Source organism: Muntiacus reevesi, chromosome 12 (assembly GCF_963930625.1).
Source record: "Muntiacus reevesi chromosome 12, mMunRee1.1, whole genome shotgun sequence".
In the NCBI taxonomy this organism is placed as follows: Eukaryota; Metazoa; Chordata; class Mammalia; order Artiodactyla; family Cervidae; genus Muntiacus; species Muntiacus reevesi.
In genome coordinates this window covers 79,027,235-79,149,130 of record NC_089260.1, presented here as the reverse complement: position 1 = coordinate 79,149,130, position 121,896 = coordinate 79,027,235, and the positions used below count along the sequence as shown (strand labels likewise).

The 121,896-nt window shown below is 41.9% G+C and overlaps 1 protein-coding gene, 1 long non-coding RNA gene and 1 other non-coding gene across 3 annotated transcripts; all 3 read left to right on the top strand.

Moving 5' to 3' along the window:
* The first annotated feature begins 1,149 nt into the window (after positions 1-1,149).
* On the top strand, positions 1,150-50,422 carry LOC136145210 (uncharacterized). Its single transcript, XR_010658718.1, has 3 exons — positions 1,150-1,285; positions 6,334-6,435; positions 50,257-50,422. It is a non-coding gene; the product is annotated as an uncharacterized lncRNA (long non-coding RNA).
* A 1,456-nt stretch (positions 50,423-51,878) lies between these two features.
* On the top strand, positions 51,879-98,753 carry LOC136144770 (exocyst complex component 1-like). The gene is given in 16 exon segments (XM_065902621.1): positions 51,879-51,933; positions 55,199-55,386; positions 57,191-57,418; positions 57,628-57,760; positions 58,343-58,453; positions 63,171-63,322; positions 69,837-69,942; positions 76,002-76,165; positions 83,379-83,486; positions 85,540-85,616; positions 86,134-86,362; positions 89,887-90,070; positions 92,270-92,385; positions 92,387-92,470; positions 94,881-95,075; positions 97,536-98,753. Coding segments are annotated over 16 exon segments (2,283 nt in total). The 3' UTR covers positions 97,689-98,753.
* TRNAG-CCC (transfer RNA glycine (anticodon CCC)) lies at positions 90,257-90,329 on the top strand. Its single transcript has one exon. It is a non-coding gene; the product is annotated as a tRNA-Gly (tRNA).
* Positions 98,754-121,896: the final 23,143 nt, after the last annotated feature.

Here is a 121,896-nt window from a genome sequence, read left to right as displayed (position 1 = left end):
CCACTTCCCCCTCCAGCCTGTGACCCTGGTGCTTCTTTTCATCACAGCCCCCACTGAATGCTCAGGGCACAGCTGGTAAGTGAATAGATCAGAGGCTCCATTCCTCCACTGAGAAGCTCGGATGCTAGTAGGAGGAGGTATAGGCCAGGTCAGGGGCAGGGGAATGTGTAGGAGTGCAAGGGCCACTCTCCTCGCCCCCGCACTGGACACATGACCCCTTTGATGGGAACCTCTCATACTGCACACCCAGCAGGGAAAGCACAGCACAGACCCTACCTCTGAGAGACTTCAGGACACCAGCATTCCGTGGGCCCCAGGAGGGAATGTGAGAGGATCCACAGGAAGCAGGGGCTTTGAGAGGGACCTTGAAGAGGACCCTCAGCCTCCTCTTGTCCACTTCAGCCGGGGGGTGTCTCATTCGCTTCTCAGGACTCCTCACCACAGCCAGTGCAGATGTCCTGACCTTGATTCCATACGAGGTCCAACAAGGTGGTCTTTGCCTCAGTCCAAGGAGAAATGACGCATGTTTCTGTCACCGTTGCCACCCCAAGGTCCACCCCTCCCCTGACCCCACTGCCTATGCTCCCTTCCTCTGACGTATGTCAGTGTGTACTTGTGTGCACACGCAGAGAATCTGCTCCACATTGCCAAAATATCCTGGGGTCTCAGGACCTCTAGTTCCCACGGCAAACTACGTGGCAGGGAGACAGCGCTAGCCTAGGAGATCCTAACTCTCCCTTCATCTCAAGACTCTGCCCCTGCCGAGGCTGATTAGTAGTAACACACACACACACACACACACACACACACACACACTAAATAAAACTTCACAGGCTAAAACGTATTGACTGAAAATTTATAGAAGCAATAGATAAGTTTGGTACCTATTATCTGACTCAGGTGACCAAGTAGAAATTATTATTCTTAAATCTTACAAAGACAGAATCTATAGTCATGAAATGATGATTAGGATAAGAAAACTTGACATTTATTTTTTTAAACAACTGATATCAAGTCCAACACTCTAAGGAAATGTAAAGTCAGGATTTTCCAGCCAGGAGTCCTGGGGCTGACAAACGCCCCTCCCCGCCCCCACTGGGCCTGGAGCGAGTGCGCAGGCGCGAGAGGCTGCAGGTGCGAGTGCGCAGGCGCGAGCGGCCACAGGCGAGTGGGCGGAGGCACAGGGACGCCAGAGCTCCCGGACCGCTCCTGAGGGGAGGGAAGGTGGAGACTGGGTCGGTCCCCACTGCGAAAGGCCCCTGACCGGGGAGCAGGACAGACACGAGTAAGTGCAGCTCCATCCGCAGCCCCTCACCGCGCGCCCCCGCCTGCCCAACGGCCAGCCGCCCCGACTCCTCCAGCCTCGGGGAGCGCGAGCCTCGCTGGGTCCTCGGGTCCGGGGTCGCCGCCACCGGCCGCAGGGTGAGGACCCCGGGCCGGGGCCCAAGACGGTCGTGGAACTGTGGGCGCCCCGCGCGCTCGCAGCCCTCCCTGCTCGGCGCCCCTCGACCGCGGGGGGCGGCCTCTGGGTCTGTGGGCGCCGCCTGGACCCGGTCGCCGCGGGCTCGCGGGTTCGGGAAGGGGAGGTGCCTCCGAGGAGCCCGAAGTCGGGGCCGCGGGGTGCGCGTCGGGCGCGTTGGGTCCGCGGGTGTGAAGAGGTCTCTGCTCCCGGATGCGCGCCGGTGATGGGGGCGCCCAGCTCGGGATCCTGTTCGCTGGCCGCCAACAGCGGGTGTTCAGATGGGACTCCGTGCTCTTTGCTAAAGCCTTCTGGAGGATAGGCTACAAAAGGTTATTAACGTTCACTTTCAGCGTTTTCAGGCTTTATTGACGTCACTGACTCTAAGAGCGCGTCTTGGAGGGCAGTTTGTGACATACTAACATCTAAGCAAAGTTTGAAATAAAACTATTCCCGCCTTTGTATGTTTTGGGGTATGGTGAAGAGTTTTTCTTGATTCCGTTAGGCTTTTCAAGCCTAACGACTTTTGGCGACTTTTGGCGGAGCTGCACTGCTCTTAAATGGTGACAGTATTGTCGCTAAGTCATGTCCCAACTCTTGGGACACCGTGGACTGACTGTAGCCCTTCAGGCTCCTCTGTCCGTGGAATTCTCCAGGCAGGAATACTTGAGTGCGTTGCCATTTGCTTCTCCAGGAGATCTTCCCAACCCAGGAATCGAAGCCGAGTCTCTGGCATTGTAGGCAGATTCTTTAGCAACTGAGCTACTAGGGAAGCTCCTAAGTTAAATGAGCATTTAAAAAATACTTCTTTGAGCAGTTACCATAGACGCTCAAATATTTGAGAATTTTAGTTATAGTAATGGGCGTGGTTTCTTTGGTTTTTTGTTTGGTTTTGGGTCTTTGGTTATTTTTTGTTGTTGGTTGGCTGGTTTTGGGATTTTTGGATTTCTTTGGGTCGGGGTAGAGTTTGCATCAGGAGGAGATGGTATCCAAATCAGGAGAAATGTTTATTTCATGGTGTTCTGGTATGCAGTGTTGCAGTTTAAAGTATCTAATCCTGGTTAAATCTCAGATTGGCTCCAGCAAATGGATATTTTTATTGAGAATAGTTTGGGTTTTGTTCTGTGGGTTTTTTATGTGCTTTTCTTTTTTAGTACAATCTGCTTATTTAGCATGCTTCAAATCATAATAGATTGTAGTTAACACTGGTGGTTGATGCAAGGAACAATGCTTTGTAACACAGAGATGGGTTGTCTTTTTCTACAGAAATTTGTTCTTGAGTCAGTAAATTTCCACGTAAAACTCTCAGGAGTGACTTTTGCTATAGCACTTTGGTCTCTGTAATGAGGAATAAAGCATATCATTTCACTGTTGAAGATAATGGCATATACTATAAAGATAGGCATCGGGTACATAAAAGGAATTCGAGCCTTGAGTTTGGTGAATTAGTGTCCTCAATGAAACGGCTTGTCTCTTCGAAGAGAAGGAGAGCGATAACCACATGGTGATGACCAGGGTTCTTTCCCTACCTTGAACACCAAGAGGAACGGGAGGAGACAGAGTGATTTTCAGAAGAACTGACGTTCATTTATCAACCACGTACCCTCGTTCCTTGCTGTTTCTTAATTCCCAGAGAAATTAAAAAACGTGGTTCCTAACCAGGATATTTGAATGGGAAAGGTCCTTTCAGTTCCCAGGCAGGTAACTGAATCCGTTGTATAAGCGTTCATCTGCCTGTACCTTGGAAGTAACACTGAGAAAATCGTCTTCTCTAATGGATGAAGTGGGCAGAATAGGAGGGTGGTGGAGCTTTTTGGGGCAAGTTTTCCAAAAGTTGGAGCAAAAGTAAATCAGTCTCTTCAAAGGAACAGACTCATTAGATACCAGCATTTGGGCCTTAAGGTCTTTTGCAACATCATGTAGCTTGTTAGTAAAAATACTCCAGACCAGAGAAAAATCCACGTGGTCAAATGCTTATTGGATGAAAAGTAATGAAAGAAAAAGAACATGCTGAAGATTTTTAATATCTGGTATTTGACCCAGATCAGTTGACTGAGTACAAATAAAGGTCAGTCAAGAAATCTTCCAGAGAGAGAATTTAGTCATTCAGCTGTGATGTGGACAAGAAACCTGCTATTTATTTGTTAAAAATTAATCCCAACTAAAATACTTTGTTAATTAGCAATAAATATGGATAAACTGCAAGTAGTTTACTATGCTGTGTTTTCAAAGCAGGATCAAGGAATTAAAAGTTACTGAAGTTTTCTCTGGAAAGTACTTTCTCAACATTATTTTTCAAATATTGTAATTCTGATTGCAGTGTGTATGAATCTCAGAGTAAAATCTGTTGAGGAATTGATATTCTCTGAGGTCAAATGACTGATTCAGAAGAGCAGGGTTAAATTGGAGGATAAAAGTGTCAATAACACAAATTGATATCTGTCATTTTAAATGTACTAGATTGAGGGCCATTTAAGTGGATCGTATAATTAGCATAATTGTGCGTATAATGGTTTATGCTAAATTACCACACAACTCCCCAAATTTCAGCAGCACAGCACTATGGTTCCCACATCACAGCCCTGGGTGGGTATTCACTTTGGGGAGACTGCACTCCTTCAGATGGTCATTCAGGAACCCAGACTCCTCCCATCCTATACCGTCTCCCTTCCCTTAGACCTCATCCCCATCTGCATCCATCAGCAGAAGGGGTCAAGAATATGGAGAAATGCATATGGAAGTTTCTGATGAGCCAGCTCTGGAAGGATCCAGGTCAGTTTCTCTGCTGCTGTTTTGGCCACAGTCCATTTCTGTGGCCACAAGAGAGACTGGGGATTCTTCCAACTGTTCTCCCCAGGAAGGGAGAACAATTAAAGTTGTCAGCAACTTTATGAATGTCAGTCATTCATTTCGATTTAATTCGTTTTCAAATCTTTATTGGCTGTTTGCCATACACCAAGCGCTGTGCAGAGTGTGACCTGAGAATTGGTTGAGCAGCATCTTGATCTTGGAGGAGTTGTGAATCCTCAGGAGAGAAGACAGAGTATGAAGTGCCTGCCATCCTAGGAGAAAGGGATTAAGAGAACCTGCTTTGAAAGTTCAGGGAATGATTCTAGATTTGAAAGCTGCCTGGAAATGATTGATTTGGATTCCACTTTCAGAGATGAACAAGATATGATTGTGAAAGAAGCTGGCATCAGGAGCCGTAGAAACAGGTCCTGCGATACAGGGTATCATAAAGAATATCATGTCGTCATTGTTCAGTTGCTAAGTTGTGTCGGTCTCTTTGCGACTCCATGGAACTAAGAACAGATATATCATTTTACAGCTAAAGCAGCTGAAGCCTAGAGTAGGAAGGTGACCATCCAGGTCAGGTAAAGGGGTTGAAGATCAGGTTTCAAGCTGAGAAAGAGTCCACGGGGACTCAGTCTGAGCAGTTCCAACACTGAAAGGAGACCACTAATGTTCTGGGAAGGCTGGCATCTGGCCTCAGTGTGGGATTTGAGACAGAGAGTGGGCCCAGGGGGAACTGAGCCTCCGCAGTGGGCAGAGGAGGCCACCCCATCTCCGAAAAGTGCCACTGACCTCAGAGTGGGTGGAATGAGCAGTGAATTCTAGTCCACCTGAGAAAGCAGTCCAATCTGAATAACTCTGAGTTTAGGTTTATCTTACAAACTTCTTAAGAAAGAACTTGGACAAGGCCAAGTCAAGTGCAGCCTCTTGAATTCCACACCCAGTATTCATTGGTGGAAGTGCTTAAACCCTCCAAGTGATTCCAGTATTTTAATTTTACTCTGTATTTAATTCCAACAGTCCTATGATTACTTAATGAGCAAATAACTGGAATCAAAAAGAGTGTGAATGTATTTTTAATGTGAGGACAGGTGAAGTGAAGCAGTCTGGAAGAGGGAACCAATAAAAAGGGATCTTGGTAAATAAATAAAGACATCGTTTAGAAATGGAGAGGTATTTGGAAGGAAATTAGTGCCTGACACCATACTCTGCTCTTTGCATGTTTAGGAGCTAGTTTCTGATGTTATTTTCACCACAGATCTCCCTGTGGTGAATTGTATTTGACCTCCACACTGTTTATCTCCTGGACACATTGTGAAATTTTGAGAAGAAGCAGGTATTAGAATTTGTCTTGAGAGCAGCTATAAACATTTCCTGGAACCCCTCTAGGGTAGAAGAAAAAGGAAAGGAAAATGGAAACAAGGGATAAAGACAGCTAATAATGTTGGAGATACCACTGGGATTTGTGGTCTCTTTTTGAAATGGCTTCCCTGGTGGTTGAGACAGGAAAGAATCCACCTGCAATGCAGAAGTCCTGGGTTCGATCCCTGGGTTGGAAAGATCCCCTGGAGAAGGGAACGACTACCCATTCCAATATTCTGGCCTGGAGAATTCCATGGACAGAGGAGCCTGGTGGGCTACAGTCCATGGGGTCACAAAGAGTCGGACACAACGGAGCACTTTCAATTCACTTTTTGAAACTAAATAGAAGAAGTCAGAACGTGACTGTTTCTTGATCATGGTTTGTTTTCATTTTTGTCTTTTTTTTCTTACTCCTTCATCAGTTATTCCAGTTGATAGAACATTATGTCATCTTCAGTTTCAGTGTGAGTGCTTGTCTTGCTTCCATTTGTATTATTCATGCAAACGTTGATTGAACTGATGACCCCAAGTCATCAAGGAAACATTAAATACACTGATGAATACATTTCTTAATTTTAGAAAAAATTAATGAGTGAAGGTTAAAATACTCTTCTTAAATTTGTCATTTAAAAAATTCTCATATGCATACCTCATTGCCCAATACTGCCAGAAAAATGAAGAATTCCTATGTGTTAATGAGCCTGTATATTTTTTTACAGGTATGACTATTACCGAGTGTAAGAGCCCAGTTTGCTGGCCATGTCCTGTCTCCAGGAAAGTTGTAGCTGCTGTTGTTTCAGGTAGTCCCTTGGGTACCAGAGGTGAGTTTATGAAGCTATACGACCTTTTACACTTATTTAAAAAAATTGAAGTGTCGTTGATTTACAGTGTTGTATGTCAGCTGTACAGGTAAGTAATTCAGTTGTGTGTGTGTGTGTGTGTGTGTGTGTGTATTCTTTTCCATTACCGTTTATTACAAGGTATTGAGTAAGTTCTCTGTGCGATACAGTGGGTTCTTATTGTTTATTTTATATATAATATGCCTTGCGTGATTCACGCTGGTCAGACAACATGATTATGTTCACTTCTGATATAATCTTTTTAGGTACAGCCTTAAAGTCTTTGATAAGATATTTTAAAATAATTTTAGCATGTGTGTGTTCTAATTCCAGTGGTAGTTATTAGAGATATGATTTTGCATGAAGTATTTCTCTTTTTGTTCTTGACCAATTAAAAAAATTGTTTTTATTTTCTGATTGGTTTGCTAGATATTTGTGACTACATTAAAAATGTTAACTTTTGTCTCATCTTAAAATACGATCTGAATTAGCAATGAATATTGTGCTATACATAAGGGCTGTGACATAAATCTAGTTTCTAACTTCATAAACACATAATCTAGAAGGGAACACAGACACATATGTAACAACTGCATTTGTTTACTGAGTGAAATAGTGAGATGGATAAAGTTCTAGTAAGCCTTGAACAGCCAAATCAGCTTCAGAAATAGATGTGCAGTTATTTTAAAATGTTTTAAACATTTTCCAGCTACATGCAGAAAATAGTGTGAAAAAGGTATGGTTTTTACTATAAACAATTTAGCATTTTGACATTCTGAGCATCCTCATCATGAAATTAAGTCCAGAAGGAGTTTTTCCCATGTCTCTTGAAATGGTCCTTGTTCGTCCACAACATTTCCCATAATAACAGAGGTGCTTCCAAGGGCAGGAAACGTCAACATTATTAAAGTTTCACAAAGCAAAGTCAATTTTAAGAATATGATGTCCCCAAACTGACAGAGGTCTTGAAAAATAATTTCAAGGGAGGCATAAATTATTTTCTGCTTGTCAAAGGGCAAAAATATTTAGGTTGAGCTAATGAATGGTTGAGTTTTAGAGTGGAGAATATCCTTAAAATATTACATAGATTTATACTGTCAGTAGATGCTACCTACATGAGGTTATTTGTATTTAAACAAATTTTAAAATTAAAACTGCAGTTTCTCAGTTGGATTTGCCATATTTTAAAGATGTTTATTAGCTACATGTGGCTAGTGAATACTGCACTGGATAGTACAGATACAAAACATTTTCATTATCATAAAAAATTCTATTGAGCAATACTAAATATATACCCAGATATTCATAGAGGAGGCAACCAAGTCTCAAGGAAGTAATAAAACTTCCAGAGGTCACACAGCTGTGTTTTTAAAGAAACGCAGAATGATGCAAAGCAAGTAATAACAGAGGCATTAAAGAAACCCAGGAGGTTTCTGGAACAGATAAAGTAGAGTTTAACAGTGCAGGCTTAGTTGTTAGCAGGGTTGAAGCTCATGATCATTAGGACGACCTACCTGATTGAATGTGGACAGATAAAATTTTATGCAGTGAATTAAAAGCAGAAAAATATTTCAATTTCAATCAAAAGCTGCCAGCTCCATATTTTTAGCCTGTGCTGTGCTTCCAGATTATGTTTATCACTTTAGTATACAGGGCACCACTCAAACCAAACCCGAAGTTTGGTTTGCCTGGCCCCAAGAAATGAAACAATCTTGAGGGGTTATGGCTATATTTGAAAAGGTTGATTTTTCAATGCATCATGCAGACTGGCCCTGTTTTAAAAGGGACTCCTGCCACCACATAGTCGAAATGTGAACTCTTTTCTCACTTGGCAAAAGTCAAAGATAGGCCCTGCATTTTTATTATTTCATTAAAATCCAAATATTATTTTTCCATTTTCTACCTTGTTTTCATCACAGTGTGATCAACTGTAGTCAAGAAAGGAAAGGTTAGATTTATCAATCGAAGTGTGATAAAGGCCCTCTAAATAATTGAACCCTCAGGAGAAACAATCCTCATGTATTCTTTTTCTGTTGCTTCAATATCTTCATAAAAAGTCATTTCAGTATGTTTGGTCCTGTAGCAGAGATTCTGTGAAGTGCTTATCTTCCTCGGAGGTCCAGAAAGCCTGTGAGTGTGTGGATAAAGGTGGGTCTTAGAGAGAGAGAGGGAGGATGGAGAGAGACTTGATGCTGAGAGAGGACAGTGTTCTAAAACCTCCTTGGGTTGAATGTAGGGGAGCAGAAATACCCATGAGTAATCTAGAGTAAAAGTTAAATAATCAAGGAGATGAATACTCTGAAGGAATATGGTAACTTCCCTCCTAGAAATAAAAGTTACCCTTATTAATTCTCTTCCTTTTGCCCCAGAAAAGCATTAGTTAGGTCTAGAGAGGGGTATTATTGCCAGAAATGGAAAAGGCAGTTTGAAGAGACTAGCCTGGAGCAGAGAGAGCAAGAAAGCTGAGCCAGTAGATGGAAAGCAGACTTCATGGAAGTCTCCAGCTCAAGTTCTGGGAACACCAAGTTCAAGTCCAAAAGGGCCCACATGGGAACTGAGGAAGACTGGCAGAGAGGGCAAAGTTACACTGAAGGTACAGTATTTATTATGGGATTGAACTCCTGAAAGGCCTTCCAGTAGCTTCCGATCTGTTCAAGAATCCTTCATGTCCTGCTGCTTCCCAGTGAGTGGCTCACAGCTTCAAGACCTCTTCTCCAGGCTAAAGAACTATTTGTAATATACCCTGCCTGTATTTTTTTTTTTTTTTTTTTTTTTTTTTTTTTAAAGGTTATTTGCTTTACTTTAATGTCAATGGATTGGAAATATCAATCACATCTAGAAATATCTTTCCAGCAACATCTATACAGGAGTCTGAGCAAGTTATTGGGCACTGTGGCCTGGCCAAAGTGACACATAAACTATCACCATCCCTATACAGTGCAATACAGGGTTGAAAGTGTTTTTCTGCTCCAGGTGGCGGCGGCTGCTGCTGCTGCTGCTGCTAAGTCGCTTCAGTCATGTCCGACTCTGTGCGACCCTATAGACAGCAGCCCACCAGGCTCCCCCATCCCTGGGATAATCAAGGCAAGAACACTGGAGTGGGTTGCCATTTCCTTCTCCACCCTGCCTGTATTTTTTACTTTGGCAACCCAGACAAGGAAAGTTGAACAATTTTCAGATTCTAGAGCTTTTGCCCCAGCCCTGGAAATGCTGCAGACAGCCAATCTCAGCTAAAGGGAGCCACTTAGCCCAGGGTCACATCACCCCTTCGTACAATGCCCTTCATCCAATGACAGGTGTAAGAATATAAAAGTTAAGACATCCTCCTGAATTGGGACATCCCCCTGAAGGGGTCATCTCATTTTAAGAACTCTCCCCCAAAGGGTCACCTGAGGTTTCCTGAGGCTGCAACACAACTTTACTTCTACCTTTGCCCAATCTGATGTCCTTTTCTTCCATACGTTGTTGATGCCAAGAGTTGTCCCTAATTAATCTCTTAGACACTAATCACTGTCTCAGGGTTAGCTCTGAACATGGTGGCATTTGTTTATGATTTGGAGTGCATACCTAGACTTTAAAGTGCAGCAGTGCCCAATTGCACAAATATGTCTTTCTATTTCTCTCTCTCATCTCTGTTTTCATTTTCTCGCTGCTAGATTAGTCAGGGGACTCCCAAGTTCTTCATTGTGTCATCCTGGTACCAAGATTCTCCTGGAAATTATAAAGTTATTCACCTTCTACATCAAGTACTTCTTATTTTTTCCCTAGAAACATAAATCATCCTTAAAAGGAATTAGAGTGTCAAATCTTAAATATATTTTAGTTTCTCCACCACTTTATACATTAAATGCTTTTTCCTGGAGACTGCTTCTGACATTGGCGTTCACTGTGCTCTCAAACTGCCTAATTTGGAAGCTACTCCTGTTTCCAAATGCTGCCTTCTGCTGGTCTCCTGAAGTTCTGAAGTCTGCCCTGCCTCCACTATTAGGTATAGTTCAGTAGTTGTCTACCTCAAGGTAATAGGGTATCTTTTGGAAGCTTTATTCTTTTTCCATTTACACAACACACACACACGTATATGATTACATATATTATATAATTCTAATACTTAAGCGTCTATGTGACCACAGCTTTATCTGCAGCCCACAGGTTTTGCTACAGTATATTTTCATTCAGTTCAGTTCAGATGCTCAGTCATATCTGACTCTTTGCGACCCCATGAACTGCAGCATGCAAGGCCTCCCTGTCCATCACCAAGTCCCAGAGTCCACCCCAACCCATATCTGTTGTGTTGGTGATGCCATCCAACTGTCTCATCCTCCATCGTCCCCTTCTCCTCCTGCCCTCAATCTTTCCCAGCATCAGGGTCTTTTCAAATGAGTCAATTCTTCACATCAGGTGGCCAAAGTATTGGAGTTTCAGCTTCAACATCAGTCCTTCCAATGAACACCCAGGACTGGTGTCGTTTAGGATGGACTGGTTGGAGCTCCTTGCAGTCCAAGGGACTCTCAAGAGTCCTCTCCAACACCACAGTTCAAAAGCATCAATTCTTTGGTGCTCAACTTTATAGTCCAACTCTCACTTCCATACATGACCACTGGAAAAACCATAACCTTGACTAGACGGACCTTTGTGGCCAAAGTAATGTCTCTACTTTTTAATACGCTGCCTGGGTTGGCCATAACTTTCCTTCCAAGGAGTAAGTGTCTTTTAATTTCATGGCTGCAGTCACCACCTGCAGTGATTTTGGAGCCCAGAAAAATAAAGTCAGCCACTGTTTCCACTGTTTCCCCATCTATTTGCCATGAAGTGATGGGACCAGATGCCATGATCTTCGTTTTCTGAATGTTGAGCTTTAAGCCAACTTTTTCACTCTCCTCTTTCACTTTTATCCAGAGGCTCTTTAGTTCTTCTTCACTTTCTGCCATAAGGGTGGTGTCATCTGCATATCTGAGGTTATTGATATTTCTCCAGGCCGTCTTGATTCCAGCTTGTGCTTTCTCCAGCCCAGCGTTTCTCATGATGTACACCGCATGTAAGTTAAATGAGCAGGGTGACAATAGACAACCTTGACGTACTCCTTTTCCTAATTCTGGAACCAGTCTGTTGTTCCATGTTCAATTCTAACTGTTGCTTCCTGACCTGCATACAGGTTTCTCAAGAGGCAGGTCAGGTAGTCTGGTATTCCTATCTCCTTCAGAATTTTCCACAGTTTATTGTGATCCACACAGTCAAAGGCTTTGGCATAGTCAATAAAGCAGAAATAGATGCTTTTCTGGACCTCTCTTGCTTTTTCGATGATCCAGCGGATGTTGGCAATTTGATCTCTGGCTCCTCTGCCTTTTCTCAAACCAGCTTGAGCATCTGGAAGTTCACGGATCAGGTATTGCTGAAGCCTGGTTTGGAGAACTTTGAGCAATACTTTACTAGTGTGTGAGATGAGTGCAATTGTGCGGTAGTTTGAGCATTCTTTGGGATTGGAATGAAAACTGACCTTTTCCAGTCCTGTGGCCACTGCTGAGTTTTCCAAATTTGCTGACATATTGAGTGCAGCACTTTTACAGCATCATCTTTCAGGATTTGAAATAGCTCAACTTGAATTCCATCACCTCCACTAGCCTTGTTCGTAGTGATGCTTACTAAGGCCCACCTGATTTCATATTCCAGGATGTCTGGCTCTAGGTCAGTGTTTCATTATCATTCAATTAATAAAATTCTAATTCCTATTATGACTTTATCTTTGACATCCATATTTATCAGAAGTATGTTTTGGTTTTTTTTTTTTTAATTTAATTTGTTTATTCAGCTGCACCTGGTCTTAGTTGTGGCTTTCAGGATCTTCAGTCTTCATTGTAGCATGCAAGGTCGTTTAGTTGTGGCATGAAAACTCTTTGTTTGTGGGAACCAGTTCCCTGACTCGAGATGGGATTCAGGGTCCCTGCATTGGGAGTATGGAGTCTTAGTCACTGGACCACCATGGAAATCCAGAAGTGTGTTTTTAATGTCCAAATATTTGATAAAATATTGGTTATACATTTTTAAATTTCTTGATTATTCTGAGTCTTGTTTTATACCCAGCATTCAGTCAACTTAAAAATGTGCCATGTACACCTCAAAATTTGTATGTAAATGTGCATTTCATTCTTGTTAATGCAGTGTTTTATGCAAATGTAGGCCAAAGATTTTTTCAATTTATTTATTTTAATTGGATATAGTTACATTAAGGATATTGTGATGGTTTTTGCCATAGGTCAACATGAAATGGCCACAGGTATACATGTGTCCCCCCCAATTCTGAACCTCCTCTCCCATTTCCCACCCCACTGTATTCCTCTGGGTTTTCTCAGAGCACCGACTTTAGGTGCCCTGGTTCATGCATCAAATTTGCACAGGTCATCTATTTTACATATGGTAATGTACATGTTTCAATGCTCTTCTCTCAAATCATCCCACTCTCATCTTTTCCCCCTGAGTCCAAAAGTCTGTTCTTTACATCTGTGTCATCTTTGCTGCCATGCATGTAGGATTGTTGGTACCATCTTTCTAAGTTCTCTCTATATGCGTTAATATAGAGTATTTGTCTTTCTATTTCTGGCTTACTTCACTCTGTATAATAGGCTCCAGGTTCATCCACCTCATTAGAACTGACTCAGATGCATTCCTTTTTATAGCTGAGTAATATTTCATTGTGTGCATATAGCACAACTTTCCTATCCATTCATCTGCTGGTGGACATCTAGGTTGCTTCCTTGTCTAGCTTTGTAAATAGTGCTGCAGTGAATGTTGGGGTACATATGTCTCTTTCAATTCTGGTTTCCTTGGGGTGTATAGGCCAAAGACTTTAACAATGGTATTCAGATCTTCTGTAGTTTACTGATTTGTTGTTGTTCTGAATTATTGATCTAGGTAATTTAGATTTTATTTCTAGTTAGTTTTCAGAATTTCCCTTCATATATTGCCTCGAAGTTTAGTTTTATGACATGTTCCTTGTAAAGTAATGGTTGGTGTTATTATCCTGTCTTATCTCCAGTGATACTTTTTGCTTTCAAATCTCCCATTATTTTTTTTTTCAGTTTTGCTTATTGTTTTTATGACATAAGTTTTGCATCCTTTAACTTGCAGTCTGACTATGGTGTCTTGTAAGGGGCATAGAATTAAGATTTTTGTTTGTTTCAAAAAATCTCTGCCCTTTAATGTGACTATTTACAGTTAACGTATCTTATTATAGACCTTTTACTCCTTGTTTTCTGCTTGTCCTTCCTTTTTATGCTCCTCTGGCTCTTCCTTTTAAATTCATCAAACTCCATTTTCCCTTTATTAGCTCACAATGCTTATATAGGTAGCAGTTACACATGCACCGTGACTTATTAGCTCTTTTACTGCTTCTCAAGCAGTGCTGAGACCTTAAATTTATTTTATTACTTTTTCCTCTTCCTCTTGTTTTAATGCATTCTAATTTTTATATATTTCATTATTACTCTTATGTGCAGTTAGATTTTATTCAGATTTATTCACTTACGCTTCCTTTCTGTTCTATTTAATTCCTTTGTCAAGTCCTTATTTTCCTCTATGATAATTTTCCTTCTGCCTGCGGGTCTCCCTTTCAGTTGGTTCTGATGAGAACATATTCTCTAAATTTTGTTTGTTTGCAGATTTCCTTATTTCGTCTTCCAAACAACATTTTCTCTGCCTCTAGAATTCTCAGTGAGCAGTTATTTTCTTTAGCACTTTCCATTATTTTCTAGTATTAATCATTTTTGCTGAGAAGTAAGCAGTAATCTTAATCTCATGCATTGTTGAAAGGTCAACTGTTGTTTTTCCTCTGGTTACTTCTAAGGTGTTCTGTTTTTCTTTGCTATTTGTAAATTGTACTCTGGTGGTGTTAGATATGGTTTCTTTATATTTACTCTTGTTGCGTTTTTTAGTGCTTGTTGAATTTATGGCTTGATATATTCTTTTTAGTTTTTGAGAACTCTCAGCTATTATTTCTAAATATTGTTCTCGCCCGAATCTCTCTCTTCTTTTCCCTTTGGACTCCAATGTAAACATATGATGAAAATGTTTACTGTGGCCCATATGTTTCAAATGCTCTTTTCTGTACTTTTTTATCCTTTTTGTTTTCCACGTTTAGTCTTCCTATTTTTACTGCTACTCTGTCTTCCAGTTCATTTATCTTTCTTCACCTGTGTTCGGCCCACTACTGAGTTTAATTTTGAATTCTGTCAGTTCAACTTTAATCAGTTTCTAGTTGTCTAGTTAAATTCTCTACCTTGTCATCTATTTTCCTGAACTTGGTAATATTTATCAAAATATATTTGAACTTTAATATCTAGGTCATCCATGATTCTGATTCTGTTTTTTATTCTAATTCTCCTTTTCTTGGGAGTCTTGGTGGTTCTTTGATGAACACCAGACTTGGGATATGACAAGTTGTAGAGAATCATAATGACATTCCAGTTGACCTTTGAACAACCTGGATTTAGATTGCACAGATCCACTTATATATGGATTTTTTCCCAACAACTGCAGCACTGCATGATCCGTGGTTGGTTGAATCCTCAGATGCAGAACCATAGATAGGAAGGGCCGCCTATCAAGTGACATGTGAATTTTTGACTGCATAGGGAGTCGGTGTCTCTAAGTCTTGTATTGTTGAACGGTCAACTGTCCTTTTTTCAAGAGAGAATTTCCTATTCCCAGGTAAGGAGCAGAAGGAAAGATCAGCTTATTGATCTTCAGTCATTGCACAAGCTTCATACTCATTTTCCTTCTTTATAGATGTTTCCATCAAGGTAGCTGTTTCATCAGCCTTCCTAACACACATTCACGTGGACACAGATACATATAGAAACCTCCAGTGTCCTAATTCATATCATTAGCCTTCCACCGGGCCACTATTCTTTGGTGGGTTCTGAACCTCAGTTTTATCTCCTCAGCATTACAAGACTCCTGAGTCTTTGCTTTGACTTCAGTTAGCTTTTGTTTGACTTCTTAACATCTTGCCTTGTCTACCTACGTGGAAAATGTGATAACGTCAAGGGACCACTGTTGCTGAATTGAGCTCGAGTCTCTGAATCTTTCCCATCTCTGGGATTTTGATCCTTAAAATTCTAGCTGCCTTGTTATTTCTAAAAGTCCAACCCTGCTCTCTCCTCAGTCCTCCAATATTGTCCTAAGATCTACTGGCTTTTCTGCCTCTTAGGAGCCATATTTGGTTTCTCATGCTTTTGATTTTCATCAATAGTTTCTAAATGACTGGATTAGATAAAGCATGTGCAGAATACTGTTCTTACTTCTATGAGTTTCTTTTCTATTTTATTTTTCTATGTCATGGCTACCTCATTAGCTTTATAATGCTCACAGTCAAATGTTGCTTATGATTTATCTGACCTTTCTAGTATGGTTTCCTAAGGTAAACTGATATAGTTGGAAGCAGAAGTCCTTACCTACTATTGAAAAATTCTGTTTTAGCTTTCTATGAATTCTTTGATTTATTTTATTTTGTCCCATCTTCCATCACTTTTTCCTACCAGAAATTCCGATTCTCACAGTTAATTTTAAAATTAAAAATTATAATTAAGCTAATATGTTAATAGTCAAGGGATTAATTTTGCTTTGAAGAAGAACACAGATTGATGAATGGAATATGGAGAATTTCTTAAGACCTTTGTCATTTCTAAGCATGGGAATCAGCCATCTGCACCATGATAAATTAGTCAGATATGTAAGGAAGCACTCATTATAAAATCAGCATTACTCAGTAACAATGTCAAAAGTTGCTTCACTTTCCTACTCATGTTACCAATTCCCAAATGTTCAATAGGAGCTTAGAATCATGAGATAGGCCATTTTCCATGTCCTATCTTAGTAACTATAATTGTTGGGAAAACAAAACTATAAATAAGGATTTGCTATGAATATATTCAAACCTTTTGTTCCTAAACATCTTCTAGAAGAAGACTGAAAAGTTTGACATAGAAACACCTCTTGATAAGTAAGAAACAGTAAAATTTCTCATAATAGTTCTTTTCTGATCCCATTATGTGATTCTCAGGTTCACACAAAATTAGTTTTATATGAACTTCACAAATCTTATTTTTACTATTAAATCAGTGGCCCCACTCTTTTGAAACATGGGGCAAAATAGTTGAAATTGGAACAATTTTCCAAAACCCAGGGCATATGACATATGTACCTATAGAACGCAATATTTCTGTCTGGTTCTGCGGTAGAATTTTTCATACCTGCCAGTCTAAGTTGACTATTGTTTTTACAGTGCGTTAGTAGAAATCAAATGGTAAATTCAGTCAAACAGTCATTTCATACATCAAAAAGAAAAATCAGTCAACACAACTGTCTGACTGAAATAAAGGAAGAAAACAATTCAAGGCAAACAGTTGTCCTAGGAGACTTGTATAAATGCAGTAGTGGTGTCATGTGCAGAATTAACCTTTCCCCACCTTTAACTGGAGAACATTCTGCCAGCCAATTCAGTCAGCTCAGATAAGCCTGAATTTTAATATTCCAGTCTCATCACTCTCAGTTGATGGTGACTGCGCTTCCTTCTCCTTCCCCTGTCACTCAGTGGAGAACGTCAGAGCAGGAGGACAGTGATATCGGCATACTGTAATGGCCTGCCCTGGACTCTACAGCTTCAAAGTTCTTAAGCTGACTCAGTGATCTTACAGAGTCTGGTGCAGAAGGAATATGTGAATTAAATTACAGACCGTTGACTGCCTTCTAGCACTAACATCCCTTATTTCTGGTTCTAATATATCACTAAATACTCAAGAAGAAATTTTTGAGTGTTTAGCAGAAATATGGCTCCAAAGCAGACACATTGAAAAGAAACATTGTCATCTATGATTGGTTTTAAAGTTGCCTTGTCTTTTACTCATAAACAGATTTAGTGTGAATTCAGTTTTGCTAAACCGTTAGAGAATCTTTTGGAGGGACGTGCCAACTCTTTTGAGTTTTTTTGCACTCTGACTTTTAAAGCAAGGTTATTTTTCAAAAAGTTTAAGGGTTACTTGAATACTATAAAGATTATTTGTATTTTTGAGTTGCCAGTTCTCTAGAACAAATTTGTGTGCTTGAAGTTCTTAACTGTAGTACCTAGATGGCACGTGGAAAGCAAGCAAAAGAGATGACTTTTCTGCTTTGAGAGACCTCTGCCTATCTTTGTAAGTAACAGGACTCATTCCTCATGAAACAATGTTCAGAAAGGAAGGAAAGGTAGTTTTCTTAGTTGAAGCTTATGATACTGAAGAGGACTCTAAGAATAGCTTCATAAAGAGGATCTGCGTAAAACAGAAGTAACCCTAGGAAACATGTATTTTCTGATGGACTCTTATCTTTGTGATGGTGAAAAGAGGATATGGCAAGGAAGTGACACTAATACTGGCGTGTTACATCAAGCTGTCTCCTGGGATGCAGGGGTAAGCACGTGGGACAATAAAAGCACTTGAGAAAGAGTCAGCTGTCAGCCATCCATCACCTAGTTTGTGAGCATACTTGTGCCTCTCCTCCTCCTTTCCTTTTGACCATTTTACTTTTCTCAGCATATTTAAAAGAAGGCAAGGTGAAAAGAGTGGGTTAACTGTCAGATCAGTCTCATTTTCTGTTTTATAGTACCTCTCACAGTTTGAGAACAGATAGAGAGCTTTGGAATAATGGGAAAAAAAGAGTCTCTTGGATCAGTAATAGACTCTCATGATATTTGGCCAATCTTGTGCTCATTTAGGACGCTAAATAGCAGGTGAATGTACCAACTTCTAATTCAGTAACTAATTAAGTGCTCCTTTAGATAATATACCTGGGTAAGGGGAAAAAAAACCTATTTTTCTTTACCTTGTCATAACATTAATGGATGTTGGGGGGAGTCTGTGTTTATCTGTCTATCCATCTAGATATAGATACATATTTTGGATTTGCTAGATTTATTATTCCTGTACCTGTTTCCCCTCAGATGTATTCCCTCTCCCTTTCCTGCTCTGCTGACCCCTAGAAGCTACATACTGTTCACATGATTAGATTTAATGAGAATCCTTGATATGTAGTTGAGGAGCAGGAGGAAGGGAGAAACCAGAGTCTTTTTCTCTATCTTGATCTTGCTGGCATCTCTGGCAGGAATGTCTTCAACTCTTTGACTCCAGGTCCTAAAAAGCCTGTCAGCCAGGTGACCATAGATGCTGTCTTGACTCTTGGTGATATCACCTGTTTCCTTTGACCTCCAGCCTAAGAGAATAGTAGTCTTCTGTTGGTGATAATCTGTGGATTGCACACATCCCTTATTTGGTCTCATGGCTCTTCCATGACTGGTATAACCAATTCTCTGTACTTAATTCCCTTTATTCTTGCTTGGAAAATGGTTTTCTTTCCTTGGCTAGCCCCTGGGATACAATGGATAGGGCAGTTTTTCTCATGACTAACTCACTAATCAGTGAGGATCAACCAATTCCCAGTAACATTAATATCCTAATTTTACTAACTCATTAGCTGCATTTGACTAACTGTAATATCTGAGCCATCCTTAGAGTATCTTTAAGGTAGCATGATTTGGGGGGTCTTGAGAAAGGTTGTAGGACCTTTCTACCAACTTCATAAATTCTCCTTCCAATGTCACATGGATAATCATTTCTTAGTCTCACAAAATCTGAGAGATAGAGGGGGAATTATAACTCTGCAACATAGTTTCTGGAATCAGATGCAAACATTTAAAACATTAATCACACCTGTTTTTTCTAAGACAATATGAATATTTCAAATATTTGGCCTATATGAAACTTAGTAATAAATGCAGTTTATAATCAATGTCCCTATGAGATATGCCTACTGCCACATTTAATTTTTACTAACAAGGCATTTCCCCATGCAATAACAAACATGAATCATTACACAATCCTAGGGGTACAAGTAATATCAGATTTTTCATATAAATACCATTTATTTTGGATCCAGACACAAACCACCTAGTTGGGCAAATGTACAGTGTCATCTAATAGTGGGAAACCCTTCCATTATTTTGTAGACGAGATCGGAGGCTTTTTCTATACCAGAAAAAGTGAAGAGAGACTTGGTCCTCATTTGCAAAGGTCATGCCTGCCAATACTTTTTGATCAGACCAGGAATGATCCCTTTGAAGGTGGAGGGGATTCCAGAATATCATGATTTAGAATCCACTCCATAGACACAGCACGTTTAGAAATCCTTCCATACATGGGTGCCATGTTCAATTTGTAACCACTGTCCTCTGCTTCATCCTCAGTGACCTCACAATAGCTAGGGTCAGATCATCCTTGTTAGACCTTGGCACTCACTCTGTCAGCCAAGTGATATGCCAGCTTCGTAATGGACTCACTGTGAAACTGAAGCCACAGTGTAGTGTTTGCCAATTTCTGTAGTGGGACTGCTCCCATGGTGGTCAGTTTCATGTTACCAACATGATGTCAGTGAAGGCAGAGTTGGGAACAGATTTTTTTTATTATTTCCACCATACAAATTTAAGACATGTAAATAACCTCAAGAAAGAGCACAGATTATAATAAAATGCAGTATAATAATTAGGAAGTGATGAGTTTTGAATATCCGTTAGTATTGTTGTTAATAAAATTAGTTTCACAGTAAGTTTATATCATTTAAATTTTAATGATGACTGTATTTGACAACACAAAATTCCTGAAAAAGATAAGCAAGAGAATATGAGCTCTCTGTAGTACACTACCATTTGTCTTTCTCTCCTTAGATTCTCTTGGAGCCTGCCAGGCTCCTCCCGCCATGGAATTCTCCAGGCAGTAACACTGGAGTGGGTTGCCGTTCCCTTCTCCAGGGGGTCTTCCGGACCCAGGGATGGAGCGCAGTCTCTTGCACTGCAGGCAGATGCTTTACCCTCTGAGCTACCAGGGAAGACCTGGAGTGTCCCCAGTCTCCACACAGAAAGAGCCGTTGTAAGAACTGACAGCATCGTGGTCCATGGTCCTGGGTCTGATTTCTTTAAAGAGGTGTGAAGAGGATCCTGTCTACTATGCACCTTGTCACATGGAGAGTTAAGAACTAGAACTGTGGGGCTGACTGTGCTTCTGGAGAGAAGGGAGTTAGGGTTGGAGACTGTAGGGAAGCTCATTTTTATATGTTTTTGTGAGTACAGAGCAGTAAAACACAAAATGAAAATGGATTTATCAGTAGACTATTTCACTACGTAAAATTTTGACTCAGTCACCCTACTATGAACAATGTTCCTGCTGCCCCCACTGTTTTAGGATGTCACAGAGGGCTCCCTTAGAGTGCTCCCTGACTAATGTAGATGCCAGGCACCGTAGGGGGCTCCCCAGCTGGCACTAGTGGTAAAGAACCCGCCTGTCAGAGCAGGAGACATAAGATGGACAGGTTTGATCCCTGGGTCAGGAAGATCCCCTAAGGAGGAAATGGCAACCCACAAGAATGATAGTATCAAGAGTTAAGGGTGTAAGGAAGTGACTTAAGAGTCAAGAGTTGAACCCTTATGAATGAGATGAGTTTTCTTATAAAAGAGGCCCCACAGAGATCCCTTGTTTTTCCTGCTATGTGAGGATGCAATAAGAAGTCTACAACCCAGAAAAAGTCAGCAGCCAACCATGTTATTACTCTGATCTTTTGATGTACAACTTTCAGAACTCTGAGAAAGTTCTGTTATTTATAAATTGTCCAATTTATAGTATTTTGTTACAGCAGCCCAAGTGGATTAAGACACCAAGTATTTGCTAAGAGTGTTTTTGGATGAGATTAAAATTTAAATCGGCATATCGAGTAAACCAGATGCCCCCCCAATGTGAGTGGGCCTCATTTAATCATCTGAATGCCTAAATAGAACAGAAAAGCTGACCTTCCCCTGTGAAGAGGGAATTCTGCCAACTTGTGTCCTTTGAACTGGGACACTGAATTTGCTCCTGCCTTTAGACTCGAACTAAAACATTAGCTCTTCCTGATCTCAAGCCTGCTAGTTTTTAGAATGGAACATCATCATTGGCTTTCCTGATTCTCAGAATTGTGGACTTAGGCTTGAGTCTTCAGCTCTGACTTACCACCCTGCAAATACTGAGACTTCTGCATCTCTCTAATCATGGGAGCTAATTCCCTGTAATGAATGTGTTTGTGTATAAATATATACATATATTGTTATAAACACACATATATACATATTTATGCCCTATTGGTCCCATTTCTCTCGAGAACTCTAATGCATTGCCTGATATTCTTAATTTTGACTCTGTTGACCTCAGCACTCTATTATGGAACATGGTATAATTTTTATTTAGCAGTAATTACCTTATTGAATACATTTTTGAAGTAGGAGGAAAGATATTTTCTTTTTTGCAGCAATACAGATTTTTCTTTTTTGCTATAGATGTAGATCCCAATGATTATTTCAATTAGCTGATTTAGTATTGATGAAAATGATGGAGAATATTTTTAAACCAAATTCCAATTACACAATCATAAACCTTCACACTTAATTAATCATAGTTTACATGTTTGGAAAATCGAATCACTCTTAAGGAGCCTAAGTAGTTATTTATGTATACTATAGAAAATTACAGAGGCAGGAAATTTGTTGATACTCCTTTTAAGGTTCTTTTGAATTTCCAAAATATTTTATAAGGTTTAGGTTACTTTGAAGTAGGATTCGCATTTATAAAGAAGTAATCAAAGTTGAAAGAAGGAGCACAAAACTAAAAGTCAAGTCTCTTAGAAACTAACCTTGACTCTGACAATGATTAGCTTTTAACTAGTTCACAGCAGTGGATCTCACTTTCATTATGTATGAGTACTGGTAATAATCAGATAATATGTATGCTCTTAGTATTATTTCATCTATAGGCAACAGTGTGAGATAAGTTTCTTTGTTGACTCATCTAAACTCATCTTACTGACTTGGGTTTTTCTCATCCTACTTCTATGACCACAGAATGACTCCCTCCTCTGGCCAGACTGCACTAGGGAAAAACAAATCTGATATTCATCTGTCATGAGTTTAAATAATTTAAAAGGGATTCAAGTGTGATTGACTCTGTGTTGCTGCATTTGTTTTGCATTTTAACAAGACCGACATTTTTAGCTAAATGAATGAAACTCAAAAGTGGAATTTCAGATGACAGTATAGTTTGGGACAGAAGTTTTCTTAGCCATTTGAGGAGCTTTCAGGGTGATTGTTTATTTGGCTTACCTATAATATTGAGAGAAGAATGTACAAGTAGGATTGGCCAAGAGATAGAGGAACTGCTGCCAACCATACTTCATTAATTTTTAATCAAGTATTATGTACTAGGCATTGTGCCGGTTCATAGGTATGTAGGGTTAGCGAAGATGGTGCATAGAACTTATTAACTACTTGTGCTTACTTGTGACCATGAAATCTACAAACTTAGAGAAATATCGAAGACCCCAGGCCCACAATGCCCTACATCGCGTAACAGTCATCTATTCTTACTTGATAGAGTTTGAAACACTGTTAAAAGCTGGAGGAAAGATTAGAACAATTCTTCATATCTTACTTCAGCCCTGAAATAACCTCCACATTTTCTCCTGTATCTATCTTTCTTTCTTTTTTTTTATTTTTGTCCTGTTTTGCTTTAAGGAAGAAAGGGCACTTAAAACAGTAAACAGGGTGATTGAGATAGAGACAAGTAAAAAAATAGTATCAATGCATTTTGATAATTGATCCCTCAAATTGTACAAATAGTATGAGATAATTGTATAATTAAATTGTAAAATTGTATAAACGTGTATGAGATTAAGTTTAATTGAAAAGAGTGTTACTGAAAATGATTAAATACCAGTTAGCAATATTTATCTGCTACTGTTCAAAGTCACAAGCTGGACACTAATAGTAATGTTCAAATTTATAATCAACAGTAAGTAATAAATAGACTAGCAAAAATTCTTTTATAGGACTTCTATAGCCTCTTAAATTAATTCACCAAAACTCAAATACTGTCCTTGATAGCATTGGAGATGAAAGCTTTACTTTTTAATGGGAAATCTGCATCTCATTGTAAAAATGGAACACTTCATTCCTGGTCTATACATATTTTCAGAAACAGTAGTTTTTGGATTGCCAAATACTTCACATAAAGACAGTCTTGAAAATTCATTTCAGGCATAAGACACCTATATATATAGAAAGAGGACTATTAAAATGAAATAACCACTTCCTGGGACCAAAAGGTTATAATGATGAAAACTCTTCAAAGTGATACCTTTTGCCTTATGTTTTGCAATCCTAAGCCTGCAAGTACAAAAAATGATTGAAGAGTGAGAAATAGATACAGTTTATGATGATTATTGATATAATTGCAGTTCCTGGTACTACTTGGGTCAACTATCAAGGAGCAGGGAGAATTTCGGCAGTAAAACAGTCTTATCAGATTTATCAAATTTTTTCTTAAACTTGATCATTAGTGTCTCCTACATGCAACCATTATTACATTTTTCCTTTTGACATTTTCCTGCTTTGCTAAGAAAGAAAATATATATTAGACTGGTAATATAGAGCCTCAAGTTTTGGTTCCAAGTTTGTGATTTGGAATAAGTCCTGTATCTTATATAAGCCTTCTATTGTAAAAGTAAAACTTCCATTTCCAAAGTTTTAGAGAACAATATTTACAGTGGGTTTAAGTTTATGAAGATTTTTTAAAAGTCCTATATAAGAATTCCCTCTAGTTTTGATTATATTGACATTTGATTATAAATTTAGAAGGTGGATCATGACCCCAGTTACCAGTGCTGGGTACTTTCTACAACACCAAGATATCTCTCACCTTGAAGATCAAAAAAGTAAAGTGTGTTCAATTTAGATTGATCTGATCTGACACCTTGGTGTTGAGACTCAGGCTAACTAACATTTGTTAATGAATGTAAGCTGTCTCTCAGAAATGTGAGTAGATCCATTGGTATTTAGATTGAGTTTAAAGTCAACCAGTTGGAATATATATTTCACAAAGTTACATGCGTTTGTAGATCAAATGATCCTGGGATTTCTATGACTTTGTTGTGAAATGCCTAACTGATAGAGCCTCAGAAATTACCTGTAGTTTGTGTAGGAGAACATAAGGACAATGTGGCAGATGTGGCTAATGGACTGATAATGAAAAGTCATACTTTCCTGAGCTTGTTTGCAGAGAGATGGGGCCCTGTGGCTGCTTCCCCCTAAAATGAATGTAAATGAGAGCAACACACACATCTTCAGGGCCAAAGCAGTTAAGGACAGATGCACCTTTCCTAAGGTCTCTTTTCTCCAAATACACAGTGAGAGGATCCCAAAGACTGAGCCGAGGACAGGATTTCTGAAGGCCGTTAAATGAGGAAACCCCACCTGGCCATTCAAGTGTCAGAAATAACATCTGTTGTGTGAAGGCACTAAACTGTGGAGAGTTGCTGGCCGTACTGAATTATTACCAGACCTTCCTAATACAGAATTTGATTTTTTTTCTTTTCTTTCTTTTTTTTTTTTTTTTTTTTTTGCTAGTGATAGCACTAACTCAAAGATATTTAAGGGTTGAGGAAGAATGATACCATCAGTTTGTTTGCAGTCTCTCAGTTTATATGGTTTACATTTATGTTTTTGTCCTGTTTATGCTGTTTGTCCCTACTGGGGAGTTGAGGGGCACAAATCCATAAAAACTTTACTGGAGAAACCGAGGGTTTAGGGGACTTCCCTTAGAACACATTGCCAGTGAGTGTCACAGTGCAGTGGAGATTTGTAACTCAGGCAAATGGATCCAAAGCCCACACTTTTCCAAAGTTCTTCAGCCTGAAAAAGCCTACAAGTTAGTTAATCCAAGAGATCCATGGTGGTACAGATGCAGTCTTAAGGTCCAACTATGTCCTTCCTTTGCAAGTTTTATTGAGGTGTATTCTATGTAGAGGAAAGTACAAATATCATGAATGTTTCATTTCAAAGACTGTGACAAATAAAGCACAACTGTGCACCCATCATGCAGATGAAGGCGGAGCCCTCCATACCCCCTGCACTAGTTCCTTTCAGCAGCTCCTCGCCTCCTTTAACCTAGAGACTAGTTTGACTGCATTGCATTTTATATAAATTTGGTAATATAGTGTGTATTCTTTGGTGTCTGGCTCTTTTTTTTTTTTTTTTTTTTTTTTTGTGGCTGATTAGCGTATTTAAGAAAGCCTCACTGTTGGGTGAAGTGAAGATGATTCTTTTTCATTGCTTGTGTTTTCTTCTTGTTTGTGTAAATCACAATCTGTTAATCCATCCTTCTACTCACGGGCACTTGGGTAGTCTTCACTTTGGGTTTATTGGAAATAATCATACTCAGTGAGTCCCACATTTTCCCAAGGGAGCACACAAGTGACAGGACCAGAGGGCGCAGTGTCTCCTGCTTGCCGCCTCCCCTGCGTCCCAGCCCTTCACGTTTCGCTGGTCGGACTCTTAAAGGAAAGGGAACCAGAGGACCCTTGGCATCCACCTTCTATCTGATTTTACACTGTGTGTTTTGGTATTTTTACTCCTTGGATACTCTGTATAGGTTTACCTTTTTGAGTATGCTGAATGTAGGAAGTCTAATTTTAATTTATTCTTTATATACAATATTAAAACAATTAATAAACATTTCAAAGTTGAAAATATCAATTTAGTATACAGAAAAGATCATTGGACTTTGAATTCTGGAAAAGTAGATTTAATTTCTATCTCAGGGACTTTGTTTCAAAAAAACCATCTTCAAGACTAAAATTTGCAATCTGCGTGATGGAGCTATATTCCTGCTGCAGAAACTTTTAATTGTGCAGATGTTACATTTGTGAATGCCTTTGGTAATCCTAAGGGCAGTACACAAATATTGGTCATTATTAGGGATAAACTTGCAAAGAAAGTGGGTGCTAAGTCTGAGTGTTCATAATAGCTGAAACAAATCTAAGGTCGAATTTGTTGAGATTTTCTTCATTTAATTTTCTTTTCTGTGTGTGTGTGTGTGTGTGTGTGTGTGTGTGTGTATGAATGTACTTTTAGGTCTACTTTTATTTAGTTAGACAAGAGAGTGAAAGAAAAAGAGAGAAGGGAACGCTATCCAGGAAAAATGAAGCTTAAAATTCTTGCCAAGAACTAGACAGGCTCCCCACAGAGTGAGGTGTTACGGTTATGGACATCCGTTGCCCCCTCTCTTGGGACTCATAAACTGGCTAGATGTCCTCCAATTTCTACCCCAGACATAAAACGGCTCGGGTGCATTGTCAGCAGTGATTACACCCTCCCCAAGGGACCTGAACTTTCAAGCACCCACTCCTAATCTCCCTGCTACAACAGAAGTCCCCTGCAATCAAAGACAAATTTGTAGGTCAATGAGTTGAAAATTGGTTGTCTTTAACTTTCTGATTTTTAAATACATTTTGTACAAATTGGTTCCAAGGAAAAATAGGATGGGATGGTGAAAAATAAGAGCTGCCACCTTGCATTAATATTCACAATATTGTCTACTTACTTTTGGTTTCTGGACTTGGCTCCTGTCTCTGTCAGTAATAAAAAGATAATAAAATGGGTAAATGGAAACCAGAGAATTTGCAAGCTGTATGATAAGTGTGGTTTTTCATGTTTAAAAAAAAATGTTCATCTGGGAACAAACTAACTTAAAGATTTTAAAAGCCAATTTCAGCTTAGCGGCTGGGGTTTGTTTGAAATCTTAACCACTGACTGAGGTGTGACACTTACATTTGATACAGTAAATCTTGTCGACTGTTATTTTAAAGGACTGAAATGTGCTTTTATTGCAAAATCGTCTCAGATAAAAAATACATTTTTACAATCTCACTCTGTCATAAACTTTCATGTCAGGTTTTGGCTCCGCAATGCATGCGGGGGAAGCATTATACAGAAATAAGAAGGAGACATGTATAATATTTTATTTTCCATTTTAAGAGAGGAACAGAGATGGTCTTATACCATTCTTGTTATCAAAATACTAAATATTACATACTTGATCGGAAATGATCTGTAAGCATATCTCAAGTCATAAGACTCTTGCTTATTGTTGCAGAATCGTTTTCTTAGTTTGATATACTATAATGTCATATATATAAGAAGTTCTGTGAAATGTGTTTATACTTTCTCTCATTATCATATTTCCTGAAATAATTATTAAAAACTCCAGGCCAAAATTCTACAGGAGAGGGGAGCTTGATTTATATGATTCTCACACTAACATTTCAAAAAATTGAGTTTCTCAAAAAAAGTTTTCAATGAATTGTGTTGTAATTAATTAAACTGTAGATTTCTCACTATTATAAGTCCTATGATTTCAAGTTTAAAAGTACTTGAAAAGATTCCATTTATATGAATAAAACGTCTACTCAAGTCTGTGTTTGAGAATGGAAGGATACAAATTTGAAATGACATTGATTAGCACAACCATTGGCATATTTGTCAATAGATATCAATGATAGAAAACAAACTGGCAAGCAGTTTTTGTCTCAGGGCCATTTCTTTTTAGAATATATTATTTGTTTATTGACCTTAGAAATCTGGGCACACATTAAAGCTTTTAAACATAAAATAATGATGGTGGGAAAATTAATTACAAGGCATTGCTCACATGTTTCAAAACACCAAAATGCTATAATTCTCAAAGAGAAGTCCTCTGCCCTTAGCCTTAGGATTTTAGGGCTTCAGTGTATTTATATATAGGCATACCTCAGAGATTCTGTAGGTTCAGTTCCAGACCACTGCAGTAAAGCAAATATGATAAAGTGAGTCACATGAATTTTTTTGGTCTCTTGAGTGCACAAAAAAGTTATGCTTACACTATACTGTAGTCTAGTGTGCAACAGTATTATGTCTAAAAAAGTACATACCTCAGTTGAAAATACTTTATTGCTAAAAAATGCTAACCATCATTTGACAACGCAGTCTTGCCACAAACCTTCAATATGTGAAAACCACAATGTATGTGAAGCTTGATAAACTAAGCACAGTCAAATGAGGTATGCTTGTATGTGTATATTCACAAATAAAGAGGGTTGTTCATATTGTTCCTTCCCTTACACTGGCACTAGAAAATGCTCTTAGGGTAATTCAAACAGGATAACGAATGTTAAAGTGCTTTGCAAGCTAAAAAAAAAAAAAAAAAGCTTTGACTCCTGTGCCACCCCCCTGAGTTTGGTATACTCTTCACATCTGTTGACTTTTAGAATGACTTTTGTGATTATTTTTGCTTGACATGAGAGTCTCAAGTGAGCTGTGATTTCCACTTGATATGTGGGTGTTGAGCGCTTCCTTGGTGGCCCAGCAGTGAAGAACCCACTGATAATGCAGGAGACACGGCAGGAGCTGAAGGTTCAGTCCCTGGGTCGGGAAGATCTCCTGAAGAAGGAAATGACAGCACAATCCAGTGTACTTGCCTGAAAAATCCCATGGGCAGAGGAACCTGGTGGTATCTCTAAACAGTTCAACATGACTTAGCGACTAAATAGCAACAACAGCAGCAGAGGCCAACTCGTTCATAAGATTTCTGACACCAGATGTCTGGGATTTTTCCCACGCTGAATCTCCAACACCAGCTTGATATCCTTTATTCAGTTCTGACACTAACCAGCGGTAGCATAGAGGCTGCTGGTTAAGGGTTGTGAGACTGCCCCTCCCCCAACCCCTAACTTCAGATACTAATCACTAGTATAATCCTCGGGTTGCCTAAAATTTCTGACCAACTTGGCTGCAAATTGGAGGTTCCCACAGTACCCTCCCTGGATTCAGTAATTTGATCGAGCAGCTCATAGAGCTCAGGAAAACAGTTCACTGATTTTATATTTTATAAAGGTTACAAATGAAAAGCTGGATGAAGACATACGTAGGATGAGGTCTGGAAAGGTCTTGAGTGCAAGAGTCTACCTTTTATAATTGAAATGCGCTGTCCTCCACGCACGTAGGTGTGTTCACTAACGGGGAAATACTCTGAACCCAGTACTTTTAGGGTTTTTATGGAGGATTCCTAATGTTAGCATGATCACAAACTGCACTTCCAACCTTTTCCCCTCCTGGAGAATAGGAGATGGGACCAAAAGTCCCAAAGTTCTGCTCCCAGCTTGCTCTTTCTGGTGACCATCCTCCATCCAAGAGAACAGAAAGATATTCCTATCACCTAGGAAATCACAGAGGACTTAGGAGCTCTGTGTCAGATGGTCCCATCACTCAGTAAATTAACGAAAGTCTCAAGAGCTTTGTGTCAGGAACTTGGGTCAAAGAGTAATGATAGTATCTCTCTCTACAAGTCCAAGAGATCTGTGTCAGACACTGGGGCCCTGACCAATATATATGCATATATATAATGTTTGTTTCTTATTTTACAGAGGGTCTACACTGCTGAAGAATGAGACAGCTAGGCTTTTAATCTAGGCTTCCATGATAAACTCAGGGCACTGAGTTTTCTATCACATTAATAATTCTAAGGAGATACTAGCATCATTAAAATGTTATTTAATTATACTTTTTATTAAGACGTGTTAATGTGGTTACCGAGTGCTGCTGGATTGTTAATAAATAATCTTTCCAACAAGAATTTTATGATCATGATATACTAAATAGAAAAGCTCTTTAGATTTATCCATGTTATGATTTTGAAAAGTAGTCAAGTTAGGTATTTCTGATGTCAGAAACCCAGTAAGAGTAAGCTGCTGAATTCAAGTTAGTAAAGATATTGAGACATTTCTTATCTGTATGAACAGCAAGAATCTGAAAGCATAATTCCAGCAAATACACTCTTTGAGAATCAGCCCATATGTCACTAGAAGTCTTAATATTTAAGGTGAACTAGAAAATAAGACCAGAAAGATTTCATTTACTTCCAATCTAATTCAACAAACACTTATTGAACTCTTATTAAAGGAAGGTTCTGTTTCAGAGACTGTGCATATATAGATGAATAAAACGAAAACAAACAGAAAAAGCCGACTCTTGCCGACCTCATCCGCAGCGTTTATGGTGGTTGAGCTTGCGCTACGTAAAGCCTGTTTCCTCTGGTCTGCCCTACTTAGACCAGGACAGAGACTCTGGGCATCTGCATTTTCCCAGTGAAGATTAAGACCTCTGCAGGAAGAATCGACAATGATTTGCGGACCTGCTCAATCATTTCCTGCTGATTGCTATTGAAATTCCTTGGAGACTGACACTGGCTTATACATAGCTATCGCTATAGTCCCTACACACTTGTTGCTCAAAGTATGGCCTGTGGGCTAACAGTGTTTGAGTCTACTTGAAAAGTATAGATGACAACTTTTCTCTGTTTGGTAGAATTCACCTGTAAAAGCTATCTAGTCTTGGCATTTTGTTTTGGGTGCAGTTTTTAAATTATCTGTTCTGTTTCATTACTGGCAATTGGCCTGTTCCTATTTTGTATTTCTTCCTGACTCAGACTTGGGAAAATGTGCATTTCTAAGAATTAGTTCAGCACAGAGGGCCTTGAGACAACTCAAACTCTTTATTTAGTACTGAATTATGATTGGGTAAGTGTGTATGTTTCATGCTTAAGTGATTTTTATCCCACTTGTGTGTTCTTTTGGAGTTTAGATACCTAAATGTATTAATGCAGACCAGGTTATGTCCTGTACATTCTAGGTAAGCATTGTGATGTGTGTTTACTGAAAATGCCCAGTGCAGTCAGTGAGTTAGAATGCTGTCTCCTGCAGTAGCTGGTCTCTGTTAGGGTTCCATAACCAGTCCCAGCTGCAGCTTCTCTCAGAGTCACTCTGTCTGACGCTTCTGGAGACGCCGTGTGGAAACAGAGCTTCGGGCGCTGAGCTGTGTCTCCTGTGCGTCGTGGGCTCAGTTTTGTCCAGCTCTCTGTGGCCCCGTGGAGCGCTGAGTTTCACATGGTCTCAGTCCTTCCTCCTCAGATCGAGTGTGTTGTTTTATTTAAGATCGATGAAACATATCTCATTCCTGTCATCTATTATTTCCATTATCTAAGATACTTGAAATTTCACTTTTGTATTTCCTCCCGCAAGTGGTTAATTCTATATTTATGTATGCATTAACTTCTGAAAGATTTGCCTTCTTACAACTAGAATACAAGTCCCATGTATTTAGAGAACATTCGCTTTGTTAACCATTATGCACCAGTTCCAAAAACTTGACTCAACCTATAGTAGTTATTAAAACATATTTATTAAAAAAAAATTTTTTTAAACATATTTATTGAATAAATAAGTACATTCCCATACTGTCAAATACCTTTAAACCTCTTTTAGGAGTAGATTACTTATCATATTATGAATGATTTAGTTCAAAGCCCTTCTACATGTTCCTCTGTTTTTCTCTTTAAAATGCTGTCTTTATAAAATGTGGCAAATTTTACTGCTTCTCTAGGCTGATATGATCCTCTGAGTTTCATTTTTCCATTTTAGATAATTTCTACACTAATTAGAAAGCAATGAAAAACATACTATTATTTTTAGTCTCTAAAGCATGAGACTGTAGTGCATTTGTTCTTCCACTATAGTTATTTTTAAAATAAAAGGCAGTGTTTCAGTTTCATAGGTTTCTCTTAACTGCCTGGTGAATGCAGTCATTCTTTTGGGAGGTACTTTCTGACATATACTTGGAGAGTAGAGTATAAGAGCCTGTCTTTAAAAACTCACTGTCCAATAGAATATAAAAATCTTAAGGGGTGTGCCAACAAACAGCCCCTAAAGATCAACAGAAAATCCTGAATCCAGTAAAGCTAAATTTATTTGACATATTGCAATAAGGGAAAATACACTATAGCTGTCACACTCTTGGTAACATCTCTGAAGGGGAAAACCGGGGAGGTGGGGAATAGTTGCATGGTTTTAGAATTTTAGAGAGTAATTTTCAGGTGAATCTTGCAAGAGAGGGAACCAGCTGGGACCGGGCAGAGTTTATGCTGTAACTGCTTTGGGTTGGCACGTACAGGGAAGTGAGGGTTTTGAAGTGCGGTGTGACAAGTAAGTCTCGTCTCCACAAGTCAACTGCTCTTATTTGCTCAGCCTTCTCTTCTAGGAGGGAGTATTCCCTGGAGCAAAAACCTAATTTTACTTTGCTTATTCTCAGTATTGTTTAACATAGTCAGAGGAAGTTTGCTCAGTCTCTGTATTGTTTAACACAGGAAGAGAAAATTATTTTGGCATCAGGTTTCAGTGCTTCGTTTTTGTGATTTATCAGCTTTGGCTGAAGAAGACTATTATCATCTGATCACATGATAAATTATATATGTATCACTGTTTGAGCTATCCAGCTCTTTGGGAAAGACCCTGATGCTGAGAAGGACTGAGTACCGGAGGAGTAGGAGACCAGAGAGGATGAGACAGTTGAACGGCGTCACCAGTTCAAGGAGTCTGAGCAGACTCTGGGCGATAGTGAAGAGCAGGGAAGCATTCTGCGGTCCTTCAGGGCACAAAGAGTAGGACATGATTGAACGACTAAACACCAGCAGCCCTGTTTGATGTTATGGCTGTATATAAAGTTTCTGATAATAATCACTGCAGCTGTTTAAGATTTTCTTCTCTATTGGGGGGCAGGTAATTTATTATATACATATTGTTTGATGGAATTGCAGCCATGAAACAATATTTAAGACTGAAGATTAAACAATTGAGCACTACAACACAGACACATACTAATATGAATTATTATCATCAGAACTGTGGTTCACTTCTAAGCCAGAAATAGTCCTCATTCTTGAGAATAGATCAAATCCCACACCCACATTATCTCAAATTATGTATGGGTATTTCTTGTGTTTGTCCAGTTTTGGCATCAGGGTAAATTGAAATAATAGAATGAGTTGAGAAGTATTCTGTCCTCTTCTGTTTTTTAGAAGACTGTGTAAGGAATTGGTCGTGTTTTCATTAACTGTTTGACCATAAAATTCTTTGGAATTCAGCCTCAAAGCAATCTGTACACTGCATTTTTAAAAAATTGTTCATCAACTCACAAATCTACAAGTTATCTGAAAAGTTTATCTGTAAAACTCTACCTTTCCGTAGCTTCATCACATACTATGGATATTACCTTAGCACTTTATGGAGCAGTGTCACATACAAAACAAATCCCCTCTTCTTTTTCCTGAACGTAAAGTATTGTTGATTTGTTACATTGAACTCATAGTGAGCAGCACTATAAGTCATGCTTGAATGAAGCTTATCTAACACACATTTTTTCCTAAGAAGCACATCACAGCCGTCTTGTGCTTGTAGACAGCACTTCACTACACTTGAGGCCATTTAAAATAGCAAAATCACAAAAAAAAGCACGAGAACATGAAAAACTTGACACTAAGTATACGTCAGAAAAGAAACTTGTTCCGTGTGAGAGCTGAAATGACAGGGCAGTGTGTTGCCTGATTTGACCTCAGTTAGAACATGTTTTGGGTGACTCAGATGATTCATTACTTTTTATATAAGTTTGTAAATGACTGTGAACTTGCGCTGAGTGTCCGTTTGGGGGGTTACAAACACATTTTGCAAGTCGTCAAATTTGCAAATGCAGAATCCATGAAGAATGGATCCGTACGTTAGTATGCTCAATAGTGTCCTACATTTCTCCAAGGCTCTCTTCATTGTTCCTCATTCTTATTTTTTTTCTGCTCTCAGATTCTGTGATCTCTATCAGCCTGTCTTCGTGTTTACTGGTTTATTCTTCTCCTAACTCCCATTTCCTGTTGACCCCTGAAGCAGAATTTTTGTTTGGTTATTGGGCTTTTTGAACTCCAGAATTTCCTTTTGGTTCAACTTATCATTTCTATTTTTCATTGATCTTTTCTAATAGATGAGACATTATCATCATATCTTCCTTTAATTCTGTAAGTGTGACTTTCTTTAGTTCTTTGAAGGTATTTGTAATAGCTACTTTAGAGTTTCTCTCCTCAAAGTACATTTGGGCTCTCTAAAATGCAGTTTCCTTTGCCTGTTCTTTTAAATCCTGAAACTATGCTTTCTTGTTTATTTGCCTTTCTCATAGTTGGTACTTTTTTAGTTCCAAACTGGATATTTGATAATACATTGTAGCAGTTCTGATACTAACTCCCTATTTCTAGGGCTATCATTGTTAACTAGTCTACTTGTTTGTTGGCATTTATTTTCTAGTTAGTTGCTTGTTTTAGCTGAGTGAAATTAGTTTTTCCCCAAATGTGCAACCCTTAATGTTGAGCTTAGAGAGTGCAGGCTTGAGTATGACTCCTCCTACCCCACTGGGTTAAAATGGTTTTATCTCTGTCCTCTTTGATTATCTCTTTCAGTGAACTCCCTTTGAGGATACTGCTTTAGTTGCAGATGGCATATCTGCATTGGTATCAGATGCCACAGTTAGCCTATGCTAATTTCTAGCTGATTGCTCTATTGTTTTGACAACACCCTGGTAAATAAATTACTCTGAAGTCTGATCTGATTCTGCTTGAACAGAAACAATCTGATTCCAGTGCTTCTACAACTTCTGTAGGAGTTGTCTTTGAGGTCACATTTTAAGGCTTCCGCCACCCCCAGGAGGACCCTGCTACTTCTTTCCTCAGTTATTTCTACTAACCTTCTAGCTGTTCTGCCTTTTCTCGTATTGCTGTTACAGAGCTATAAGCCCCAACTAATTTACTTATCACCAAAATCACCACTGGTGATTCCAGTGTCCTTAGGCTTGAACTTCTCCACACTCCATTCAATATAAGATGAGTCCTCTTAAGGAGAAGTATGGAGTGCTCTGTGCTTTTAGGCTTCCTCTTCTTCCCGGGCAGAATGTACCTGCTACTGCTTCAGAGTTTAAGGTGAGGACAGCACCCTGTTTCTCTTGCAGAGACACCCATGTTCTATGAGCAGAGTTCTAGGCAAAGATACTGTATGGTCATCTTGGCTTTCTCCTCCTAACATGGAACCTCAGCTATACTCGTGTACTAAGACGAGGATGCTTAAGGTCTAGTATTCTCAGCCTGTCATGGCTGCTGTGGAACTTTTGTCCTACAACAAGGCCCAGGTAGAGGAAGAGAGCCTCTACCTTCTCAGTCATTTTTGCCTGAAATAGAGCTTTAGCCACATGAAGCTGGGAGAGGAAGGGATGAGAAATAGGTGGTCTGCTCCTCTTGGCAGATACCATAACCCTAGGCTTGGACTGTCATGAAAGACTTACTCCATCTTCTTAACTTCCCAAGCCTAGATTAGACCTCCTGTCACTATACCTGGGAAAGGAAGGGGGCAAGGCATGGTTCAGATGGCACTGACTCTGTTCTTCTAAAAGTTAGCAGATTTTCTTGAATAAGTATTTCTCCATTTGTTATATGACCTTAGGATGGCTTCCAGACATATTTAAATTGTTTTCCATACTTTGATCATTTGTTTTTTATTGGGAAGAGGATCCACAGAGTTCCTCACATCACTATTCTAGAAGTGCTTCTGACTTGACTTTTCTGGGATGTGTCACTGTTTATAACATCTTTGCATGAAAAGTTCCCTTGATATCTCTAATTTTCTTGAAGAGATCTCTAGTCTTTCCCATTCTATTGTTTTCCTCTATTTATTTGCATTGATCACTGAGGAAGGTTTTCTTATCTCTCCTTGCTATTCTTTGGAATTCTGTATTCAAATGGGGATATCTTTCCTTTTCTCCTTTGTCTTTCACTTCTTTTCATAGCTGTTTGTAAGGCCTTCCTAGACAGCCATTTTGCCTTTTGCGTTTTTCTCTTGTTGATGTTCTTGATCACTGCCTTCCCTGCAATGTCACAGACCTCTATCCATAGTTCTACAGCCACTATCAGATCGAATCCCTTGAATCTATTTGTCACTTCCACTATATAATTCTAAGGGATTTTATTTAGGTCACACCTGGATGGTCTAGTGGTTTTTCCTACTTTGTCCAATTTCAGTCTGAACTTGGCAATAAGGAGTTCATGATCTGTGCCAGAGTCAGCTGCTGGTCTTGTTTTTGCTGACTGTATAGAGCTTCTCCATCTTTGGCTGTGAAGAATATAATCAGTCTGATTTTGGTATTGACCATCTGGTGAAGTCCATGGGTAGAGGGTTCTCTTGTGTTGTTTGAAGAGGGTGTTTGCTCTGACCAGTGTGTTCTCTTGGCAAAGCTCTGTTAGCCTTTGCCCTGTTTCATTCTGTACTCCAAGGCCAAATTAGCCCAGAGACTTTGAAAGATGGGGCCTGACTGTTCTCTAATTGTGATATACATCTATCATCACCGTGGTGGTTTGTGAACTTGATAACAGCTGTGAAGTTTGGCACTTCCTCACAGTTAATACATGCCGGTATCTGAAATTTGTTTGTTCTGTTGTGGGATAGGCATTATTTAATTAAATAACTGTAATGTATGGATGTGAGAGTTGGACTGTAAAGAAAGTTGAGTGCAGAAGAACTGATGCTTTTGAACTGTGGTGTTGGAGAAGACTCTTGAGAGTCCCTTGGACTGCAAGGAGATCCAACCAGTCCATCCTAAAGGAGATCAGTCCTGGGTGTCCTTTGGAAGGACTGATGTTGAAGCTGAAACGCCAATACTTTGGCCACCTCATGCGAAGAGCTGACTCATTTGAAAAGACCCTGATGCTGGGAAAGACTGAGGGCAGGAGGAGAAGGGGACGACAGAGGATGAGATGGTTGGATGGCATCACCAACTCGATGGACATGGGTTGGGGTGGACTCTGGGAGTTGGTGATGGACAGGGAGGCCTGGCGTGCTGCAGTCCATGGGATTGCAAAGAATCGGACATGACTGAGCGACTGAACTGAACTGAACTGAACTGAAATTCATGCATGAGCAAACTGTTCAGAGTGAGAACTGCCTGTATAGCATATGTTGAGTAATGTCCCATGGTAAGAAACAAATACCTAGAGGCCTGTAGGATGAGAATTTGTATCTTGTTATGAGGAAGTCTTTCTCTAAGCGGAGTGTGAAATTGAGATATAAAGAAAAAAGAGAGTTGCTTTGACTTCAGAAAAATGAAAGAATTCTGCATAGCAAAAGGCAACCCAAATAGAGTTAAAGATAACTGGCAAACTTGGAAACATAAACATTTGATGATGTCTTTGGCCAGCAATTCCCTTTTTTCACCGTAGAATGAGGGGGAAATCTCAGTGAGCCAAACCTCATGAATCAATAGATAAGAGGTTAGACTAAATTTCTCATATGGTGTGGATTTAATTTTATGGAATGCAAAGTATCTTCCTGTAGGAAACACGGAGTATTAGCAGTCTTATCCAAATCCTTAGCAGTGCACGCAGGTAAACCTTGCGTAACTGTGTGATGGGTGAGTCTCTTTTCTGTTCTATAAGAGAGAGAGAACAATGAGCAGAATGTGTGTTTCTCCAGGGCCGAATTCTAGTATTGTCTCTGGACCACTGAGCTTTTCAAAAAATCGAAACGCACAGTCTCTCGCCAATCACTCTGAAACAATCAAGAGGGAAAGAAATGGAAAGGTTGATGAACTTGCCAGTCACCGTTGTGGTCCTGACTCCTGAAAATAGTGATGATGGGGAGGATGAGATGTCACATATCTGAAACTTACAGGGCATGAAGATTCAGATGTCCAGGGTGTAGATTCACATGGAGTAGGGAAGAATGCCTCTCATAACCTACCTCAGCTGAATTACTTATTGGGAATTGTTGATTAAGAAATGAGAGGATACAGGCAGGAGCAACTCCTGAAATAGTGCCTAAATAACTCAAATATTCCTAAGGAATCCTGCGGGCAACTGTGTCAGAGAGGAACTGACAAATGGAATATAATAAGCACAGAGATCATGCCCTTGTCAGCTAGCATACGGAGAGCATTACTGATCCTCAGCAAATTGCCGGGAGCCAACACACGAGACCCTACCCCTAAAGAGGCCATAGGGGAGAAAACCTGACGGGCAAGGCGAATCAGGTTTTCAGGGGTTTTGGAAAGCTGCCCCCGGCTCTCACCTTAAAGATGATATCTGTCTTTCTGATGCCTGCCTCAATGGACTACTCCCTAATTTCTCTGACACAGGCAGGAGGGCCTTCCCCGATCTCTTCCCAAATAAGAATCAATTTAGAATTTTAATCAATAAGTTTCCCAGGTGGTGGTATTTTATGAGATTATTTAGGGTGAAAGGAGTGTTTTAATTTAAACTCCTTTGCTGGTATTTTAGTTTGTTTGGCAAATGCGTTTAGGTCCTTGGTACTAATATGCATGATTGCTTATAATATCCTAATCATAAAACAGCATAAAGAACCTGATCACCTAAAGTCTTTAGTAGGCACAGAGCCCTTCGGGGGTGAGGAAGCCCTATGAGAGAACATAAAAATATTATTCTAAAAGTGGTTATAGTTAAAGATTTAGAAAAATAAGAGTTTAAATTTGTTAATTTTAACCAGGAATGCTAAACAGGGGCTGCCTCACTGGAGCTGCAGAGTCTTTGTGTGGTAAACCTTTTAGATAAATTTAACTGATAACTTCTGCAAAAGGATTGACCTTTGTGTTCATTAAAGAATAGATTACGGAAAACAGCTTTGCATTCACCTAGGTCATAAAATGTCAATAGGCCCCAAGGCCAGAAGATAATGTACAAGACCCTCATAAACAAAGAAGTATGCAGAAAACACCCTGGTTTCGTGAAGGACAAGCTGACGTAATGTTAAACTATCTTCCCCTTAGAAATGTACAAACTTAGGGTATAAAAGCTATGGTAAAAAATAAAGCATTGCCAGACTCTTCCAGACTCTCTGCACCCGCGTCTGGTCATTCTCTCTCTCTCTCTCTCTCTCTCTCTCTCTCTCTCCCTCGCAGACTTGGCCCTATCAATGCTAGTCTCACGTCTCTCTCTCTCTCTCTCTCTCTCTCTCTCTCTCTCTCTCTCTCTCTCTCTCTCTCTCTCTCTCTCTCTCTCTCTCTCTCTCTCGCCGACGCCGTTCATCCTGAGGGTATCCCCTGGATCCTGCCGAGGCTGGACCCCGGCAGCAAATCATTACTGATCCTCAGAAAAATGTAATGTGACTGGGCCTAAAACCTGGTTGGAATTTTCCATAGATGTGAGATATTGGAGATGTGTTTGCAGCTGCACTTGCCAAATCTCCTTTTCAAAGCACAGTAGGTCATGGCCAGAGGAGCAAGGGCAGCTCTGCTCGCTCTCAGGCAGAAAAGGATTTTAGAAATGTCAGGTTCTCTCCCACAAAGGAAGGGGTTAGCAGATTATGAATTGGTGATTAGTACAATCACCAATTGTACTAATTGTACTAATTGTCTGTCATCCCTCAACTAATTTCCATCTTGAAGCTGGGATATAAAGACTCAGGTGCTGGGTGGTGAGTCACAATCTCTGAATAGGTGCTTAGTCAGGACGGATGGGCTGAATCCGGGTCTCGGCATCTGGTACCCAGCTCTTTTTCCAGCAGGATGCCTTTAGACATGACCCTGACACCTTTGCATCCATAGCTTTTTGTTGTTGTTTGGTTGTTTGAGTATATAAAATGGTGATAACACTACTTGGTGGCATATTCAATTAAAAAAAAAAATAGCAACCTTTGATTACTCAGTGGAAATCAAACAGGAACTGCTTTCTCTTAGTAACCCTGCTTAACAATTTTCTGGACTCTTCTGCGCTGGGCCAGATTCAGAAATACACAAGTGAAAGATGAGACAGTACATCATGTTTTATTCAATTGGGTCTTGATACCTGTGTGTGACTCTTAACCAAGTAGTATGCAGTAGTTAAGGACACAGATTGAAATTGTTTAGAGTGTGTCCTAAACTCTGACTGCCAGGATTTAAACCTCAACTCTGGAGATTGTAAAACCTGGGAAAAATTGCTCTCCTAAACTTCATTTCCTGCAACCGAGAAACATAACTGTATCTTCCTTGTTGTGTACTGAATAATACCCTTGTCCCTAAATATCCATATTCTAATGCCCAGAACCTGTGAATGTCACATTAAATGACAGAAGGGATTTTGCCAATGGGATTAAATTAAGGTTATTGATAGGAAGATTCTCCTGGGTTACCTGGATGGGTACTCAGTCATCACTGGTGTCCTCACGAGAGAGAGGTAGAGGGAGATTTGACTCCAAAGAGAAAGTGATGATGAAGCTAGGTTTGGATTGATGCAGCCAGAAACCAAGGAATGCTGACAAGAAAACAGATTCTGTCTTAGAGCCTCTAGAGGGGGCATGAATGGTCCTACCAACTCCTGATTTCAGTCCAGTGAAACTGGTTTTGGACCTCTGTCTTCCAGAACCGTAAGAAAATGTGTTTCATTTTAAGCCACCAAGTTTGTAGTAATATTACAGCAACCGTACCGAACAAATGTGCACCTCTTAGGAACTATTACCCCAGTTAAGATGTGTGCCTGGAAGCACACTTAGTGGAATAGCGGCATGCAGCAGGTTTGCCATCATAAGCCATTCTTAAAAACCTGAATCCTTGGCTTTGCGGGATCATCAGATCCAGTACAGTGGTTGCCGTTTTTCTCCTTGTTCATCCTGGTAACATGTCTGGACAGCTAGTAGAGAGAGCTCTGTCCTTCTCCACAGGTCCTCTCACCTCTATTAATTAGAAGGAAAGTAAAAGTTGCTCGGTCATGTCCAACTCTTTGGAGACCCCATAGCCCCCCAGGCTCCTCTGTCCATGGGGAGCCTCCAGGCAAGAGTACTGGAGTGGGTTGCCATACCTTGCTCCAGGGGATCTTCCCAACCAAGGGATCGAACCCAGGTCTCCTGCATTGCAGGCGGATTATTTGCCAACTGAGCCACGAGGGAAGCCCAAGAGTACTGGAGTGGGCAGTTTCCCTTCTTCAGGGGATCTTCCTGACCCGGGAATCGAACTGGGGTCTCCTGCATTGCAGGCAGACTGTTTCCCAACTGAGCTACCCAGGAAGTCCTAACGAGAGGGAAGAGGTTACTTAAGTAATTTGTTACTTAAGCCACCATCTTCTTTTCCTCTCCTTTATGACTCTTCATCCAACTGGTCTTTATAAATTTTAAAGAAAACAAAGTCATTTCTCAATGGATTCAGATACTACCCCAAATTAATATTCCCCAAAAGTTCTTATTCTTATTTCCAGACCTCATCACCAGAAATTCCTGAGCCTAAACCCTGCCTAGCTTCTAGGATCAGTCATTTTCTCATTTCTCCCTTTTCCTTTTAGTTGAGTCTTGTCATTTTTGTCCCTTCCCTAAACATAACTTGTAATAAGGTGACATAGCAAAGTGATGAAAGTATAGATGGTTTGTTTTAATCCTGGGTTTTTGCCATCTACTTACTGTGCGACATTGGACAGGCTCTTTAACCTCTCTGGGCCTCAGTTTCAAAAAAATAAGTCAGTATTATAAATAATACCTACCTAAGATTGTAATTGTGAGGATTAAATGGGCTTAAGCACTTGCTAAGCACTTAAAATAGTACTTGTTGTAGTGTAAGCACTGTAATTGTGCTTGCTAATAATCATAAGTGCAATTCCCAGCACATAACTTACTCAACTTTCTGTCATCACTTTGAGGTATGTATTTGATGAAATCAGTAAAATCATTCTGTTTCAAGGGGAACAGAAAAGTATTTTTGAGCAATTGTCCATGTGGCTATTTCACCACATTTAGTGTTTTCAGATTTCTGTACAACAGCCTGGGCTAGTCCAGCAGCAAATTAAAAATGGACAGAGCTTATGTTTTGCACCCTTTATCTCACTGTCCCCCCGCCTCCCCCACACACATCCCCATCTCTTTGGACATAAGCTTTCATTTTTCCTCCATGTTCTGAAAACCTACTTCTAAGAAAGTGTCTCGGTTCATCCGTGTCGCCACAAAGTAGCATTGGCATATAGACACTATCACGTGTGAAATAGCTACTAGTGGGAAGCTGCCGGATAACCCGGAGAGCCCAGCCTGGTACTCTGTGATGGCCTGGAGGGGAGTGAGGGGAGGGCTGAGGTAGGCTCAAGAGGAAGGGGAGATACAGATATAGATAATTATATGTTTATATTATATATAATGTATATATTATATATGTATATATAATTATGACTGATTTGCTTTGTTGTATGGCATAAACCAACACAACATTGTAAAACAAGTATCTGCCAGTTTAAAAACCAAAGGTGTGTGATCTCCAACTTAGCGTGAATTTAAGACAAAAGTGCCACTTGTCTCAGAGAGAGAACTTTTCAAGCCTGGTTCTGTTTCTCAAGGTTGTTTTGTTTTTCTGTCTCTCCTAGCCTTTCCACCTTGGGCAAATACGGGAGGTCCACATTGTGGCTCCAACACTTAGCACCCGCGGCGTTCTCCAGGCCTGAGAGGAGCGTCTGAGGGCGACACCCCTGTCCCGGGGCTGCTGAGGGACCGCGCCCGGCTCCGTCTCACGTGAGGCGTCAGCTGCTGCTGAGGCAGCCCCTCGCCTCTCGTCACCCTGGGTGACGGTAGCGCCCGGTCCAGGGAGGGCCTGGGTGGGCTCAGCATAGGCAAGGGTGTTTCTGGATCTCTGAGAAGAAAATATCGGCGACAAGAAAGACATGCATTCATGAGTCTGGGATTCTCAAATCTTCCACAAGCCGCCTGCTAATTCTTGAGAGGTATATGTGGGGAAAATGCCCTGCTTGATAATAACGAGAGTTTTAGCCTGAAGTTCCACACAAAATTTCTAATCTTAAGAAATGTAAGAGGCCCTAGGTGAGATCTCACTCGTGGCCTAGACCAGTATTGGGCACAGTATGGAATAAGGACTACCTGGCTCATAATGACCTGAAGTACTGGTTGAAATCCAGATTGTTAACTCTCCCACAAGGCAAGGAAATTAGGAGTGATGGGGCCAGAATTATGCCGTTTTCATGATCAGTAACTAGTGGTTATTTCCAGTCTAACCTGAAAGCAATTTGGTCTCTTTTCTTTCAGGGTCTTATGCTTCCTTTGGTCTTAGAGCTTCAAACTGAGGAGGGGGAGGGGCAAGGGTTCTGAAAGAGGAGGGGATCCAGGCAAGGAAACAGTGTTGCCTTTGAACATTTTAAAAATAGTTTATTCTGGGGAAATGGTTCAAGAGAACAAAAGAAGGTGGGTCAGATTTTAGGAGAAGTGATGACATTTTGTGAGAAAATAGCAGTTGAAGGAAAAAGCAAACTGAAATACAGCATGAGTTTAAACAGTTGATGATAGAGACAGAAGTAGGAGCATCATGCCTACAGAGAGGGAAATACAGTTCTACCATTCTGTTGTCCCCAGGACCGAGCAGAACTTAGTTAATTTAACTTACTGGTTTTCAACCCATAGCATCAACCTGTAAATAAAACACAGGACACTTTGTTGTGTTTGCATAACAAATTATAAATATTATCATCACAGGTAAAGCAAACATGCTATTGCCCAAAGGTGAGCTGTACAAGGGGAAAGACAGAACTGGGGGCAGAAGCAGTCTCAGGCATAAAGAAAATGATGAGATTAGAGTGAAAGTGAGTACTGTAGCTATGTCCTATAGCTAATATTTCTTGAGAGCTTCCGTGTGTTGGACATTGAAGGCTGCAGATGTGTTATTATTTGCATCATCACGAGCAACTCCACGCAGTGGTGGTTATCATCCAGTTCCTCATCATACAGGTGAGGAAACAGAGGCCCAGGAAGGTTGAGTAAATTGCTCAGGATTGCAGAGCTAATATACTGAAGAACAAAGCTTCCAAGCCAAGTGGTCCATCTCCAGAACCAAGGCTTTTAGCCACTAGGCTACTACTTCTCCCTTCAATAAAAGCCAGCAAAAATTGCATGGCATTACAGAAGAGAGGCAGCAGAAGTGATGAAATGAATATGATGTATTGGAGGGAAGAGGGATGAGAAGTAGTGGGGGTAGGAGTTTATCTTCCTGCCTCATGCTAGGGTGCTAAAATGGATCTACAATGGATACAGCAGATAAACATAATGTCTAGAATTATGGGGGCAACATTCCTGTGGCCAAAAACTGTCTCTGGAGAGGGGAACTGGGGTTAGAAAAGTTGAATTTCTGTATTTGAGATGCTATCATGTCCACATAGTATTTTCATAACAATATTTCCATTTATTTAGATGTAGCTTCAACTGTGTAAATGCATTAAAACATGAAATTCAAAATCATCTTTATATCTCATACATTTGCTAAGTGCTTGCCTTATCAGAATTGTTGTTTTCAGCTTTGAAGGATTTTTGTTTTTTAATGAAAAGCATTATAAATTTTAAAAGTTAAAAATTGTCCCTGGTGATGTTGTCCTGCATGGCCGAGAGAAGGTGTGGAACTATTAGAAGCAAACTGTATTTCAGCCCTGCTTCTGGTAGGGAAGGAGAGTGTCTGAAGTCAGGCAACAGGAGCTTTGATCCTCTGGAGTCGGGAGGAACAACTTGGAGTAAATGAATCAGGCGGCAGGGTGCCGGGAGGAGGCTGTCGGCCTCTCTGTGATGGTGTTCTTTGTTTTGCAGGACTAATCTCAGAAATGTTGCATTAGGCTCAGTGCTGTGCATTTTTAGGCTGCAGTATTTTTCCATCTGTATACTTCATGAAAGCAAGCACTTTTATGCTCCCTTTAAAATGGGAATCTCCTATTTGAATTGCCTGGTGAGGACATTTGAAGTAATTCATTAAGCATACATACGCATGCTCTATCTCCATCTATGTAGCTATCAGTTATCCTTTCCCTACTCACCTGCCTGTATTAGTCTGCTCAGGCTGCTATAACAGAATAGCATAGACTAAGTGGCTTAAACAAGAGACATTTCACACTTCTGGGAAGTCTTAAGAGCAAGGCAGAAACACTTCCAGGTGAGTCCTCCATTTTTGGCTTGTAGATGGCCATCTCCTTGCTGTGTCCTCCTCACATGGTGGAGAGAGAAAGCTTTCGTGTTTTTTCTGTTTCTTAAAAGAGCTAATCCTATCATGACAGCTCTACCCTCATGGCCTCTTCTAAACCTAGTTACCTCCTAAAAACTCCATCTCCTAATTCCATCACACATAAGGGGATAGGGCTTCAATATATGAATCTGTGGAGGGGGACAAAAAAATTGTCTTAACTCTCTATATCTGTCTGTCTATCTGTCTTTATGTGTAGAATAATAACAGTGGCTTATAATTCATTTCCCTGTGTTATTTTATCCTTCCAAAACTCGTGTGAGGTAAATTGGCCATAGGAAAATCACTGATTTCACTGAAACGTTTGAAGGTTGAATTAACTTTGTGATCACACAATCAATAAATGATGATGCCACAATTCAATCCACATCTTCTCCATCCTCCTTTCCTCTTCTCTTCTCCCTTCCCACTTTCTGACTTTCTTCCAGCCGCATTATTTACTAGCTTTTCCCTTAGGGCATTGGTGTCCTTCTTCTGGGCCTTGGAGAGGTTATTCCCATTATCTGGAATGCTTTTTCCTCAGGTATCTGACTCAGTTCCCTCCCGCTACACTGTTCAAACTCCACCTTCCCAGTAAGACTTATCCTGTTCTACTGTTTAACTGGAACACCTTGTTTCTCTGCCCATACACTGCTCAATCTCTGTTGCGTTTGTTACTAGGCTTCCCTGGAGGCTCAGTCAGTAAAGAATCCACCTGTAATGCAGGAGACCTGGCCCGATCTCTGGGTCAGGAAGACCCCCTGGAGAAGGAAATGGCAACCCACTCCAGTATCCTTGCCTGGAAAATCCTGTGGACAGAGGAGCCTACAGGTGGGCTACAGTCCCTGGGGTTGCAAAGAGTCTGACACAACTTAGCAACTAAACCACGCCACCAGCTTGTCAGATAATTTACACTGATTTCTGTTCTCCCCTCTGACTACAGGATAGGCTACAGAGAGTCAGGAGTTTTGCCTTTATTGAACCTCCTGGAGGCCCAGCAAAACTCTAGGGTCTGCAAGAACTGGACACAGTTATACCTCTTATGTTTGGTATTTTAGCAGCGTATCTCAGAGCCAAGCCAGTTATTGAAGAGAATCTTTTCTGATACTTTAAGCAGTATGATCAACTTGAAGTAAACTTAAATTTTCAACAATTACAGAGCAGGCATGGACTCTTCCTTTGTTTCTCCAGACACATGAACCTGGATACAAAGTCCATCCTCTCTGGGTGAAGTGGGAACATACAAAGATGACTGGCCTAAGTTTCAATTGGATCAGAAGATGCACAAAAGAGACATTTAAACGTTTTCAAAAACGAAAACCATGAAGTGTGTTTCCTCTTCACACATCAGGGATTGTCTGGCCTCTGGTGTGGTTCGAGTGGTGCAGGGGCAGAGAGAGAGACATAGAGAAGTAAGGATGAGCTGCCCTGTCTCTGCCTCCTCTGGACCTTAGTTCTTCCTGGACTGTCACTCCTTACACTCAAAGCAGATTTCAGAAGTCAGCACACATGGTCATAATGTATGCCTAGCTCCACAACCCAGCCACTGGGACCCAGAAAATTTTGCAACCTTAAGTCTGCCTCAACACATCATGACTCATATATATCAATGGGTAAAGACACACAAACAGTAGTAGATTAACAGGAATAAGTTTTTACTTATATATAAATTACCTATATACATATTTGTCCATAAAGCTGGGAAAGATAAGTGTCCATTGAGGCAAATGGGTAGGGGGAGAGGAAGCAGCTAAAGACAGCTGTAGAACTTGCCAGTTCCAAGTGTAGGGAAATTATCCAGAAGTTTGGGTCGGCCAAGTTTACAGTCAAACCAGGGATGGCATAGTGGATGATACATGCAGATTACTTTCCATCCTCCACATGGAACTTCTCAATTCTGGTATGTAGTTCTGAACTGGGCTCAGATGCTTCTCAGCCTGCACGACACACACACACCCACCTTCCTCACCCATGCACATACAACACACACCTACCCGTGCATATCGCTGAGCGTGTGGTCCTTTGGCTCATTGCTGCTAAAGGCAACATCGTGCTCCTCCAAAGTCAGAGGGGTGCCCTGAGTTGGGGTCCCAGGAGTTCTGAGTGCAGACGTTCCTCTCTAAATATATATGGTGCTATCCCCCATCGTACTACGTGGGTTTGGGCTGGGGAGGCCTGGGTGCTTTGTGTGAATGGGACAGCAGAAGTGTACCCAGTCACAGCGGGTGAGGTGCTGGCCCCCGTCACCCGCTCTGTGCTTTGCATATATGAGTTCCGAGCCCAGTGGCAGGTGCTGACACTGGGGCCTCCCATCCGAGATGAGATGTGGCTCCTTCCATGTGTTCACCCATGGTGTATTGGCCAGGTGGGTCCCAGTTGTACTGATGGGAAGTGTGGATACCAGGTCCTCCATTCCTGGGAATGATGACGTTCCCTCCTATACCACCACCACTTGGATCTTGGACAGGTGGACCCGTTGTGTTTGGAAGTCAGGTGGAACTTCTAGTGGGTTTCAAGCCAGGGGTGGGTCTCACAGTTGCAAATCCAATGGATGCAGTGTTGTTCTAGTGAAAAGTTGAAATTGACTTGTCCCTTGACACAAATTTCTTCTTCATGGTGATGGGATTTGTAACTGTAGATTGTCTACACTCATGTGGGTCCTGGGTGCAGTGATGGGAAGTGGTAACACCCCGACCTCTAACCATAAGGATGGTGGTTTCCCCTGCCGTGACTCTACCACCTGGACTTGGCTGAAGGAGACCCCAGGCGTTTGGATTCAAGTTGGAACCAGATACGTGCCCGGATGCTGGGATGGGGGCTTGCTGTTCCTACTGCAGCAGCCAGCTGCAATGAGATGAGCCCAAGGTGATCTGGCCACAGTAGGAACACAGGTGGTGCTGGGTGTCCCACACAGTTCTGTGCAAAAGTGAGGTGGGCCAGATGCTTCTGAATAAGTGAGGCCTAGGGCATTCACACCAACCCAAAACTCCCACCAGCCATAGAGGCTGCAGCCCCATCAACAGTGGGCCTCATGTGGTACTAGCAAGACAGCAAGCTACTGTCTCCAGGACTGGGCACTGTGGTATCCATTCCAAAACCAGAAGTAGCAGATACATCCCTGGGGAAAATACCTGAGCTGTAGACAGAGGGCGGCTGCATGTTGATGGTGGTGGTGGAAGACGGGATCTGGTAAACCCGAATCCATTATCCTTCCTCTGGGTGGCTGGACTGCAGAAGAGGTTAGCTTTTCATCTTGTGCTAGGGCTAATGGGTTTCCCAGTGGAATAGACTTGTTAGGCTTCTTCCTATTGTTGGCCCCAGATGTGGGTTCAATGGTGAGTTCTGGGTTTCAAGCTTCACTTGAAACATGGGTACCTCTGTTGACCACGTCCACAGGTAAATAAGTCGAGGCTCGGGTCCAGGCATCGCTGCCACTGGGTGCTGTGTTCTCAGAACCAGGAAGAGCCATGTGGTATGAGTAGTGGTTGTCCTTGGAGTCAGAGGTAGACTAGAAAGTAAAGTCTGAGGAGGAGGTGCATCCATAGCTTTGATGTCAAAGACTGGTTTGACATCTGTAGAGATGCTGACTGCTGAAGCATAGATAACTGCCGAAGCCATAGGTGGGGGGCTGGGGGAGGCAGGAGCCGAAGCCATAGATGGGGGTTTGGGGAAAACAGGAGCTGAAGCAATAGATGGGGGGCTGGGGGAGGCAGGACCTAAAGCCATAATTTGGGGACTGAGGGAAAGAGCCAAAGCCCTAGAGAGGGGGCCAGGGAAGACAGGACCAAAAGCTGTAGATGGGGGGCTAGGGGAGAGAGTGGGCAGAACCCTAGATGGAGGGATGGGGAAGACACTGGCTGGAGTCCTACACAGTGGGGCCGGGGAAGACAGGACCCAAGGCCGTAGATGGGGTTCCAAGGGAGACATTAACCAGAGTCCCAGGTGGGGGCCCGGGAAAGGCGGCAGCCGGAGCCCCAGATGAGGGCCCGGGAAAGGTAGCAGCCTGACCCCCAGGTGGGGGCCCGGGAAAGGCGGCAGCCTGATAACCATGTGGGGGCCCAGGGAAGGCGGCAGCCGGAGCCCCAGATTGGGGCCCGGGAAAGGCGGCAGCCTGACCTCCGGGTGGGGGCCCGCGGAAGACGACAGCCTGACCCCCAGGTGGGGGCCCGGGGAAGATGGCAGCCGGAGCCCCAGATGGGGGCTTGGGAGAAACAGAGGCTCTCTGCTGCCCATCAGTGGCTGCAGATGTAGGGTGAGGGTTGGTTTGGGAGTGAAAGGCATAGTTAAAGATTGAAGCAGGGCAGGAGACCGTCGGCACAAATGGCGCTGGTGGTGTCTGGTCTCCCTGCAGTGCGTGTCTGCTCCACCCCAGTACCTGGGGGAGACTGAAAGGTTACAGCATGAGCCGGGGGAGTAGTGTCCATGTCAGTGACGTCCTGATCTGAAGGAGACAGGAAGGTTACACTTGGAGATGCTGTGACTGTGGTGGTAAAAGGGACTCCAGTAGAAGTTGTAGCAGGGGGAGCGATGGGGCGGTCTGGAAGAGGGGTGAGTAAGTATGAGGGAGGGGGAGAATCTATACACATGGGTGTTGGGGATTCATTTTTGTCGGAGGGTGGCTGGAAGGGGAGGGTTGGGGTGCTCAGGGGTGTGGAGAGGTCAGAAATAGAAGGTGGTGTTGCTCTGACTGCACACGCAGTGCCCGCATCCTCCTTGAGGGTAGTTCCCACAGTGGGATTGGAAACTGGAGGCAGAGCATCTGCAGGACTAGCAGAATGAGAGTCCACGGGGGCTGTGTGTCTTGCCACCCGATCCACATAAGGTGTCAGGCAAGGTGGAAGGCCAGCCAGATTGGGGAATCTGGAGGACAGGTCGGCCAAGTTGGTGGTGGTAGGAGGGACCTGCAACGTGTGACTGACCGGAGGCAGGGAGCCTGTGGTCCCTGGGGCAGGCGGGGCGGCGCTGCGGCATCGCATGGCCTTCCTTGCATCCCTCAGGATTCTGTTCCTCTGACGGTCCCTGTTTTGTTTCAGGGTGCCCCGGGTTTTGGCGCGAGTCATGGCTGGAAGCTTCGGAGGCGGGGGAAGGTCACTGCGACCCCAGAGCAGCGGCAGCGGGGGCGGCAGTGGCAGAAAAAGCGGCGGGGGCGCCCACTGCCGGCGGCTCCTAGGGGAGAAGAGCTTCTCCGCGGGGTGTCTGAAGGTGGCTCACGCTGCAGCGCCTTCCCGGACATTGGTGACTCTGGGCAGCCGGGTTGGTGGTCTTCACCCAGCACCACTTCTCCTGGCCTCTCGGGCAGCAGGCTGCAGCGCGGACTTGGGGCAGAGAGCACTGTGGCCAGGGGGCCAGGCTGCGAGGGAGGCCGGCCGTCTCCAGCAGTGCCGTCTGAGCAGATGGCGGGGCTTTGGGAGGAAGGCTTCGTCCGAGACACCTGGGCTTTCTCACTGAAGTTGCCTCCTGGGTGCCCCGGAAGGAGGTTTGGAGGCTCGGGAGGGCAGTGGAGGGGCGGGAGGAGCCCGCCGGTCTCCTGGGGCCTAGGTGTCATTGTCATAGCCCCGCTGCGGTCCGGACTCATCTTTCCGTTGTCCTCTCCTTCGGCCTCTGTGTGACCTTCCTCCTCTGTCACGCCTTCCCTTTGATCTTCCTGGACCATAGCCTTACTCTCCTTTGCGCGAGGAAGTGGGCGGTGACTGGTTGGTACCGGCTTCCCAGCCTTGGCTACCTGAACAGGTAGCTCAGGGAGTGAACGCAGGAGAGTAATTTTGCGCCCCGGTGGAGGAATTCTGACGGTTCTCGAAGGTCCGAACATCATGGAATTACGAGTGGACAGGATGGGCTGCTGCTTCGGCCGCTCCCTCAAGTTCGCCAGGGGTAGCCCGCCCACACGGGAGTACCCAGCCTGCTGGATTGGGTACCACCTTTTCGGCATGCTGTAAAACCCGGACGATGAGGGCACTGGATCCTGGTTGAGCAGCCTGCGACCAGGTTGTAAAGCAGGAGCTGGGGCGGCGGGGTGACCCCGGCCAGATGTGGTGGCACCCCGAGGGCGCAAAACCAGCGAGCGCCGGCCCAGCGGGCGCCGGCGGCGGAGCACAGAAAGAAGTTTACACAGTAAATTGCCCGTATTGTGCGCCAAATAACCCGAGAATAGAATGTGAAACTGCGAGAGCGTCTCCCTAGCTTCTTACTCCTCTCGCGGTTAAACACGCCCTGGAGAGAGGAGGACTCAGCCTGGCAATTGTGACTCGTCCATGGTATACGTGTCACAGAGAAACTGCAAATTCCGGGGCAAAGGGCGGGCCCCAGTGCACGACCCCTCCCGGGCTCTCTAGCCGCTGAGACCTCCCACTGTGGGTGGCAGGTGTTTGGCACCAGATGGGCCACCGTGCAGAGACTCTTCAGGACCGTGGGGGCCTCCTTCTCCAGAGCTCATCCCATCTAGCTCCTCATCATGCAGCCCCCTTGGTGCCTGCGTGTGTATCTGCCGGCCCTTCCCTGCCTGGGTCTCAGAGACCTGTGCAAAGCTGACTGCAGGAGCCACCCACCCTCCCGGGGGTGGTCCAGCACCTGTGGGGACCTCTCCAGCTTCTCTGCGAGGCCAGGAGCCAGGAGCAGCTTCTCCGCCGCGGCTCCTCTGCCATCATCACCAGCCGGAATGCAGAGCCCTCACCTGGCCAGGTGCTGCACCCCACCACGTCCTTTTCTGGCGGGTAAGCCTCTTTCTTCACTTCTTTTTAGAAATTTGGTACAACAGTTAAATCTTAGACTGTTCTTCAGGGTGTGCAGATGGTAATGGCTTAGCCAGGATGTGACCCAAACCTGCTCTGGGCTGTGGTGCCTCCCCGCCATACATGCTTCACGTGTTACTGTTCTTTTCTTGTCCTCCTTATGGCACTTAGCCCTAAGTGTCATACCTATAATGAGTCTATATCCTACCCTGTAGGTTTTCTTTTGCTCAATTCATGAATTGATCACCTGCTGCGTTGGGTTCTGATCTCAGAAGAGGCAGGTTAAGGACCACCAGTTGTCAGCATAGCACCAGCGGAGGTTTTCCCTTTGGTATAGTTTGAAGGATCCAGATATGTAAAGATGATAGTCTAGATAAATCATGGGCTTTCCCGAAAGAAATTTACCAGTGCATTATTCTGTATGGATTAGAAGCCTGTTTCTGTGGCCTTCCTGGAGTGTGTTCAGTAAGGCAGCTCATTCATGTTGAGAAAGCAAACACATCACTTATTGCAGGTTCATAGTGGAGCTCTGTGTCAGCTTCAGTCAGTCAGTACAGTTTGGTCACTGTGAGCATGTCAGCTGGGTCCACTCTTTACTACCATATATAATTCTAAAGATTCTTATGCCCAGGAGAGAAGTCACACTCTTGGGTGTCTAGGACAAGGGAGACATGTTATTATTCACAAGGTAGAAGCTTCAAAAGAATAGGATAGGACTGAAAACTCCTAGTCTAACATGGCTTTATCGAGTTTGAATCTTGTTTCTTTGGCTTACTTCATTGGAGTGTTTTCTTTCTCCTGGGCTGACATTGTGTGTTACACAGCAGGCATGTGACATGTAGAGGTTTCAGAACCCAGAATTGTATTGATCAGTGAAACTTTATTTATATATTTTAGTTTAAAATCTATTTAAAATAACACTGGACATAATTCATATATTATAAATTAGTTTGCCCTCTGCTCTTGAGATTCTTTTTATAGTATGTCAGAGTAAATTTGGACTTCCATCCCCAAGAAGATTTGAGATTGGAGGACACAAAAGGTTTTTCTCAGACCTAAATTATGTCTGAAAAAAGCGAGAAATATCATAAGCCCTATCTGACCTCTCTAGGAGCAGAAATGATTTACAGCTGTGGCATTTAACCATAATTCCTTGATCTCATTTGAGAAGAGTTCAGTAAGGAACAATCTCTTCATTTTTGTTTCTTCCTTATTTTCTTGTCTTGCTTACCAACAATCCATTGTAATCCATGGATTGATATGGCAGCAGGCTGAGTGGTCTCTGGAGCTCATACAAGTAACTTTTTTCCCTAAAATAACTTTAATTTCCTTGTTTTTCAGCTCCTCTTCTTTCCTTGCCCTTTGCTATAACCAGAACTCACCGAAAGCTAACTGGCTTTGTGCAGACCCTCCTTAGGACAGTCTTTCCTTAGTTATTTTATTCATCACTCTGTTTCATTTTTTGCCTTCTCGAAATATGTTGAAATCTTTCTGTAGTTGATGACTTCCACAACCTCTTGGCTTTTACTGGCTTATTAATTTTGGTATTTCTACACTTTTATTTAAGTATGGTTTCAGAAGGAACAGAAAGTAAATGTGTCCTAGTCTGCCATCTTGAGCTGAAAATCCCTGTCAGTTTTAGCATCCAGCATTCCCATGGGGTGGGGCGGGGACCTTGGCATTAATAGGTGTAACACTCAAGATTTCAGCTTTTCTTGGGCAGTCACTAAGGACATAGTATGTGGTAATTTCTAATGGGAAAATAATAACTATTTCATGGAATTTATTTGAGGATTACATTAGATAATGAACATACAAATGCTTTCTAAAGTTTCAAAGTCCATAAAAATGTTTCTTGTTATTGATTTGGTGCTACTTCAGTTTTACTTGACAGTGATTTATGACCTTGCTTATGTGAGAAGATGCCTTCTGAAACAATTATGATCATTTAAAATATTTGTTTATTTTAAATGTTTACTTGTGTAAGGAGCTGTGCAGAATGAACTGGGCATCCCCTGCCCCCTAGTGGCTAAAAAGCTGCACACAAAACACTTTTAACATTTCCAGAGTGACTTGGAAAGGGCTGAGAGCTGGGAGACGCCGCTCTAGGGGACTTGCGTTTGTGTACTGCAGTCTGTAATTGCCTGTGCCGAAAGTTTTAGCCCCTCTTTTTTTTCTGGCATGTTATCTAAAGCTGGCTAATTAGCATTCTTAAGAGTAAATCATTTGTTACTTTGAATTAGGTGTGTTTTGTTCAAGGACAAGTTAACATATGTCAAGTCATGCTGAATGTAGATTCTCATTTTCATACAAAATAATGAATATCTAAAACACTTGGAATTTATGTCTTAAAGCGTGTCCTGTGAATTGTTGAAAATCAGTAACTTTGTTTCGAGGTTTATTTAAGGGTAAAATTATTTTTTTCATTTTATCTCTCGATCTCAAGATTTATGTAAAATCCCATATGCTGAGTCTGTTCTTTCCAGAAAGTGAACTGAAACATTTATCTAGAAAGCATCTCAGTTCTGACCTCCTGGTCTTTTGTTTTGAAGCAGGAAGACAGCTGAAATTTTTGTAGTTTTACACAGCCATGATGTTGTTCTTACTATACAGATATTGAGAAAGTTTCTATTAGCTGATCCTTAGAAATTTTATAAACACATGTGAAAAATTTTTACAGAGAGAAATGGAAAGTTCAGTTAATATTTTCATTGCCCAAAATAAATTATGAATTGTAGATGCATTTTTAAAATTTCAATTGAAAGTTATTTGGAGGAAAACACAAAACATAACAAAGATAGAAAGAACAAAAATAACAGAAGAAGGTGTTACCTGGAAAAAAAAGGAAAGCAAATTGTTCCTCATGTGTCCTGAATTATAAGCATTATTGTATTAGAGCAACAGTTATCTCAGGTAGAGAAAAAAAAAAGGTTAGGCTTGTACACGTGTTTCGTTTCCGGTTTTATATTTGTTTTATAGTTTAATTATGTTTTGGGAAAGTGTGACTAAGGCCTGTTTTAACACAAGTCAATAAATTAGACTGCATGCTTTTGTTATAATAGACATGTTAACATACGCGGTTCTTCATAAAAATAAGTTTTTTTTTCATATATTTTGAATCATTTTTTTCCTATTTTTCAGCCTCTAAATGTGACCTGTGCTTATAACTGACCTTACCTGTAAGTACAATGCTGTTGTCCTTCCTAGTTTTTTACTACTTTATTTTTAATTTTTACCCTCTTTTAAGAATCTGTTCCAAGTGGAGAAAATCAGAGTGTGACAGGAGGTGAGGAAGAGGCAGTGGATGAATGCCAAGAGTTAAATGCAAGAGAAGAGCGGGATATTGAGATAATGATGGAAGGCTGTGAATATGCAATTTCTAGCGCCGAGGCCTTTGCAGAAAGGTTGTCCAGAGAGCTGCAGGTGTTAGATGGGGTCAGCCTTTCTTGTAACGTGTGGCTAGTGATGTGTGGTAAGCTGAGGAGACTGGTGATGTTCATATTCTGCTGCCGCTGCCTTTGAGCCTAGACGGTGGGATCGTTGCTGTCTTTCCCTAGAAGCGCATCACCAGCTGCCTCCCTCTGTCTTTCACTGTTCTTGGTCCAGAGACAGAACCATTCCTATTAGGCCAGTGAAGGCAGTTGGCTGAGGTTCTGGATTTGGGGAGGTTCTTGATATGAAGTGATGGAAGTAGAAAGTAGCCAACCTGAAACCACCCTGGGGGTTGATTCCCCCAGCCTCTGGAACACTTCAGAATAGTTCAAGGCTAGAGAATATAATTTTTGTGGTTTGGGGGGAAAAAAATAGGTACAAGTTAGAAGGAGAGAGAGTGAGCTGAAAGAAGCGAATCCTTTACCCAAAGAGAACAAAATAGTGTAGTGAAAACAGGAGAGCCAGGGCAAAAGGATGTTTGACGACTCCTCTGAACTGCTGTGGAATAGATGCTGTTTATTTGTATGCACATATCTGAGCTTGTACCTACATGTACATCTTTAGGAAGTAAAAAGCTACAAGTAGCACCTGTCTTATGAGAAAAATCTAAAATGAGAGTGTTTTGTGAGGGGGGTGTCGTTTTGTTAGGCAAAGTATGAATTTAAGAAAAACTCTGAGAATAAGGAATGTTTTTAAGACTTAAAAGAGTGTTGGCATTTTATACATGAAAGGTACAGAAGTTGTAAGGTTGAACTGAGGTCCAGAGATTACACCAATAGCCCAAGCTTACAAATTTGTAGAACTCTCTGGAAGTAAAGCCTAGAAGAGACTTCAAGATGTTGAAGTGAAAATTGTCCTGGATCAGTTCAAGTCACAGCTCTGCTGCTTAAGATTCAGTGGGTCAGAGCTCTGCTGCTTTACAGTTGGGCTGCATCTCCATGGGAGTTATTATGAATAGTATATAAAATAACATGTGAAATTTTAGCATCACCCATACAATGATACTATTTTATTTCTTTATCCAAATTTTTTCCTCATATCATGTTATCTGCCTTCTTAATGTGGCTTTGTGGTTTGTATTTTCTAGTTAATGTTGCATCTGTGTTTCAAGTCATCATATTACTTTGCAGTTTAATTTTGGGTTTGAAAGCTTCCATATTTCAGGGAATTGAGAATCAATAGAGTCTTTAGAAAATATTAATAAGGGGTCGGTGGTTTGTTGCTACTTTGTCTGGGGAAAAAAAAAAGTAGTTGCAAATGAAAGAGAAAAGAAAGAATATTGTAGAAGGAGCTATCTTATGGCAATAGACTCTTCCACATCCTATTAGTACAAATCATGCTACAGTTATAAATTAGTTCCATGTATCTGTTAAAGACTGGCATGCTACTGCTACCCTCTTAACTAAGGCATTAGCATAGGTGATTATTATGCTTTTGTTTAGGATTTTACATAAATGTTGCAGATTATAGAAAATGTCTATAGTTGATAGAGCTGGAAGCAGCGTCAGAGATGGTATAACCTAACGGCACTAATGAGAGTCCACCATTGCTGATGATACATCATGGCGCATGCCCTAAATATGCGGTATTGAGATCTGGTCCCTAACCTCCACATAAGGGGACGTGTGCTTCCCTGAAATACTGTGTGAAAAAGTGGAGTGTAAACACAAAGCAGCCAATTAAAGTAGACGTGTAGATGTGTGTGTCAGCCTTTGTTGCCGCTGCTGCTGAGTCACGCTGCTGTCAAAGATTTATGGATATTTCATTTGAAGAATATGAAGTATTACTTCTCTTTTTAACTGTGTAGGCCAACATCCAGTCTATCATGGCCTCTGAAAAGCAAGTCAACATCCTAATGAAGTTACTGGATGAGGCTCTCAAGGAGGTGGATCAGATTGAATTGAAACTGAGCAGTTATGAGGAAATGCTCCAAAGTGTAAAAGAACAGATGGATCAGATCTCCGAAAGCAACCACCTCATTCATCTCAGTAACACTAATAACGTAAAACTCCTGTCTGAGATAGAGTTTCTTGTGGTAAGCATGGTTATAAACTACTAACAACAATTAAAAAAAAACAAACTATTGATCTCTAAAGCCCATTTGCAAGTATTTTCTAGTTTCCTTAGGAGAGCAAGATTTAAAAATACTGAAGTTTCAAACACCCAGTAATAGGATTGCGTAGCATCTTACCTGTAAACTTCCTAAGAGTACACAGACAAATGGTGTGTTTATTTACTTTCCAGAGCCACATGGACCTGGCCAAAGGTCATATAAAGGCACTTCAGGAAGGAGATCTTTCTTCTTCCAGGGGCATTGAGGCCTGCACCAATGCTGCAGATGCCCTGCTGCAGTGCGTGAATGTAGCTCTTCGACCAGGTATGACCATAAAATCTGCCCAAGAACCTGGGACTAAGCTTCTGACTTAGTGTAAAGCTTTTGACAAGAAGTCCATGAGGCAGGTGGTTTAGGGTTAGATTATTAGCTATTGAAACAAGTTTCACTTACTCTCAAACATAATTTATATTGGCACGAAGAACTTGTTCATTTCAGTACCTTCTGATTGACCATCAGTGACTCTGCGTTAACACCAGCATTTTTCTTCAGCGCTGTTCACAGGACCTAGCACAAAGTAGATGTCGTAAGGCTTTGCTAGACCAGCGGTTCCTAAACTTGAGCTTGCATCGGGATCACGGCTAGGGGCCAGCGCAGAAGCAGTAGGTCTGCTCTGAGGCCTTAGAATCCATGTTTCTGACCGTTCCCAGGTGAGGCTGAGGCAAGACCGCAGCGTGAGGATCGCTGAGTTACACTGTTTTTCCCCCTTACCTTTCTTTTATAAACACACGCATAAACCAGCAAAAGGTTGAGTTCTTCAGAACTGAAATACGGCTTCTGTTATAAATGCACTCGTTAGACATCCGGGAGCTCTTTAACCCGTTGAATAAGCTGTCACGATTTCAGGCCATGACGTGCTTCTGGCAGTTCAGCAGCAGCAGCAGCAGCGTTTCAGTGATTTGCGAGAGAATTTTGCCCGGAGACTGGCCAGTCACCTCAACAATGTTTTTGTTCGACAGCTAATTTTATCTTATTATAGTACTGACATGTTCCTGTAGCTTGAAATGAAATGGTCACAGAAAAAAAATTTTAATGTATTTAATTGGGAGCACAATATGTTCCTTTCTATATTTATTTGATTTTAATATTTTTAGATATGTATGTATTTGCTCATAGATGTTTTGGGGGCCTCAGTGGTCTCCTATGAAGACAGTTCCTTTTAGCCAAAATTCCCTAAGTTTTAAATAATTGTGCTTGCATGTTACATATACCCCATTTAGACAATCTTGTTTCTAAAAATAAGTCCAAACTTGTTACGTTTTTAATGTTTGGCCTGTTTTATTTTTCAGTATTTTCAAGTGAGAACAGGGACTTGATTCCATGTTTTCAGTATTTCATTGGCTCCATATACTTATAAATATGAGAAAAATGACTAACTCAATTGTAAATTCTAGTTGATTTAATCTTATAGAAAACCTTTATCTCTATTTCTATGTGGAAAGGGTGTTATAATTAAGGTTGTGGCAATGATATAAATGTTGCTGTTAAGTATACCTTAGAGGGATTTGACTAGAAGGTGCTTTTTTTAATAAATAATAGATTAGACTTAATATTTCTTGAATAAATTAGGTGTCATAAATTAGATTTTGTGTATTTATGATCTCTTTAATAGGGATTTGGGGCCAAAAAAAAGTTGAGTGAAATTTTGTTCATCAAGAAATGCTGACTGATATTCCAGGTTCTTATTTTGTTTTCACTTTGTAGTATTCTGAAACAATTGTATTTACTCTATTTTATTTCTGATTAGTTTACTCAGGCCCTCCTTCAACTCTATAACAGGTCCTACTTTCTTTCCGTGCCTGTGAGTACATCAACTTTGGCTCCAGCTTCTCCGATTCTTTTTTTTCCCCTGTAAGGTTTACTAAGCTTAATAGCAGCAGAATCTTTATAGTTATAATTTACTGATTTGAGCTACCTGTTAACCATATTTGTGGCAGTTTTTTTAATGTCCCATAACAGAAAGTTTATTTAGATCCAAAGGCATTTAATCTCATTCTGCTTGCTTTTCTTTCTGTCATTCTTTCATTCACTCACTCACTCCTTTATTTGGAAGTCATTTGCCAAGTGATTAAAGATGCATTCCAGACATTTCATTGGAATAGATGAGAGGCTGATTCTTTGCTCTAGTTGCTCACGATCTAGAGAAGGGCGACAAACAGACTGAGGGAGGGTGTATGTTATGGTGGTACCATGGGAGTAAAGGAAGACCAGCTAACTAACCGCGCAAGGGGGAAACAGGGGAAGACTCTCTTAACATTCCACTTGACTTGAAAAGCTTCAGGAAAAAAGTAAACCTAGGAATCACATAGGAAATACTAATGCACATTTTTCTTACACTATTATTTCAATAATATCTATTTTTACACAATTCCCTAGTTTTTTTAAATTATCCTGTTGACAGGCTATGGTCCACATTTGTAAATGGTATGGAAAATACCAGTCAGTAAATGATAATCCTTTCTCCACCCTTAATTGTTTGTTATAACATGCTATTATTTGTGATTTTTGCTTCCTTGCCTTATAAACTAATGGCTTTGTTTAAAATGAATGCATCCCAGTTCTGAAAATCTAATATGCATTGTTACATGTGAGTAATGCATGTTAAAAACCAGAATGTTGCAACAACCTGGAATGTGCTGAAGAAGATGAAAGACAGTGTCCCAAGTGCAGAAAAGAGATTTTCTGTGTGTTAAATTGAATACTTCGTGTCACCTAGCAAAGAGTTGGGAAACAAGGGGATTTCTGTTCCTGGTTGTGGGACACACGGGGAAGATTCGATTACCGCACTGGGTTACATGTCTTTGTTCACCATCAAATTTTGATTGTGTGTCTGATTTGTGTGTTACATTGTATGACAGGACTCACTGTCCTCCATATGTAAGAGTAAGAAATGGCTGCTACCCTCAAGATGCTTGTGAGGATGTGGTAAAGGTAATGTACTTAAAACTCTACAGCAGTGTATAGGGGCTACCTTAGGGACACCACAATGAAGTGAATGTGTCAGTAAAGCAAGTCACACAAATTTTTTGGTTTCCCAGTGCATAAAAAAGCTATGTTTACACAGTATTTTAGCCTATTGTGTGCAATAGCATTATGTCTAACAGAAGAATGTACACATTTATTTTAAAAATACTTCATTGCTAAAAATTGCTAAGCACCCTCTGAGCCTACCATCTGAGTCATCATCTTTTTGCTGGTGGAGGGTCTTTCCTCAATGTTGAAGGTGCTGGAGGACCAAGGCAGTGATTGCTGAAGATTGGGGTAGCTATGGCAATTTTTAAAAATAAGACAAGAGTGAAGTTTGCTGTAATGATCAACTTTTCCTTTCTCAGACAATTTCTCTGTGGCATGCAATGCTGTTTGATAGCATTTTACCCACAGTAGAACTTCTTCCAAAATTGGAGTCAGTCTTCTCAAATCCTGCCACTTGTTTTATCAACTTAGTTTATGTATTAATTATAGTCTAAATCCTTTGTTGTCATTTCAGTAGCCTTCACAGCATCTTCATCAGGAGTAGATTCTCTTTCAAGAGACCAGTTTCTTTGTTCATCCGTAAGAAGCAACTTCTCATCCATTAAATATCTGTTAAATGAGATTATAACAGTTCAGTCACATCTTTAGACTCCACTTCTAATTCTAGTTCTGCTTTCTACCACATCTATAGTTACTTCCTGTACTGAAGTCATACCCCTCAAAGTCATTCATGAGGGTTGGAATCAGCTTCTTCCAAAACTCCTGTTAATGTTGATATTTTGACCTCTTCTCATGAATCATGGTGTTCTTAAAGGCATCTAGAATGGCCAGTCCTTTTCAAAAGGTTTTCAGTCATCATTACTAATTTATTTATCTCTAATAAGAAACTTTAAACAATGTCTTAATTTTTAAAGTATATAAAGAGTAAAATTCTTAGCACGATTGAATTCTAGATATGATAGTTATCTATATTATTGATTGAATTAAGCAATTTAAGTATTTTTTCTCCTTCCTATATATTTTGAAACCAGTTTCTCTTAAAATCTTTCTGTTAACACTAACAATATTTAATATATCCTAATAGTCTGAAGGTAATAATGTTTTTATATCAGTGAATTTTCACATGATGATGATCTGGAAATGCTACTTACAGTAGAAAGTTTTGAATAGTAATATATGTAGAAGAGCTTTGTAAACCGTAAAATTCTCTATAAATGTTGGTTCTTCCATTTTGCAGGAGAGATGAAGGTTTTTAATTGAAGAGTTTTCCTGACATTAAATTAAATAGTACAACTTAACATGCAGTGACCTGAGTAAACAGCTATAGAAGAACATAAACCATGATTTTGAGTCTTGAATTATTGAAAAAATTAATGAGGAAGGATAATGGAAATATATCTAATGTTATTATTAATAAGGGTAAAATATTTGGAAAACATTTATCAGCAATAACAAGTTTGTCAAATACTCCTTCCTTTTAGTTAGTGTAACTTAATTAAGGCACAATTTGGAGACATTAGGAGACTTAAAACTAATCTCTCTCTGTGTACAGTATCTAATATCTGTGAGTCAGTGGAATCTCAGTCATCCTTCTGATGTGGTAAACATTTCTGAAATGTAATGTTTGTAATGACCTTCAGCAGTTTTTGAGTCTGGTTAGAATGGTTTTGTTTGGCATGTTTTTAAAAGAAAACAGAAGTGAGACTCACATGGCTGAGGTTCAGATTCTAGCCTTCCACCTGTGTGGCCTGTGTGGATCACTTAGCCCTTTGAATTTCAGTTTGTTCCGTTGGGTCAGCTGATCTACTGGATCCATATACTCTAGAACAAAAGTCAGGATGCATCGTCTGCCTCAGGCTGATTGAAAACGTGCTCATTTATATAAGTCATGTCAAGGATTAAAAACAAAATTATATAGTTGCTTCTGTAGAAAATTAATGGAAAAATTAAAATTACATTATTATTAGGGGTTATCCTGGAAAGGGCTTCCCAGGTGGCTCAGTGGTAAAGAATCCGCCTGCAGTGCAGAAGACATAGGTTCAGTCCCTGGGTGGGGAAGATCCCCTGGAGGAGGAAATGGCAACCTACACCAGTACGCTTGCTGGGAACTCCCATGGACAGAGGAGCCCGGCAGGCTACAGACAATCTATTGGGTTGGCCAAGAATAGGATATGATCCAGCAACTGAGCACTGAGCGCTGTCCTGGAAAGCCCAGGAAGCAGTCATCTGCAGTCCTTCCTAGTTCTGACATTCTGTGTCCTGTGCATTTTCACCTGCTGTTTAAATATCGTAGACTCTAATGGAGATATCATAGATGGAGACAATTTGTTTTGAATGACTTCCCCTGTTCGGTGTGTGTTTCTTAGTAACAGTTTATATCATGATATTTATTTGCTTAGTCAATTGTAAAATGTTATGGGAGAGGTAAAGTTGATTAAACTATTCATTCTCAACTACTCTAAAAGATAAAATGAGTCGACTTATCAGAGAGTCATTCTTGTGTGTTTATGACTATTTTATGGTGGTGGTGTTCAGTTTGTATACACAGGATGATTAAAAAAAGACAAGTAAGTACTCGGTTCTTATATTTCTATGTTCTGTTGTTTTTGCTTGGCCATGCTTGATCATTATTAAGGATATTTAGTTACAACAATGTTTCTTTATACTGTCAGTGATAGTTATGTCCTTATTTATTCACTCTAGGGTCATGATCAGAGTTCAACTCTTGCTCAGCGCTCTATTGAACTGACTTTACCTAATCATCATGCATTTCATAGAGACTTACTCCGATATGCCAAGCTGATGGAGTGGCTAGAGAGTACGGATTATCGAAAATATGAGGGACTAACAAAGGTATGGATTTGACGTCAGCTACTCACTGAGTATAGAGCATTATCTTTTAGAATCGAGAGGTCGTGTGTTCAGTTCCGCAAGTGACATTTGAAGCACTGTTGTATGTTCTTAAAAAAGCAGCAAGTAGTTGAATTTCTTAGTGCTCATTAGCTATGGAAAACATTTTTTTTCTTTTTCATTTATTTTTATTCGTTGGAGGCTAATTACTTTACAATATTGTAGTGGTTTTTGCCGTACACTGACATGAATCAGCCATGGATTTACATGTGTTCCCCATCCTGATCCCCCCCTCCCGCCTCCCTCTCCATCCCATCCCTCTGGGTCTTCCCAGTGCACCAGCCCTGAGCACCCGTCTCATGCATCCAGCCTGGGCTGGTGATCTCTTTCACCCTTGATAGTATACTTGTTTCAATGCTGTTCTCTCTGAACATCCCACCCTCGCCTTCTCCCACAGAGTCTAAAATTCTGGAGAACATTTATTTTATGTACTTAGATGGAGAATAGCTAAATTTTGAACTTCAATATAGTATTAGGCCATACTGTAGCTTGAAGCATCATTTAGTTTAGTTAGTTAAATAATTATTTCCTGAGTTGCTTTATGTGCAATATAAAAACTAGAGAGTACGAAGTTATATTTTCAATGAGGCATTTGCTTTATAAGAACCTGTAATCTGTTCTTTTAAGCACATGCAGTGTGCCTTTTTATTAAGCAGACATTCCACTGTTCCAGGCACAGAGGAACATGGGTATTTCTGTTCCTGATTGTGGGACACACTAGCTGGAAAAATTGGATTATCATATTATGGTACATTTCTTTGTCACTCACCAGATTTTCACTGTGTGCCTCTTTTGTACTCACTAATCCATATGTAAGAATAAGAAGTGGCTCCCACACATGCTCCTACTTCCAGAGAGCGTCAGGTCTGCCTGGGAAGAGCAACTATCCTTAGCAGCCGGCCAGAGGTAAGTGCTGAACTGGATATGAGTTTAAATGTATAGCATGTTAGAGAAAGGAAATTCATGACCTGTAGCCACAGGAGAAAACTTCATAGAAAACATTGGACTTGACTCTTTTCCCGGGACTTTAAGAAGACCAGCCTGACTGAAGCTGAAATTCCATATTCTAGAAGAGTGAGAAGTTAGGTTGAAAAATCTGAGTCGTGAGTCCTAGCAGCATTCTTCAGACACAGGAAGAGACTTGATAGGGGAAACTAAGAACCTAATACAATAATGAGCTGAAGTGAAATCTTGGACGAAGAGGATGATAGTAGGAATAGAGATTATAAGTCACAAGAGAGAATCCCAAAACAAGGGACAGGATGGTGCCAGACTTGTGAGACGCAGAGATTAAAACAGTGATAAATACCACTTGGGCTTCCCAGGTGGCGCAATGATAAAAAAAAAATCCACCTGTCAATGTAGAAAATGCAGGCTTGATCCCTGGGTTGGAAAGATCCCCTGGAGAAGGAAATGGCAACCGACTGCAGTACCATTGCCTGGAGAATCCCGTGGAGAGAGGAGCCTGGTGGCCACAGTCCGTGGGGTCGCAGAGTGGGACACGACTGAGTGGCTGAGCACACACACACACGGATGGCCACAGCTGGACAAGAAAGAGCCATTCACACGTTCCCTTAGCAAACGCGCTGAGCATCTGCTGTGTGCTGACACTGTTGTATGCACGAAAGAGAACGGCGCTGAAGGAGACAGGCGAACACTTGCCTGTTCAGAGTACATATTCCAGTGGAGAAGGACCAACATAAAAGTCAACTTCATAGTCTGCTGGAAGGTACTGCTGAGAGCTCTAGAGAAAATAAAGCAGGGAATGCTAGGACATCAGAAAGGTTGCGGTTTCAAAAAGGGTGGTCCGAGAAGGCAACATTTGAGCACAAATTTTAAAGATAAGCAGGGGTGCGCAGTGGGAATTTCCGAGGAAAGCTTTCCCAGCACAGCACAAGTGCCCCAAGGCAAGAGCAACCTGGAGCACTGGAGGAGCAACCAGGCCGTGGTGGTGGGAGCACGGCGAGTCAGGTTCAGGATGGGAGGGCGGGCGTGAGAGGTGCGGTGGGGGGCGGGGGGCGGGGCAGGGCAGATCTGGAAGGGACTGGGCACCGGTGTTGGAATTTGGTTTTTACTTGCAGAGAGATGAGGGAGGGGTGTTGATGGGCTTTGAGTAGCAGAATGACATGCTCTCATTTAGTAAACGGCCATTGTAGCAGGAACCCTTGGGCTCAGGACTCTACTGTTGTGTTGTATTCTGATTAGTTTTGAGTCAGCAGAATTCTGATTTGGAGATAGTTTACAGAAGAATATTTGCATGACTGGAATCTTTGCCTTCTGAAGTTTTAAGAGGATTAATACTGTATTTTGAATGATTAAATATTGTTACATCTTAAGAGTTTTGTGCCAACAAGTGCTTTGTCCCCTAGTGAATATTCAAATGAGTAAAATAATCAATAAGCTTTTTGCCTGATTGTGTTCTCAGTGAGTATTATTGCCGTATCTTTATATATATGTAGCTTCATGAATGTAATTTAAAGTGAAGAAGCAAGCCAGTAGCCAGTCTAGTGCTGAAGTATGGAATCATTCTCTGCTCATGGTATATTTTCAATTGACAGTATTGATGTGCTTTTTTAAATGAAATTATCTTATTTCCAAAGAATCTTGCTTTGTCTTGTGTTTGAACTTGTGACAGACCATGCAGTTTTATGCCTGATAATCTAATTTGGTTGCTCAAGTGTTTTCAAAAATAGGAATCTTATTAATATGACCAAGAAAGGAATGAAAGGAAATGGAAGGAAAGGAATGAAAAAAGGAACCTGACAAATCAGTGTTTCTTTGGTAAGAAATAATAATTAAATCCAGATGCTATTTGTACTTGATCCTTTCCATGTAGTGTGTGCTAGTGGTAAAGAACCCGCCTGCCAATGCAGGAGACATAGGAGATTCAGCTTCAGTGTCTGGCTCAGGAAGGTCCCCTGGAGAAGGAAATGGCAACCCACTCCAGTATTCTTGCCTGGAGAATTCCATGGACAGAGGAGCCTGGTGAGCTCTAGTCCATAGGGCTGCAAAGAGTTGAACCTGATTGAAGTGACGTAGCACTCACCTTTGTACTTGGTTATTTGTACCCAGCTCACACTTTTTGGCAGGACCAGGAAAAGCTTGTCTTCATTTCTTTAGGGAAAAGAATAACTAGGCCCTGCCCCAACTCTACTTACGGCTGAATCTAAGCAAACCCCTGATTTGGGGTGTATGTAATTTAGAGCCTAAGGAAAATAGAGGTGCGTTGGGCATGTAATAAGCTCGGCTGCCCAGAATCCCTTCTGCCTAGCTGGGGCAGTAGAGCATGTAGAGCAGTTGAGCAGGGAGATGGTTTATCCTTGTTTAGGTAGGAACAATCTTTCCTCTCCCAATAGCCCCTTGAGGCCGACAGTCTTTAAGACTGCTCACACATTGTCTCAGCCTCAGTCCTATATTTGTAAATATAGAAAATAAAACATGGTGTTATCTGTAAGACTCTAAAGTGAGCACAAGAAAAAGTTGGAAATACTGCCTGAGATAACAGTATTTAAGCTCAAGATAGTTGGATTTTAAGTTAGGTGCTGTATACAGGATGCTAAGAGAAATAAATACTCCCAGTGAGAAGCTTCTCTCTGAATTCAGTAAGTGAATGAGCTGGGAGTCACGCCTGTCTGTGGGCTTCCCCACCTGTGGGTTCTGTTGAGAACCTGGGGGAAGGTGTTCAGTCATTTCAATTGTATTGAAAAAGAAGGTGATTTTCAGTAGTCTGCTCAAATCACTGTTTTAAAAATAGCGACTGTTTAAATTGCTTGGGTAGTAGTGTGCACTTAGTTTGGGTATTGGAATGCAGTCTGTTATATTGAGTGAGTTGAGTAGAAATCTAATGAAGATTTTATGAATTATAAGTTGGTCAGCCATTTACATTGATTTCCAGTGATCAGTGTTTTTGTGATAATTTAAAATTCAACGAATGAGATGCTGAAAAGTGAAATAGCTGAATGAAATAGGAATAATTTTAGTGTCTTTTTAGCTTTAGATTTGCTTTTAAAGTTACACACAAAGATCACAGGAAAAAATTTCCTATTTAACTTTCCTTACGGAGAATCTGTGGGAAATGTATGTGGCATGCAAATTGGAAAAAAGAAGGCTCTATATTATGTTTCATCCAAAAATTTTTTATAAGGACATATCTATCAATAAAATATCTAAATATATATAAATATATCTAATATATTTTTATATACTTATAAAATAACTTAAAAAAATCAATAATGAACTATGAGTCAGTATACAAATAATTTAAGTGATATACCTTTGAAAGTTACATCTGATGTTTAAAGCAAAGTAAACTGTTCTAAAACTGGATGTGTTTGAAACTGAAGTGTAGATTTCATGATAAATTTAAAAGAATAACTAGGCATAGGAGTTTTTCTGCTGCGGATTTATTTAAATTTAGTGAAACTCTACATAAGGCATTTAACATAGGATTTGGAAAAATACATGGCCTCCCACTGTTGACTCTTTCGTCAGGGTATAAAATATTTTTGTATGATAATAAGCATAGATGATGAGGGAATGAGTTTGCATGTTAAATAATAGATGTTTTCATTTGAACTAGAATAAATTTTGTTTTTTAAAAAGAAATCATTTGATTATGAAAACTGTAAGATGTGGTAATTAAATTCTTATGAGAGTAACCTATTTGGGGCTAATTTACTACCCCATGCTGGCAAGGTATGGTAAAACTCAGTGTCCTGCTTCAGTGTCATTGATCCTGTCTGTTGGTATAATAATTTTTGAAACAGCATGGCATTATGGAAGAAGAGTTAAAAGATTCCCTTATTCTTTAGCACTGTAATTTTACCCTTAGGAAATTATTCCAAGAAAGCAGTTCATTAGAGATGAAAAGCTTGTTGTAACATTGTCTATCACAGCAAAACATCAAAACCAATTATGTAGTCTGTGTTAGGAGGTTGGTTTACTAAACTGAACATCAGCAGAGCATAATACTGTGCAGTCATTAGCATATGACCTGGAAAAGCGTGATTGTGCTGCCCCAAACACCCAGTATCGTATGAATGCAGCTACGTTTAAAATACATGAAAGGTAATGTGTAAATTACCATCGGATCATTGAAAAAGCAAGAGAGTTCCAGAAAAACATCTACTGCTGCTTTACTGACTACGCCAAAGCCTTTGACTGTGTGGATTACCAAACTGTGAAAAATTCTTCAAAAGATAGGAGTAGCAGACCACGTTATTTGCCTCTCAAGAAATCCGTATGCAGGTCAGATAGCAACGGTTAGAACTGAACATGGAACAACAGACTGGTTCCAAATCAGGAAAGGAGTATATCAAGGTTGTATACTGTCACCCTGCTTATTTAACTTATATGCAGAGTACATCGTTTGAAATGCTGGGCTTCGTGAAGCACAAACTGGCATCAGGATTGCCAGGAGAAATATCAAAATCCTCAGATAAGCAGATGACACCAGCCTTATGGCAGAAAGTGAAGAACTAAAGAGCCTCTTGATGAAAGTGAAAGAGGAGAGTGAAAAAGTTGGCTTAAAACTCAACATTCAGAAAACTAAGATCATGGCATCTGGTCCCATCACTTCATGGCAAATAAATGGGGAGACAATGGAAGCAGTGAGAGACTTTATTTTCGGGGGCTCCAAAATCACTGCAGGTGGTGATTACAGCCATGAAATTAAAAGAGGCTTGCTCCTTGGGAGAAAAGCTATGACCAACCTAGACAGCATATTAAAAAACTGAGACATTACTTTGCCAACAAAGGTCCATTTAGTCAAGGCTATGACTTTTCCAGTAGTTATGTATGGGTGTGAGAGTTGGACTGTAAAGAAAGCTGAGCACCGAAGAATTGATGCCTTTGAACTGTGGTGTTGGAGAGGATTCTTGAGAGTCCCTCGTACAGCAAGGAGATACAACCAGTCAGTCCTAAAGGAAATCAGTCCTGAATATTCATTGAAACAACTGATATTGAAGCTGAAACTCCAATACTTTGGCCACCTGATGCGTAGAAGTGACTCATTTGAAAAGACCCTGATGCTGGGAAAGATTGAAGACTGGAGGAGAAGGGGACAACAGAAGATGAGATGGCTGGATGGCATCACCGACTCAATGGACATGAGTTTGAGCAGGCTTCGGGAGTTGGTGATGGACAGGGAGGCCTGGCATGCTGCAGTCCATGGGGTTGCAAAGAGTCGTACATGACTGAGCAACTGAACTGAACTGAAAGTATAAAAGTGAAAATGTGAGTGTGATTATTCAACTTCATATTTTTACAAACTGTTAATATTATGATGCCAGTTCAGTTTTTTTAAAAGATGGAAAATAGCCTTCTTGTGTCCTATGAAATGCATCAAATATTTTCAGACCACAAAATTGAAAACAAGCACAAAGGATATGGGGGGATTGAGAAATGGAAATTGTTATACTTGTTTTATTAATGAGTATGTGTTGTTTTCACTTTTAAGAATTGCATGGATTATTTGTCATGACTCTGTGAGAGAGAAATTAAAGATGTCTTTGAAGTTGCAAAGATCAAGATGACTGGCACAACTAAAGAAAGCAAGAAGCTTGGTAAGCTTAGGCACCTCAGTCCCCTTGTTTTCTCTTCTACTAAAAATTATTTATCTGTGACACATAATTTTAAGACTTTTTAGGCAAGGTGGAAGGAGATACAATAGAATTAGTAAAAGAATAAATCTAATGCATTGGTTTGATTTATAGGTTTTTCATGGAACAAGTATGTCTCTAAAGCCTTATTTTTACTAATTAAAATTCTGCAGTATGTGAACTTGACAGCAATTGTATATACATGCCGTGTCTAATAAAAGTACAGCGCAGACGCGGAACCCGTGAATACGGAGGACCAACCATGGGACTTGAGCATCCATGGATTTTGGTGTCCACCACTGGTGCTGGAACCAACCCTGCACAGATACCAGGGACAGCTGTGTATAGTCACAGCAGCAGCAGTTGGCCAGAGAATGAAGTGCAGTCTGGAGAGAAAGTACTAGATTAAGAGACAGATGTTGGAAGTTCAGTTTCTGATTTCCTAAAAGACCTTTTGTACCAGTTGGAGGCAAGTCTGTGATCTCTTAAGTCATTGCACTCCACAGGGAAGTGAAGTGATGCCTGGCTTCTTACTTGTCACTGGCTATTTTGAATCAAAAAGAAAGTTGCTAAGTGTTTTCTCCCCTGTGAAGGGGCTGTAAAAATGTCACCAAAATTTCTCCTGTAATTATACTTTATTTTTCCAAAGAGTTATTTTTGAAACAAGAGGGGTTTTTGTTGCTTCTAAATATGTTAAATAAACAAAAAACTTGATTTAAAAGGATAACCAGTGAAAGTATCAAGTTGCAAGGAAATGATTTGCCGAGGCCACGTTCTGCTCTTGCATGTACCCATCTCTGGACTTTCTGGATGGAGTTCTGTGCCTGTCGGAGTCAGAACCTGGCCTTAAATGGCTACAGTGTGTCCTCTGTGTCTGCATAGCTCCCCTTTAGAACCATGAGTGTAGCATTTGCTTGTTGAAAGGAGCCTGTGCCCTGATTGAAATTGATAGCTCGTCTTTCCATTCTTTTCTTTAGGACAAAGAAGACTATCTTTAGTAGTGGGTAATTATTTTGTGATTCACTGGTTTGTGGTTTGTTTTTGTTTTTAATACAACACTAATATATTGGTGATACTAGTTCCGATTTTTTAAATGGTTTGAATCTGTGTATTACACTTTGGTAAAGATACTGATAAAAATATTGGGACAATAGGCTTTTGGAAACAGAAATGCTAACTCATCCTAAAGGTTACTTGTTCTTAAACGGTGTGTTTATATCCTTGTTAATGTTTCACCATGGATATGTTAAATTGAAGAAGGAATTCATAGGGCCTGGACTCCATCTCAGGCCTGTCCGTGCTGATCGTGCTCGGCTGCCTCTCCAGTGGACTCTGAACTCTCTGCTTAGTGCCTGTGGGAACGACAATGGAAGGATAAGACCCCCTCCAGACAGGGGAATCTTGAAGATCACATCCAGGTTGCTCATTGCCTAAGAGGAAGCATACCGTAATCACCCCTGTCTCCGGACAGGTCATAAACTTTTCCTGTATCTATCAGGATGTAATCACAGGCTTATCGATTATTAACTGGTTGGAATGTAACTCCGGGCTTATTGACTATTGACTGTTTGAACACACAACACTTGAATGATGGGGTTATTGTAGTTGTATTTACCCTACCTTTGTTTATGTAAGTCTCAACGGAATTGAGGTGGTGGGTTTGGACACGTACACATGGGGTAGGTGGTGGATTTGGACACGTACACATGGGGTATAAAAGATTTTCACAAATGCTGGATGGGGTCCTTGGCTAAGAGGAGACTCTGCCTTGGGCCCGCCGGTGTAATAAACTGCACTCCACTATCTGCATTGTCCTTCTGAGTGAGTCTGTTTCCCGGAAAGCGTGGCTATAACAAAATCAGTTTTTCTTTTTAGTAAACAACATATTAATACAGTTACATGTTTAATGTTTTCATTTAGTATATTTGTCATCACTTGCTACTGCAGTAAAAGGGAAATCTTTCTAAAACTACCTCCTTGGGAGGTTATTAATGCCCCTGTCATAATATTAATTTATCAAGCTTAAGATTCTCATTGAGATAAATGACATAATTGGAATATAATTTAAATCAAATACAATACTATCTTAATGGTATCATTGCATTAACCTAAAACCTTAATTTTTTTTCTTATTTTTTGAAGTTCTTAAATTACCTTGTTAAAAATTTTTTAATTAACCTAAGACAAGTTTAGAAGATACTTTTAAAACAGGGTTAAAATTACATCTCTCGTATGTATCCATTAAGTAGTAAGAAATAGGAGAGTAACCAAAAAATTATAGTTTCTATTACTTTGATGTTATCAGTTACAAGAAAGGAAAAACTAAATAATAAACAGAATTCAGAGGATAAAAACTATTTTGTTCATCTTTGAAAATGTAGCTTGTTGGTCAACATTTAAAAATAAATTTCAAGTTAAATACAAATGACTTCAGAAGTTCTAAATAGATAGAATGTAAACTTTTTAAAGATACCTTTTCAAGGATTCGAATTATGTTTAAATCAGTTCTTAATAGTAATTACAGTTAAAAGAGAAACCTAAAATTTGGGGAAGGTAAATTTTCAATGGATCAAAATTAAGGAATTATGAATAAAATTTTAAATTTGTTTTGTTTTTTCCTTGCTCTGAAAATGCTGCATCCGAGATAGTAATAAAAATAGAAAGTCAGCGGCGGTGGTTAAAAAAAAAAAGAATAGAAAGTCAGATTGAATGTATTTTACAAAAGGAAATTGTGTATAGTCATAGAGATTCAGGGGAATTCTCTCTTTTTGAACCATTCTTTACTCAAGTCTTTAACATCTACTTAGTTTAGATAATTTAAAACAACGTTAAAATGCCAGTAAAGCACTTTTTCTTTGTGGTAAGGTTTTTATAAAACCTTTGCCTTTCTAAGGTCAGAAGGTTACCCTGATACTCTCAGAGGTGTGGGATTGTCCTCCCGAGATTGATACTTTGGTGTTTTGTTTTTCTTCTGTATTCCTCAGATGTACTGAATGAAAAGACAGGCAAAGGATATCTAGTAATAATTTTTTAAATTGCCCATTTTTTTTCTTTTTACTACTAAGATAAGACACACAAGTATTAGTTGAGTCCATTTACATAATAACTTCCTTATCTTTAGTAATCCAAAACTTAAAAAATGATATGCCAAGCACATTTTTTCCAGTGTTTGTCCACTGAAATTAAGAAATCTTGTTGACTCCAAAGGGAGTCTTGAACACAAGACTACATTCAGTCCTGAGTGGATGATTCATTCAGTAAATGTTTATTAATTACCTATTACATGATAATCGCTGCTCGATACTGAGAATGCAGCAATGAGCAAAGACCCTACCCTCTTGGTGCTTGTACTCTAGCAGAAATTGTTTAAGGATATTTAAAATTTACCAGAATATTGTTACTTCTTGCTGATAAATAATATAGACTTTTTTATGAGCCCAAATAGGGCACTAGTAGTATTTATTAACTACTTTAAAAAAAGAAAACTATATGCAGAATTAGGCTTTGCTCTGAAACTGGTGAACTTAGTAGAGTGACACCTTAAGATCGCCAGCAGGTACTGTTCAGATTGACAAGCTAGTGGCTCCAGTGCATCCCCCGCTCCTGGTTGCTGTGTGTCCAGCCTTATCATTTCATATTCCTTTAAACTTCAGGCAGACAAGGCTAGGAAGATTGACATGTTTTTGGTGTGGCAAATTAGTAGTTTATACTCGAGCTTTTGCCTAGCAATAGCAACTATCACTATCCCTGTTTGGCAGGAGTTGACACCTTGTTTTCCGTTTCTTAAATATTTCTAGAGTTATATTCATTAATTTTCTGTTTTATTCTATAATTTCTTTCTTTGCCATTCAAGTTAGATTCTCATTTGGGTTTAGAATGTTTCACAAAACGATCTCTACAATTGATCTAACAAATACTAAAGAGAGGTTTTAGATAAAGGAAATGCCAAATGACCCTGAAAGAACTCCAATTCCCACATTAGACCTGTCTCTCAGCTTTACCCTTCTACCTACCCATCTCCCAATAATTAGTGTTTTGATACATGTGTTTTATTCTCAGTGTTCACAGAGCCAGCTAAGTTACTAAACAGTTTAGCTTATTATTTCTAAAATGGTTTTAAAACTCCACTCATAATTTTTTTTATCAGAGGGAGTATAAAATTATTTAGTACAGTGGAGATTCCTTCCAAGAGCTTTCAGTGAATACAGGATTGTTAATGCATTTAATGTATAAATGTGCAAGTTCATTCTATTAAATTTTCACTGTATTAAATTATTTACTTGAACTCTGTTTTCTTCAGAAATCAGAACTTGGAAGTGTAGTCTTTAAATTTAAGTACATCAGCTTAGGAGACTTAAAAGTGTGGGGGAGGTTTACAAATGTAGATATTTTTACCTGAATATTTGCATTAAATAGTACATTAAAAGACTAGTAAAGGTTTTTCTGTCATGTAATTTCTCAAGCAGTAGCTGACCAACTAAACATATGTTGCCTCTCTCGTTGCTTGGTGCTCCTGGTTCTTTGCATGTGTCTTTTCAACTAGAGCTTTAACTTCCTCTTGTGCGCGGTTTGTGCAGATTGCAGCTTGCTAACTTGTCTTTGTCTGTGACGCTTGCAGCCTAACCCGTGGCAGCCACACTGCCTGGAAAGGCAGTGCTGTCAGACGGGAAGCCGAGAGTGGGCGTGCTCGGCGTGTCAGCAGGTGCTCTCAGTGCGTGTGTGTGTCTAGGAGCCAGTCGTTCATCCTGGAGAAGCTGCGCCAGAAACACTGCTTGCTCTGGGTTGCCAGGGCTTGGCCAGAAAGAAAACCAACAGAAAGGAAGTGGGATGACTGCATCCAAGAAATGTGTGGCATGGTTAAACATGTATGGTGGGTAGTCAGAAACTTATAAAAAGTCTTAACCGTTATACTTTTGTTTTCAGGCTGTGTTTAGAAACTATAAAATTTCTTGTACGTATGGTCAGATTTTGCATAATGAAACCAAAGTTTGTCTCTAACTAACTGTATATCATATTTGTTGTTGTTATTTTTTATTTTACATATACAAATATGATTTGTATATCATATTTTTTATCACTTATTTTATTATTTGTCCCTTCTGACCATCAGTGAATAATACAGGTTTAGCTGAGAAATAGTCAAGAAGAATAAAAATGTTTTACTGTTTAAATTTAATTCTGAATAGAAACATCACATTTTCTTGTAAAAATAGAATCCTTTAATAGTTTGGTGTATGTAGGATATTGTGCAGACATATTGTTCTCATTTTTCCTCATAGCTATGATAGATACCTATGTTTATACCTAAACTCAGATGTCCCATATTAATATAGTTAACTATGTATGTGTTATGTTAGTTGTATTTTAAATACAACAAATATTCAGGGTTTTGTTTTTGTTGTTTTTTTTTTTCTCTCTTCATTTTGTTTAGTTTTTAAAAGAACTTTAATCAATTCACTTGCTGAAAAAACAGGAGTGTCTGAGTTCAGGAATGTATTAAGTTGAGTCATGTGTAATTGACGTTTTTAGTAGGACAAGATTAAGTGAGTGTTGGTAGTTTCATGTGGTTCAGCCTAATATGTTGATTCAATGTAGAGGCAAATAATATTGGAATATGGCAGTTTTTTTTCTAGAAATACAATCATTATGTTAGCTAGTATTCTAGGGGGTCAGTGACTTTCATCCATAGTCATGTCTTCTGAGTGGAAAAGAACTCCTCATCTACTTTTGAAAAATCATCAGACAACTGTGATGAGACTGGGCAGGGCACAGTGTGATCTCTAAGATCCCTTTCAGTCTTATTCTGTGATTCTGTATGATTTCACCTATCTTTACATAGGCTCAGAAGTAGAACACAAATGTTAATGAAAGAGGAAGACACTCTACATTCTCTTCATGTGGCAGAGTTATGCCCTAACCCATATGAGCCCCAGAAGAGCAGGACAGCAGAAGGGAGCCCTGATGGATGCCATGAACCTTTCATTCGTGAAGGTCACAGCTTTTAAAGGTTTATCATTTCCCAGGTCTTCATGGGAGTTCCGGGAAATTAACCGGGTCTACTTCCAGTCTAAATAAGCTCAGTGTTCAGAGCTCCGGGAACCACCGGTCTCAGTCATCTTCCTTGCTGGACATGGGAAACATGTCGGCCTCTGATCTCGATGTCGCTGACAGAGCCAGGTTTGATAAGGTAAGATAAAATGACGCATGTTTCTTAAACATTACTGTCAGTTTTCTAGCACCAGTTTGTTACTGCTTTAATTGTGTTCAAAGATTTGGGCTCTGTTGACTCTTTTAATTAACCGTGTCTTACTTTCCATTTCTGAATCTAAAAAAAAAAAATAAATAACTGGTCAAATGGCAACTGAAATGTGATTCATCAATTAAATGACATAACAGCTTTATTAAAATTTGTTATAAATCATAAAGAGCTTGCATTGTCAATCCAGTTATTTGAGTGACTACAAAGAGGAAACAACTTTTATGAAGCTAAATTGTTTAAATAAAGTTTTATCACTCTGTTCCTCTTTCCAGATTCCAAGTGAGTAATTGTTGTCAGTTTTGTTTTAGGTATGTTCTGACCCTGTTATGCCTCATCAATACTGCATTGTCTTGTCAATCTTGGAAGTATTTGTTTGGGGATTCTATTAAGATTATAGATAAAGCTTCCCTGGTTGCTGCAGAAAAGTGATTAAATGTGGAATGTTATTTTAAGCGTTTTGTTCAGTTCTTTGTAGAATTGTTGCAGGAAGGGGGACCCCTTCCAGGGCCCGAAACTGGGCTCTTGTCTAACACTCGGAAATGAATTGTCCGAGGAGACACATGTTGACAAAGCAAGAGATTTTATTGGGAAAGGGCACCCGGGTGGAGAGCAGGAGGGTAAGGGAACCCAGGAGAACTGCTCTGCCGCGTGGCTCGCAGTCTTGGGTTTTATGGTGATGGGATTCGTTTCCGGGTAGTCTTTGGCCAATCATTTTAGTTCAGAGTCTTTCCTGGTGGCGCACGCATCGCTCAGCCAAGGTGGATGCTAGCAAGAGGGATTCTGGGAAGTGGACGGACAGGTAGTGTCTCCTTTCAATCTTTCCTGAACTCTTCCGGCTGGTGGTGGCTTATTAGTTCCGTATTCCTTATCAGGATCTCCTGTCATAAAACAACTCATGCAAATGGTTACTATGGTGCCTGGCCAGGGTGGGCGGTTTCAGTCAGTGTGCTTCCCCTAACAACTCCCCCCTGAGAGACTTCACACTCAAGATGCTTCTTGGGAATTGGGGCGAAGGTCTCTTTCTTCTGTAACTTCTTCCTGCTGTGCCTGGGCGTAGGCCTGCCTAGTAGAGTAGAAGTCTCTCTCTACCTGATCTAAGTTGGGGTGTTTTATATCTGAAACCAGCTTTCACTCTTGTAATAACAGTGACTGAGTTTGAAACTGTCAGCGCCTCTCAGAGGTAAAATAGACAGGGGCCAAACAGGAGACCTAACAGGATGGTCATCACTGGTCCCCAGAAACAGGAGGCACCGCTGGGATGATTGGCGGGTGGTCAAGCAACAGAGCTGTGTTCTAAGAATCTTATGTTTAGTCTGAAGTTACCATCTTTCACCTGGGTGGGGGCTCTAGTTCTGTAGAAGAACTCAAAAGACATTGTTATGCATATATTTTTTTTGAGTCGGAACCAGGACCCGTCTCAAGGCTGTACCACCGTTTGATTGTTTCCCCTCTGTTTCTGTATTTTTTTTTCTTCTCTGATTGGTAATTGTTTGAATCTACCCTTTGGAACTCAGGGAAGGTCAAGGAGGCTGAATAAAGCCTATATTTTACAGTTCAGTAGATCTGTACTCCAGAGTCGCCACCCCGCGGAGTCCTGTTTAGTTTTATTTAGGGAACAGGGCAACTATGACTGTGATAACTTTTTGTCAAAATGGGGCACAGGACCGCCTCAGCTTGGAGAAGAGACACTGAATTGGAAGTATTCCTGAGTTCCAAGTCCTAGATTTGAGCCTTGTATGATTAAAATCTCAATCCCTTGGTCTGCCATTTTGTTGTAACATACCCAGTTAGTAGTAGCTGGAGAAGGGATAACTGGAGTTTTAATAGACAAAGTAAATTTCTTTCTTTTAGGAGAATAGGCCTGAAATCCAGTCTGGACCTGGCACTTCAGGGAGACTTGTAGCCAGGTGGCCAGTTGCCTAGTTTTATAAAAAGTAAGGTAGAAGTTACTAGCTTCCAGCAGACACTTTTGAGAATGGTAGCATCTAAGCCTGACACGACTCAGAAAACTCCAGTGTTTAGCAATACAATGTCTAATCTGAAATTACACCCATAGTAACACCTGGTTATTTTTCAGGATGTCTGAACCATAGCTGAGTACTCTATTTTGACTTTTAATTTAAAAATTTTTTCTTTAATAGCCAAAGCAGATGGCACCATTAATGATGTCAGTGTTTCTCTAGGTATGAGAAGATGCAAGAATTGGGACTCATAAAATCTCTTGAAAAGATCTAACTATCTGAAGGCCTGTTCTGCCAGTTTTTCCCAGAGCACGGAGCGCCTCATTCCTGATCTTCACCCTGAACTCCTTTCAGGGCCGTTGAAAGTCAGCAGTTGCAGTGGCCATGATATAATCACTGTAGATGTAGATGGCAAGTGTCAATCTTCAGTTGGCAAAGCCCCTTTTTGCTCACAAACTTGACAATGACTTTGAGGGGGGCATTTCATGACCATTTTATCCCATGGTGCTCAGAATGTCCATTCTCAGGTTTGGCAAAGATTTTGTCGACCAGCCTCTCAATGTGCTGTTACTGGATTAGGCCATAAAACAGTATCTAAAATTCTCTGGACCACCTGTCTTACTAGCCTCTGGTCCAGGAAAACATTCCCTCTTGTTGCTTTTTCTCATATCTAGAGTTACACTGTCATCATCATCGATTTCATAAGGAACTATATATTATTTTATCAGAGGCCTCAGTCACACATTTGGCAGTGTAAGAAACAGCAATTTTGTAAAACAGGTGAAATACAAAGAACATAGCCAGCAGTATTAGTAAAGTCACGAGTAAGACTTAAGAGCTTCTATTAGATGTAGCCCAGTATATCCCAGGTCGTCTGACTTAGTCTACTCTGTACGAATCTTTATCTTTCAGGGAAATTATACATTGGTGCCAATAGACAGGGGCCATCCTGTGTGCCATCTATAAGGCACACAGCCCAGTTTTCTAGTGTTACTAGACTGGTTATCTTTAGTATGATTTAATTGTTTTTAACACAGAGACTTTAAACCTAAATTACCATAGCTTAGTGTTATCTACATAAATCTATCTCATAATTGTGGGAGACTTTTTTCTTTTGCTGAAACTTCTTGTGTTGCTCTGATTGAGCTTGAGGAATAGAAAAAGGCTCAAATTTATGGCCAGAGTCAGAGTAGGCATTATTAATTGGCCCAGTGAAGGGATCCCGTCTGGTAGTATCATAGTAACCTGAATATGACTATAATTTTTTTAAGTAAATTTCCTCAGGGCCAATCAGTTAGAGTCTTGTAGTAGAGAAATTTATCAAGGTAACCCGGAGCTAGACACAGATAATTGGTCACAAACCCAACAATCGGATTGATTTTTAAAACTAGCATAGTATCAGGCCTGTGATAGAAAAGCATTTGATTTATATGCAAAAGTCTAAGAAGTCAAGAAAACATTATAAATGATCATATGAATCAGGTCCAGCATCTTGGACAAGCTGTCTACCTCTGATGTTGTTGTCTTCTCATCCTGGTGTACTGTAGTTTCTCTTGTTTGAACATCATTTTAAGGTGAGATCAGGTCAGCTGTCTTCTCTATAGATTAATCCAGTGTAGGGGCCTTTGGAAGTGGGAATTAATCTAAGAGTTAATTTTCTTCAGTTTCATTGTGCAAGAGTTAGTTAAGAGTACCTGATAAAAAGTCCTTCCATCCACGTTGGAGACAGTCCCTTAAATTATGTCTTTTTCCAGTCCTGGTTGCAGGTCATGAGGCATCCAATTTTCATCCAAAGATAGATTATTGAGGTAAGCTTCAGAAACAAACTTAGGGTGTTCTTTAAGAATTTAATTAAATTTTGCATTAATATCACATAACAGCAAAGAACTATCTAAGAAATGAGTCTTACTACATGCAGACCTCCATGAACAAACTGGGATTTAACATTTTTTGAAATATTTTTTTTTTCCAAAGTTACCCTCATTTTTATCAAATATAACCAAATTAAGGCTATTTTGTTTGCAAAATAGGTCTGTTCTCACTAATTTTGGTCTGATGATTTATATAACCATAATTGATTATAGACTTTTTATTTTGCTGAAACACCTATAGAATCTCAGACTGAACTTTTACTATAAAACAGGGCTGGGAAACTCACACCAAAGGCTTATCACAGATTTTGAATAACAAATCTAGGTGAACTCTTCTCTTTTTAAGGTCTCAAAAATTCCTTGAGATTTTTGTACCTGTTAGTGAGATAACCTTTTTAGCTCATTTGATAAACTTACTGGAAACTTAAGAGTTTCAAATTTCTGGAGGAGTCAGATAGAGAGAAAATATAATTGTTTTGTTTATAACGTAATTTTACCAAATTATTTTTATAATTAGTTTGAGAGGAATGTTTTCCTTACTCCCGGAAAACACAAGATTTAAACCTGTAATTTTTCAGATAGAAACCATAAAAATTATAAGCATATTCGCTGGTTCATTCAGTCCTTTGTTAACTTTTGTGAAGTCATCAGGTTTCTCATTAGAACACCAAGACATATCAAAATGTTAAGAACTCCATATAATTTTTAGGATATCTGTATTAGTAATTTTACCATACATTATAACATGAGCAGATTTTTTTGCTCATTTGATAATCTTTTTCATGTAATTTAACCAACCAAATAAACACAGTTTAATATCTCTCTTTGGGATGTTTCAGGGGCCCTCTGAAGCACCCCAAAGTTAGCTAGAGGTCAAAGGAACTTTAAAAGAATTCGATTTAGGAATTTTTATCGAAAAGATCAATTAAAAGCGTTTAGAACATTTGGTCAGATTTAGTCAATGTTGATGGCTGTATCATTTAACTTGTTGATATGTCACAATGGGCTTAAATACCAAGGCTCAAGGTCTAGTGAAAGTCAGCTCCGCCATCTTGGACCTAATTGGCTCTAAGCAGTTTTCTTACACCCATGTCATTCCTAACAAAATCTACTTATCTAACTAATTGTAATCCAATTTTAGAAAATCCTGATTATGCATAACTCTTTTTAGTATTTTTTTCATACTTTTTTACTGAAATCACTCTTCCTGCTTTCCTTTAGCAACCAAGAGCTAACTTTTATATTAGCATTTTATAGATTGATGAACATAAATACCAGTGATAAATTCTAAAACCCTTGCTTTCTTAAAACATTTTAGGATGGCATCAAACATTATTCATTTATGGTTCCAAATCTCTTTAGTTTTTCTGTAAAAGGAAGTCAGTGTTTAGTAGTAAATGTTTTAAAATCTTATTTCATTTGGAAATGACCTAATTATTTAATAGACTTCTAATACTTAGTTTAGCACAACCCTTAGAAATTTCAGTTACGCCAATCTGGGGAGACTATTGTAGACAGATATTCTTAAAGAATACAAACTCATATCTCATTTACATTTTTTAGAAGTTTCTTCACTCGAGGTAATTTCCTTGTTGACAAACTTGTAACAGATATAATATTTAACTTATATTAAACCTAGGTTTAATCTTTTTCTTGATGTTAATTACTCTAAGACATGTCTATATTAGATAGGTCAACAAACAAACATTAATATCAGATATTTAATACTGAATATTTCCCAGTTCACCTGAACCTGGAATTTATTGTTTAATTTAGAATTATTTGATTTGTAAGCGCTTACCTTTTTTTTTTTAAGCCAATTAAATAGAGCTCATTTACAAATTAACCTAAAAAATATTACCCAGAGACAAAAACATACCAAGACATATTTAGACAGACACACTGCAAGATCTAGCTTCATTTTCTAAGTTTGGTCATGAATTAGATATTACAATATAAAATTTAAATAACATTTTAAAAGGCTTTTTCTTTTTTCTCTCAGTCTCAGGAGTTAGAGATGGTCTAGATAAGTGTTCCTGAGAGCCCTGGTCTCAAGGCACAGGGAAAGAAAATCAAGTTTTAACAAAATGGCGGCAGGTCTAAATGGTGGCTAGACAAAGCAAAACGGCCGTCACAAATCACGACACAGAACAGAGTTAAAACGCACACATATAAACCTGGCAGTCCTCATCAGACACTCCCTTAAATACAAGAATGCAGTCTCTCAGAAAACCTTCTATAGAGACACAGAACTTGAGATGTCTTTAAAGATTTCAAAAGGAGGAAAGGAAGCCAGGTTGAAAGAAGGAGGAGGAGGAGGCGGGAAAGGGGGGCAAAAGGGGTGGCCTTACAGACGTCTCCTGCCACCTGCAGACACCCAGGCGTTACGGGACTTTTCCCTGGGCTTCCAGAGAAGGGAGGACTGGAACTCGGCCCTACCAGAAACAAGACCAGAATTCGAGTTCTCTGCCAAGAGGAGGTGATCAGTCTCCAATCCACAGCTCAGGCTGAGGCCCTTCGACCAGATTCCTGCGTCCAGGACCGGGGGACTAGAAAAACGGGAAGGATAGGAAGGGCTAAGGAGAGGAAAGAGAGAGGGAAGGGGAGGGAGGTCAATAAAATCTCTTGTTCCTTACCGGTCGGGGCACTCTGGCCAGTTGTCCGCGTCAGGAGGAGACCAGGGACAAAAGGGTCCCAGTCGCGGCCGCTGGGTCTGGTCCATTGGCAGGCAAGCTGGCCCCTGAGTACCCCGAGTGGTCAGGATGTCAGTCTCAGCGAAGAAGATGTCCCTTCGTGGTCGCCATTTGTTGCAGGAAGGGGGACCCCTTCCAGGGCCCGAAACTGGGCTCTTGTCTAACACTCGGAAATGAATTGTCCGAGGAGACACATGTTGACAAAGCAAGAGATTTTATTGGGAAAGGGCACCCGGGTGGAGAGCAGGAGGGTAAGGGAACCCAGGAGAACTGCTCTGCCGCGTGGCTCGCAGTCTTGGGTTTTATGGTGATGGGATTCGTTTCCGGGTAGTCTTTGGCCAATCATTTTAGTTCAGAGTCTTTCCTGGTGGCGCACGCATCGCTCAGCCAAGGTGGATGCTAGCAAGAGGGATTCTGGGAAGTGGACGGACAGGTAGTGTCTCCTTTCAATCTTTCCTGAACTCTTCCGGCTGGTGGTGGCTTATTAGTTCCGTATTCCTTATCAGGATCTCCTGTCATAAAACAACTCATGCAAATGGTTACTATGGTGCCTGGCCAGGGTGGGCGGTTTCAGTCAGTGTGCTTCCCCTAACAGAATCATTTTGGTTTTCTTCAGATCTTTGAACAGGTACTGAGTGAACTGGAGCCCCTGTGTCTGGCAGAACAAGACTTCATAAGTAAATTTTTCAAACTACAGCGACATCAGAGTATGCCTGAAACTGTGGTATGGGTGACATTTATTTACTAGCTCATATTTGTGATCTATATCATAATTAGCCTAATCATTATGTTGTCATAATTTCAATATCAGAACAGAAAGAATTTACATTGTAAGGATTTTTAAAGTAATTTTTATCATATAAGATAATAAAAAAAAGGATAGTGTTTGAGCATCTAATCTAATATTCTAGACTATCTTAGGCCTAAACATTCTCCAAATTGATGAGTGGGGGACATGTCTGAGTTTACTTGGCAAAAAATATTTTTAAAAAGCAAATTTATTGTTTTAGTGATCAAGAAAAAGTAAATAGAATTAAAAAATTAAAATGATGTTTTAATGTATATTTGTTGTTATTTAGTCACTAAGTCGTGTCTGACTCTTTGCAACCCCGTGGACTGTAGCCCACCAGGTTTCTCTCTCCATGGGATTTCCCAGGCAAGAATACTGGAGTGGATTGCCAGTTCCTTCACCAGGGGATCTTCCCAACCCAGGAATTGAACCCGTGGCTCCTGCATTGGCAGGCAGATTTCTTTCCTGCTGAGCCACCAGGGAAGCCCCCATGGTCTTAAAAAATAAATGAAAGCAAGCAAGAGAAAAATGGTGAGCCTCAAATCAGAATCTTTCTTATGGCTTTCTTACTATGAGACTGAGAGAGTAACAGGCGGGAAGGCCAGGGGTCTCCAAATGGAGGAATGAGGCTGTAAGTGCCAGACATTTTTCTCTCTCCTAACCGGCAGAAAAGAACAAACCAGCGATCTGTTTTTCCTTCTCTATGCAAAATTAAAAGGAGGTTTCTCCTAACATTCTGTGTGGCCATGACACCTGGTCTCACCTAAAGCTAACTACTCCCAAACCTTGAGTTAACCAATACATTTCTTTTTCGTATGGAAATGTTGTCTTAAGCTATGTTAATGAACCCCAGACTCCATCTTCAAGTTGGTTCCCCCAAACGGCCTAACTTACTTGTTCAGGTATTGTTCCCCTAATCTATGTAAACGAAACTATTTGTTGGTACAAGATGCAAGTCAATAGTTTTATGGCCTGGGATGAATTATCTGGTGCCATTCTAGATTTTATGACATTCCTTTCTTTTCTTTAACAGACTGTGAGTGACTATATACCATACAGCTAAAGACTAGGAGGGGGGTACTCTTTTGTCCCCTTCTGATGCCTATGTCAGAAGCTTTCTCTATCTCCTTTATACTTTAATAAAACTTTATTACACAAAAGCTCTGAGCGATCCAGCCTCGACTCTGGCCCCGGATTGAATTCGTCTCCTCCGGAGGCCAAGAATCCCGCGTCTTATCGTTCAGCAACAACCTTTCAAGACCATAAACTAATTATTTAATCCCTACTTTTCCTCATCTATGTAATGGGTATAATAATGCCTATTGAACATGGCTCTCTGGTGGCATAAAAAAATGAGCCATTTGCTAGAGTATTTTAAAGAACTTAAAAACACAGTGCAAATCGAGTGATTTTTTTAAAATTAAGATGATCTTTAAAAGAACTAACATATAAAAACAGTGCTCAAAATGACTGAGAAATTAAGTCTTTCAGATGGTTAGGGGGTTTGTTCTTGTAGATGGTAATTGCTAGTAAATTTGTTAGTTTCTGTAAGAACTTCTGACAGCATTTTTTATGCTCAAGTTTTATTAGGATGATTAATTTTATTAGAATGATTTTAATTTTCAAAATTCTCCCTTGAACATGTCCCTAGATATTTTCAGCTTTTTATTAAATTGTCCCCTCGTTCCTGCACTCCCTCTGAGTCTCCTCTACCTTTCTCTCCCGCCCCACCCCCCCCAAATGTGCTCACAAGCAAACACAGCTTCTCATTCTCAGATAAAATCTGAAAACAAAGCTTCTCCTGAACATTCTGAAGCAACATGTTAAATTATATAATTTCATTGATAATACTACCTTTTAAAATCATTATTTCTCATCATACATTCTCTCCTAAGAATTTGGAGACTGAGCAGGCTATTGCTATATAAACTAAACTCTTCAATTTGTTAGCCTTTTATTATGTAAAGTATCTGAATAATTTTTGCAGACTGAAGCAGAGGACACAGATGGAGGAACTTTGTCACGGCAACATAATGCTGGCCCACCGCTGCCTGTTTCATCTGAGTATGTGTTTGTTACTATCTGTTGTTTATTGTGAAAAAAAAGTAAACTTTCAATTGAGCAGGAAGGAATGCTGCCCAGTGAGGAGTCCAGATTACTGTCCATAGCTGACAACACTCAGAGCACCGATCTGTGTGCCCAGTGTGTTACAGAGCTTCTCAATGAAGTAAACTTGGTCCCCTTTATGGCTCTTTGGCTTTTCTTTGCTCTTGTAATCACACAAATGCAGTCAATTTTGATGTTTGCTGGTAGGAAGTTGCATTTGAATTGTAGTGTATTTCTCAGAAATCACAAAGCACATTTCAGGACCCAGTTCTACAAAGGACGTTATTTTGAGTGATAAAAATGCAACCTCAAAAAAATATGTTTATGTTGGAAACCACTCTAGAATAATTAACTATTTGGACAGTGTTAGTTGATATATCAAATTTTAGTCATTTGTGTATACCGAGTGGATTAAAGTTAAAGGTAAATGCACCTGAAGCTTGTACTAACTATTCTGTTTTGTATTTCTGAACAGGAAAGATATGATCCGCCAGATGATGATTAAAATATTTCGCTGCATTGAGCCAGAACTGAACAACTTGATTGCATTAGGAGACAAAATCGATAGCTTTAACTCCCTTGACATGCTAGTCAAAATGAGTCGCCATGTGTGGACTGCACAGAACGTGGACCCCGCTTCTTTTCTGAGCACTACACTGGGAAATGTTTTGGTGACTGTCAAAAGGAACTTTGACAAATGTATTGTAAGTTGGGTATTTTTTTTTTTCAGTAACTTAGAACTCTTAACCATTGCAGAGTATCTGTGTGTGTGTGTGTGTGTGTGTGTGTGTTTCAAAGACTTCTGGCTTCCCACCAGGGGACCTACTGTTCCTATCCCCACGCCTTGCAGCAGGGTATTGGCTGCAGTGTCCAGGAGCAGGCTAGTGCCAAGTTGTGTCCCGTCTACACTGTGAACCATGGCCAGTCCTGGAGTGGCTGACACAGAGGCAGCAGCGATTACACCCGAGATCCACTAAGTAACTGAAATCCCAGGTGACCAATTAGTGACCATAGATTTAATGAAGCAACTGAAACTTGAATTTATTGTTTTTCTTCTTTTAATATATCACAATAGGATAATTAATATTTGGGTTATTTTAATTGATTAAAGTATTTTCTTTCAGTTTAATAGCTTTAATCATATTGCTTTAAGAATACATTGTTCTTATGACAACTTTTGGTAGTTATCATTTTTCTCCTAATAGGGAAAAAAATCATTAACTTTATTTTTTCTGTTAGGTTTTGGTAAGCTGATAGATATGAAGAGGATTGGGCCAGGTTCTAAAAAGAGTTTCATTTTATGAATATATTTAGTATTAATATGTAAAAATAGGTATTTATCATCTGAATTATTCTACTATGTAACCTCTAAGTTAAATCCAGTGCTTGAATAGCCATAGAATAATGAGTGAGTGAAAGTCACTCAGTCGTGTTTGAGTCTTTGTGACCCCATGGTCTGTAGTTTGCCAGACTCCTCTGTCCATGGAATTATCCAGGCAAGAATACTGGAGTGGGTAGCCATTCCCTCCAGGGGATCTTCCCAACCCAGGGATTGAACCCAGGTCTCTCGCTTTGCAGGCAGATTCTTTACCGGCTGAGCCACCAGGGAAGCCCATAGAATAATGAGAGAATAATAAAAATATTAAGGGTGATTAAAATCCACTTCATCTTTTATACTTTTTAAAAATAATGCTTACTGATTTCTGAAAGTTTAAAAGCCATCCGTAGAAACGTAAATGTCACCTCAACAGACTTGTTAACCCTCCTTCCCCACCAAATGATTGCACTGGCATTTGAAATATTATGAAATTTGGCCACTTATCCTCTTCCCTGCCCAGCTTTCTTCAGAAGTGATGATAAACCTGTAAGGTCTGATTGTAAGCTGATTGCCAAAAAGAAAATAAAGAATTACTAAAGTCTAAGATAATGAGTCCCATGTGACATAGAATAAGAATAGCTAGAACATAAACCATGAGAACACTGTACATTTTTAGAATATGAAGATTTTCTTGCTCTTATCAGTGAATAAAGCTAGTATATAAAACTTTAATATAATACCTCTCAATCCAGTTGAATGTAATTGTTAGAAGTGTAAGATATAATAGTGTCAGGGAGATGTAGACATGGGTTCAAATGAAGTGCTTAGCACATTGCCTGGTACAGAATAAGAGCTTGTAACTAATTGCTTGTAATGGTGATGATGATGATGATGATGACAGTAATGAAAGTGAAAGTAAAGTCGCTTAGTCGTGACCGACTCTCTGCGACCCCATGGACTGTAGCCTAGCATGCTCCTCCGTCCATGGGATTTTCCAGGCAAGAGTACTGGACTGGGTTGCCATTTCCTTCTCCAGGGGATCATCCCGACCCAGGGATCGAAACCAGGTTTCCTACATTGTAGGCAGATGCTTTACCATCTGAGTCACCAGGGAACAATAGTGGTAATTAATAATAGTTTGCTGAAGAATGTTCGTGTTCCTCTCAAAACTGGGAAGTGAAGAAATTTAGTTAAATTAACCTAGACAAAGGTATAAAGTCGTGTTTCTTCCCTAAATTGCATGTATTTCTAAAAGATGGACCTTGTCACTAAAGGGAAGAGGATGGTTCCTTCTGTTGGTTATCATCAATCTGTTTCTTAATTTAAATCAAGTCTTTTCACAGTGTCGTCAGTTGTATGTGCTCAGTAAGTGTTACATGTTTTTGGTACTTGGGACAAGATCTGGACCTAAAGCATACCTTGAAAAAGTAGTGAATGGTTCTCTGTGTATTGAGCCAAAGAATGAATGTCAGACAACTGCAGAAAGTGGAATAGATGGTATCTGAGTTTAGTACTTTCATCTGGTGGCCAAGCCCAAAGTGTTCTTCAAGGAACAGGGCTAAAAAGATTAGCCTGCCAAGAACTAGGGATAAAATTAGAAACATATCAAGTACTACCAAGCTGGACACTGCACTCCAGTACATTTCTTACCTGCATTTACTTTGCTTTTCAGGATTCCTCACACTACAGTGATGTGGTTTTGTACCCTTTAACCTTTGAAAATGGTATGATCTGGGTGTCTCTGCCTCATTGTATAGTCTTGCCTTCTTTGTCATAGATTAATTAACCGTATAAGGATGGGTTTATTCCTGGGTGCTCTGTTCTGTTAATGTACATGTCTGTTTTTGTACCAGTACCATATTGTTTGATGACTGTAACTTTGTAGTATAGTTTGAAATCAGGGAGCATAATACCTCTGATTTTGTTCTTCTTTCTTGAGCTTGCTTTGGCATTACGATCTTTTGTGTTTCCATACAGGTTTTAGAATGATTTGTCCAATTTGGATTCCTTTTATTTATTTTTCCTGTCTGATTGCTATGTCTAGGACTTCCATTACCATATTGAACAAAAGAACGGTTACTTTTCTAATCTCTACATGTCATATGGTTTTCAGGTTATACCCCCAGAATCTCAGCACAATGAAATTTTAGGTAGGAGTTGAAAATGATTCAACACTTGGGCAGTGTACTTCTTACTGGGAATAGAACTAGATCCCCTGGAAGTACACAGAATCATAATTGGTTATTTTGAACCAAAGTGTCTATGTTCTGTCTATATGTCTATTTGTTACTTTGTATCCATCTTACACAAGTACTTTGCTATACTGATTTAGAGTGAATGACTAATAGGTACATGGAAAGCTATATAATGCAAATCCACAGTAGAAGTACCTGTTCTCCTCTGTGCTCATACCCCCAAAACATAGAACTTCTCTATCCAAACAAATTTTAGGCTGATGAGATTTGGAAATGGTTGTGGTTCTCAACTTGACTATATAGACACCAACCAGAAATAATCTTGAGAGATCCTGTGTGTGCTCTGGTATCTGCTCTGCCCCAAAGTGGGCAATCATTATATACTTACCTTTTATAAATGATAGAAGTGTTCATTGGTTGTTTTTACTTGAAACAAAGACCTGAGGTTCACAAGCTTTGAGTGCATTTTGTTTTGAATAATTTGGACTTTTTCCCTTGATTTTAGTTCCTTCAATGATATCTATGTACTTTTTTAATCTCTAGAAATAGTTTTTCATAGTTATCCATATTGTGCTAATCTTTGATTAGTAAATGTCCGAAATGTTCTAGGTATTAAATTACATCATGCCTTTGTGGTATATATATTTACTTTTAATTGTACGTTGTTTCTAAGTTGCTTAGCTATTTTTCTCCCTTGCTTTCTGCCTAACTTTAGAGTAACCAAATAAGGCAAATGGAAGAAGTAAAGATCTCAAAGAAGAGTAAAGTAGGAATTCTCCCGTTTGTTGCTGAATTTGAAGAATTTGCTGGACTCACAGAATCAATCTTTAAAAATGCTGAGTGTCGTGGAGATCTAGATAAAGCATATACTAAACTTATCAGAGGAGTATTTGTTAATGGTTAACTTTTGTTACATTATGAAGAAGTTTTTGGTGGTGGTTTTCCTTATTTCTGGTGTTTTTGGTCAGTTGTTTTCATTATTTCTGATTAAGTTAGAAGTTGGGAGACAGATGTGTTCATTATTTTCCATAGTCTCTAGTCTTTTTTAAGTTTTCTGAAATTAAAGATTTCTTAAATTTGGGACTTCTCTGGTGGTCCAGTGGCTAAGACTCCACACTCCCAATGTGGAGAACCTGGGTTCAATCCCTGGTCAGGGAACCAGATCCCACATGCAGCGATGAAGTCCTGGCACAAGTAAATAAAAATATATATATATTAAAAATAATAATAATAATAAAGATTTCTTAAATTTGAAAAACAGTGTGTAAAACCCTTTTGTATTTACCAGGAACTACTTATATTTTAGGGTTCATATGGGCTATCAGTATGCAAAGTTGAAATTCATTTTTTAAACACAAAAATGACCTTGTGGATTACATTCGCATTTTAGCAAGAGTCTTCTTGAGCTGATCAACAGTGATGTCTGTATGTGTGTGTGCTTAGTCAGTCAGTCATGTCCGACTCTTTGCAACACCATGGACTGTAGCCCGCCAGGCTCCTCTGTCCATGGGATTCTCCAGGCAAGAATACTGGCACGGGTTGCCATGCAATCAGCCAGGGGATCTTCCCAACCCCGGGATCAAACCCAGGCCTCCCACATTGCAGGAGGTTTCTTTACCATCTGAGCCACCGGGGAAGGTCAAGAATACTGCAGTGGGTAGCCTATCCCTTCTCCAGGGGATCTTCCCGAGCCAGTTACTGAATCTGGGTCTCCTGCATTGCAGGCCGATTCTTTACCAGCTGAGCTACCAGGGAAGCCCAAATTAATGCTAAAATAGTGTAATTCATCATCTAGCTATGTCAGATCACACAGTTAAGTTACAGAAACAGTGTGGATGTGTTTAATTTGAAATAAATGATCTGACTGCATCAATTCAGGAATTTTTAAAACTAAAAAAAATGACCAAAGTAGAATTATCTCAACAGTTAGAGATAATACATTTTTGGTGGAAACAGGTTTAGGGGAAAGATGATAAATTACATGATTGAATGTTTATATGGTTGATATTTCTTTTAAAATTCAAAGTAGCTTTGCTTTGTCTGATTGTAAAGTAGTATATGCTCATTACATACCCCCCAAAATCAGCAAACTGACTTTAAAAATCAAGAAGAAACTAAAGGTAATTTGTAATCTCATCATACAAAGGTTAACATTTAATTTTTACCTGTGTGAACTTTTCAGTATATCTCTCTCCCTGACAGACATGCACATATTGTGTGTTCTGTAATTTGAAATGTTTCTCACACCTTACAGCCTGTTTGGAACCTGCTAGACTCTGTGATTCTAGTGTCTGTCCTTGTCTCCTGATACAGATAACCGTAGTCACTTCTGATGATTACATAGAGTTCCATCTGTCATTGTTTCCTTAGCAGATCTTCTGTTAACAGGCATTTGGTTTGTTTCCAGTTTTCTGTATATTTCTGTATATTGTCCAATAATTTCCCTAGGATCAGTTATTAGAAATAATTCCTGGGTCAGAAGTTTTGTGTCTGTTGAGTTTCTGCCAAATAACCACACAGAAAGATTATACCTGTTTGGTCCTTTGAGTGTTTGGTGAAAGTTTCTGTCACATCTGCCTCGAGACCCAGTATTTCTCGGTATTATCAGTCTTGTTATCCTTTGTTAACCTAGAAGGATATAAATCAGTTTTGCTTATGGTATGTTTTACTGTGTAAGAGCTTCCAAATTATATGTTAAGTTTATTCATCTTTCTCTTTATGACTTCTCAGTTTTGGGCCATTCTTAGAAAGTTCGTACTACCACAGAATTATTTCTTTAATTAGGTTTATTTTTCTTAGTACTTACAATTGCATTCATTTATTTGCCTTTGACATTTTAAGCACTTGAACAATTTAGAATTTGGTTGGCTAAAAGATGTGAAATAGGAATCCAAATTTAGCCACATATAACTGTTTTAGAATGATTTTTTATTTAGGTTTAGGTCGATCCTTCAATACAGTATGTTTTATTTGATTAAGTCCAGAAATGTGCTTACTTCTTAAAGTTATAAATGAAAAAAATCATGTAATTTTTCCATAGCTAAATGTGGTCATAGTCATACCAGGTCATCGTTACATTTTTTCCATTTTTGTTTTAGTGGAGAAAGTAGCGAACGAAAGCCAGAAGACCCCCAGGGATGTCCTCATGATGGAAAACTTCCACCATATTTTTGCAACACTTTCTCGTTTGAAAATCTCATGTCTAGAAGCTGAAAAAAAAAGAAGCCAAACAAAAAAACACAGATCACCTTCAGTCTTATGTCATATACTCTTTAGGACAACCTCTTGAAAAGCTAAATGTAAGCATATTTTCATTCAGTATATTTTTCTTGGTTTTGAACCTGTGTTTAGATGTGAGTAACACAACAGACATTTAAATTTGCTCATTCATTGGTGGGTGCAGGAGGATAAGGAAGGATGGACTGAGATATTGAAGCTGCTCAGACACTGCTAGATGTTTTATATACATTATTTCTTTTAATTCTTGTAAACGATGATGTGGGGTAAGATAGCATTATCCTTGTTTTACAAATGAAGAAACTGGAAGTAAATAAAAAGTTATAGTAATTGACAGGTAGCAAAGCAGGGGGATTAACCATAGATTTAGCCTTTTCCATTATACCAGTCTTCCATTTCTTACCTCGTAAATGGCTAACCTTTATCCCTAGCTCAGATGAAGATTTTGAAAATTCTATCAAGATAAAAAGAAAATAAAAAATTGTTTTGTTTATTGCCTTTTCTTTATCCTTCCTTTCTTGACTTGTCATTCCCCAGAGCAAATCTGATCTTTAAACATGAGAAATGGTAGTTTTAGAGAACTTTGCAACATAGTAGAAGCTTAAATGGACCCTTCTAACAAATTAGGTCCACAGTGTGATTCGTCATCTTTGTTTTGAAGTAAGAGTCAAATAAAAATTGTCTATCTGTTGTCAGCAATTCAAATGCAGAACCAGTGCCTTGTAAACTGAAGAACAGGCAGATATTCCTTTAGGGTAAAGGGTCTTTCTCAGGCCTAAAGCCTGCATGATGCGTAACTGCAACATAAAGGAACTTCCTTTCAAATCAAATTTAGAGCAGACACATTGATAAATTCTTTATTATGTAACATTGTTAGAGAAGCTCTAGCCAATGCAGTAAGACCGAAACATAAAGATATATGGAAAGAGAATCATACTGGAATGGACTGCCATTTCCTTCTCCAGGGAATCCTACCACCCAGGGGTCAGATCCGGGCCTCTTGTGTCTCCTGCTGGCAGGCGGAGTCTGTGACTGCGCCACCTGGGAGACCCTCGGGCTTACAATCACCTGTGTGTGACCTGTGGGAGTTATTTCATCTGGTAAAGTAAAGTAGGTTTTTTAACCTAGTCAAGGTATATATATATATCAAAAAACAATTTGTTTCCTATATGTTATAATAACCAATTAAAAATCTGTGTAGAAAAATAAATACATTAATTAAAATCTGTGTAGAAAAAAAATTTAAATATCTGGAACAGATTTGTCTAGAAAATTATTATTAAAAATGTAATAATTTAATGAAGAATAAATAAATAATTGCTAAGAAAATTTTAGAGAATAGTAGAGAGGGGATTTGACTTGTCAGTATTAAATCATGTTGTGCTCAAGTAAAGACTTGCCAATATACATGTTAAAAAACCACTTACACTTAAAAGGCAGCCTGAGAAGAATATTTATAACAGTACAAGAGTCAGTATGCTAAATATAAAAGATCTTTTTAAAATCAATCAGGAAAGCACTAGGATCCCAATATATAAATGGGTATGGGTTCTGAATGTACTTACTGAGCATATGAAAAGCAGATAAACTTCATTGCTAGCTGAAGAATATTGAAATAAAATGACAAATAAACCTTTCTTACTTTTTTTTTTGGCTACACCACTTGGCATGTGGGATCTTAGTTCCCCATCCCCGTCCGTCCACCGGGGATCCAATCCATGCCGTCTGCATTGGAAGGGCAGAGTCTTAACCACTGGACTGCCAGGAAAGTCCCCCTTTTTCACTTTTCAAAATGACAAAGATTTTTCTTTAATTATGATAATGCTTATGATAGTATGATAAGATAAAATAGTGTCATATACTGCTGACAGAAATATAAAGTAACTGAACTTTTCTGGGAAGCAATTTGTGTATATGAAGAGTCTTCAGAATGCTTAACAATTACACTCCTCAACTGAAGAATTATAGTCCTAGAAATTTATGCTGGACAGTCATCAAAAATGTGGGTAAATACCTATGTATGAAAGTTATTTATAGCTGTATTTATAATAGATTTTGTTTTTGATGAGTAGATTTTGCCAACTTCAAGAGAAAAAGTAAAAAATATTAAATACTTAATACTGAAGGAATGAATAAACATAGTATAGTCATTGGACGGAACATGATGCAGCCATTAAAATTTATACTTTGGGAAAAACATATCAAATATTAAATGAAAAATATAGCATACAAAATTAATCTCATTTTCATACTCACACATCAAAAGACTAGAGGGAATTCTAGTCTTTTGACAGTGCTTATCTCTGAGTAGTGTGATAATAGCTGATTATTATTTTATCCTTTATATTTTCACACACTGTCTGATTTTTACACAGTGGATATATACTAGTTTATAATCAGATTTTTTTTTTTTTAAATTTAAGTGGTAGTGAGAGCCGTTCTTAGCCGTTGTTTCTTTTCATTTCCTTGAAGCATTTCTTTGAAGGTGTGGAAGCTCGGGTGGCACAGGGTATAAGAGAGGAGGAAGTGAGCTATCAACTTGCGTTTAACAAGCAAGAACTCCGAAAAGTTATTAAAGAGTCTCCTGGAAAAGAAGTGAAAAAAGGTCTCGATAACCTCTACAAGAAGGTTGATAAACATTTATGTGAAGAGGAGAACTTACTTCAGGTATGCTTTAGTTCTCTTAACCTACCTAGATTGCACATCCTTTTATATATCTATTTTCCCCTAAATATTCCTCTAGAAATGCTATACATTTTCTAATTTTAGTGCAGGAGGAAAGCGCCGTATAAAATGCAGACAAGATTAGTAAATTGTGAGGAAAAAAGGAATATTTATACAAGTTTATATGGCTATCTCTGTGTATTTTATATTTCTGTGGTATCATTTTGAGACATTAAGTTGTTTTGCTTTTGTTTGGGGACGGGTTTTTCATGACTTTCTGTGTTTTGTTTTAGTTTGGAAGGTAGTAAGGGAATGGAATGTGGAGTGATTGTGAGCATGGGAGCCTGGATATGGGTTCATAATCTGCCTCCAGGTAAAACTGCCTGGTTTGGAGCAAGTTAGTTCACCTCTCTGAGCCTCAGTTTCCTTATTTGAAAAGCAGAAATAATACCTGTACTCTGTAGGTGGGCACTAATATTATTGCCATTGCCATTTTATACATGTGAAAATCAGAGCTTGGAGAGGTAGAGTAATGTGACCACGATCCCATAGCTAATGTATGATAGAGTCAGGTTTAAACCTCAGTTAGAGATGAGTAAGAATCACTCTTGATTTTAGCATCATGGAAGGCTTCATGAAGGAAAGCATTTATGTTAGTCTCTGGAAGTCAGATACTAACTTAACAGATAAAATAGAAGTGGCATTCCCAGTGGAAGAAATACTGTGAGCTAAAAGATGAGAAGCAAAAAGTGTAAGTAAAGCTGTTTAGTAAAATAGTCTTAAGCTGACTATTAGGAATTTAAGGTTTGTGACATTTAGGATTTACAAGGAAAAATCCTCGAAGAAGGCACTCTTTGAACTGGCAGATAGAAATGGTGTTCGTTCATAGTACCCGCCCTCACCAGGTTGTCATGAGACTTAAATAGAATAATACGTGCATAAAGCCCTTTGCACTGTGCTGATGTGAAACAAGTCGAGTAAGTGTAGCCTATTGACAGCGCTGCCGTGTCAGTGTGTGTGTGTCAGGTTCTGCCTTGATAGTTGTCTAAGGTTTATTTTCTGATGGGACTGTTCATTTGTTTACTTTTTCTTGACTGAAGTACAGTTGATTTACAGTGTCGTATTGATTTCTGCTTATATCTGTCAGCAATTTAGTTTCCACTTCTAGACTATAGATCCCTTTGACTGCTCATGATTAGTCTGACTCATCTTGGTGTTCTCCATGTCATCAAGAAGTGTTTTGCATCCTTAATTTTAGATAAATTAAACTTTCATCTGCTGTGAAGTTTCATTTAATCCTTAGTCTTATTTCATACATAGTAGTGCATAGCCACATCTGTGTTGGCTATTGGAACAGATACAATAACAGCTGAAATATAATAAACATTACTGTGTTGTCAAACACTGTTCTGAGCACTTTACATACATTCACTCATTTAATCTCATTTGAACCTGTGGGGAAGGTATTATTATCACGACCCAGTTTACAGATAAGGAGGGCCTTGAGGCACAGAAGAGTGGTGTAACATACTCAAGGTCACTCGAGGAGTTACGAATGTTCCTTCAGGATGTACATTCTTAACTGTTGTTGTTCAGTCGTTCAGACGTGACTCTGTGACCCTGTGGACTGCAGCACGCCAGGCTTCCCTGTCCTTCACTCTCTCCCAGTTCAGCTCCGTCGCTCAGTCGTGTCCCACTCTTTGCGACCCCATGGACTGCCCAGAGTTTGCTCAAATTCATGTCCATTGAGTCGATGATGTTACCTAACCATCTCATCCTCTGCCACCTTCTCCTCTTCCCACCTTCAATCTTTCCCAGCATCAGGGTCTTTTCCAGTGAGTCGGCTCTTCACATCAGGTGTCCAAAATATTGGAGCTTTAACTTCAGCATCAATCCTTCCAATGAATATTCAGGGTTGATTTCCTTTAGGACTGACTGGTTGGATCTCCTTGCAGTCCAAGGGACTCAAGAATCTTCCCCAGCACAGTTCGAAAGCATCAGTTTTTTGGCACTCAGCCCTCTTTATGGTCCAAGTCTCACATCTCTACATGACTACTGGAAAAACCATAGTTTTGACTCTACAGACCTTTGTCAGCAAAGTGAAGTTTTTGCTATTTAATGTGTTGTCTAGGTTTGTCATAGCTTTTCTTCCAAGGAGCAAGCATCTTTTAATTTCATGGCTGCAGTCACCATCCACAGTGATTAACTATTATGCTATCCTGCTGCTAAGTCACTTCAGTCCTGTCCGATCCTGTGCGACCCCATAGACGGCGGCCCACCAGGCTCCCCGGTCCCTGGGATCTCAAGGCAAGAACACTGGAGTGGGTTGCCATTGCCTTCTCCAATGTGTGAAAGTGAATTATGCTATCCTAAATGCTTAGAATATGTCTTGACAGTATTTCTACATTCTTGTTATGTATTGTTTCCTCTTGCAGTTTAGTGACTCTCATTTTCATTTTGTAGGTGGTGTAGCACTCCATGCAGGATGAATTCATTCGCCAGTACAAGCATTTTGAAGGTTTGATAGCTCGCTGTTATCCTGGATCTGGTGTTACAATGGAATTCACTATTCAGGACATTCTGGACTATTGCTCCAGCATTGCACAGTCCCACTAAACCTTATAAAAGAAGAAAAGATAAATGAAAAGAAACACTCTGAGTACACCAGACACTATTCAAAAATACCAAGCAACCGTTTTGAGAACTCCGACTTGAAATTTTACGTATTACTTAATGTCAGATAATTGGGTAATGTGTGCATGCTCAGTTGTGTCTGACTCTTTGCAACCCCATGGACTGTAGCCCACCAGGTTCCTCTGTCCATGGAATTTTCCACGCAAGAATACTGGAGTGGGTTGCCGTTTTCTTCTCCAAAATGGATGATGCCATACCACATATATTCAAGAGGAAAACTACCAACCAGTGTGGCAGTTTTATTCACCCAGTAGGTTGTGTACTAACTTAAAGCATTTATCTCATCATAAATGCCTTTATCATTTTTCTACGACTGAACAGAAAATTTTCCTTTATTGTCTCGCTTCTTGTATTTGAGAATGGTTATCCTATATGTAATTCGTTGAGAGTTCTTCAGCTTTCAGTAATTCAGTATTGGTTACAAATCATGTAACTACTAAAATACTGTATCGAATTTTTCCTTCTGAATAACTATTGTGTATATGGATAAGGGTCTTGTGAAGATCAGTTGTAAACTTGAATTTTGAGGATCATGTGATTCTGTGTAACAGTCTGAAATACATTTTCCAAAAAGTTGAAATGTGGTAATATTATTCTTAAATTTATCATGTGCTGTCATTTGTATGAAAGCAAGTCCTTATAGAATCAATACAGAAGAATTATTACATGTCATTTATCGTAAAACATAGTCAGTCAGTGGTACTCAGTGAGGACTGAATCACTGCCATAAAGAGACTCGTGTCCTTAATGCATAAACACAAAGACCCTGTCAGTGCAGCGGCTTCACTTTTCTGACATTTATTTTACTTTTGGTTACGTCAGGATCCTCACTGCAGCCTGTGGGCTTCTCTCTAGTTGTGGCGCTCAGGCTCAGGTCCCATGGCCTATGGGATCCCAGTTCCTGGGCTAGGGATCAACCCGCATTCCCTGCATTGGAAGGCGGATTCTTAGCCACTAGGCTGCTAGGAAAGTCCCTCAGTACAGTTGTAATAGCAAAAAATTGCAAATAATCCAACTTTCCATTAGTAGTAGATGGATAAATTAAGGTGTATTCAGTATTTGCCAATAGAGTAGTGAGAATTAGTGAATTTTATCTACAAAAATTACTGCAGATGAATACCAGGAAAATAATGTCAGGTTTAAAAAAAAAAAGTCACAGAATATATATCATATGATTCTATTAATATAAAATTTCAAAATAAACAGTATTTAGAGTTACAAGTGTTGTATAACTGAGAAAAAGCAAGGAAATGATCATAAAATTCTAGAGTGATTAGGGAGCAGGAAGGGAAGATTATGGTATCTAGCAGGGGCAGGATTTGAAAGGTATGTTATGTTACTTAAACTGGGCAGTGGCTACATGGATTTCATTGTACTATGATACTTGATACCTTACACATACCTTATAAATCTTATTTTATATTAGCTCAACGTTTAATTTAAAAACAAAATCAAACTCATATGTGTGTGTATATTCTTTATTGACATAGGAAAAAACCTTAACATTTGTAGATGATCTGGAGACAAAGAAGATCCAAGGTTGGTTGGATTGCTCGAGGTTCAAGCCAAGTATTTTCAGAGCTGATATTCCACACAACAGTGACCTCCCTCTCCAGAATGTTACAGATATAAATATATTTAAACATCTAAAGACCAAACACTGTCTAATGTTTCTATTAACAGACCAAGGTTAATTTTACCTGAGGTGGTATGGCTCTTATTTAAAGAAAAGGCAGATAGCAAAATACTTCTTAGAAAAGAATCTAGAAAAGTAAGCACGTCACATAACAAAATTATCTAAATAACTGGATAGAAATTTTGAGAAAGTAAGATGTACATGATTCCTATTAAAGATAAACATTGGTTAATTAATATGTCTCAGTTTATATTTGTGTTAGTATCTGTTTATTCTAAGGAATTAGAAACTAAGTTTAATACAGCTTTTCAAAATTAAATAAGATATTTTGAATGAAGACAGAAAAGGCAGTGGATGACTGATCAGCTACAATTTTCTAGATCTTAGAGATATGTAATATTTTGTGCTACAGATGGAGTGAAAAAAGAGCAACATATGATAACTTAGAGAATATAAAGAAATGAAAAAGTGCTGAGAAAGCAAAAATGGCTATGCCAGGAAGGTTAAATATACAATGGTGTCTAGGAAGTAAGATTATTAATTCTCATAACTTTATGTTCTAGGATTCTCTGCATCTGCAAGTCCCCAATTTTAATGTACATATGAAACAACCAGGAATCTTGTTGAAATGCAGGTTTTGTATGATCTAAGACTCTGCATTTCTAGCAAGATCCCAGGTAATATCAATGCTACAGGCCTATAACCCACAGCTGAAATTGCAAAGTTTTACAGTGGTATCAGTTCAATTCAGTCACTCAGTCATGTCTGACTCTGCGACCCCATGGACTGCAGCACACCAGGCCTCCCTGTCCATCTCTTTTGTTTCTTTAGGTAGATATACTCCTAAGTATTTTATTCTTTTTGTTGCAATGGTGAATGGTATTGTTTCCTTAATTTCTCTTTCTATTTTTTCATTGTTAGTATATAGGAATGCAAGAGATTTCTGTTGTTAATTTTATATCCTGCAACTTTACTATATTCATTGATTAGCTCTAGTACTTTTCTGGAAGAGTCTTCAGGGTTTTCTGTGTAGAGGATCATGTCATCTGCAAACAGTGAGAGTTTCACTTCTTCTTTTCCAATCTGGATCCCTTTTACTTCTTTTTCTGCTCTGATTGCTGTGGCCAAAACTTCCAACACTATGTTGAATAGTAGTGGTGAGAGTGGGCACCCTTGTCTTGTTCCTGATTTTAGGGGAAATGCTTTCAATTTTTCACCATTGAGGGTGATGCTTGCTATGGGTTTGTCATATATAGCTTTTATTATGTTGAGGTATGTTCCTTCTATTCCTGCTTTCTGGAGAGTTTTAATCATAAATGAGTGTTGAATTTTGTCAAAGGCTTTCTCTGCATCTATTGAGATAATCATATGGTTTTTATCTTTCAAGTTGTTAATGTGGTGTATTACATTGATTGATTTGTGGATATTAAAGAATCCTTGCATTCCTGGGATAAAACCCACTTGGTCATGGTGTATGATTTTTTAAATATGTTGTTGGATTCTGCTTGCTAGAATTTTGTTAAGGATTTTTGCATCTATGTTCATCAGTGATATTGGCCTGTAGTTTTCTTTTTTTGTGCCATCTTTGTCTGTTTTTGGAATTAGGGTGATGGTGGCCTCATAGAATGAGTTTGGAAGTTTACCTTCTTCTGCAATTTTCTGGAAGAGTTTGAGTAAGATGGGTGTTAGCTCTTCTCTAAATTTTTGGTAGAATTCAGCTGTGAAGCCATCTGGTCCTGGGCTTTTGTTTGCTGGAAGATTTCTGATTACAGTTTCGATTTCCGTGCTTGTGATGGGTCTGTTAAGATCTTCTATTTCTTCCTGGTTCACCAGTTTTGGAAAGTTATACTTTTCTAAGAATTTGTCCATTTCTTCCAAGTTGTCCATTTTATTGGCATAGAGCTGCTGGTACTAGTCTCTTATGATCCTTTGTATTTCAGTGTTGTCTGTTGTGATCTCTCCATTTTCTTTCTTTTTTTTTTTAATCTCTCCATTTTCATTTCTAATTTTGTTGATTTGGTTCTTCTCCCTTTGTTTCTTGATGAGTCTGGCTAACGGTTTGTCAATTTTGTTTACCTTTTCAAAAAACCAGCTTTTAGCTTTGTTGATTTTTTCTATGGTCTCTTTTGTTTCTTTTGCATTTATTTCTGCCCTAAGTTTTAAGATTTCTTTCCTTCTGCTAACCCTGGGGTTCTTCATTTCTTCCTTCTCTAGTTGCTTTAGGTGTAGAGTTAGGTTAGTTATTTGACTTTTTTCTTGTTTCTTGAGGTAAGCTTGTAATGCTGTGAACCTTCCCCTTAGCACTGCTATTACAGTGTCCCATAAGTTTTGGGTTGTTGTGTTTTCATTTTCATTCGTTTCTATATCAAGAGGCCTTTTAGTTCCTCCCTGCTTTCTGCCATAAGGGTGGTGTCATCTGCATATCTGAGGTTATTGATATTTCTCCCAGCAATCTTGATTCCAGCTTGTGCTTCATCCACCCCAGCAATTCTCATGATGTACTCTGCATATAAGTTAATAAGCACAGTGACAAAATACAGCCTTGACGTAGTCCTTTCCCTATTTGGAACCAGTCTGTTGTTCCATGTGCAGTTCTAACTGTTGCTTCCTGATCTGCATACAGATTTCTCAAGAGGCAGGTCAGGTGGTCTGGTATTCCCATCTCTTTCAGAATTTTCCACAGTTTATTGTTATCCACACAGTCAAAGGCTTTGGCATAGTCAATTACAATGGTGTAGGCTACATCATTCATACCTCTGAACAAATTAGCATAATTTGGGGTTTTTTGTTGTTGTTGTTTTGTCTTTTGGAAGACAGCTCACGTGTGTGCTTGTGGCTTTAAGAGTTCTCAGCTTTTAATATTTGGCAGCACCATGATATGGTATGCTGGTATGCATAGGTGCTGAGTTGTGTCCATCTCTTTGCAACCCCATGGGCTGTAGCCTACCAGGCTTCTCTGTCCAAGGGATTTTCCAGGCAAGAATACTGGAGTGGGTTGCCATTTCCTTCTCCGGTGCGTGAAAGTGAAAAGTGAAAGTGAAGTTGCTCAGTCGTGTCCGGCTCAGCGACCCCATGGAATGCAGCCTACCAGGCTCCTCTGTCCATGGGATTTTCCAGGCAAGAGTACTGGAGTGGGGTGCCATTGCCTTCTCCGAGTACTAAGTGCATTTAGGAGCAATTCATATTTTGAAAAGAGGAAGAAAAAAGACAGTGGGGCAGATGAAAGGGGGGAGAGGAATATATGAAAAAAAAGGGAAATCAGGTGATAAGAAACAATGGAGAATATAGCAAGCAAGAGAAACATGAGTCTATGAGCACATGTCTTGCCCAAAAAATCTTGAGAAAGCAGCTTCTCTGAGATAACATCTCGATCAATTTCACTGGCAAGATGGTGAGTCTTTCAAGAAGTTCCAGGTAGTCAGCTAGAAGAGAAGGTAGTAAAAAAGAAATTAAGAAATTGAGGGAATGTGCTTTAATCTGAACTTAAATTTGTCTCCATCTCACTTTAAACAGTTAGCCTTTCTGGATCTCCTTTCATTTCAATTATGTTGCCCTGTAACTCTCTTATAAGAGCCTATTCTTTTCCTTCATGGCACTTAACTATAATATGAAATATGTTTGTCTTTCTACTTCTTTAGTATATCTCCCCTATATCTAAGCCTGCAGTCTTTATGACTAGGATTATTTTGTGTAACAGTATCTGTCTAGAACATGTACGTACTTAAATATTGAGTTTAAACAGTAGAAAGTGAACAGGCAGCCTTGAATTGGTAACTCATGGAAGGAGGAAACCATTGCATGAATTTCTTTACAATTCTCTTCAATGTTTAGAGCACAACTGTATTCTTGAAAGTAAGTTGCATTAGGGCAGAATCTCTGTTCTCTGCTTGAACCTAGCACCTAATGTAACTAGATGTGGATCTCATTCTAGGTGCTGAGTGAAGGTTGTTACAAGGAAATTGGACTTACAAGATAAAGTATACTCTACTCCCAGTTTTTACCTTATACATATACAGGGTCTCCACAGTGGTATACATTCTATAAAGATTGACGAATTAAATTCATGAAGGGCCTAAATGAACAATGTCTTCTGTAGATTTCAGATATGCTCTCTTAGGGAGGCCGTGTACCTGATCTACTGTCAGCTCCTCTGGTAGACACTGTGAGCTGTGGGGTCTGCCTGCTCCTCCTGCTAACAGAGCTCTGCTTTTTACAGAGTAGGAACAGGCCAGACAAAAGTGAAACACCAAAGCTGGCATAGACTCTTGGATCCCGACCTGCTGCATATTAGAGTTGTGGAAATGTTTAAAACTCCTGATATCTGCACCCTACTCTAGCCAAATAAATATGAATCTCTGAAGATGAGGCCCAGGTTCTTACAAGCCTCCCAAACCATAATGGGCAGCATGCTTGGCCTGGTCTCAGCAGGCCATGACAGTCCAGCTCTCCTTTGCCTATGTTTGATTGAGGAGTACATATTTGTGTAAACCCAGCTCTAGTCAGTGAGATCTAGGAGGAAGTCTGCTAAGAGATCTCGAAAGAGATTGTCCATCCTGAAAAAAAAAGAAAGTTCATAAGACATACAGGGTCTTTAGCCTCTATATCTTCTTTCTTCTTGGTATGTTGTGATAGGAGATGAGAGCCATGGCTGCTGTGATCATGAAGTAGGATTACCAGAGCCATCAAAGAAAAAGGTAAAACATGGAATGATATATGTGTATTAAAACATGCAAGCATGTCAAAAAAATATGTATATAAACAGAGTAGGTGCAATTGTTTGAAAATTTAGGGTATTGAATGTAATTTGTTTAATGATTATCCATATGTTACTATTATTCTTTAGAGGTTTCTATTGAATTTTCATTACACAACCATGATCCTTATGGTTTTGCAGATGATTTTAAAATATGTGCAGAGAGATCTGAGAGTTGTTTGGAAGAAATTTTGTATTGTTTTGTTAGAATATATGCATTTGCTATAGTTTAAAAGAACACTTTATCGTGGGTTGTTTTTCTGGACCAACAGCTCTTATCTTACCTCCCAGTCTTTGCCAAGCTGTAGCTAAGCCAACATTGATCCTCTGCAACTACTTTGAGGTCAGGTTGACCAGTCAATACTGTAGCACTTAGGGAAAGAGAACTTTCTAAAAGGATTTCTACGTAGTGGAATAATACAAAATTTAATCCAAAACACCACCTGCTTTCCTAAGGCAGTTTGTAGGCCCAACCTAAATTTAAATTTGAAAAAAAAAAAATCTTGAAGTGGTTTGTATTAAAATTCACTCATTATAATTTTACTTAGCTTTTTTAAAGCCAAGTTTATTTAGCTACAGCTATAAATGAAATGAACTACATCTAACTTGTGTTCATAAAAATTCATTTCCATATTTGTTTATTCAGGAGGAATAATCTGCTGTAAGATTGCTCAAACCATAAAATTTATCACAGGGAACAGTTCTGAAAGTAGAAGAGAGCAGAGGAACAGCTAAGAGTATAATAGATGAATACTTTTACTGATGGAGGCTGAAATTATGTGCCTCTTCCTAGGGCATCATCATTCTAAGAATTTCTCTGCTTATTCTCTGGGTCCTTTGTCTTAATAATTTCCTGCGTCTTAGCCTTGTCTTTGTACCATAGATTGTCTTTTCTGCCTGAAAAATTATAGTATTGCATCAGGGGATATAAAATTAATCACAATAATCTAGACATGGATTGTGTCTCTTCCCATGTCACAGTAGGATCATTTGGATCCTGAAAGATTATCCATCACAGTCCCCATGCTCTGCAAAGACTAGGCAGATGATTGGTCTAACTGGGCCAATCAGACTCTCCATCTCTGCCAGGAGTGTGAATCTTGGGCAGGCGACACTGCTTGAATGAAGGTACTTAGAGTTAAATCATCCCTGTTTCACACCAATAGAGAACACCCATAAATGTCTTCTATAAAGATCTCCAAAGTTGCCCTTGTTTGTAATCTTCCCAAGATGAAGTGGTTCTTTTTTCTTCTGATTTTGTGAATCACCCGATATTTTTCCCATATTGCAGTCGGGGAGTAGTAGGGAGCCCTTAAGTTAGTTGAAGTTAGTTTCTGTAGCTTGCAACCGAAGATCCCCAATTAATGCAAACTAAAATATGTTTATACACAGAATCAAATAAACTGTATAAGACAATAAATGGTATTTGCCAAATGAATGATACAGACAGTGTTGTAATAGCTCAGAGGAGTTAGATGTATCTGTAGTCTGATAAAGTCAAGGAATTGAGACATGCATCATTGAGTTGCTGCCACCCACCCACTGGGCAGCACCCGTGAAGATCAGTTAACAGTGTAACCTGAGCTGAGAGTTCAGACTCTGAAGTTAGCACAGGCCTCACACCCTGCCTCTCTCGGGCTGTCTGATCTTGTGCAGGTAAGTTAGTTCTGGGCCTCAGGATCCTAATTTGTAAAAGGGAAAGAGTAGTGCTTCTCTCATAGGTTCATTGTAAGGATTAAATCAGATGGTGTTTGTAAAATGTTTAGCACGGTGCTAATAAGCATTCAATTTTAAGAAGAAATGGATCAACGAGGCATTTCGGAGCAACAGTTGAGCAATCAGACTCTGCTCTCCAGGGTGAGTGGATGAAATGGAGCAACATCCTTGGGCCGAAAGATGACAACACCTCACTGGGGTCCGTTCCTCACCCTGACCCAGTCATCCACCAGGCAGGCGCACCTGCGTCTTTCCAGGACAGAGGAAGTCTCTCCAGGCCTTTGTCTGCGAAGCCATTACCCACAAAGTCCTTAGAAACTTGCTAATGTTGTTTCATTAGCCTTTCCAAATCCTGTGAGGCAAAGCAGAGAAGGCTTCAAGCCTCAACCAGCCTTCTGAGAAATGTTAATAAGGTTTATATCTTAGACATCTTCCACAAATTCTGCTAAATGACCTGGGAAAGAACCTCATTCACTGAACCTGAAAACTAGATATGACCTGGGTCCTGTTTCTTACTCATAACACCAGTAATCTATTCACTAGGTTGGTCTGTCTCGTCCTTCATTTTAATCAGACTGCCAACGTTATGTCTTTTTAAATTTAGAATTATGTTACTAATTTTTAAAACATTGACAAATCCAAATGATCAATCAGCGCAGTTCATTTCACTTGAGCACATTAGGTAGCAGAATATGTATTGACTATGCTTTAAACATATCGAAAGTAAAGTAAGCCGTGAAAATTCTGGGCGTTACTGCTACGAGATCAGATAGTCACGTAAAAACACAAAAGCCTTGATGAATTGCCTTGTCATCATCCAAACTTCTCATTCCGTGCTCCCCGGCGCGTGCTCTGGAGCTGCGTCCCCCAAGCTCCCAAGCTCCAAGACGTGGGCTCGGAAGCTGCGGCCCCTAGGCTCCAAGGCTCCGAAAGGCAGGCTCGCGAGCTGCCTCCTCCAGGTTCACAGGCTCCCGGGCGTGGGCTCGGGAGCTGCGGACCCCAGGCTCACAGGCTACCAGGTGCGGGCTCGGGAGCTGGGGCCCCCAGGCTCACAGGCTACCAGGCGCGCGCTCGGGAGCTGGGGCCCCAAGGCTCACAGGCTACCAGGCGCGGGCTCGGGAGCTGCCTCCCCCAGGTTCAAAGGCTCCCGGGCGAGGGCTCGGGAGCTGCGACCCCCAGGCTCCCAGGCTCCCAGGCGAAGACTCGAGAGCTGCTGTAAAGCAGTCTCCGGGCTCCCGGGCGTTTGCTCAGGACCTGCGGCCACCAGGGTAAAGGGCGCGGGCTCGGGAGCTGCGGGCCCCAGGCTCCCAGGCTCCCAGGCGCGGGCTCGGGTGCTGCGGACCCCAGGCTCCCAGGCGCGGGCTCGTGAGCTGCATCTCCCAGGCTCCGAGGGGCAGGGTCGGGAGCTGCCTCCCCCAGGTTCACAGGTTCCCGTGCGCGGGCTCGGTAGCTGCGGCCCCCAGACTCCCAGGTTCAAGGGCGCGGGCTCGGGAGCTGCGGACACCAGGCTCCCAGGCTCCAAGACGCGAGCCAAGAAGCTACGGCCCCCAGGCTCCCAGGCTCCGAGGGGCAGCCTCGGGAGCTGCCTCTCCCAGATTCACAGGCTCGCAGGCGCAGGCTCGGGAGCTGCGGCCCCCAGGCTCCCAGGCTCCGAGGGGCAGGCTCGGGATCTGCGGCCCCCAGGCTCCCAGGCTCAAGGGCGCGGGCTTGGGAGCTACCTCCCCCAGGTTCACAGGTTCCCGTGCGCGGGCTCGGTAGCTGCGGCCCCCAGACTCCCAGGTTCAAGGGCGCGGGCTCGGGAGCTGCGGACACCAGGCTCCCAGGCTCCAAGACGCGAGCTAGGAAGCTACGGCCCCCAGGCTCCCAGGCTCCGAGGGGCAGGCTCGGGAGCTGCCTCTCCCAGATTCACAGGCTCGCAGGCGCAGTCTCGGGAGCTGCGGCCCCCAGGCTCCCAGGCTCCGAGGGGCAGGCTCGGGATCTGCGGCCCCCAGGCTCCCAGGCTCCGAGGGGCAGGCTCGGGAGCTGCGTCCCCCAGGTTCACAGGCTCGCAGGCGCAGGCTCGTGAGCTGCGATACCCAGGCTCCCAGGCTCCGAGGGGCAGGCTCGGGATCTGCGGCCCCCAGGCTCCCAGGGTAACCGGCGGGGGCTCGGGAATTGTGGACCCCAGGCTCCCAGGCTCCCAGGCACGGGCTCGGGTGCTGCGGACCCCAGGCTCCCAGGCGCGGGCTCGTGAGCTGCATCTCCCAGGCTCCGAGGGGTAGGCTCGGGAGCTGCCTCCCCCAGGTTACCAGGTTCCCGTGCGCGGGCTCGTGAGCTGCGGCCCCCAGGCTCCCAGGCTCCCAGGGGCAGACTCGTTAGCTACTCTACACAGGCTCCCGGGCTCCCGGGCGTGGGCTCGGGAGCTGCGGACCCCGGGCTCCCGGGCCCCCAGGCTCACAAGGCTCCCTGGCTCTCCGGCGCGGGCTCGGGAGCTGTGGCCCCCAGGCTCACAGGCTACCAGGCGCGGGCTCGGGAGCTGGGGCCCCAGACTCCCAGGCTCCCAGGCGAAAACTCGAGAGCTGCTGTAAACTAGTCTCCGGGCTCCCGGGCGTTTGCTCGGGAGCTGCGGGCCACAGGCTCCCAGGCTCCCAGGCTCCCAGGCTCCCAGGCTCCGAGGCGCGGGCTCGTGAGCTGCATCTCCCAGGCTCCGAGGGGCAGGGTCGGGAGCTGCCTCCCCCAGGTTACCAGGTTCCCGTGCGCGGGCTCGTGAAATGCGGCCCCCAGGGTCCCAGGCTCCCAGGGGCAGACTCGTTAGCTACTGTACACAGGCTCCTGGGCTCCCGGACGCGGGCTCGTGAGCTGCGGACACCAGGCTCCCGGGCGCGGGCTCGGGAGCTGGGGCCCCCAGGCCCCCAGGCTCCCAGGCTCCCGGACGCGGGCTCAGGAGCCTTGGTCCACGTGTTCCGGGGCGCGGGCTCGGGAGCTGAGGCCCACAGGCTCCCAGGCACCCCGGCGCGGGCTCGGGAGCTGCGACCCCCAGGCTCACAGGCTACCAGGCGCAGGTTCGTGAGCTGCCGCACCCAGGTTCCCAGGCTCCCGGGCGCGGGCTCGGAATCTGCGGCCCCCAGGGTCCCAGGCTCACAGGGGCAGAACTTGAGCTGCCGCACCCAGGTTCCCAGGCTCCCCGGCGCGGGCTCGGGAGCTGCCGCACCCAGGTTCCCAGGCTCCAGGGTGCAAGCTCGGGAGGTGCCTCCCCCAGGTTCCCAGGCACACGGGCGCAGGCTCGGTAGCTGCGGCCCCCAGACTCCCAGGCTCCCAGGCGAAGACTCGAGAGCTGCTGTAAAGCAGTCTCCGGGCTCCCGTGCGTTTGCTCGGGAGCTGCGGCCCCCAGGCTCCCAGGCTCCCAGGCGCGGGCTCGTGTGCTGCGGACCCCAGGCTCCCAGGCGCGGGCTCGTGAGCTGCATCTCCCAGGCTCCGAGGGGCAGGCTCGGGAGCTGCCTCCCCCAGGTTCAAAGGCTCCCGGGCGAGGGCTCGGGAGCTGCGACCCCCAGGCTCCCAGGCTCAAGGGCGCGGGCTCGGGAGCTACCTCCCCCAGGTTCACAGGTTCCCGTGCGCGGGCTCGGGAGCTGCTTCCCCCAGACTCCCAGGCTCCCAGGCGAAGACTCGAGAGCTGCTGTAAAGCAGTCTCCGGGCTCCCGGGCGTTTGCTCGGGACCTGCGGCCCCCAGGCTCCCAGGTTCAAGGGCGCGGGCTCGGGAGCTGCGGACACCAGGCTCCCAGGCTCCAAGACGCGAGCTAGGAAGCTACGGCCCCCAGGCTCCCAGGCTCCGAGAGGCATGCTCGGGAGCTGCCTCCCCCAGGTTCACAGGCTCGCAGGCGCAGGCTCGGGAGCTGCGGCCCCCAGGCTCCCAGGCTCCGAAGGGCAGGCTCGGGATCTGCAGCCCCCAGGCTCCCAGGGTAACGTGCGAGGGCTCGGGAGCTGTGGACACCAGGCTCCCAGGCGCGGGCTCGGGTGCTGCGTAACCCAGGCTCCCAGGCGCGGGCTCGTGAGCTAGATCTCCCAGGCTCCGAGGGGAAGGCACGGGAGCTGCCGCCCACAGGTTACCAGGTTCCCGTGCGCAGCTCCCGAGCCTGCGCCTACGAGCCTGTGAACCTGGGGGAGGCAGCTCCCGAGCCTGCCCCTTGGAGCCTGGGAGCCTGGGGGCCGCAGCTCCCGAGCAAACGCACGGGAGCCCGGAGACTGCTTTACAGCAGCTCTCGAGTCTTCGCCTGGGAGCCTGGGAGTCTGGGGACCGCAGCTACCGAGCCTGCGCCCGTGTGCCTGGGAACCTGGGGGAGGCACCTCCCGAGCTCGCACCCTGGAGCCTGGGAACCTGGGTGCGGCAGCTCCCGAGCCTGCGCCTGGCAGCCTGTGAGCCTGGGGGCCGCAGCTCCCGAGCCCGCGCCGGGGTGCCTGGCAGCCTGTGAGCCTGGGGGCCGCAGCTCCCGAGCCCGCGCTGGGGTGCCTGGGAGCCTGTGTGCCTGGGGGCCGCAGCTCCCGAGCCTGCCCCTTGGAGCCTGGGAGCTTGGGGCCGCAGCTCTCGAGGAAACGCCCAGGAGCCCGGAGACTGATTTACAGCAGCTCTCGAGTCTTCGCCTGGGAGCCTGGGAGGCGACGGAGGAGTCTCATGGTTTTTCTCGAGTTGCGGTGGGAACCTGGGGTATATTCTCGAGTTAGGCCTGAGATGGCCCTTCCAAACACGGGTGTGTTCAGCGACGTCAGGACTCCTGTCTAGTTGCGAGGGACCCCTCGGGAGTCTCCTCACGGCTTGAAAGCGCCATAGGAACACCTCTCGAGGTGAGGCGGAAGACCCAGGGTCCCTTTCCTGTTGCCACTGGGATCTTGGGATTCCTGTCCATTTTCCAGAGGAGTCAGGGATCGTCTCCTTTGGAATCATTGAACTCCGTGTTCCTCTCGTTCTGTCAAATGGATGGGAGGCCGCCTGTCGAGAAGGGTCAGGGAGCTAGGGCTTTCTCTAGTGTCTCCACAGGGGCTTCAGACATCCCTTCATCTTGTGAGATCAAATCCAGCTTGCCTTCAGGTCACTGCAAGAATTCCGTCGTGAATTCGAGTCAGGGCATCTCGGGGTCGATTTCATTGGAGGCCGCAAGTTCAATGCTCCTCTCAAAGACGTACAGCTGAGAGAAGCCTCCTGTTGTGGTTCATGTGGACATTTGGCATTCCTCTTGATTTGAAGCCAGGAAATCAGCTGTCACCTCGAGATGATTTTGGTAAACGGAGCTCTTTCTGGTTGCTGCAGTGACCTAAGGATCCCTCTAGACTTGAAACAGTGTTCCTGGAGTTTCTATGGAGTGCAATCAAGGAAATCAAGGCTCCTTTCGGGTTTGATGGGGAGCACGGAATTGCTCTGCACGCAGTGCAGGGGAATCGGGCCTCATCTCGCGGCGAGGGGGGAGTTTAATGGTTTTTCTCGAGTTGCGGCGGGATCCGGGGGAATATTCTCGAGTCACGACGGGGATGGCCCTTCCAAACACGGGTGTGTTCAGCGACGTCAGGACACCTGTCTAGTTGCGAGGGACCCCTCGGGAGTCTCCTCGCGGCTTGAGAGGTCCATAGGAACACCTCTCGAGGTGAGGGGGCCGATCAAGGGTCCCTTTCCTGTTTCCACTGGGATCCTGGGATTCCTGTCCATTTTCCAGAGGAGTCAGGCATCGTCTTCTTTGGAATCATTGAACTGCGTCTTCCTCTCTAGCTGTTCAATGGATGGGAGGCCGACTGTCGAGAAGCAGCAGGGAGTTAGGGCTTTCTATAATGTCTCCCCAGGGGCTTCAGACATTCCTTCATCTTGTGAGATGAAATCCAGCTTGCACTCAAGTCACTGCAGGAATTCCGGCCTGATTTCGAGTCAGGGCATTTCGGGGTCGATTCCATTGGAGGCCGCAAGTTCAACGTCCCTCTCACAGACGTACAGCTGAGAGAAGCCTCCTCTTGTGGTGCTTGTGGACAGTTGGCATTCCTCTTGATTTGAAGCCAGGAAATCAGCTGTCACCTCGAGATGATTTGGGGTACTCGGAGCTATTTCTAGTTGCTGCAGTGACCTCCGGATCCCTCTAGACTTGAGACAGTGTTACTGGGGTTTCTCTGGCGAGCCATCAAAGAAATCAAGGCTTCTTTCAGGTTTGATGAGGAGCACCGAATTGCTCTGCACTCAGTGCAGGGGAATCGGGCCTCAACTCGCGGCGAGGGGGGAGTCTCATGGTTTTTCTCGAGTTGCGGCGAGAACCTGGGTTATATTCTCGAGTTACGACGGGGATGGCCCTTCCAAACACGGGTGTGTTCAGCAACGTCAGGACTCCTGTCTAGTTGCGAGGGACACTTCGGGAGTCTCCTCGCCGCTTGAAAGTTCCATAGGAACACCTCTCGAGGTGAGGCGGCAGACCCAGGGTCCCTTTCTTGTTGCCACTGGGATCCTGGGATTCCTGTCCATTTTCTAGCGGAGTCAGGCATCCTCTCCTTTGGAATCATTGAACTCCGTGTTCCTCTCGAGCTGTCCAATGGATGAGAAGGCGCCTGTCGAGAAGGGGCAGGGAGCTATGCCTTTCTCTAGTGTCTCCCCAGGGGCTTCAGACAGCCCTTCATCTTGTGAGAGGAAATCCAGCTTCCACTCAAGTCACTGCAGGAATTCCGGCTTGATTTCGAGTCAGGTCATCTCGGGTCGATTCCATTGGAGGCCGCAAATTCAACGTCCCTCTCACAGACGTACAGCTGAGAGCAGCCTCCTCTTGTGGTGCTTGTGGACAGTTGGCATTCCACTTGATTTGAAGCCAGGAGATCAGCTCTTACCTCGAGATGATTTGGGGTACACGGAGCTCTTTCTCGTTGCTGCAGTTACCTCAGGATCCCTCTAGATTGAGACAGTGTTCCTGGGGTTTCTCTGGAGTGCCATCAAGGAAATCAAGGCTCCTTTCGGGTTGAATGGGGAGGATGGAATTGCTCTGCACACAGTGCAGGGGAATCGGGCCTCATCTCACGGCGAGGGGGGCGACTCATGGTATTTCTTGAGTTGCGACGGGAACCTGGGGTATACTCTCGAGTTACGACGGGGATGGCCCTTCCAAACACGGTTGTGTTCAGCGACATCAGGACTCCTCTCTAGTTGCGAGGGTCCCCTCGGGAGCCTCCTCGCAGCTTGAAAGGGCCATAGGAACACCTCTCGAGGTGAGGCGGCAGACCCAGGGTCCCTTTTCTGTTGTCACTGGGATCCTGGGATTCCTGACCATTTTCCAGAGGAGTCAGGCATCATCTCCTTTGGAATTATTGAACTCCGTGTTCCTCTCGATCTGTCCAATGGATGGGAGGCCGCCTGTCGAGAAGGGGCAGGGAGCTAGGGCTTACTCTTTTGTCTCCACAGGGGCTTCAGACATCCCTTTATCTTGTGAAATGAAATACAGCTTGCACTCAAGTCACTGCAGGAATTACGGCCTGATTTCGAGTCAGGGCATCTCGGGATCGATTCCATTGGAGCCCGCAAGTTCAACGTCCCTCTCAAAGACGTACAGCTGAGAGAAGGCTCCTCTTGTGGTGCTTGTGGACAGTTGGCATTCCACTTGATTTGAAGCCAGTAGATCAGATATCACCTCGAGATGATTTGCGGTACACGGAGCTCTTTCTTGTTGCTGCAGTGACCCCAGGATCCCTCTAGACTTGAGACAGTGTTCCTGTGGTTTCTCTGGAATGCCATCAAGGAAATCAAGGCTCCTTTCGGGTTTGATCGGGAGCACGAAATTGCTCTGCACGCAGTGCAGGGGAATCGGGCCTCATCTCGCTGCGATGGGAGAGTCTCATGGTTTTTCTCGAGTGGCGCGGGAACCTGTGGTCTATTCTCGAGTTACGACGGGGATGTCCCTTCCAAACACGGGTGTGTTCAGCGACGTCAGGACTCCTTTCTAGTTGCGAGGGACCCTTCGGGAGTCTCCTCGCGGCTTGAAAGGGTCATAGGAACACCACTTGACGTGAATCGGCAGACCCAGTGTTCCTTTCTTGTTGCCACTGGGATCCTGGGATTCCTGTCCATTTTCCAGAGGAGTCAGGCATCATCTCCTTTGGAATCATTGAACTCCGTGTTCCTCTCGAGCTGTCCAATGGACGGGAGGCCGGCAGTCGAGAAGGGGAAGGGAGCTAGGGCTTTGTCTAGTGTATCCCCAGGGGCTTCAGACATCCCTTCAACTTGTGAGATGAAATCCAGCTTGCAGTCAAGTCCCTGCAGGAATTCCGGCCTGATTTCGAGTCAGGACATCTCGAGGTCGATTCCATTGGAGGCCGCAAATTCAGCGTCCCTCTCACAGACGTACAGCTGAGAGAAGCCTCCTCTTGTGGTGCCTGTGGACAGTTGGCATGCCTCTTGATCTGAAGCCAGGAAATCAGCTCCCACGTCGATGTGATTTGTGGTGCACTGAGCTCTTTCGGGTTGCTGCAGTGACCTCAAGATGCCTCTAGACTTGACACAGTGTTCCTGAGTTTTCTCTGGAGTGCCATCAAGGAAATCAAGGCTCTTTTTGGGTTTGATGGGGAACACGAAATTGCTCGGCACGCAATGCAGGGGAATCTGGCCTCATCTCGCGGCGAGCGGTAGTCTCTTGGTTTTTCTCGAGTTGCGACGGGAACCTGGGGTATATTCTCGAGTTATGACGGGGATGGCTCTTCCAAACACGTGTTTGTTCAGCAACGTCAGGACTCCTGTCTAGTTGCGAGGGACACCTCGGGATTCTCCTCGCGGTTTTAAAGGGCCATAGGAAGACCTCTCGAGGTGAGGCGGCAGACCCAGGTTCCCTTTCCTGTTGCCAGTGCCAGTGGGATAGTGGTATTCCTGTCAATTTTCAAGTGGAGTCTGGCATCTTCTCCTTTTGAATTATTGAACTCCGTGTTTCTCTCGAGTTGTCAAATTGATGTCAGGCCGCCTGTCGAGAAGGGACAGTGAGATAGGTCTTTCTCTAGTGTCTCCCCAGGGGCTTCAGACATCCCTTCATCTTGTGAGATGAAATCCACCTTGCATTCAAGTCACTGCAGGATTTCTGGCCTGATTTCGAGTCAGGGCATCTCGGGGTTGATTCCATTTGAGTCCCCAAATTCAACATCCCTCTCACATACGTATAGCTGAGAGAAGCCTCCGCTTGAGCTGCTTGTGGATAGTTGGTATTCCTTTTGAGTCGAAGCCAGGGACTATGCTCTCATCTTGAGTTGATTTGGGGTACATGGAGCTCTTTCGTGTTGCTATAGTGACCTCAGGATCCCTCTAGACTTGAGACAGCTTTCTTGGGGATTCTCTGGAGTGCCATCAAGGAAATCAAGGCACCTTTCATGTGTGATGTGGAGCACGGAATTTCTCTGCACGCAGTGCATGGGAATTGGGCCTCATCTCGCAGCCAGGGGGAAGTCTCATTGTTTTTCTCGAGTTGCGGTGGGAACCTGGGTTATATTCTCGACTTACAACAGGGAAGGCCCTTCCAAACACGTGTTTGTTCAGCGACGTCAGGACTCCTGTCTAGCTTCGAGGGATATCTCGGGATTCTCCTCGTGTCTTGGCAGGGCAATTGGGACACCTCTCCAGGTGAGGTGGGAGACACAGTGTCCCTTTCCACGTGCCACAGGCATACTGGGATTCCTCTCAGTTTTCAAGTGGAGTCAGGCATCGTCTCCTTTTGAAGCATTGATCTCCACGTACCTCTCGCGTTTTCAGAGGATGTTAGGCCTCCGGTAACAATTCGGCGTGGAACTAGGTCTATCTCTATAGTCTCCACAGGGTATTCAGACATCCTTTCGTCTTGGGAGATGAAAGACGAGCCTGCACTCAAGCCACTGCAGGGATATCTGGCCTTATTTCGAGTCAGGGCATCTCGGTGTCCATTCCACTTCAGGCCGCAAACTCAGGGTCCTCCTCACATACATATAGCTGAGAGAAGCCTCCTCTTGAGGTGCTTGTGGAATGTTGGTATTCCTCTTGAGTCGAAGCCAGGGACTATGCTCTCATCTCTAGTTGATTTGTGGTACATGGAGCTCTTTCATGTTGCTACAGTTACCTCAGGATCCCTCTACACTTGAGACAGCTTTCTTGGGGATTCTCTGGAGTGCCATCAAGGGAATCAAGGCTCCTTTCATGTTTGATGTGGAGCACGGAATTTCTCTGCACGCAGTGCAGGGGAATCGGGCCTCATCTCTCAGCGAGGGGGAAGTCTCATGGTTTTTCTCGAGTTGCGGCGGGAACCTGGGGTATATTCTCGACTTACGATGGGGATGGCCCTTCCAAACATGTGTTTGTTCAGCCACGTCAGGACTCCTGTCTAGTTGCGAGAGAGACCTCAGGATTCTCCTACAGGCATGGCAAGGCAATAGGGACTCCTCTCAAAATGAGGCGGGAAACCCAGCATCCCTTTCCAGTTGCCACAGGGATATTGGTATCCCTATCAATTTTCAAGAGGAATCAGGCATTGTCTCCTTTTCAAGCATTCAACTAGGGGTACCTCTCGAGTTGTCAAGAGGTTTTATGAGGCCTCCTGTCGAGACGAGGTGGAGAACTTGGTCTTTCTCTAGGGTCTCCACAGGGGATTTAAACACCCCTTCATCTTGGGAGATGAAAGACGAGCCTGCATTCAAATCACTGCAGGGAAATCCAGCCATATTCTGAGTCAGGGCATCTTGGAGTCCATTCCACTTTATGCCGCAAACTCAGGGTCCCTCTCACATACCTATAGCTGAGAGAAGCCTCCTCTTGAGGTGCTTGTGGAAAGTTGGTATTCCTCTTGAGTCGAATCCAGGGAATCAGCTCTCATCTCGAGTTGATTTGTTGTACATGGAGCTCTTTCGTGTTGCTGTGGTGACCTCAGAGTCCCTCTAGACTTGTGAGAGTGTTCTTGGGCTCTCTCTGTAGGCCATCAGGAAGTCATGGCTCCTTTCTTGTTTGATGTGGAACACAGAATTTTTCTGCTCGCAATGCAGGGGAAATGGGTCTCATCTCACGGTCAGAGATGAGGTTCGATTACCCTGCATTGGCCCTAGAGCCATCCAGCATTCCCCATCAAACACGACAAGTGGCTTGACTTCGCTTAGGCAACTCCAGACATTCCCTGAGAACACTGTCCCAAGTCTAGAGGAACACCAAGTTCAGCACAGCAACTCGAGAAAAACTCCGTGTACCCCAAATCATCTAACAAAATATGAGAACTGATTCCCTGACTTCGACTCAACAGGAATGCCAAATTTCCACAAGCACCTCAAGAGGAGGCTTCTCTCAGCTATAGGTATGTGACAGGGACCCTGAGTTTGCTGCCTCAAATGGAATGGACACCGACATACCCTGACTCAAAATAAGCCCAGATTTCCCTGCAGTGACTTGAACGCAGGCTCGTCCTTCATCTCAGAAGATGAAGGGATGTAGTAATCCCCTGTGGATACCCTAGAGACAGCCCTAGTTCCACGCCTCATTTCGTCAGGAGGCCTCACATCCCTTTGAAAACACGAGAGGCACACGGAGTTCAATGCTTCAAAAGGAGACAATGCCTGATTCCTCTTGAAAATTGATAGGAATCCCAATATCCCTGTGGCAACTGGAAAGGGACCCTGGGTCTCCTGCCTCACCTCCAGAGACGTCCCTATTGCCCGGCCAAGCCTCAAGGAGAATTCTGAGGTGTCCCGCTCAACTTGACAGGAGTCCTGTAGACACTGAAGAAACACGAGTTTTGAAGGGCAATCCCCGCCACAACTCGAGAACATGCTGCAGGTTCCTGCCGCAACTCGAGAAAAATTATGAGACTTCCCCCTCGCCACGAGATGAGGCCCGATTCTCCTGCATTGCATGCAGAGCAATTCCGTGTTCCCCATCAAACAGGAAAGCAAACTTGACTTCCTTGAGGAACTCCAAAGAGTCCCCAAGAACACTGTCACATGTCTAGAGGGACCCTGAGGTCACTGCAGCAACATGAAAGAGTACCGTGTCCCCCAAATCAACTTGAGATGAGTCCCGATTCCCATCCATTGGCTCCAGAGCCATCCCGCGTTCGCCAACAAAAACAATAAGTGGCTTGACTTCCTTTAGGGAACTCTAGAGATTCCCCAGGAACACTGTCCCAAGTTTACAGGAACACTAAGTTCAGCAGAGCAACTCGGGAAAAGTTCCATGTACCCCAAATCATCTCGAGATGAGAGCTGATTCCCTGGCTTCGACTCAAGAGGAAGGCCCTGTTTCCACAAACACCTTAGGAGGAGGCTTCTCTCAGCTATAAGTATGTGAGAGGGACCCTGATTTTCCTGCCTCAAGTGGAATGGACACCAAGATGCCCTGACTCGAAATAAGGCCACATTTCCCTGCAGTGACTGGAATGCAGGCTCGTCTTTCATCTCACAAGAGGAAGGGATGTCGGAATCCCCTGTGGAGACCTTAGAGAAAGCCCTAGTTCTCCACCTCATCTCAACAGGCCTCACATCCCTTTGACAACTCGAGAGGAACGCAGAGTTCAATGCTTCAAAAGGAGACGAATTCTGACTACTCCTGAAAATTGATAGGAATACCAATATTACTGTGGCAACTGGCAAGGGACACTAGGTCTCCCGCCTCACGTCCAGTGGCATCCCTATTGCCCTGCCAAGCTTCGAGGAGAATCCCAAGTTGTCCTTCACAATTAGACACGAATTCTGATGTCGCTGAACAAAGACGAATTTTGAAGTCCCATTCCTGCCGTTACTCGACATCATATCCCAGGTTCCCACTGCAACTCGAGAAAAACTATGAGACTTCCTCCTCGCCGCGAGATGAGGCCTGATTCCCATTCACTGCATGCAGAGAAATTCCGTGTTCCCCATCTAACACGAAAGGAGCCTTGACTTCCTTGATGGAACTCCAGAGAGTCCCCAAGAACACTGTCACAAGTCTAGAGGGACCCTGAGGTCACCGCACCAACATGAAAGAGCTCTGTGTACCCCAAATCAACTCGAGATGAGGCCCGAATCGCCTGCATTAGCTCCAGAGCCATCCCGTGTTCCCCATCAAACACGACAAGTGGCTTGACTTCCTTTAGGCAACTACAGATATTCCCCGAGAACACCATTCCAAGTCTAGGCGAACACCAAGTTCAGCACAGCAATGGAAGAAAAGCTCCAAGTACCCCAAATCATCTAAAAAAATATGAGAAATGATTCCCTGACTTCAACTCAAGAGGAAGGCCAACTTTCCACAAGCACCTCAAGAGGAGGCTTCTCTCAGCTAAAGGTATGTGAGAGGAACCCTGAGTTTGTTGCCTCAAGGGAATGGACATCGACATGCTCTGACTCAAAATAAGGCCGGAACTCCCTGCAGTAACTTGAATGTAGGCTCGTCCTTTATCTCAGAAGATGAAGGGATGTTGGAATCCCATGTTGAGACCCTAGAGAAAGCCCTAGTTCCCCGCCTCATCTCGACAGGATGCCTCACATCCCTTTGACAACTCGAGAGGCATGCAGAGTTCAATGCCTCAAAAGGAGACGAAGCCTGACTCCTCTTGAAAATTGATAGGAATCCCAGTATCCCTTCATCAACTGGAAAGGGGACCTTGGTCTCCTGCCTCACCTCAAGAGGCGTCCCTATTACCCTGCCAAGCCTCGAGGAGAATCCCGAGGTTTCCCTCACAACTAGACTGGAGTCCTGACATCGCTGAACAAGCATGAGTTTTGAAGAGCCTTCCCCACCGTAACTAGAGAACATACCCCAGTTTCCTGCCGCCACTCGAGAAAAACCATGAGACTTCCCCCTTGCCGTGAGACGAGGCCCGATTCCCCTGCATTGCATGCAAAGCAATTCCGTGTTCCCCATCAAGCACGAAGGGAGACTTGACTTCCTTGAGGAACTCCAGAGAGTCCCCAAGAACACTGTCACAAGTCTAGAGGGACCCTGAGGTCCCAGCAGCAACACAAAAGAGCTCTGTGTACCCCAAATCAACTTGAGATGAGTCCCGATTCCCCTGCATTGGTTCCAGAGCCATCCCACATTCCCCATCAAACACGACTAGTGGCTTGACTTCCTTTAGGGAACTCCAGAGATGTCCGGAGAACACCATCCCAAGTCTAGAGGAACAACAAGTTCAGCACAGAACTCGAGAAAAGCTCCATGTACCCCAAGTCATCTCGAGATGAGAGCTGATTCCCTGGCTTTGACTCAAGAGGAAGACCACCTTTCCACAAGCACTTCAAGAGGAGGCTTCTCTCAGCTATATGTATGTGAGAGGGACCCTGAGTTTGCTGCCTCAAGTGGAATGGAAACCGAGATACCCTGACTCGAAATAAGGCTGGATTTCCCTGCAGTGACTTGAATGCAGGCTCGTCTATCATCTCACAAGAGGAAGGGATGTCTGAATCCCCTGTGGAGAGCCTAGAGAAAGCCCTAGTTCCCTGTCTCATCTCGACAGGAGGCCTCACATCCCTTTGACAACTCGAGAGGCATGCACAGTTCATTGCCTCAAAAGGAGATGATGCCTAACTCCTCTTGAAAATTGATAGGAATACCAATATCCCTGTGGCAACTGGAAAGGGACATTGGGTCTCCCACCTCACCTCAGGAGGCGTCCCTATTGCCCTGCCAAGCCTCGAGGAGAGTCCCGAGGTTGCCTCTCAACTAGACAGGAGTCCTGTCGTTGCTGAACAAACACGAGTTTTGAAGGGGCATCCCTGCCGTAACTTGAGAACATAACCCGGGTTCCCACCACAACTCGAGAAAAACCATGAGTCTGTACTCATAGTTTCGAGATGAGGCCCGATTCCCCTGCACTGTGTGCAGAGCATTTCTGTGTTCCCCATCAAACACGAAGGGAGCTTTGACTTCTTTGAGGAACTCCAGAGAGTCCCCAGGAACACTGTTACAAGTCTAGAGGGACCCTGTGGTCACCACAGCAACGTGAAAGAGCTCCATGTACCCCAAATCAATTCGAGATGAGGTCTGATTCCCCTGCATTGGCTCCAGAGCCATCCTACATTCCCCATTAAACATGACAAGTGGCTTGACTTCCTTTAGGGAACTCCAGAGATTCCCCGAGAACACCATCTCAAGTCTAGAGGAACACCAAGTTCAGCAAAACAACTCGAGAAAAGCTCCATGTACCCCTAATAATCTCGAGATGAGAGCTTATTCCTGGGATTTGACTCAAGAGGAATGCCACCTTTCCACAAGCACCTCAAGAGAAGGCTTCTCTCAGCTATAGGTCTGTGAGAGGGACCCTGAGTTTGCTCCCTCAAGTGGAGAGGACACCATGATGCCCTGACTCGAAATAAGGCCACATTTCCCTGCAGTGACTTGAATGCAGGCTCATCTTTCATCTCACAAGATGAAGGGATGTCAGAATCCCCTGTGTAGACCCTAGAGAAATCCCTAGCTCCCCGCCTCATCCTGACAGGAGGCCTCACATCTCTTTGAGAAATCAAGAGGCACGAGGAGTTCAATGTCTCAAAAGGAGACGATGCCTGACTCCTCTTAAAAATTGATAGGAATCCCAATATCCATGTGGCAACTGGAAAGGGACCCTCAGTCTCTCGCCTCAGTTCGAAATGCATCCCTATTGCCCTGCCAAGCCTCGAGGAGAATCCCGAGGTGTCCCTCGCAACTAGACAGGAGTCCTGACGTTGCTGAAAAAACAAGAGGTTTGAAGTACGATCCCCGCCGTAACTCGAGAATATACCCCTGGTTCCCGCCACAACTCGAGAAAAACCATGAGACTTCCCCTTCGCCGTGAGATGAGGTCCGATTCCCCTGCATTGCCTGCAGAGCAAATCCGTGCTCCCCATCAAGCACGAAGGGAGCCTTGACTTCCTTGATGGAACTCCAGAGAATCTTCAAGGTCACTATCAAAAGTCTAGAGGGACCCTGAGGTCACCACAGCAACACAAAAGAGTTCTGTGTACCCCAAATCAACTTGAAATGAGGCCCAATTCCCCTGCCTTGGCTCCAGAGCCATCCCGCATTTCCCATCAAACTCGACAAGTAGCTTGACTACTGTTAGGAAACTTCAGAGATGCCCCGAAAACACCGTCTC